The following is a 144179-nucleotide window of genomic DNA, read 5'->3' as shown; positions in this document are numbered from 1 at the left end:
GTTGAATACATCTTTCAAGGATCAAGTCTGCTATACCTGAAGTCTCAGACCTGGAACCTGGAAGTTCCCATAAGCCACCACACCTGTGAACCTGTAGAAGACCTGAAGTACCTTTTAGAAGACAGCCAGAAGATAAATAAATGCCTGCCAACTTTCCTTGGTGTTTTTGTTACATAGTTACTGTAGGCTGGATAATATTAGCCATGCTTTTATATTTTTTGCAGTTTAATTGCCTTCTTTAGATCGATTCAAATCACTTCCTTTGTAGTAATTAAGCAGAATGTTTTAATTCATTCCTATAAGAAACATTCCTTACAGCATAGGTATCCACCCCGTGAAGTTCTCATTAAATCTTTTTATAAAATTCACTTCCTCTCACCTAGAGACTATCAAGCTTCAGATGATCAACTGACTAGGTTTCCAGCCAGTTCCAAATGAAGACAACACCCCCAGCCATCAAGAATCTGCCTTGTCTCCACTTGAAAGAGCAGGATGAGTTCCGTGATCCCCAATAGGTAGGGACTGTGCCCCATGTCAGTACGAAGCAGTTACAGAAGAAAGACCATCAGTCCCTCTGCCTCCCACAAAGATTTATGGGGATCATGTCTCTTAGTGAGGAAATGAAGCAGGAAAATAGGGTCTGGAGGCAGAAAACCTAAGGCTGATTCATGCTGATTGGATATCAGCGGCTACTCACTTTTTAATCCCTCCTTTTTCTGGGTGGCAATGAAATGAAAGTACCTCTGATTGGTCCCTTCCCACAACCAATCAGATTGGTTGCAGGCCTACTCTTCATTCTGGTTGGTTCCCTCCTGCAATAAATTAGCCTGGCTGTGGGCCAATGGGAAACCTCTAGGTTTAGGTTTCCTAGGTGGATATTCAAAGCCCGAAAAATGCTGTAACCAGTGTTCTTTGGCCGCTTGCTCGAGCCCGCTCCCACCCTGTGGAGTGTACTTTCACTTAAAACAAGATTCTGCTTTTGCTGCCTTGCTTTGTGTGTTTCATCCAGTTTTTTGTTCAAACCACCAAGAACCTGCCCTTGCTTTCTTTTGCATTTTGTCCAATTCTTTGTTCAAAATGCCAAGAGTCTGGACAACTACCCTCAGCTGGTAGTTGGGCAGCTGGACAACTACCGTCAACAGTAACACTAGGGCTGTGATGACAATCTAATATTAGAGTAAATAGATGATGATAATAATTGTTAATATTAAACAAGGGTTTTCAGTATGCCAGGCATGTGGTAAGCCATGAACAGACACATAGACACACTCACACACATCCTCATTTAACTCTCACAACAATACTACTTTCTGTGTAGAAAGTTTTTTTTTGTTTGTTTGTTTTGTTTTCTGTTTTTGTTTGTTTGTTTTTTGAGACGGAGTCTCGCTCTGTCGCCCAGGCTGGAGTGCAGTGGCACGATCTCGGCTCACTGCAAGCTCCGTCTCCTGGGTTCACGCCATTCTCCTGCCTCAGCTTCCCGAGTAGGTGGGACTACAGGTGCCCGCCACCACGCCCTGCTAATTTTCCATGTAGAAAGTTTTGAACAAAGTTATTGGTGTGTTTTATCTTTCCTACTCCATTGAAAACTATTTGAGAATAAAGACTCTACTTTTTACATAACAGAGGCTTAGCAAATATCTGAATGAATAAATCGCCTTATATTTCCACATAAGAACCTACATTGCATAGAAAAATGTAAATGAAGAATTTTTTTTTTTTTTTTTTTTTTTTTTTTTTTTTAGCAGAGTCTGGCTCTGTCGCCCAGGCTGGAGTGCAGTGGCACGATCTTGGCTCACTGCAAGCTCTGCCTCCCTGGTTCATGCCATTCTCCTGCCCCAGCCTCCCGAGTAGCTGGGACTACAGGCGCCCACCACCACACCCGGCTAATTTTTTTGTATTTTTAGTAGAGACGGGGTTTCACCATGTTAGCCAGGATGGTCTCGATCTCCTGACCTCGTGATCCACCCGCCTCGGCCTCCCAAAGTGCTAGGATTACAGGTGTGAGCCACCGCGCCCGGCCAAGAATTTTATGATTTGTTCATAATAATGAATTTTTCTTCTCATTCTGTCTGCTACATGGTTCAGTAGTGTTGTGTGTATTCATATTGTTGGGCATGGATCGCCAGAATTTTTTTCCATCTTGGAAAATGGAAACTCTCTACTCATAAAATAACAATTCCTATTTCAACCTTTCCTCCACCCTGGGCAACCACAGTTCTGCTTTCTGTTTCTATGAATTTGAATCATTTAGACACTTCATTATCATTATTTTTGATTGCTCAGTATTTATTAAATGCTTCAGATAATGGCAGTGGAAAAAGTACATTAAAAGATGTATGCTTTACGTTGGACACATGCAAATCTCACTTTCACTATCCCCATCCCCCTTCCAAAACATACACGCATGAGAGAAACAGAGGTAAAAATTTATTGTAGAAATCAGCAACCTAATTTAAAGCTGAAAGCAATCTTACCTTGGGTAACAGAAAAAAAAAAAAAAAAGGTAACCTTCTCTTTGAAACATAAATCACTCCTGAAAGGACCATGCAGGAATTCCTAGAGTTCCTCTCTTTCTATTTTTGACTCTTGGAGAAGACGTTGAAAACAGAAGCATGATTGGAATATTAGGAGCCTTTTCCTCTTGGTAATCATTAAAAAAGGAAAGTCTGAAAGAAACTTCTAATTTCCCCTATAGCTGTGTAAACTCCAGTTAAATATAAATTGTTTTGTTCTCTCTCTTGATTGTTACATTTATATTTCTTGAGGTCAAAGTGACTTTCCATAGTCATAAACAGATTCTACTTTGTAACCCCACTTTAACTATCAAAGTACTCGAAAAAGCATCAAACTGTGCATTAAGACAATATCCAGGTGACACAGAGAAAGCATAAAAGGATTTAGGTTAGGAGTCAAAATATTATCCTTTGGGAGCCCTACATGAGACCTAGAAATAATATCCTGTTTGTTTGGGCCAAACTTTTCAAAGAGTTTTAATCCTTCTAAAAATCCACATGTATTACCTTAGGATGCAACTTCAGCCATGTATGTAAAAACATAGGTTTGAAGTGTCTGTAGGGCCTTACACCTCTGGGCCCATAGTTGAAAACAACCTTCTCTAGTTTTTCCTTTATTTTTGTCATTTGTCTTAAATAGATTCCACGTTTTTTCTTCTTATTTACTTATTTAACTTGTATTTACTAAGTGCCTTCTGTGGTCGTTACCTCTATTAGGTAAGGTTCCAGCATGGTGAATTCAAAATTGAACAACATGCACAATGTCCCTGCCTTCACGAAGCTTTGGTCAGCCTATTATTTGATCATCATAAGACTTAGGAACGTAAACATATAAGATTGAATGGGATCCTTAGAAATTACGTAGTCAATTATTTCCCTACCTGAAGAGATAATTTACTCAGATTTGGTTGTTATGCCTGAAGAATTTCAGTCACAAAATTTCTCCAGCTTTCACGTTGGAGTTGATGTTCTTGTATGTAATAAAAATATATAGGTGGAATATTTCTCATGCAAACCAAGGTAGAGAGGTGATCCGTGATAGTAGAGTTGCTAAGCATAATAAAGGATGCCTAGTTATATTAAAATTTTTATATAAGTTTTGTCAAAATATTGCATGGGATACACTTATACTAAAATATTATTTGTCAGTTTTCTGAAATTCAAATTTAATTGCAAATCCTTTAATTTTTTTGTTTTGCTTTGTTTTTGTTTTTTGCTAAATGAGGCAGCTCTATGCAGTAGGGAAAGAAGGAAGGACAGGCAAAGCTCATTTGAAGTATTAGATTAATTAATTAATTATATAACAAAATAATTAAATGGAGATCTAATGCTAATGATTTTGGATTATGGTACCATTAGCAATATACTTTGGAACTCCCTCCTAGCCAATTCTCTTTGTATAGGGATGGCACTGGAATAAGCTGTGCATTGTTGGGCCTACAACACATTTTGTATTGTAGATTCTCAGATAAAAACAAATGATTTGTGCCGCTTACTTTTAGAAAAGCCATATGTTTTAATTGGGGACGGGGATGGGGGCTTTTGGGAATCCTTATATTTCCATGGCCTCTCCTCTAAGCTGTGAGACCACATGAGAGCATAATTTATTCTACATTGTGATGACTACACTTTAATTTTTATTGTGCTGTTTCATAAGCTCTTTTGGAGTAAGATGAAACAGAGAGAAATTTTCCTAATATCTCTATAGTTTATGTTGTATGTGTTAGAGTTTTTAGAGAATAGAAATAATTGTGCAGTAAACTTCACTGCAGCCGAGTCCAGGCCTATGTTTCTTACCACCCTCAACCAAGTATGCAGCACGATGCTCTCTAAATATTGTATGATGGTATGAAAAGAATTATCTCCCAAATGCCTTATGCTCTTCATCCCAGCTAAAAAGTACAAATTCTAAGACTTTCATAAGGGCTCCTCATAACTTCTATGCATATAAAGGAAAAGTCTGGAAAAATATATATATATAATACACATTGCTTATCTTGAGATCTTTCATTATTTCAAAGTAAGAAAATTAGGAATATTTTTAATAAATTTCCCAGAGAAATAAATATATCAAGTATTTGTTTTGCATTATCTCTCTAGATAAAAATGTATATATTTAGTTGAAAGTAATTTACTTGTTGGGTTACAGCACTTCTTGTGATAACACAGAATCCAAACTGATCATTTAATATTGTGCTTCTCAATTTCAAAATGCTTAATATTCATTATGAGGTCTATTATATTAAAAAAGGTAACTTGGTGCTATTGATTCTAAATGGATGCAATGAGTATTCTACATAGAAAGTTCTAGATCCTATATACAACACTGTTACTTTTTTCAGTGAAGAAATGAGCACCCAGAGAGGTTAAGTAGCTTGTCCCAGATCACATCACTGGAATTAAAGCTTTAACCTGATTATCTTCATTCCGAGTCCTCTGCTCTGTTTATTACCTCTCCATGTTTTTCTCTCAAATTCAAGAATTTGGGTAAATATGAAAATATGTAAATATGCCCAGAAAGGACAAAGCATATAGGTTTTTATACTAGCATTTAAACAAGCAGCTGAAAAGTTTACATTCTTTATTTTTTTCTTTTTAGCAGTTCACATAATGAATTTCAAGGAAACATTTACTTTCTTGCAAAGTAGAAATAGTTCCCTCATTCTTTTAAACTGTCTTGGACATTGCCTAAATGGCTTTCATGAGGTGAGAACAATGTAGGTTCTCAATTTGACACGCTGGTAGGGTTACCATCTGAGTTTCCTCTGGAAAGTCTGAGAATAAAACGTCTAGACTGATTTTCAATGCAGAAGCTCAAACTTCAAGAAACTTGGGGCAGTCACAGCAGCCTGAGGAGATGGAATAAGCCCAGCTGGGGCATGCATAGTCACACTGTTTCCATCAGATTAAACACCAATTGCAGCTTTTTCTCTCTCCTGCCAGAATAAGAATCAACTCACTCTTCCCATGCTACCTCCTCAGCAAAACCTCTTTCTTTTTTCAGTTTCTTTCTGGTCCTGTCATGGTTCTACTTTCAACCAGATTTCTTCCCTTCTTCTCTCACTGAATTTTTGGCTAAATTTTGGAACATATTCTTTTTTAAACCTCATTTGCTTTTTAACTCTGAATGGGTAAGCAGAGTGGATACTTATTATTTATTTATTTATGCCATAAATACTAAATACTCATTGCACATAATACATAAATCAAAACAGGGATGAAGGTCACTCATTGCACAACCTCAGTTAGTATCACCCACATAGTGGCCCTACTGGAAGCAGCTGGAAGAGCTTAGACATCCTGACAGGCTCTGTAGCCTAGATGTTAGGGTTGGCTTTCCTATCCCTGTTCTCTGAGTACTAAATCAGGGAGCCCTGTCATATCATAGAAGAATGTAGCATTTTATATTTGGTGGGACCGAACTCATGATTGTACCCATTTTTTTCTCCAAACAACAGTGTTTCCTGGAGTTAAGGCATAAAACATAGCATCTTTAAGTAATCCTGGTGGTCAGGTGGCCAAGGTGGAGCATTTAAATTTGATGAGGCTAATAACCCTGTCTAGACAAACGCCTGCTATGGATGTGGATATTACCCCTGGTTATTACTCATCATGCCCAGGCTGACTCAATAATAAAGAGCTGGCTGGGCAAGGTGGCTCACGCCTGCAATCCCAGCACTTTGGGAGGCCGAGGTGGGTGGATCACCTGAGGTCAGGAGTTTGAGACCAGCCTGGCCAACATGGTGAAACCCCGTCTCTACTAAAAATACAAAAATTAGCTGGGCATGATGGCAGGCGCCTGTCATCCTTGCTACTCAGGAGGCTGAGGCAGGAGAATCGCTTGAACCCAGGAGGTAGAGGTTGTAGTGAGCCGACATCGTGCCACTGCACTCCAGCCTGGGCGACAAGAGCGAGACTCTGTCTCAAAAAAAATAAATAAATAAAATAATAATAATAATAATAAAGAGCTAAGAAAACAGCCCACAACAGGGACTATAATGCATAAACCTATGACAAAGTAGATACATCTAGTAAGGCTGAGATCCAACCATGAGACTGAGGGGTTCCTCTGGTGGAGTCCGGGGGAACCAAGGAATATCTCTTGACCTGGGAGACATGTGAATGCATACAAAGATGGACATATATGGCTACCAGAGAGTTCAAAGGTGATTCCCAAATATCTCCTTATTTCATCTGCTTCTATTTTTACCATTTCTACAAGAGTCCAGGCACCATGCTCTGGACTTTAGTGGTAGAATTCTAATTGGTCTCTCTTCTCTACTTCCACTCTGTTCTCCACCTTGCAGCCAAAGTGATTCTTTAAAAAACAAAGAGCATACAAGTTTGATCATGTAATACATATTTTTCATCATTCTTAAGTGTTTTTCCATTTTAAGCTAGGGCAAACTTCCTAAGGGGTCTTCCATGGAGGGACTCTTAATTCATCACTTCTCACAGACTTTTCCACGTTCTAGCCAGTCTCACCACCAAACTGATCTTCTTTCAGGCCCTACGACTTACCAGACTTCCTCCTTACACAGAATATTTATAAATCTGGTTCCTTTTGGCTAGAATGCTCTTCCCTATATCCCTGACTAGTCAACTGCAACTCAACCACTAGCTTCAGCTCAGGTTTATCTTCCCTGGGAAAACTTTTTCCTAATCTCTGATTAGGTCAAATCCTGATGTAGTTTTCTTGCACTTCTGCTTGACAGCATTTACCACAATTATAATTTTTCTCCTCCTTATGTGATTATTTAATACACATCTGTCACTCCTACCAGACTACAATGTCCATGAAGGCAATTAGTGGCATCTTTTTCATACAAAGGGGAACATTTTGTATACCAAGCACCCAGCACAGAGCTCAAATTGATCACTTTCCATATATCTGTTGAATGAGTAAGTGGGACTCCTCTTAAGAAGTGGAACTCGTCTGTTTCTAGCTGTTTCTTTTAATGGACATTTATTGGGCTCTTAATACTTAGCAGTCAGAAGTTCTAGGATCTTCAGGTGTCTGGGTGAGGAGTCAAGCCAAATAAGGTGAGAACTCTAAAGTGGAGGGCTCCGCACACTTGATGATGGTGACCTCAAACTGATGACAGAAGTAGCCAATGTTCCCACCACCATAGTTTCTCCCATAGGCTTCAGATTTGAAACAATTTCTGTGTTCCACCAAGATCACCACATATATTAACTAAAAATTAAATTGCTGTTTTTTTTCAAAATCACAAATAGTAGCCAGTTGAAGTTGTTCTTCAGCATAAGATTACTGTGTTACCGTACTATGTTGATATTCTTGCAACTAAAACAAGGATGTGAATATAACTGATTAATGTGAGACTTCAAAATTTATTAGAATTAACTATTGATGTTTATATATTTTTGCACATATGATGCTTTTTTAACTAATTGATTTCATCTTTTAATTGCCAAATAAAAATCATATCTATTTGTGGTGTACATCACAGCATTTTCATATATGTATACATTGTGGAATAGCTAGATAAAAGTAATGAACATATCTGGATTTTTATTTTTGCCTTTGAGAACTGCTAGAAATTTAGGATTCTCCACTTGGAAACCACTTCTCCAGTTGGAAACCTATGACAAAGGCAGATATATCTGAGATCCAACCATGAGATGGAGGGGTTCCTCTGTCTGTCTTTAAATCCCCAAAAAAGAGGGCAATAGAATTGGGGTGTGGGGTGACCTTCATCTCCTCTCTGCAGTTTCTGTGTTCCTCTGATAAGATTGTAACCTGGAATATTTGGTCCTACAGGCTACAGTTAGTCATATTATTAGTGTAAGGCTGTAGCCTGACAGTGCTTTAGGCAAAAGCACCCAGTGGAAGTTGAAGTAGATAGTGGTCCATGCCTTCACTCAGAAGACATTTTTCAAAACCGCAATATTGCCAATTTTACCCTTTTTTTAAAGTTGTAAACTGGTATTGCAATCTGAGGGCTACATTTAGTAATAATTCCAGACACACATGGCTGGTTTCCTAAAGCCAAATAAGTATTTAGATAATAGAAAGTACAAAAGGTCAAGTGCAGGCCTGCCAAAGCTTGATGGCAATGCATGTATTCAGAAAAAGAAACGGATTTTTTTTTATTTTACTTTGAGACAGTATCTTTGAAATCTTCACTTGCAATAAAATAATAGTATATAATCTTCATGGAATGCAAAGAATAATTAAAACCTGACCTTGACTTACATTACAGGAGTTGGGTGAAAATAAATGAAATTTTATATATAAAAGTGCTTTGAACTTTTAGGAGGAAGGCTGTTTACAAAAACCTAAGGAATACTAATCCTAGGTGTTCCTATAAGTAAAAAGTTATATTTAAATCAAATGTAATACTTCTTTGTCATAAAATCTGAACTAATTCTGGCTGGAAATTGATCAGATTCAACCCAGTCAGGGAAACACTGCCATTGGTACCCTCTAAAATGCTGGTGTGACAGGTAGGCATAAAAATCTTGTGCTGACTACAGTGAAAACTGAGACAGTGGCTGAGCGGTTCACTTAAGGTGAGTCAACAGTAGAATTCCTCTGCTCAGATGCCTTTTGAATTAAGTGAAAAATAGCGCAATTATACTTGTCTCCAGAACAACCTCTAATACCATTCTCCTGCATCATTCAAGCTACACCCACCATTAAATTGCTCTTTAAAACCACTAAACTGCAGTCCTGTCTAAAGGTTAATGATGCAAATCTATAATATAACATTCATAAACTGTTTCAGAAAGAGGAAGTTAAGTTTTAACTGGCAAGCAGAAATAATATTCACAATATTGTTGTAAGTGCAAATAATATTCACAATATTGTAAGTACATGGAGCACAAGCAACAAAGGATATCCATTCATTTTTTAGTAAGACCAATTGATGCAAAGCTATGCTATGATTCAGGACTGACTTTTCCTTTAATCTGATATTTAGACATTAGTGACAGTAACAGCACTTTTTATGATCAGGTTTGTCTACCTATAGCTTTGGATGAAGTGTCCAGAAATAGCCCCTCCTGAATTTTTGAGAAGTGGAAATGGAGACGGTGAGAGGAATAAGAAACCCCTCTCCCTTCAGACCACCTGGACTCCCAATACAGCATCCAATGCAGGTTCTACTTCTGGCCAATGGGTTGGTGAGCCAGTAGAAAATGAGAAGCCCAAGGGAGGCCACAGCTCTGAGACCTGTGCCAACTCTCTCTGACCACAGTGTTTCCAATGGTTAAGGGGCACCTAGATGCTGTTGCTCTGGAATGTAAAATGAGGACTTACCAATCTACTTGCAGATCCGCAGAAATATTTTTGGTTGGGTTTTCTGAATATCGATGACAGAAAATAATCAGCGGGAAGTCCCTTATTAAAGCATGAGCCATTTTCCAAACATGTGAAGTTGTAATGGCCGAAATAAAACATATTTTTCTTCTTTGTCCCCACCTAGCAAAAAGAAAGATCTCTGAGGTTCATGGGCAAGAGGCTAGGTGAACCCCTGTTTCTCCTAATTTGTAAAGAAGCTCGTTATTCTGTAAGGGTGAGGATGGAAGGGAACTAAAAATTGTGACTTTCCTGACAACTTCATGAGAAGTCGAAACATACTCTAATAAATACAAATGATTAGGAAAAAAAGCAAAGAAAAAATGTGGTTATGTTTATGCTCACCTAGAATATATTTCCCAGGGCTTAAGCAGTGGTTCCTGCCTACATTTGACCTTTTAGGGTGTGTACATAAGCAGGGGTTAGTTTAGGAAGGAAACAGAAGCTTACCTGTTCCCTAGTGATTTACATGAATGAATAAACCAAAACAAACTTGCAAGTTAAAAAAATAGCCAAAAGCTACATTCACATTTGTCTGGGAATTCATGTTGGGGAATGACTTTTTTGGAATTGTAACAATGAAATGGTAACATTTTGATCATTTTAATCATCATTCATAAATCTCGCACAGTTTTGCCAAAGCAAATATACTTGTTTTGAGTTAAAATGTACCAAATTTGTACTGTGAAATACTGTTTTCATTTTTTCAAGAAGCCAGATAATGAACACTCAGGAATTTGAACACAACAAAGTGTACCCTGAGCTTCAGCTCTAAAACTATTTTATGTCTAAAAATGATGGATTTCATTTGCCTCCCAGAGTTAACAAATGTTAGCAATTGCTATATTTGCTTCTTTATTAAAATAAATAAAATGTGTAGCTATTGCTGATGCATCTCTCCACATCTTATTCCCTTTCCTCTCTCCCTAAAGAAAACCAGAAGGCCACTGAGTCAAACACAATGCTAAGAGAGGCAAGCTGTGCACTGTAGATCCCAGTTGTTCAATGGGGCAGCCCAATAGCCGCTATGTAAACTGTCTGCCTTTGGTTTTGACCACTCATTATGTGTGTTTGTATCTTTACACAATATCATTATTGTTTTCAGTGCTTTAAAAATGTCTACAAGGACACAAAACTGTAAATGTTCTTCTATATCTTGTATTATTTTTATTCCAGGTTAGACTAGAGTTGGTGGCTGTCTGCCCATTAACTATTTGCTCTCCATTCCTTGTTAACAGAGCTCCAGTTTTCTTGAGATACAACAGGTACATCCTTTCAGGGAGGAGAGCCTATTTCCATGTCAAGGGTAAATTCTAATTTGTCTAAGCAATCATGGTAATCTTACTCATTTCCTGTGAGTGAATTATGCAGGGCATGCAACATAATTACAGTCAATGAAACAGGCAGAATGCTACTGGTAGGCTTCTGAGAAAGATTTCTTATTCTTGAAAGTACACAAATAAATGGCTTCATTTTCTGCTGGATGCTGTCATATTTGAATATGAGACCTAGAATTGTGCAGCTGTCTTGCTGCATTGAGAAAACTGGCCTGAAGATAAGTCCACGTAATATGGATGGCAGAGCAGAAATACAGGCAAAACAGGGAGAGGCTATCTTAATCAATCTTCAAGCCATAGCACCTCAGCCTTCTTTTCAGATGAGTTCATGCGTTTCTTTTTTTGTTACTTTCAGCAAAAAGCATCTATGGAGTTTTGTTGTTGTTGTTGTTGTTGTTGTTTTGATGTTGGGAAATACAGTTTTCTTTAATCACTTTAGTCACTAAATAGTTCCACTGTGTAAATATTTATCCATTTCCATGCTAATGGACATCTCAATTATTTTAAGTTTTTTATGTTACTAACAATGTTACATCAGATATCCTAGCTCATGTCTCCTTATAAGTATTATAAAACTAGAATTGTTGTGTATGTGAGATATACACATCTTTGCCTTATTAGATATTTCAAAATTGGTCTTCAAAGAATCTCAAGCAATTTACACTAAAAAGAACTTGAAACAATTTTTATTGCAGCAGTATACACAAGTATCTCTTTCTCAACATTGTTGCCAATATTTGGTATTTTCAGACTTAATCTTGCCTTCATGATGAAATGGTGTCTTCTTGTTGCTTTCATTTACATTTCTATATTTGCAAGTAAAGTTGAGAAATTTTAAATATATTTATTAGCCATTGAGCTTTCCTTTTTAATTAATTATTTCTCTAAGTCATTCATTAGTTTTCCATGGGACTGTTTGTTTTCTTGTTAGCTTTTAGAATTATTTAATATTCTGGATTTTAATGGTTTCTCAGTTATATGTACTATAATGTCTTCTCCTGGTGTATTACTTACCTTTTATTTATGGCATCTTTTGTGACACAGGCATTTTATATTGAATGTAGTCAAATTTATCAGTTGTTTCACTTATAACTTGTCCTTATTTCCTCTTTAAAAATTTTTTCTTAATTCTTTCCCATGAGTATATAATAATATGAACCTAAATTTTCTTCAAAATTATAAAGTTTTGCTTTCATATTCCATTCAGTTTTTTATATATTTAGTCATCTTTGTTTTGCTACTGTCATTAATGAAGTGGGGACTTCATCTTTGTTTTGCTACTGTCATTAATGAAGTGGAGACTTCTAAGACTTTTTATTGTAGAAATAAGTTGCATCAGTTAAGGTCCAGTCAGAAAAGAGATACCATGTTAGTTATTCCAGGGAGGAAATTTAACATAAAGAATTGGTTTCACAGGCATTGAAGGAGTGAAAGGACAAAAGAAGAATATTTTTTTTAACCCAGAGATAATAACTTAAGGAAGTAGACACTAGCCTCAGTCTGAGAGAAAAGAAGGGAAGATTCTAAAGTTACCAGAGTCTAAAAACTCAGAGGAATCCCTTGCAGAGTTAGTGCTCAGATCTTTAAGAAAGCAGCATCACCAGGTTCCTGCTGGGACCTCTGATGGGTAAGATGAGGCTGGCTCTAGAAGCACTGAAAGAACCCAAAAGCTGGAGTAAACTGTGGCTTCTGGGCTGAACTACTACTGCTCATATGAATTGTTATTGTTAAGGCAATGCAAATAAGAAATCAAGAAAAAACCACAAAGTTCTCTACTCTCTGCTTTCCAATCTACCTTTGCAATATTGCCTCATATTGGCAGAACTCAAGAGGAAGACAGCTGGAAAGGAATCTGGCAAATATAAATTGCAATTTCCTAATCACAGCTTTACTGAGTATAGTAAAAAGGGTGGATTTGTATCCAAGAGACAATATAAATGAATAACCAGCATAGGAATGCAAAAGGACATGCAACCTGATCCACATGGGTGAGGAAGAACATAGTAAACGTCCATTGTTTTTTAAAGAGAGAAAAAATATTCAACTTTGCCAATATTTAAAAAGATTAATTTAGAGATTTTATACTGGTGCCCTCACTCAACCAGTATAGTGTTGAGTTTAAAGTGTTGAGTTTAAAGATAAGCTAAACACTTTTGCCAAAATACACATCCTGAACTTGACCTTGGATATGAGTTAACAGTTACTGTCAACAGTATGCTACCTAGTATATATATTTTATGATAAACACAATTAACTTGACCCTTTGCAATTAATTTGGCTCTTACAGATAAAGCTGACGTTTCAGCAGTAAGTGAGAAAGAATCATCTTTCCAATAGTCACCGCTTTTATGAAGAGGATGGGGGTGGAAAGAGAAGAGGAACATTCCATTATGTGGCTTGCTAACAAAAGTAATATATACATTAAGAATATCAACTGTATATATAATAATCTTGAAATTAAAATATTCTAGTCTGAACATTTTCCAAATGAAAGATTCAGTGTATTTTGAACCTTTCATTTGGAAAATGTTTAATCTAGAATATTTTAATTTAAAAATTATTATTTTCTAAAAATATAAAAATAGATTACTTTTTTTTTTTGGTGCCAGACTGTTTTTTGTTTTGTTTTGTTGTTTTTTTTTTACTGTACTTTAAGTTTTAGGGTACATGTTCACAACTTGCAGGTTAGTTACATATGTATACATGTGCCATGTTGGTGTGCTGCCCCCATTAACTCATCATTTACATTAGGTATATCTCCTAATGTTATCCCTCTCCACTCATTCCACCCCACAACAGGCCCCGGTGTGTGATGTTCCCCTTCCTGTGTCCAAGTGTTCTCATTGTTCAATTCCCACCTGTGAATGAGAAAATGTGGTGTTTGGTGTTTTGTCCTTGTGATAGTTTGCTGAGAATGATGGTTTCCAGCTTCATCCATGTCCCTACAAAGGACATGAACTCATCCTTTTTTATGGCTGCATAGTATTCCATGGTGTATATGTGCCACATTTTCTTAATCCAGTCTATCATTGATGGACATTTGGGTTGGTTCCAAGTCGTTTCTATTGTGAATAGTGCTGCAATAAACATACGTGTGCATGTGTCTTTATAGCAAAATGATTTATTCTCCTTTGGATATATATCCAGTAATGGGATGGCTGGGTCAAATGGTATTTCTAGTTCTAGATCCTTGAGGAATTGCCACACTGTCTTCCACAATGGTTGAATTAGTTTACCGTCCCACCAACATGTAAAAGTGTTCCTATTTCTCCACATCCTCTCCAGCACCTGTTGTTTCCTGACTTTTTAATGATCACCATTCTGGTGTGAGATGGTATCTCATCGTGGTTTTGATTTGCATTTCTCTGATGGCCAGTTATGATGAGCATTTTTTCATGTGTCTATTGGCTTCATAAATGTCTTCTTTTGAGAAGTGTCTGTTCATGTCCTTTACCTACTTTTTGATAGGGTTGTTTGTTTTTTTCTTGTAAATTTGTTTGAGTTCTTTGTAGATTCTGGATATTAGCCCTTTGTCAGATGAATAGATTGCAAAAATTTTTTCCCATTCTGTAGGTTGCCTGTTCACTCTGATGGTAGTTTCTTTTGCTGTGCAGAAGCTCTTTAGTTTAATTAGATCCCATTTGTCAATTTTGGCTTTTGTTGCCATTGCTTTTGGTGTTTTAGTCATGAAGTCCTTGCCCATGCCTATGTCCTGAATGGTATTGCCTAGGTTTTCTTCTAGGGTTTTTATAGTGTTAGGTCTAACATTTAAGTCTTTAATCCATCTTGAATTAATTTTTGTATAAGGTGTAAGGAAGGGATCCAGTTTCAGCTTTCTACATATGGCTAGCCAGTTTTCCCAGCACCATTTATTAAATAGGGAATCTTTTCTCCATTTCTTGTTTTTGTCAGGTTTGTCAAAGATCAGATGGTTGTAGATGTGTGGTATTATTTCTGAGGGCTCTGTTCTGTTCCATTGGTCTATATCTCTGTTTTGGTACCAGTACTATGCTGTTTTGGTTACTGTAGCCTTGTAGTATAGTTTGAAGTCAGGTAGCGTGATGCCTCCAGCTTTGTTCTTTTGGCTGAGGATTGACTTGGCAACACAGGCTCTTTTTTGGTTCCATATGAACTTTCAAGTAGTTTTTTCCAATTCTGTGAAGAAAGTCATTGGTAGCTTGATGGGGATGGCATTGAATCTATAAATTACCTTGGGCAGTATGGCCATTTTCACGATATTGATTCTTCCTATCCATGAGCATGGAATGTTCTTCCATTTGTTTGTGTCCTCTTTTATTTCGCTGAGCAGTGGTTTGTAGTTCTCCTTGAAGAGGTCCTTCACATCCCTTGTAAGTTGGATTCCTAGGTATTTTATTCTCTTTGAAGCAATTGTGAATGGGAGTTCACTCATGATTTAAACAAAGAAAAATAGATCACTTTCTAATCACTTTTCAGAAACAATAGATTGACTTTAGAGAAGATGAAACTTTACTCACTGAATTTTGGCAAAAATTATTCACAACTGGTGGATGACAGTAAAAAATGGATCTCAAGATATAATGGCAACCAATGATATTCTTGTTTTCATTTGAGACCTACAGGCTGTTAGTAATCTTTTTAAAACTAAAGCAGCTATTAGTACTGAATATAAAATAAGCTGAACTAAAACCAGGTTTTGAATCACTATAACATAAACTGTAAAACTAATATTTATTTTTACAATGAGGAATTTTTACTTTCAACAAAATTTAAGTAAAAACAAACTAATTTTATATTGTTACTAATTAATATAAAATATGCATTTTAATTTGTCTCATTTTAATATTTCTTAGGTATATTTTAAATTTTTTATAGTTACATATTAGGTCAGTAGTATGTAGACGTAATTGGTGAACAAGAATTAATATAGTGGGTCTGTGTGAACAAATCTGGTTATTTTTAACCTAATGAAGTATATAGTAGGGTGTACAATCAAAAGTGTCTTCATCCTCTACCTCCGTGTTAACCTTCCTAGCCTCTGGTAACCACCAATCTACTGTATCTTCACAAAATCCATTTTTTTAGCTCCCACTTATGTTTGAGAATATACAACATTTGTTTGTCATTCTGTGTTTGGCTTATTTTACTTAACGTAATGATGTCTAGCTCCACTGATGTTGCTGCAAATTATAAAATTTAATATTTTATGGCTGAATAATATTCCATTGTGTATATATAACACATTTTTTTAATCCATTCATTTGTTGATGGACACTTAGGTTGATTCCATATCTTAGCTATTGTGAACAGTGCTGCAATAAACATAGATGTGCAGATATCTCTTCCATATATTGATTTCCTTTCTTTTGGATATATACCCAGTAGTGGAACTGCTGTAGCACATGGCAGTTCTATTTTTAGTTTTTTGAGGAACCTCTATACTGTTTTCCATTCTGTACTAGTTTACTTTCTCACCAACAGTGTACGGGGGTTCCCCTTTCTCCACAAGGTTGCCAGCATTCTTTATTCTCTATCTTTTTAATAAAAGCCATTTTAACTGGGGTGAGATGATAAGAGAATATGTAACAGTCTAAAATTAAACTCGAATTTATTAGCAGAGTATGGGTTAAAGTTCGTATATTTTCATGAGTTTTCTACTTTACTGCATGTTTGTTCTTAAGTGAGCAAGTCAGTCTACCCATTTAGGTACTGAGGCTTAGAAAATGCTAGCTGAAAGTACCTTGAACTGAAGGAAATTGAGAGGGTCAAAGAATCGGGAAGGTCAGTTTGACTCTCTCCTGGTTTTTGTGTGAAAGTTGACCATAAAGAAAGTTTCTGACTTATCTTGTCTGAAAGTAGATCATTCCAGAGGGATCCTGCCTCATACTCAGGAGCAAGGAATGCTACATGGGGAGACCAAGAAGAATCTGAACAAACAGGCCTTGCTAAGTTACTTTCAGTTTATTACCATTAGATCATATCCCTTTTATTCAGTCATCCTTTTATATGACTATCCATTCTTTACTGAACCTAAGCATAAAAATACACAGTTTTCTTTCAGTCTTTGGGTCTTTATTTCTGAAGCCTCCTATGGTCATGTAAAATGTTGTCAAATAAATTTGGTACGCTTTTATCTTGTTAACTTGTCTTTAATTACAGGTGTGTCCACCATGACCCCTGTGATGAGTGAGGAAAAGAAATTACCTTTTCTCCCCTACATAGATATCAACATCCTCATTTATGCTAACCCATTTGTGGCATTTACGCCAACCCTTTTGTGGCATAAATGATATCAAAAGACCCCTTCAAGCCTCACATTTTATATTACATAGAAAATTATTCTAAAATTAGGCATTTCAAACTCTTCCATTAAATTCTAGAGTTCCAGTGAGCTGACTTTCAGAGTTTGGTGACTGGCAGTATTCCCAGGGCCTGTGATAGACATGTAGGTTTTCTCCTGGTGCAGTTGAAATGACCCTCCAAAGCAAGACTCCACCACTGCTGTGAATTCCTGGGGCCTAGAAGAGGAACTTACAGGCTAATCCCTAAGCTTTTGTTGTTGTTTGTGTTTTAGTAGGGATGAGGCCTCACTATGTTGCCCAGGCTGGTCTTAAACTCCTGGCCCCAAATGGTACTCCTGCCTTGGCCTCTTAAAGTGTTGGGATTACAGGTGTAAGCCACCACACCCATCATCCTGAGTTTTAATGAACCATTTCAGAGTACCCTAGTATTGCCATCTGGGGCAGGCAGCATTTAGACCTGCTCTTCATATTACAGTGTGTGCTTTCTCCCATCTACTTCGTGTACAGACCACTTTGTTAGTCAGCTTCCCTCTTTCCTCTACCATCCTTGGATTATCTCTTTAGCATTAAGGTTTGTACGCTTGAAAGATATAAATGTGGTCTTCCCTCCTTCTGGCTCTCAAACTAACTATCCCCCAAGGGTTTCTTGAAAGAAGAATAATATGCCCATTTGGGATATGTTTGTTTTGTGTCTGCTCCTCCAGCAGCTAACTCTGCCCCAGTCCTGCAATGAAGATTTGGAGTCTAAGATATGAAAAGCAACCCATAAGAATTTTAGAGACTCATAAAGTTTGTAAACTAATGATCTTGGTCTTTCATTTTCTTTGGAAAGGTGGCAAACCAAAGTTGCATAGAGTCAGAAGGAATTTTTAAGACACAAGAAAATGCCTTTATTTAGGTTTTCATTCCTTGAAATGCTAGACAACTTGTCATTCTCCAGTAAAAAAAAAAAAAAAATCAAAAATGAAAAGGACTTCTGCATATTGGATGAAATGACCTTCAGAGGGGCAAAAACAAGATAATCTGATCCATGATAGAGGAAGAATGATATGGCCAGGAGGCAATGGCAGACAGCAACTGCTGTGAAGGGAGACAGGATTGACTGGGGATAGATCCAAGAAGACAAAAGAGAAACAACTCGCCAGGGAGTGGTTAAAAGTTCTTTCCTGTGCAATGCAGTGGAAAAAGCCAGAGGCACGAAGAGCTCAGAAGTCTATAAAAGAAATAAAGAAGAGCCAAGCAGAGCCAAACTCTGGGGCAGTCTGGGTGACAAACGATAGCTTGTTCCTACATATCTCACCCTGTCACTTTAGTACTTGAAATGTCTACTATTAGTCATTTATTTGGGTGATGTTATCTCTAGAGTCAAATATCAGAAATTATATTAATTAAAAGGGATACAGGAGGGGAAGTCATTGACAAGGAAAAGTTAATTATTATTTCAGATTAGTTGATACTTTGGAAATCCAAGAGTGGAGTCCTAGGAGAACCTAGTACAGGAAGGCATATCCCTAGTCATTTACTGAAATACAAACTTACTTAGTTCTCCTTGTATCACTTATCACTCCCTGATAGTTTTTCTTTTCACCTTTTTATTCTTTCTCTTCCATTCTTTGACTCTTTCCACTAGTATCCATGAGCACAGAAACACACGTCTTGCTTACAGCTGCATGACCAGTGACTGGCATGTGGTCGAGCACATAGTAAGCTATCAAGAAATATGTGTTAACTGACTAGTGAATGGTTGAATGAATAAGTAAATGAATGAATAAATGTGGTAGTGGAAAAATGATGTAGGAAAAAAATCCAGAGATGGGTTTTTGTATGTGTGCAAAAGACAGGTGTAAGTAAGGAGGTATGGTGCTGGGAACATGGCCAAGAAGAGAAAAGTGAGGAGTTTTGACACTTGGATACCTAAAGTTAGAAAATAAAGAGGATTATAAAAAATAAATTTTTCACTTTTACTCAACATTGGCCCTGGAAGTAAACATACTTACTATGCTCTAATCTAAAGGGGTAAAACAACAACCAAAAGCTGTTACTATATTTCAGAACTATTAAGAGATCTTTGGAATGACACATCAGCAACACTACTTCTTTATTTGCTTGGGCTTTGATGAAAATATCCCATTTACTTTGTAAGAAATGTTACAGAACTGGGTGCTCTGAAATGCCTGTTTTTAATTTACAGAAATAACCAGCATTTTGCTTAACTCTGTGGTGGTCCTCGTTAAGCAAGTTCAGACATTGAATTCCAGTGAAACCTTGTCTATGAGCTTTGGTGGTGTATTTCATGACTGACTCCAAAGTTCATGTATAGAAAATAGGCAAAAAGAACCCTTGATAAATTTAAAATTTAGTAGCTTCATTATTATTTTACTCCTTCAAGAAATGAGAACTGTTCAACATCACCAATCATCAGGGAAATGAAAATCAAAACCACAGTGAGATATCACCTCACTTCAATTAGAATGGCTATTATCAAAAAGGCAAAAGATAACAAGTGTTCCCAAGAACATGGAGAAAAGGGATCCTTTACATACTATTGGTGAAAATGTAAATTAATACAGTCATTACAGAAAACAGTATGAAAGTTCCTCAAAACACTAAAAATAGAACTACCATATGATCCAGCCATGCACCTGAAGGATATATATCCAAAGGAAATTAAATCATATGTTGGAGAGATGTCTGCACTTCCATGTTTATTGCAGCACTATTCACAATAGCCAATATATGGAACCAAATTAAGTGTCCATCAGTGGATGAATGGATAAAGAAAATGTGGTATATAAACACAATGAAATACTATTAAGCCATAAAAAAATTAAATTCTGTCATTTGCAAAAACAAGATTGAACTTGAGGGACATTACGTTAAATGAAATAAACCAGACACAGAAAGACAAATACTGCGTGATCTCACCCATATGTGGAATCTAAAACAGCTGATTACATAGAATCAGAGTATATAATGGCTAAGGAGAGTGGGGAGAGGGGGAGGATGGAAAGCTCTTGGTCAATGGGTATAAAGTTACAGTTAGATAGGAGAGAAATAAGTTTTGGTGGCCTATTGTACAATAGGGTAAATGTAGTTGAAAACAATGCATTATATATTTCAAAATAGCTAGAAGAAGGGATTTTGAATATTCTCATTACAAAGAAATAATCAATTTATGAGGCGATTGATAGACTCTAGTTACCCAGATTGGACTATGTAGTATACAATGTAGTATACAATGAAGTATAGGAACATCACTGTAATCCCAGCACTCAGGAGGCCGAGGTAAGCAGATCACCTGAGGTCAGGAGTTTGAGACCAGCCTGGCCATTATGGTGAAACACCGTCTCTACTAAAAATACAAAAATTAGCCAGGTGTAGTGGTGGGTGCTTGTAATTCCAGCTACTCAGGAGGCTGAGGCGGGAGAATAGCTTGAACCTGGGAGGCAGTGGTTGCAATGAGCCGAGATGGCGCCACTGCACTCCAGCCTGGGCGACAGAGTAAGACTCCATCTCAAAATAAATAAATAAAAAAGGAGCATCACATTGTACCCGATAAAACTGTACAGTTATTATGTGTGTCAATTAAAAATAAAATAAAAACTTACAAAAAGCAAATGAGTAAAAAAAAAATCCAGCTTGGGAATAATTTGACTTGCCTATTTTACCTCCACAAAAATCGAATTAAGTCAAAGGGTTAGATAGTGTAAATGGCCTTAAATGTTCTCCATCTTCTACAGCTATAAATTTGTTTGGTTCATTGCTGTGTTTTCTTGCCTTTTATTTTTCCTCTCCTCTCTTCCCCTTTTTAGTTTAGTTTAGTTTAGTTTAGTTTAGTTTAGTTTAGTTTTGCATACTGGAAGTAAGAAAGCTGTGATAACTCAAAGGCACAATGAAGACCCTATACACAGCCTACCTGGCTGACCACCATTATTTTGAAGGGGAATTCTGTGTGCTACCACACATACTATTTCATCTTCAGAATTTCATTTCTGTTATTTCAGTGTTTCTAGGCTAATCAGTCACCATCTAATTGCAAGTGCCATCATCATCCAGGGCTACTGCCTAAAATTTTGTGAGAAAGTTAAGAAAGGGGAAAATAGTATTCATGTATTTGTGAAGGCAAGGTGAAGAAACCAAGGAAGATGTGGTTGGCCATTGTATTTTCTACTGTAATAAAAATGTGTTCCAGTGACAACTCAAAGCTAAGGGCCTACTTACAGGGCCAAATCCTCTCTTTTTTGTGTATTGTCATCACATTTACCAAGGTTATTGGAAGTGTATTTTAATTACTACACTTTGAAAAGGCCCACAGTCTCCAACTATGTGTATTTTACCCTATGTGAGAGAGATGTTCATTCTTGGGAATTGAGATTAGTCTTCCTTTATGGAAAGTTCACAACTGGTTTCAGTATTTCAAAAGGCACTTCACCAAAACAAGTCTTGGAAAGTAAAATGGAAAAAATTGTGTTTCTGTTTATTCATACTTCCAATTATTTATGTATACAGCTGGCCCCTAACTTATGATAGTGTGACTTTTGCTTTTTTGACTTCAAGATGATGCTAAAGCTATATGCACTTAGTACAGTATTCAATAAATTATAGGAGATATTCAACACTTTATGATAAAATAGGCTTTTTAAAGATTATTTTGTCCAACTATAGGCTAATGTAAGTGTTCTGAGAATGTTTAAGTTAGTCTAGCCTAAGTTATGATGTTCAGTAGGTCAAATGTATTAAATAAATTTCAAACTTTTGATGAATGTATCAGGATATATTTCCACTATAAATTGAGGAGCATCTATAATTAAAAGAAATATAAGTTTTAGTTATGCTATGGTTTGATGTGTTCCCTAAAGTTCATGTGTTGGAAATTTAAACACAAATGCAACAATGTTGAAAGGTAGGGCCTAATAAAAGGTGATTTGATCATGAGACTTCTGCCTTCATGAATGAATTAATATCATTACTGTGGGAGCTGGTCAGTTATTATGAGAATGAGCTCCTGATAAAATGTATGAGTTCGACATCTCTCTTACTGGGTTTGTCACAGAGTGTCTGAGTGATATTTTAAAAATCCAAGTCAAATCATGTTTTCCTTTATTCAAACCACACTAATAGCTTCCAGTCTCAGCATGAAATTCAATCACTTCTCAAGACCAGGACCATTTATAACAACAGGATCTGACTCTCTGCTATCTCTCTCTCAACTCCGATCACATCCTCTTCCCATCTTGTCTCTCTCTATCAGCATTCAAATCCTTCTCCCTCTGCTCCAAGCAGACTTGCTTCCTTGCTACTTATTTCTGGAACACATAAAGGTGATTCCACACTAAGGCATTTGTACTTGGAGTTTCCTGCAATGGAATGTTCTTCTACCAGATTTTCACATGGCTTCCTGTTTCCTTTCCTCCAAATCTCTTTTCAAATGTTACCTTATCAGAGAGGTAGTCCTTTCCACCCTAGTCAGAAGTAGCTCAAATATCCCCTATTTCTTTCATTATCTACCTCCCTTAGTTTGCTTCATTTGCTTCATTTTTTCATTGAATTTATCATCATTTGTGTGTAGATTTTTTCTATTTGTGTGTTTTTTTGTCTCCCCTCACCAGAAGACAAAAAGCCAGTACTCTAACACCATGAAATCAGGAATGATTTTCTTTGTTTTAATTGCTTTAATTTCAATGTTAAAATACAATGTGGCATATTCCTGGCACATCGCTAAAACTAAAGAAAAAATTTTAAATTGAGACATAAAAAACCATTCAAAATATCAATGAATTCAGGAGTTGTTTTTTTTTTGAAATATTGAAAATATTAATAAAATGGATAGGCCTCTACTTAGACCATTAAAGAAGAAAAGAGAAAAGATCCCAATAAACACAATTAGAAATGATGAAAGGAATGCTACTTCTAACCCCACAGAAATAAAAACAACCATCAGAAACTATTACAAACACCTCTACACACATAAACTAGAAAACCTAGAAGAGATGAATAAATTCCTGGACACATACATAATTCCAAGACTGAATGAGAAAGAAATTAATTCCCTGAACAGACCAATAACCAGCTCTGAAACTGAATCAGTAATAAATAGCCCACTAACCAAAAAAACCCAGGACCTGATGGATGCACAGCCAAATTCTACCAGATGTACAAAGAAGAGCTGGTACCATTCCTACAGAAATATTACAAAAAATTGAGAAGGAGGGACTCATCCCTAACTCATTTTATGAGGCCAGTATCATCTTGATACCAAAACCCGGCAGACACACACACACAAAGAAAACTTTTACCCAATATCCTTGATGAACATCAATGCAATGGGTAAAAGACTCCCTATTTAATAAATAGTGCTAGGATTACTGGCTAGGCATATGCAGAAGACTGACGCTGGACTCCTGCCTTCCACCACATACAAAAATCAACTCAAGATGGATTAAACACTTAAGTGTAAAACCCAATACTATAAAAACTCTGGAAGACAACCTAGGCAATACCATCCTGGACATAGGAACCAGCAATGATTTCATAACTAAGACATCAAAAGCAATCACAACAAAAGCAAAAATTGATAAGTTGGATCTAATTAAACTTACAAGTGACCGCACAGCAAAAGAAACTCTCAACAGAGTAAACAGATGACCTACAGAATGGGAGAAAATATTTGCAAGCTATGCATCTGACAATGGTCTAGTATCCAAGATCTGTAAGAAACTTAAACAAATTTACAAGAGAAAAACAAATAACCCCATTAAAAAGTAGGCAAAAGACATAGACACTTCTTAAAAGAAGGCATACATGTGGCCAACAAGCATATGAAAAAAAGCTCAATATCAGAGATCATTAGAGAAATGCAAATCAAAACCACAATGAGATACTATCTCACACAAGTCAGAATGGCTATTATTAAAAAGTCAGAAAATAACAGATGCTGGTGGGTTGTGGAGAAAAGGGAATCCTTATATACTGTTGGTGGGAGTGTGAACTAGTTCAACCATCGTTGAAAGCAGTATGGCAATTCCTCAAAGAGCTAAAAGCAGAATTATTCAACTCAGCAATCTCATTACTGTACATACCCAGAGAAATATAAATTATTTTACCATAAAGACACATGCACGCGAATGTTCATTGCAGCACTATTCAAAGTAGCAAAGACACGGAATCAACCTAAATGCCCAACAATGACATATCGGATAAAGAAAATGTGGTACATGTACACCATGGAATACTATGCAGCCATAAAAAAGAATGAGATCATGTCTTTTGCGGGAACATGGATGGAGTTGGAGGCTCTTATCCTTAGAAAATCAACACAGAAACAACAAAAAAAAAACAAATACTGCATGTTCTTACTTAGAAGTGGGAGGAAAATGATAAAAACTTATGAACACAAAGAAGGAAACAGCAGACACTGAGGTCTACTTGAGGGTGGAGGGTGGGAGGAGGGAGAGGAGCAGAAAAGATAACTATTGGGTACTGGGCTTCATATCTGTGTGATAAAATAATATGTGCAACAAACCTCCATGACATGTTTACCTGTGCAACAAGTCCGCACATGTACCCTTAAACCTAAAATAAAAGTAAAAAGATTAAAATAAGAAATATGGCAAAGAAAAGTGTTTGAAAGTGGGAAAATATTTGATAAATTAAAGTTAATGGATTATATAAGATGTATGTTTATTTTAGAAATTTCAAGTTTTAAACAAACAGGAATTTTAAAATTCTAAGTTTATAATTAATCAAACGCTGCTGGTGGTTAATAATTTATACATCAAATAACATATGACTTTAAAGTAAGAAAGATACTAACACCCATCCATTTTCAGCATGAAATGAACAGAGTTCAAATTTTGATTCTACATTTTATTAGCTAGTTAATACTTTTGGCAAGTTGGTTATTTTCTCAGAGCCTCACTTTTCTAATATGTTAAAACAGATGAGAATACCAACCACATGTTGTGAAGATTAATCACATTCATTTAAAATTGACACAGATTAAATGGTTTTAGCAATGGTAGAAGCAGCAGTGGTAGCAATTGTTTCTCCCTAAGTCTCAGAATAGCAAGTGCTTCTCCTCTGGAAATAAAGTGTTACAAGATTTTCAGCAAGCCATTTAAGTGGGTGTCCCCAGAATCCCTCCCTGGGCTGAGATCTGAAACAGAGGTGGTGAGGAGAATAGCATGGTGTTGAGACCATTGAGATCACAGCCATCCTGGTACTCTCTGCGGCATAAGTCTCATCCAGGGTGGCCTCTATACTACTCTATACTACTCTGACTCTATACTACTATTCAGAGACTACTCAGGAGACAAGATCATTTCCACGATGATGCCAGAATTGACTGATATTAATTTGGAAGCCTTCTATTACAGAGAGAATCTAAATTTTAGGGGGAACAGGAACTGACTCAGTTCTCTATTGCTTTTCAGGAGCCTGGATTACACTCGGTGAACATTACTGACTGATCAAGCAAATGGAACATAGCATGTACAAATGTGAAATTGTTGTTTTGCCATGTATACTCAAAGTAGTCATGAAATGCATTCTTCCAGTAAATATATAATAAAAAGAGATGTGTGATTCTTCTTAAAGCTAATGCTTACTCCTTTGAATTTATCATCATTGCTTCCTATCTTGATCCCTGTTTCTCTTCTGTTAATTTTCCATTCCACCAACAAAGAGAAGAAGGCTACAGCTTGGTGCTTGGACAATGTGCATCTTTTAGAATGTGTGCTCTTCCTCTGTTGGATGGACATGTTGGAAGATACTATGTCTTTAGTAAAGAAAGACAGATACCGTTAGCCGTTAGTCAAAAAGAAAATGATCCTCAATTTCTTGACCTTTTCTCTGGAAGAAAGTACCAGCCTTAGTCAGCAGTGTTGATCTGTTCTAAGGGAAAGGGCAGAGGAGTTCCAAGGTAACTTTATAAAACTCCAGCTGTTCAGGAAAAGAGGGCAGAGATGTAGGTGTGTGTGGTTTGATTCGATTTTAGGTGGGGCTTGGGTGTATAAGTGGGGAAGCAGTCATTGGGCACAGCTCAAAGTACCATTTCATCTAACATAAATAACTCTGGTGAGGGTCACGAGAGCTCCCTGGAAGGGCTTACCACTGCTGCTTGCCACTCCAAAGCCAAATCCTTTTTATAAATTAAAAAAAATATACAACTCTGATTATAGAGTTATGACTTACACAGCAAGACTTCATCCAGTCATTTTACTTTCCTGAGCCAAAAATGTTCCAACTCCAAGGTGATGTGTAATACTGCTTTAGGCTTCACAGGACTGCCCCGCATCACCCTTGTACAGGAGCCAGTCCAAACTTCACCTGGCCAGAATCTCACAAGAATTAATGGTTTTAAAGAGAAGGTCACTGGCAGGACCTTAGGAAATGAGATCCCAAGACGTGGAACTAATTGTCTAACAGAAGAGATTTCACACAGGGAAAGAGGTACTTCCTTGTCTGGCTAGTAGGATATATGGAGGGAACAGAGCCCAGGAATGCTCAAATGTTTTTGAAGGTCCTTTATGTGGTTTGAGTTAGGTGAAACAGTTTTTTGTCTCCCATCACTTAGAATTAAATAAATTTCTACATAAGTTGTATTTCTTTTTTTTTTCTTCAAAGAGGTTTTGTATGTGTACTGGAACTTCATACCAAGAGAAATTGAAAGAAGCACATATGGAAAATTCACTGCAATTTTTTGGTTAACAAAAGATAACAGGGGCCTTTTTTGCTAATGGCAACATAAGTGTTTGTTTGCTTGATCATACCATGGCCTGTTAAGTACATATATGACAAATGAAAGCCTCATTTTTAAATTAAGATATCAATACTTCTAACTAGATGGCAACCTCTTTGAAGGGAAGGCACTCACCTTTTGGTTGTCTGTAACTCTCACATTGCCTATCACAACGTGGGACATACTAGACACTTAGTATGTCTCCCATGGAATGGAATGCCTGGTAGGTAGGTTAAGTCAATGTATATAAAATCAACATGCCCAGGGTAATGTCAACTGTTGATGTATGTAGTAGTTTGAAGAGGAGACTGGTCTCACCATCACATCGTCTGTGAAAAAAAAAAATGGAATTTGAATAGGGAGTAATTTCCTCATTGCTTGTTTTTGTCAGCTTTGTCAAAGAACGGATCATTGTAAGTGTACATCATTATTTTTGGGATCTCTATTCTGTTCCATTGGTTTATATGTCTGTTTTTGTAACAGTACCATGCTATTTTGTTTACTGTGGTCTCATAGAATAGTTCCTTTGGGCAGGATGGCCATTTTAACAATATTCTTCCTATCCATGAGCATGGAATATTTTTCCATTTGTTTCTGTCATCCGTGATTTCTTTGAGCAGTGTTTTGTAATGCCCCCTGTAGGAATCTTTTATGTCCCTGGTTAGCTGTATTCCTAGATATTTTATTCTTTTTGTGGCATTTGTGAGTAGGATTGCATTCTTGATTTGGCTCTTGGCTTGGATGTTTTTGTTGTATGGGAATGCTAGTGACTTTTGTATATTGATTTTGTATCCCGCAACTTTGCTGAAGTTGTATTTCGGATCAAAGAGCTCTTGGGCTAAGACTATGACATTTTCTAGATACAGAATAACATTGTCTGCAAACAGGGATAGTTTGACTTTCTCTCTTCCTATTTGTATACCTTTTATTTCTTTCTCCTGACTGATTGCTTTCACCAGGACTTCCGTGGTGCTGGGATAACTGGCTAGCCATATGCAAAAGATTGAAATTTCACCCCTTTTTACACCACATACAAAAATCAACTCAAGATGGATTAAAAACTTAAATGTAAATTAAAACTATAAAAACCCTGGAAGGTAACCCAGGTAATATCATCCCACACATGGAACCTGGCAAATATTTCATAACAAAGATGCCAAAAGCAATTGCAACAAAAACAAAAATTGACAAATAAGACTTAATTAAACTAAAGAACTTCTACACAGCAAAAGAAACTATAAATACAGTAAACAAATGACCTATAGAATGGGAAAAAAACATTTGCAAACTATGCATCCAACAAAGGTCTAATATCCAGAATCTATAAAGAACTTCGACAAATTTATAAGTGAAAAACAAACAACCCCATTAAAAGGTGGGCAAAGGACATGAACAGACACCTCTCAAGAGAAAACATACATGCAGCCAATAATCATATGAAAAAAACCTCCCTATCAGTGATCATTAGAAAAATGCAAATCAAAACCACAACAAGATACTGTCTCACACCAGTGAGAATGGCTATCATGAAAAAGTCAAAAAATAACAGATGCTGGCAAGGTTACAGAGAAAAGAGAATGCTTATACACTGCTGGTAGGAGTGTAAATTAGCTCAGCTATTGTGAAAAACAGTGTGGGGATTCTTCAAAGAACTTAAAACAGAATTACCATGAGATCCAGCAATCACAGTACTGGGTATATACCCAAAGGAACATAAATCATACTATCATAAAAACACATGGACATGTATGTTCATTCCAGCACCATTCACAATAGCAAAGACATGGAATCAATTTAAATGTTCATCAGTGGTAGACTGGATAAAGAAAATGTGGTACACATACACCATGGAATACTACACCACCATAAAAACAGCAAGACTAGGTTCTTTGCAGCAATGCAGATGGAGCTGGAGGCCATTATCCTAAGCAAACTAACACAGGAACAGAAAACCAAACACCACATGTTCTCACTTATAAGTGGGAGCTAAACAACAAGAACACATGGACACAAAGAAGGTAACAGCAGACACAGGGGTGTATTTGAGGACAGAGGGTGGTAGGAGGGAGGACATAAGAAAAATATACCTATTGGGTACTATGTTTATTGCCTGGGTGGCAATAAAATAATCTGTACATTTAACTTCCATGACACAAAGTTTACCTATATAACAAACCTGCACATGTACTCCTGAATCTAAAATAACAGTTAAAAAATTGAACTTCTCAAGTTAAATTCATGTATTCACACACTCACTTACAGACACAAATAAGTTTCGCTTCTAAATGTGAATACAAAGAAGTAAAAAAGTTCCAGATATTTCCCATACCATTTCCTAAAATGCCTGATTAGACTATTAAATGAACATCTGAAGGATTTGCTCCATAATGAAAAAGAAAGTTCATTTTTCACAGTTCTTTGCCTCTCTGTATTTATGTCTGGAACCTAAACGCTAAGCAATTTCAAGTTGTTACCTCTAATTTCATCTTTAATAAACATAGACAGAAATGAGAAGGAAGAATCTATTTTCTCAGTTTTATTACATTTCCTTCTTCATGTCCTTTCCATTACTCCTCCCTGTCTGCTGGTCCATTCACCTCAATAGAGTTCAAAGAAATTGAGATTCTATTGTTCCATTTGAGGCAGTTTTATGAAAATGACCTTGCTTTCCGAATAAGATTGCTTTCCATGGTAACAATGATTTTATTAATAAGTAATAAATTCCTCAGTAATAACTTGATACCTGTGAAGTTTCAACTTTTAAACTCTCACCATAAGCATTGCACTGAAAGTGATCCTTTAACAATAGTAAAAGATACTTTCTCACCTGCTTTTAACTCCAACATAGTTTAACACATGTGCATCATTTTTTTCCAAAAGAAATACACTTTTGGATACAACCCAGATATACACAATTTCTGCCAAAAGGATAGCTTTCTAAAATATTTCTTACAAATTAACATGGGGTCTGAATGATCTTGAATAAATTTTAAGTAGTCTGCATTTCCATTTATTTAAATTCCAAACTCTTAAGTTTTGCTTGCATGCTGGACATAGTCAGTGGATATTCAACAGTTTTCTCAAATTCAAGATATTCAAAATTGAACTCATCTTTATTTCCTAAGAAACATCAACTCATAGAGCTGTATGGATCACTAGCAATTATTTAATAATTTCAACTCTATTAATTTGCAGAAGTTTAAGGAGACCTAGAGGACTTAGATGACTTATCCAATGTATCTAGGGTTAGAGACCAGCATTTCCTTTCTCCTGGTCCTTCCTTCTTTTGATTCCTCTGTTTTTACTAATGGCATTATTAAAGCCCCCACTCACTGAAGATGAGGTCTTAAGCAGCTGTTTATGTTTTCTTCGTTTTGATTTTACCGTCAACTGGCCAATATGATCCTCCTAAATTTAACGATAAATTTCTAAGAATTTTCTCAGAGCTGTCAACCAACGGGGCAACTCTTCCTGTGTCCAGGCTTGACCTTGACCCTGCCACCCTATTTAGTGTTTCAAAGGAGTAGTTAGGTCTGTTCCACATAATCTAATTGTCTCTTCTTACCCACCCTTAGCACAAATAGGAAGTAACAAATCACCAGTGTTTGAATCTCTTATATTTTCTCTTCAATACACAAAGAATCATTTCTTTCACTTTTTATTTCCAAAGCCTCTAATAAACTTCTGAAGGTGAAACAATAGAAGCTGTCACATATGTATTTATTAAGATAAAAAAGATTTTAAATATTCTTGTTGGAGGCCAAGACTTCTATCTTGTCAATAGCATTTTATGGGAAGATCATCCAGCCAAGCCACAGGAAAGTCTTCTCCCATAGGTTTCACCTCATTACATCTGGATTTATTCAAAGTAGAATAAATGAAAATAAATAAACTGTCCAAAAATATCACATGAGCCTGGAAGAAGGAAAGAAAAGGCATCTACAATTAGCACAGCCTTTACTTGTGTTTTGGTGTATGTTATATTGTTGTTCACCCTGCAGTGCTAAATATTGTGTTTGTCTTGAGCTATGAGCTGGAGAATATCCTACAATGATTAGTTGCATTGTAAATACATAGCTAACTTCAGCTGGGCCTTCCACAGTGTTCAACTCCCTTTATTTTTGAGTTACCATTGTATTGAATAACTACATATAACAACCGATCCAAATGTTTTATATGCTCTCATACAATGGGCCCCACATAGTCCTCACCTCCTGTACTAACGGCAAATTATCTCACCATTTATTCTTATGTGAGGCTCAAGGATATTTCATATCAATACTCTCAACTATAACCTTAATAGAAAAATACTCCTAACTACATCCTTAATGGAAAAATACTCAAATTTTCTCTGCAAATTATTACTGTTGATAAATATTCAGTTCCTTCTCCTACTCACGGTGGGAGTGCAATTTCCTGCCCCTTTGAAGTGAGGCATGGCTGTGAGTTGCTTTGGCCACTGAAATATGAATGTGTCACTTCCAGATGGAAGATTGAAGAGTCAGTAGATAGTCTGCCACATTCTCTTTCCATCAGCCATAGCTTTCGGCATTGTTCCAAGTTGTGACTCTTCTGTTAAGCTAAGTCTTGAAGTAGCAGTAGAAATGGAGCAGAGCCTCCAGCTTACCCACGATGGTTATGAATCACTCATGGGCAAGTAAACCTTTGCAGTGTTGGTCCACTGAAATGTGGGGGTTGTTTGTTACCTTAACAAAAATTAATCAAGAAGTGGCATCAAGGGAAAATGGTGGAGGAGAGAACTCCAAAAGCTTGTCTCTCCACAAAAGTAGTGAATAACCTGGTAAGGATGGTCAGAATCAACTTAATTTGAACTCTGCATACTAATCAAGTGTGTAGCAACCAGGCTATAATCAACCAGGCTAAATCAAGAGAAAAACATGAGTCTCAGTAAGAAAACTTTGTGGCATTTTAACTTACTCTTATACCATTTGCCACTCCCCAGGTCAGAGACAGCAGTGAAGACAACAGGCTACATTCCTTGTACAGGTTTTTAGTACCAGAGTTTGCAGAAGAAAACTTATTCTCAAAGAATTGTGGTTGTTTGTTTTGACCTGTCTGGTGGTTGACTGAGGAACAAAAGGCTTGCCTTCACTTTTCCTTATTCAGAAAATTTCATGGCTGAGGTGGCCACCCAGAAGGCATTTGTCAAAACCATTTAAAGGCAAATGCACTAGCAGCTCCTGCTCAGGAGAAGGGGTAACACGGCAAATAATAAGCAAACTGAAAAGCTTGATAGAAAAGTGTAGGGAATGAGAAAACATATGGAATAAATAAATACATTCTAAATAAATGGAAAGACATTCGTGTTCATGAATGGAAAGATAATACTGTTAAGACAGCAATAATCTCAAATTGATCTACAGATTTCATGCAATCTCTATCAAAATTCTGATTTTTAAAATTTTGCTGAAATGGACAAGCTGATTGTGAAATTCATATTTTATAATTCACATGACATTGCAAGAAATCTCAAGTAGCTGAAACTATCTTGAATAAGAACAAACTTTGGAGGACTCATGCTTTCTGATATTAAAATGTATTACAGAACTCAGTAATCAAAAGTGGGGTATGGGAACAATGACAGGCAAATAGACCAATGGAATAAAGTTGAGAGTCCATAAAAAACCTCATACATCTCTGGTCAATTAATATTTGACAAGAGTGCCAAGACCATTAAATGGGAAAAAGAATAGTCTTTTTGATAAATAGTGCTAGAAAAATGAGTAAGCACATGCAAAACAATAATCTTGGACGATGACATTAGATTTGACAATGGATTCTTAGATATGACACCAAAAGTACAAATCACAAAATAAAAAAAAATAAATGATATTTCATCAAAATTAAAAGTTTGTGCATCAAAGGACACTATCAATGAGTGAAAAGACAACCCACAGAAGGAAAATATTTGCAAATCATATATCTGATAAGGGTCTAGTATCCAGTATTTATAAAGCACTCCTACAACTCAACAACAAAAAACAAACAGTCCAATTAAAAGTGGGTAAAGGACTTAAATAAATATTTCTCCAAAGACATGCATAAATGGCTAGAAGTGCACATGAAAAGAATGTAAAATGATGCAGCCACTGTGGAAAACAGTTTAGCAGTTCTTCAACAAGCTAAACAGAGAATTTCCATATGACCCACTTGGGTGGAATCTGAGAGAACTGAAAACAGGTGTTCAAACAAAAACATGAAATTTCATAGCAGAATTATTCATAATAGCTTCAAAGTGGAAACATTCTAAATGGCCATCAATTGACAAATGGTATATTGATAGATGGAATATTATTCAACCATAAAAAGGAATGAAGTACTGATACATGCTTCATGGATGAAACTAGAAAACACTATGTTAAGTGAAAGAAGCCACATGCAAAGGCCACATATTATGACTTTATTTGTATGAAATGTCCAGAATAGACAAACCCATAAAGACAGAAAGCAGATTAATAGTTTCCAGGAGCTAAAGAAGAGGTTTGAGGAGTGACTGAATAATGGGCATAGGGTTTCTTTATAGGGTGATGAAAATGTACCAGAATTAGACAATGATGATGCTTTTACAACATGTGGATGCTCTAAAAACTACTGGGTTGTACACTTTAAAACAGGTAAAAATGAATTTTATGCTATATAAATTTTCCTCAATAAAAAAAGTTACAAAGAATACTAGTCTATTCTGATGTATACCGTGCCCCTCTATTATTCTTAAACTCCTGTGTCAGAAGAAAAAAAATTATATTTCTTTCTTTGCAAGGCTACTCTCTGTGCCAATGCCTTTGTATCATTCCTAGCTGTCTGTCCTCTGCTCCTGTGCCATCACTCATCCCTTATTTCCAAACTCTTTTTTCAGTTATTTCCCCTAGACCTATAAGCATATCCAAATCTCCTTTAATCTAAAAATAATACAAATCAAAACAATCCCTCTACTTTACTTTTCTGTCATGCTATTCTTCCATTTTCTTTCTTCCCTGTACTACCAAAAATTTAAAGTTTAAGGCTACATTTTCTCTCTACTTTGTTGCCTTTTGATTAGTCCTGAACACTTACCTAGGCCCTGATCCTTTCATTAATTTAATAAAACATTTCTAATACGTTGGCAGAAGCATCCTTCTTACTTTGCATTCTCTGTTGATATAACTGCAATGTTGGACTCTACATCCTCTCCTTTTCTATATTTTCTTTTCTTAGCCTTTGTTACACTGTACTTATTTGTCTTGTCTCTCTTAACTATTCTCAATCTCCCCTGCTGATCTCTGTTACTCAACCTTCTTTTTTATTTTTATTCCAATAGCTTTTGGAGGGTACAGGTGGTTTTTAGTTACATGGATAAGTTCTTTAGTGGTGATTTCTGAGATTTTGGTGCACCTGTCACCCAAGCAGTGTACACTATACCCAATATTATTATTTTATCCCCCACCCCACTTCTACCTAACGTTCTTTTAAATGAAACATTCAGCCAGCTTCTGGCCTCAGCCAGGCTCATGGTCCCCATCTCCCTCTGTCAAGGCCATAACATTCTTTAAGGATTTCATCAAAATTTACCTTCTCAATGTGGTCTTTCCAAATCTCCTAAATTAGAATTAATAAATTTTGCACTTTTACATAGTACTTTTCATGACATGTCTTGCACTATGATCATTTTTATAGATGTAATAGACCCCAGTAGACTCTGAAATTTTATTTTTAAATTTTTAATGTTTATGGGTACATAGTAGGTATATATATTTATGGGGTAACTGTGATGGTTTATTATAGGCATACAATGTGTAATAATCACATCAGAGTAATTGGGGTATCAATTCAAGTATTTATCTGTTCTTTGTCTTAGGAATATTTTAATTTTACTCTTTTGGTTATTTTGAAATAAACAATACATTATTGTTGACTGTAACCACCCCATTGTGTTATTAAACACCATATCTTATTCACTCTTTCTAACTATATGTTTGCACCTATTAAAAATCCCCACTTCCCTACCTTGTCCTCCCGCCCAACCCACTGGCCCCAGCTACCCTTACCAGACTCTGATAAGCATTATTCTACTCTTTATTGTGATAAGTTCAATTGTTTTTAATTTTTAGCTCTCACAAATGAGTGAGAATGTGCAAAATTTGTCTTCCTGTGACTCGCTTGTTTCACTTAACATAATGACCTCCAGCTCCATTTATGTTGTTGTAAATAACAGGATTTAATTCTTGCTGTGGCTGAATTATATTCTTCTATGTATATGTGCAACATTTTCTTTATCCATTCATCCGTAGATGGACCCTGTTTAGGTTGTTTCCAAATCTTGGCTACTGTAAATAGTGCTGTGATAAACATGGGCATTCAGATGTCTCATCAATTTAATGAATTTCTTTCTTTGGGGTATATAACTAGCAGTTGGGTTGCTGTATCATATGGTAGTTATATTTTTAGTTTGTTGAGGAACTTACATACTGTTCTCCATAGTGGTTGTACTAATTTACATTCCCACCTACAGTGTATAGGGTTTCCTCTTTCTCCACATCTTTGCCACCATACATTATTGCCTGTCTTTTGGACATAAGCCATTTTAACTGGGGTGACATGATAGCTCATTGAAGTTTCACTTTGCATTTCTCTGATCATTAATGATGTTGAACTTTTTTTATATACCTCTTGATCATTTGTATGTCTTCTTTTAAGAAATGTCTATTCAGATCTTTTGCCCATTTTTAAATTAGATTGATCTAATTTTCCTGTGGAGTTTTTTGGTTATTAATCCCTTGACAGATGAGTAGTTCGCAAATATTTTCTCCCATTCTGTGAGTTGTCTCTTCACTTTGTTGGTTGCTTCCTTTGCTGTGCAGGAGCTATTTAACTTGATGTGATCTGAGGTGTTCATTTTTGCTTTGGTTGCCTGTGTTTTCAGGGTATTACTCAAGAAATTGTTGCCCAGACCAATGTCCTGGAGAGTTCCCCCAAAGTTTTATTTAGCAGTTTTATAGTTTGAGGTCTTAGATTTAAGTCTTTAATCCATTTTGATTTGATTTTTGTACATGGTGGGAGATAGGGGTCTAGTTTTATTCTTCTGGATATCCAGTTTTCCCAAAACGATTTATGTCCTTTCTCCAATGTATGTTCTTGACACCTTTTCAAAAATGAGTTCATTGTAGAAGTATGGACTTACTTCTGGATTTTCTATTCTGTTTCATTGGTCTATGTGTCTGTTTTTATGCCACTACCATGTTGTTTGGGCTACTACAGCTCTGTAATATAATTTGAATTAAGGTAATGTGATTCCTCCAGTTTTGTTTTTCTCAGGATGGATTTGGCTTTTCTGGAATTTTCGTGGTTCCATATACATTTTAGAAATTTTTTTCTATTATTTTGTGAAGAAAATCATTGGTATTTTGATAGGGATGCACTGAATCTGCAGATTGCTTTAGGCAATATGAACACTTTAACAATATATTTTCCAATCCATGAACATGGAATATCTTTCCAGGTTTTTGTGCCCTCTTTAATTACTTTCATTAATGTGTTATACTTTTTATTGTAGAGATCTTTCACCACTTTGGTTAAGTTTATTCCTAGGTATTTTATTTGTAGCTATTGTAAATACATTAACTTTCTTGATTTCTTTTTCAGATTGTTTTTAGTATATAGAAATGCTACTGAATTTTGTATGTTGATTTTCTATCCTGCAACTTTATCAAATGTATCAGTTCTAATATTTTTTTCATGGACTCTTTAGGTTTTGCTATGTATAAGATTAACTTGTCTGCAAACAAAGATAGTTTAACTTCTATTTCAATTTTGATGGTCTTTATGTCTTTCTCTGGTCTAATTGCTATAGCTAGGACATCCAGTAGTGTGCTGAGCATTTCTTTCCTGTTCCAGATCTTAGAGGAATGACTTTCTGTTTTTCCCCATTCAGAACAAATTATCTGTGGGTCTGCCATATGTAACTTTTATTGTGTTGAAGTATGTTTCTTCTCTACCCAGTTTCTTGAGTGTTTTTTACCATGAAGGGATTTTGAATTTTACCAAATGCTGTTTCAGCATCAATTGAAATGATTACGTGATTTTTGTCCTTCATTCTGTTGATATTATGTGTCTCTTTGATTTGCATATGTTGAATCATGCTTGCATTCCTTGGATAAATCACACGTGATGGTGATTAATGATCTTTTTAATGTGCTGTTGAATTCAGTTTGCTAATATTTTGTTGAAGACTTTTGCATCAATTTTCATCAAGGATATTGACCTATAGTTTTCTTTTTTTCTTGTGTCTGCCTGGTTTTGGTGTTAGGGTAACACTGGCCTTATAGAATGAGTTTGGAAGTATTCTGCCCCCCTCTACTTTTTGGAATAGCTTGACTAAGATTCATATTGTTTCTTTAAATGTTTGGTAGAACTCAACAGTGAAACAATCAGGTCCCAGGGTTTTCTTGATGGAAGACATTATTATGGCTTTAATATTGTTGGTTATTATTGGTCTATTCAGGTTTTGGATTTCTTTATGTTTTAATCTTGAAGGGTTGTGTCTAGGAATTTATCAATTTCTTTCTAGATTTTCCAATTTATTGGCACATAGTTGAGCATAGTAGTCTCTAATGATCCTTTGTATTTCTGTGTTATCACTTGTAATGCCTCCTTTCATCTAATTTTATTTATTTGGGGCTTCTCTTTTTTGTTCTAATTAGTCTGGGTAGAGCTTTGTCAATTTTGTTTACTTTTTTCAAAATATAAACTCTGATTCATGGATCTTTTGTATTTTTGTCTTAAGTTTATTTCTGTTGTTATCTTTATTATTTCTTTTCTTCTACTAATTTTGTGGTTTGCTCTTGCTTTGGGGTTCTTTAGGACACATAATCAGGTTGCTTATGTAAAGTTTTTCTAAATTTTTTGAGGTAGCTTATTGCTCTAAATTTTCCTCTTAGTACTGCTTTTGTTATATTCCATAGATTTTGGTATGTTGCATTTTCATTTGTTTCAAGAAACTTTTCAGTTTACTTCTTAATTTCTTTATTTGCCCACTGGTCATTCAGGAAGATATTGTTTAATTTGCATGCATTTGTATAGTTTTCAAAGTTCCTCTTGTTATTGTTTTCTAGTTTTATTCCATTTTGGTCAGAAAAGATACTTGATATTACTTCAACTTTTTGAATTTTTTAAAAAATTATTTTGAGTCCTAACATGTGCTGTATCACTGAGAATAATGTATGTGCTGAGAAGAAAAGTGTGTATTCTGCAGCCACTGGAGAAAATGTTCTGTAACGATGTATTAGGTCCATTGTTCCTATAGTGCAGATTAAGTGTGATGTTTATCAGTTGATTTTTTTGTCTGGATGACCTGTCCAAAGCTGAAAGTGAGTGTAGAAGTCTCCAGCTTTTATTATATTGGGGTCTATATTTTTATTTTGCTCTAGTAATATTTGATGTAAGTATTTCGGTGCTCCAGTGTTGGGTTCACATGAATTTACATTTGTTATATCCTCTTGCTGAACTGACCCTTTTATCATTGTATAGTAACCTTCTTTGTCCTTTTTTATAGCTTTTGTTTTGAAATCTATTTTATCTAAGTACAGCTACTTCTGCTCCTTTTTGTTTTTTTTTGCATGAAATATATTTTTCCATCTATTTTCCGCCTTTGTGTGTCTTTATATATGACATAAGTTTATTGTAAACAGTATATAAGTGGGTCTTATTTTTTAATTCATTCAGCCACTGTATGCCTTTTGATTGATAAGTTTAGTCTATTTACATTCCATGTTATTATTGAAAAGTAAGGACTTACTATGCCATCCTATTCCTTGCCTTTTAAAATTATTTTGTGGTTTTTCTTTTTTTCTTTTCATTCTTCTTTCTTGTCTTCCTTTCTTTCTTCTTGTCTGCCTTCCCTTCTTCTTTCCTTTCTTCCTTCCTGCCTCTTGCCTTCCTGCTTGTTTTTTCTTTGTGTAGAAGGGGTGTTCTCTGGTGGTATGTTTTGATTTCTTGCTTTTTATTTTAAGTGGATCTCTTGTAGATATTTGGATTTGAAGTTACCATGAGACTTGTAAATAACATCTTATAATCAATTATTTTAAGCTTTTGCTAAATTAAGTCTGATTGAAAAAAAAACTACCAAAAAATAAGCAAAGAGAAAAGTAATAAAAACACTACAATCTAACTGCATCGCTCTCATTTTTTAACTTTTTGTTGTTTCTATTTATATCTTTTTAGACTATTTCTTAAAAAGGTTTTGTAGCTATTATTTTTGATTGGCTTGTCTTTTAGTCTTTCTACTCAAGATACGAGTGGTTTACACACCCAAATTACAGTGTTATTGTGTATTTGTCTTTATACTTACTGTTACTAGTGAGTGTGCACCTTCAGATAATTTCTTATTGCTTATTAACATCCTCTTCTTTCAGATGGAAGAACTGTTTTTAGCATTTCTTATAGGACAGATCTTCTGCGATTAAATGCCCCAGCTTTTGTTTGTCTGGGAAAGTCTTTATTTTTCCTTTACATTTCAAAGATATTTTCTCTGGGTGTACTATTCTAGGATAAAAGTTTACTTCTTTCAGCACTTTAATTATGTCATTCCTCTTTCTCCTGGCTTATAAGTTTTTCACTGAGAAGTCTGCTGCCAGACGTAGTGGAGTTGCTTTATATGTTATTTATGTATTTTCTCTTGCTGCTTTTAGGATTTTTGTTTTATCCTTGACCTTTTGGAGTTTGACTATTAAATGTATCAAGATAGTCTTATTTAGGCTAAATTGGCTTGGTGTTCTATGACTTTTTTGTACTTGAATATTTATACCTTTCTCTAGGTTTAAAAAGTTCTCTGTTATTATACTTTTGAATAAAATTTCTACCACAATATTTCCCTCTCCCTTCTTTTTCAGGCTAAATCTTAGATTTGCTTTTTTGAGGCTATTTTCTTGATCTTCTAGGCATGCTTTATTCTTTTTTTCCTTTTGTCCCCTCTGACTGTGTATTTTCATATGGCCTGTCTTCACTCTCACTAAGTCTTTCTTCTGTTTGATGAATTCTGCTTTTGATAAACTCTGATGTATTTTTCAGTTTTTCAGTTGAATTTTCAGCTCCAGAATTTCTGCTTATTAAAAAAGATTATTTCAATTTATTTGTTAAGTTTATCTGATAGGACTCTGAATTTCCTCTCTTTGTTATCTTGAATTCAATTGAGCTATCTCAAAACAGCTCCTTTGAATTTTGTGTCTGAAAGGCCACATATCTCTGTCAATCTGTGATTGGTCCCTTGGGCCTTATTTAGTTTGTTTGGTGAGGTCATGTTTTCCTGGATGATCTTGGTGCTTGCGGATGTTTTTCAATGTCTTGGCATTGATGAGATAGATAGTTACTTTAATCTTCACAGTCTGGGCTTGTTTGTACCCATCTTTCTTGAGAAGGCTTATTGGATATTCGAAAGGAATCAGGTGTTATTATCTAATTCTTTGTTCACTGCAGCCATGTTTCACTAGTGGGCACTGCAGGCCCAGTAACACTGCAAGTCTTGCAGACCTGTAGAGTTATCACCTTGGTGGGCTTGGGTAAGATCCAGGAGTATTCCCTAGATTATCAGGCGGAGACTCTGATATTTTAGATGGTAAAACTTGGTAGCTGTTTGTTCTCTGTGTACCAAGTACTACTACCTATTGTAGTGCCTAGAACATAGTAGTGTTAGATAAATTAATTTTTTATTTCCTTCAACTGTCAGGGATGAACAAACACGTTAAAGCAATATCAGACTTTTAAGCAATAAACCATATTCAATATGTGTAAAGTTAAATTTAAGTGATTTCCATTCACTCTCCCACAAGATACCTTCACAGATTTCTGGGAATGTGGTCATTGCAGGCACATGTGATTTAGTATCTGATTGATTAAACATAAATTATATTCCAACACTGCTCTTTGAAGATAGGCTTATAAACATAATTAAACATGTCACAAAGTATTCACATCCTCTAAATACTTTAAAATCATGAGTACAGGAGACAAAATATTACTCAGATACATCTCATACAGAGATCTAAACTTGAACACTAGGCCAGCTTTTTAGCATTCAGGATTATCCATGATCCATGCTTTCAATCAATATTATTAAGCACCTACTATATGCCTGGCATTGCCCCAGGCCTATCCCTGGCCGAACCTATATTTTAGTGGGGAGAGGAGTTGGAGAAAAGAAATACGTGAGCAAGATAATTTTAGAAAGTGATTATTGCTATGAAATACATAAAGTTGGGTAAAGAAATAAAGGGGTGGAATAGGAAATGCATTTTCTAATATATTAAGAAAAGTTCTGCTGATATGGCATTTAAACTGAGACTGTAAAGCCTAGAAGAAGCCAGCCATGGAAAGACCTAGAACTAGAGTCATCTTGGCAGAAGGAGCAGCAACTGTGAATCCTATGGCAGAAAAACTGGGCTTGTTCTCTGCCAGGACAGGAGACCTTGTAGTTGGAGCATAGTAGGGGTGTGGCATGGGATGAGGTAGAGCTACTAGGCAGGAACAGGACTATAGGAGGTATTGTATGTTATTGTATGTTATCGCATGCCATCGAGCTTTTATTCTCTGGACAAGAGGAAGCCACTGGAGGGACTTAAAGTGTGACAAATATGATCTGATTTATCTTTTTAAACATGTATACATATGTAACAAACCTGCACGTTGTGCACATGTACCCTAAAACTTAAAGTATAATAAAAAAAATAAAAAAGTGAAAAAAATAAAAAATAAAAAAATCATCTTGGCTGCTATATAAACGTGTAAAGAAAAAATGAGGAAAGCAGTTAAGACACTATTACAGGGCAGGCAAGAGATGGTGGTACTGTAGATAGGTTTAGATGTAATCATGAGGATTTGGTTACTTACAACAAATCTAGGCATATTTTCTGATCCCCCTTTCATCCACTTCCCCTTTCACTTCTTTCTTGTGCTTGTCTTTCACTAGGCTAAGAAAATATAAGCTTTTGCCCTTAACAAAGGGACTGGGAGTTCTTTAAACACAGATACCTAAGAAATTTAAACAAAAAGAAAGTGAGTAACAAGGGAATATTCAACGTATTAAATTTTCTTAAGATCTGATTCTCTGATTTCTTTAGACACTGAGAACATGGACCAGGGCTCATTTTCATGACTGGATTATAGCCTCAAAAAATAAAGGCACACCTATGTATACAATAACTTTTATTAGCAATTACATCTTGTTTATAGCTTACAATTAAAGCCTATTCTTTAATTGTGTTAACTGTGATTATTTGACATTTAAAGCAGAAAAGGAAATGAAACAACAATGAACATCAATTTGTTTCAACAGATTTGCTATTTGGCAGACTTCTAAAATCCACATATGCTAATGTTTGTGTTAATTGCTTAATACGAGAATGCTTGTCAGAATCAAATATTTTTGTCATTAATTATTTAAAACCCATCAAGCACTAAAGCATAAGTTGTTTGAGGACTCTGTAAAATTATTCTTAGTTTTAAATCAGTATGCTTTTAATAATAATTAATTTGGAAAGAAAAACTATTTAATGACACATCGAGATAGCCAACTAATGTATAAAATATTATTCACTATGACAAAGTTTAATTTACCAGTAAATTAACAAATACATTTTAAGCATTTGCCATGTATCCAAGACATTTTAATATAATTGGATGTGGGTGGGGTAGACACAACAAATACAAGCCTGTTAGCTCTAAAGTGTGTAATACTTATTATTTGCAAAATAATATTTTTTCAATGCAACAACTCAGTGTTTGCTTGAAATATTTCAAAATTATAATGATTAAAATTTAATCTGAGATTCTCATGCTCTCTGCCCAGGTTCTTTTCACCCAATGCAGTAACGATTTCAGATAGATCAAACAGAGAACGAGATCTCTGCACTCAGTATTAACAACGTCTCTGACACTGGCAAACATGATTTTTCTGGATATGAACCCCCTCTGCCCCTGTATATGAGCTTCTCTTCATGTCATATATGTCCCTCTTGACTAAGGTAATGAAGGTGAACCTCTTCCTGCCAGGATTTTCATGTGGAAGTCTGTCAGCTTGTGATCACCCAAATACAGATAAAGGAAACATGTTTTCCTCTTTTGTTGATGTCAAAGATACTATGGGCCAATGGGAAGCATCATGGGTAATAACACTAAAAGCAAGACGTATATCCTTTCCCTGAAGTACCCTCATTGATGACATCATTATCAACTAGGGTGGCATAGAGAAAACCTAGCATCTACCTTCTACTATGCACGTTACTGAGGTCCCCCTAAACTCCATGGCCAATGCAATAGAGATGCTTCAGGTTATGTTTGAGACCTTTGTTGCTATACAGGCAGCCCTGTTACTGAATACCTTTTGTCACACCACTCTATTGTGATGGACTCTGGTAACCGTATCACTGACAGTATGGATTTATGGGGCTTATGCCCTACCACACGTCTGGACTCGGAAGGTTGTTACAGACTTCCTTAAGCAGAACGCGGCTATAGCTTCACTGCCACAGCTGAGAAGGAAAATGAACATAACAAAAAGAAGCTGTGTTAGATTGTTGTGGACTTTGAGCATGAGATGGCTACTGTTACTTCCTCCTTATTTAAGAAGAGCTGCAGACTACCTAATGATCAGATGATCACTATCAGTAGTAAAAAGCTGGAAGTTTCCAAAGGCTTTCTGACAACCATTCTTTCTAGGTATGAGTACTGCAACATTCATGAGCCACTTTAAACTTGACCATGAAATGTGATGTTGATAAGAAACAGACTTATAAGTCAACACGGAGTTGTCTGGTGATACTGCTATGTGTCTTGGCATTGCTTATAACACTAAAAGCAAGAGGCGTATCTTTACCCTGAAGATACACAAGAAAAAAACGCAGAAAAAAATCACAGCCTTGGTACCAAACACTAAAAAAATTAAAATGATTTTCTTAATTTCTTAAAAAATTTGAAATAATTTTTTAAATTAAGAAAATTGATATAACTTTTTAAATTAAAAAATTGATTTAAATTTTTAATTAAAATATTAGATTAATTAAATTAAATAAATAGCATATTAAACTAAATAATAAGTAAGCTACATAAATAAATGTTTTAAGAGGGGGATTTAAATGCATTGATAAAGAAAGAGGATCATGATATGGTAAGAGAAACAAAGCATGAAAGTATATAACATGATGCCATTTTTATAAAATCTTTATGAATACAGGTATGTTTCATAAGCATGGAAAAAGCATGTCAGAATTGGGTAAAAAAAAATCACAAAATACTTTGACTTTTTGCTTTATCTATAGTTTAATTTTATGAATGCTTTCTCAGTATTTATTATGTGGCAATTGATGAATCCACAAAACATGGAGAGGATAGATTCTTATAAAGAGAAGAGGCAGAAAACTTAGATAGTCCCCTTGCAGGATGATACTTTATTCTTCCTAAGCAATCTACATATGATACACATCTCTTCTCTGAGTATAAGCATCACAAAAGAGAAAAAAATCCTTTCACTCTATCCTGGGAAATTGACATTTGTTGATAATGTTTATTAAGTAAAGAGTACATCAATAAATGAATGCATGAAATAGAATCAAGAAACTATAGGAAATAAGATCATAGTCTTTGTATTTAATTGGCTATTTATATACTTATTCCAAATTGAAAGTTAGTATAACTCACAATTTTTACTTCCTGACAAAGGTAGGAATATTGTGTTTATCTTTATCTACGCACTGCTATGGAAGAATCCTTCTGGATACAACCGGTTTCTCCTCCCTTCTCAAAACTTCCCTAGAACGAAGTTTGAGGTCTATAAAGTTAGGCTGTCGCATTTCATCTAGGTATCCTGCTTTTGTAAAAGGTATAATTCCCTGAAATCCAGAAGGGCTGTATTCATAGCTATTCATAGAAAAAAAGAATTGCTTGCAGAAATAACAGCAGAATAATTTTTTTCAAAGCCACAAATTTGGAAATGTAACAAACAGTTGTCCAAGTATCTATTGTAAGGTCAGTTATTTCTCCAGTAGTTTTAAGACAGGTGGTATCATCTGAAGATAATAAAGTTGTTGGAACTGGTGCACCTATTAATGGTTGGTAATTTGTTCATGATCATAAACAAGTGACAACCAATTAAACTTATTATACACAATCTGAAAGTTCTTTTACACCAGAATGTTGTTTTTCATGACCCATTAAAATATTTTTGTGCTGCTTCTTTGCCTAAAAGGAATGTTTATTAAAATTCACAACCTATGAATTTGGAGGACTTGACAAGACGCTGTCTTGCTATAGTGCCCCAAATAGAAGGGCATCATGTTAGCATGCTCTTGAATGCAGTATTACTCAAAGCACACATGACTGATTATTCCAGTTCATTTGTTGTTATATTTGACTGTTAAAATTTGCTTGTGCTTTTAAATATATACCATTGGTAATGTATTTAAGCAATCAGAAGTGTAAATGAAAATTTATTGTCTAGGATGACTAAAGCAAGGGTCAGTGTGGACTTTGGAATTGAAAAGAACTGGATTCATATCCCAGCTCAACCACTAACTAGAGTGAAACTCTGAACATCAGCTTCTCATCTGTAAACTGGAGGTAACAATGCTTGCTCCCTGGAGTGGTAAAAGAGTAAATGAAATTGTGTTTATAAATGCCTGGCATATACTAGGCACTCTGAGTATGGTAGTAATTATTATTCTGTCTCTTGCCAACTTTGCCTTTCTTTATGCTTTGCCAATATGTACAAAGACTTTGCCAGCTTTTCCCATACACCCTCTTTTTTAAACCAACCCTCACTCTTCTAGGAGAAACCCAAGATGCAAAATGAGTGAAATCAATTTGTTTGACATTTATTGGGATTTGACAACTGCAACTGCTTGTGACAGCAGTCCTGATGTTCAAAGAATACTGACTGCTGGACTGAGAAGGAGCCACTTCAGGCATGGTCAAAAAGAGAAGGAAAGTAAGTTTCAGAGGTGGAGCTGGGAGGCTGTCTTTTCCAGCTGGCTAGCCACGAGTAATTCTTACCTACTGGACTGCTAAATAGGGGAAAAGGTAAAATATTTAAGGTCAGCAGGGCTCAATTCCAAGGAAAAAGAGAAAGGCTAGTTTCTTTTTTAATTATTATTCTAAGAGGAAATGTAAAATACTGCTTTGTTTCTGCTTTACTGAATGCAGGCTAATGTACTGCCTGGCTCGAGCTCTGTGATGTTTTGTTTTGTTCATAGGAGCTTAGAGGGAAAGTAGGGCTTATTTTCCTCCATGGGTACACCTTTCAACTAAAGGCAAAACAACTAATAATTGTGAAATAAATCAACTGTGAAATCAATTCAGGTTCAATCTATTTATATAACCAAATTCAGCGGCTTTTTTGAGTATGTGCAATGTGTTTGTATGTGTGTGTATGTGCATTTTTGTGTTTCACATTATTTCAAATAAGTTAAAAATGAAAATGTAATTCTTCTGTACTTACTCTTTTTTAGTAGTGCCTACAGAAAGACTCAATTTAGCTATTTCATTGCATAAAAAGTGTACTATATAAAGCTTATTATTAAAAGCTCTTTCTGCTAAAACTCAGAGAATATTTTAGCAAATACATAGTATAAAAAATTAACTCTAGAAAAAATACTTACAATAAATGCAAATCCTGATTTATCAAGACTTGACACCTACAACAGAGGCAAAACTATAAAATGTTAATGACCAAAGGTTTGCTTTCAGAGTTGACATGGCTGTGAATCCTGGTCTAAATCACTCAGAAACCTCAGGATAGGACTGTCCTTAGCTCTGGGAACATCTAATGAAAAAGAGGAAGGTGAAGTTGTGATTTATCATGATTACATTCTAAGAGAAGAAAATCATATGTATCTCAGCAGCCTCAGGAAAGAAAACAAAATTCAGTAATTGTTCTTGATAAAAACTTAGCAAACTAGGTACAGAAGAAAACATTCTTGACTAACACAGAACATCTGCAAAATGCTTTCTGTCAATACCACAAGTGAAAAGTTGAGAGTATGTCCTAATTCTAGGATAAACCAAGAATATCTATTGTCACCATTTCTTTCAATATTATACTGGAGATCCTTACCCATACAGTAAAATCGGCAAAGATAAAATGCATGAAGATTCAAAAATAAAAAAAATTCTTTATTTGCAGAGATTGTGGCTGTTTTCATAGAAAGCCTCAAAGAGTCTATTAATAAATTAATATAATTAATTAGTTTTTCAAAATGGTGAATAAAAAATAAACATATGAAAGTGAAACACATGACTACACACCAACGACCAAGCACTGGGATAATATGTTTACAGTTTTTTAAAGATATAGTACCAAACAGTATGTATTACTTATTTCGTGTTAATGATTGATGTATACACTTTATATATGTAATAGTTCCAATAGTTTTAAATGTCATGAATTCATTGACAGTCTTCCCCTTGCATTCACTTCTCCTCAAATGTGGGCAGAAGGAATGATTCATTCTATTGAGTAGAATGGGGTAGGAGTGATGCTATGTGATTCTGAGACTAGGTCATAAAGAGGATAGCTTCTTCCTCTCTCAGATCATCTGCTCTGTGGGAAGGCTGCCACTAAGTTGTAAGGACACTTAGGTATCTTTCGCAGAGATCCACAAAAAGAGGAACTGATGTCTCATGTCAATACCCAGCACCAACTTGCCAGCCAATAAGTAAGCCAGTACAGCTCCAAATTCTTGATTGCTACACCATCAGAGACCTTAAAGAGTCAGAACTTCAAGCTAAACATCTTTCATGTTCTTGACCAACAGAAACATGAGAGATAATAAATGTTCATCATTGTTCTTACTGTTTGGATGTATGTCCCTGTCAAATCTCATGCTGAATTGTAATTCCCAATATTGGAGGTGGGGCCTGGTGGGAGGTGATTGGATCATGGGATGAATTTCTCATGAATGGTTTAGCACCATCCCCTTGGTGGTATCCTTGAGATAGTGAGTGAGTTCTCATGAGACCTGGTCATTTAAAAGTGTATGGCACATCACCTCCACTCTCTCTCCTGTTCATCTTCTCACCATATGATGTGCCTGTTCCCCGTTTGCCTTCTGCCATGATTGGAAGCTTCCTGAGGGCTCCCCAGAAGCAGATGCCACTATGCTTCTTATACAGCCTGCAGAACCATGAGCTAATTAAACTCCTTTTCTTATAAAGTACCCAATCTCAGGTATTGCTTTATAGCAGGGCAAGAATAGCCTAATATAGAAAATTGATACTGAATAGTGAGGCGTTGCTATAAAGATATCTGAAAATGTGGAAGCAGCTTTGGAACTGAGTAATGGGCAGAGGTTGGAAGATTTTGGAGGGCTCAGAAGATGAGAAAGATGAGGGGAAGTTTGGAATTACTTAGAGACTGATTAAATGGTTGTGACCAAAATTCTGATAGTAATATGGACCCTGAAGGTCAGATTTCTGAGGTCTCAGATGGAATAAAAAGCTTATTGGAAACTGGAGCAAAGGGCACACATGTTAGGCCTTAGTAAAGAGCTTGGCTGCATTCTGTTCATGCCACAGTGATCTGCAGAAGTTTGAACTAAACAGTGATGATTTAGAGCAAGTTTGTTGAACCTATAGCCTACAGGCCACATGTGGCCCATGAAGGTTTTGAATGCAGCCCAACACAAATTTGTAAATTTTCTTAAAACATGATGAGATTTTTTTTCCATTTCCTTTAGCTCATCAGCTATTGTTAGCGTTAGTGTATTTTATGTGTGGCCCAAGACAATTCTTCTTCCAATGTGGCCCAGGGAAGCCAAAAGATTGAACACCCCTGATTTAGAATATCAGGTGAAAAAAATTTATAAGTAGTAAAGCATTCAAGATGTGACCTGGCTGATTCAAATATCCTATGCTTAGATGTGGGAGCAAATAAATGACTTAGAGTTGGAATTTATATTAAACAGAAAGCAGAGTGTAAAGGTTTGGAAAATTTACAACCTAGCCATGTGGCAAAGAAAGAAAAAAGCTTTTTTGGGAGCTAGATTCAAGCACACTGTGGACCAACCTCTTGATAGAGATACTTGTATAACTAAAAAGGATCCAAGTGCTGATTGCCAAGACAATGGGAAAAGGGCTTTCAGAGGCCTTTTGAAAGGCAAAGGCATTTCTGAAATGAAGACACTTCAGAGACATTTGCAGCAGCCCCTCCCACCATAGGCCCAGAGGACTAGGAGGAAAGAATAGTTTCATGGGCCAGGCCCAGGACCCCCTGCCATACACAGCCTCAGGACACTGCTCCTCAAATTCCGCTGCTCCAGCTCCAGCCTTGGCTCAAAGGGGCACAAGTACAGCTCAGGATGCAAGGATCCAGAGGGTGCAAGCCATTAGCTTTGGTGGCTTCCATGTGGTTTTAAGCCTGCAGGCACACAGAAAGCAAGAGTGAAAGAGGCTTGGCAGCCTCTACCTAGATTTCAAAGGTTGTATGAAAAAACTTGGGTGCCAAGACAGAAGCCAGTTGCAAGGGCCAAGCCCTCACAGAGAACCTCTACTAGGGCAGTGTTGTGAGGAAATGTGAGGTTGGAGACCCCACATCAAGTCCCCACTGGGGCACTTCCTAGTGGAACTGTGAGAAGGGGGCCACCATACTCCTGACCCCAGAATGGTAAATCTACCAGCAGCTTAAGCTTCGCACCTAGAAAAGCTGCAGGCACTCAACAACCTGTGAGGGCAGCCATGGGGGCTGAAACCTGCAAAGCCACAGGGGTGGAGCTGCCTAAGGTCTTAGGAGGCCACCCCTTGTACCAGTGTGCCCTGAATGTGGAGCATGGAGTCAAAGATTATTTTGGAGCTTTATGATTTAATGACTTCCCTGCTGGGTTTTGAACTTGCATAGGGCCTGCAGCCCCTTTCTTTTGGCTGATTTCTGTGTCTTGGAATGGGAATGTTTACCCAATGCCTATACTCTTATTGTATCCTAGAAGTAAATAATTTGTTTTGATTTTACAGGCCTCTAGGTGGAAGGAATTTATCTCTAGACAATACTTTAGACTTGGGACTTTTGAGTTAATGCCAGAATGAGTTAAGTCTTTGGGAGACTATTGGGAAAGCATAATTATGTTTTGCAATGTGAGAAGGACATGAGACTTGGGAGGCCAGGGGCTGAATGATATAGTTTCAGTGTATGTCCCCACCAAATCTCATGTTGAATTGTAATCCCCAGTGTTGGAGATAGAGCCTGGTGGGAGGTGACTGGATTAGGGGAGTGGATTTCTCATGAATAGTTTAGCACCATTCTCTTGGTGCCGTCCTCTTGATAGTGAGTGAGTTATCACAAGATCTTGTCATTTAAAAGTGTGTAGGCCAGGTGGGGTGGCTCATGCCTGTAATCCCAGCACTTTGGGAGGACGAGGCGGGCAGATCACAAGGTCAGGAGATCGAGACCATCCTGGCTAACATGGTGAAACCCCGTCTCTACTAAAAATACAAAAAATTAGCCAGGCCTGGTGGCGGGTGCCTGTAGTCCCAGCTACTCGGGAGGCTGAGTCAGGAGAATGATGTGAACCTGGGAGGCGGAGCTTACAGGGAGCTGAGATTGCGCCACTGCACTCTAGCCTGGGCGACAGAGAAAGACTCTGTCTCAAAAAAAAAAAAAAAAGTGTGTAATACCCCTCCCTCACTCTCTATCTTGCTCCTGTTCTTGCTATGTGATATACCTGCTCCCTTTACTTTCCGTCATGATTGGAATACCTCCACAGAAGTAGATGCTGCAGAACCATAAGCCAATTAAACTTCTTTTCTTATAAATTACCCAGTCTCAGTTATGTTTTACAGTAGTCCAAGATCAGCCCAATACAATTGTTTTAAGCCATTAAGTTTTGTAACAGAACAATAGGTAATAAACATTGTGCGATCCTCACAACAGCTCTATAAGATAAATACTATTACTACGGTCACTTTACAGATGAGGCAAGAGAGGCAGAAAGGGGTTAAGTAACACACTCAAGGTCATACAGTGACGTATAACTGGTGGTCATTAAACTCAAACACTGTCAGTTGGTTTCCAGAGTTTGTGCTTTCAACTGTGATACTATATTTTAAAGTCACAATGTTTCTTTTACATATGAAAAAGAATAAATTTCCATCCAAGAAGTCAATAAATAAAAGTAAAATGAAATGGAATATATCTTCAGGAATTTATGGATTTAATCTATGTAAAAATTAAAGGTGTAAGTAACATACTATGATCTCCTCCGTGACTCCCAACAGTAGAAATGGGAAAAGCACTAACTTTAGGTGCAGAAAAGTCTCATAACTTTTGAAAAAATTAGGTGTATATTAAATGAGCTATTACCTATAGAAACAATATAAATTCTCCAAAGATACATGAACAAAGTATGTTTGCCTAACACAAGCTTAGTTAACCTTTTTTTATAATTAGATTTTAAGTATTTAGTGAGTCCTAATTATTATTCTGCAATGCCGCAAAACAAAACAAAATAGAAATCACTAGTTGCTTGAATATTGTACCTTGCATGTTGATTAATACAGGGTACAAAAGTAGATTGAAGTGTTACCATTAAAAATAATATTGAAAAATAGATTGCATCAATAGTTTTTATTCAACTTTTATAATAAGTATAAAACAATGAACACTTTGCCAAAACTAAATGTTTTATTGTGGTGTTGCATTCACTTACTTACTATTCAATTGTATCTTTGCCAAATTTCCTTAATTATCTGGTGTGGAAATATAACTGATCCTGGAATAAATAAGACAAAACAAAACAAAACAAAAAACCCAAACAAACAAACAAAAACTGATACTACATTACATTGAATTCCCCACCCCCAACTCTCAAACATATGTATTGCATTTCCTTCCTCTCTACTCTCAATCATTACAATTATAATGATTGAGATAAATTTTCATGGAAGATAAACTTTAATGAATCCCTTTTTTGCACTAAATATCTCTGTCCCATAGAATTCCAACCTCCTGGTTCAACAGGGCTAAGTCATGCTGTGGATGTATTAAGCCACTGCCAGCTGCAACTTCTCTTTGCTTTTGCTTGGATCCATCCTTCCTGGGCCCCATATGATTCTCTTTATTTTGAGAATAAAATTTTCTCTTCTCCAAGATCAAGAAAAAAAAAATGACTGTTATTTTGCCCCAAACCCAAGTAATAAAGTAGAAATCTCAGAACACGTTTTAAACCTATTATTGGCAATAATGAGAGATTGATGTAACTACTCAGGCTGCTCATGGCAGGCTAATCATCAGATGCTTCACTCCAGGATACTTCTGAAAGTGAGCCAGTGCCTAAATTTCACTTTCCTCAGAGGTATGTAAAGTTTGCTCTTTGCTTTGTTCAAAGTCTGTAGGCTACATCTTCTGTTCTTACTTGCTAAGCAAGTAATACATTTGACTTATTTGTTTAAGATATATGTAAAGGGTGATCTTTTCCTTTGATACTGTTTTAATGTCTTGATTTGCTGGAGTAAATTTTTAAATAACAATATGTGGAAGATAAACTTTAAGTTACCACATGTCTGAAAATCCCTTCTTCCTGACTTATTTGAATGATAGTTGGCATGGGTATAGAATTTGAGGTGGACTATCACTTTTTCCCTCCAGTTTTCAAGGGATTACATACGGTCGTCTATCATCCAGTGATTGTTGATGACGACTTCTGATGCCAATAGCATTCATATTCCTTTAGAAGTAAGTTTTTTGTTCTCTAAAAACTTTTAGAATCTTTATTTTAGTATTCTGAAATTTCAGCATTTTTTTTGATACCAGTCTTCTTTTGTTTTTTACTAACTGCGCTATCTTGTGATCTCTTGAAATCTGAGATTTGTAGTCTCCATTTAATTTTATATATCCAGTCTTTTTTTCTCTTTTGTTTACATTCTAGTTGATTTTTTAAACTACATTCTCTGAATGTTTTCAGCAGAAATGTTTAATGTTTGTGATGGTTAATTTTATGTGTCAACTTAGCTAGGCAAGGTACCCAGATATTTGGTCAAATACTAGTCTTGATGTTATTGTGAAGATATTTTTAGATGACATTAACATTTAAATCAGTGGACTTTGAGTAAGCAAATTATCCTCCATAATGTGGAGGATCTCCAATCAGTTGAAGCCCCAGAGGAAAAAAAAAAAGACTGACATACCCCAAGGAAAAGGGAATTCTGCCTCCAAATTGTCTTTGGACTCCAGCTATCACAACAACCCTTCCCTGAGTCTCCAGCCTGCTGGCCTATCTTATAGATTTTGAATTTTCCAGCCTCCACAATCATGTATGTCAATTCCTTAAACTAGCTCTCTCCCTCCATTCTTTTCTCCCCACATTCTTTCAGGTTGATCATGTTGCTTTTCTTTCTCTTTCATGCTACATTATTCTAATATAGTGGTGGCATTTAGTTACCCATTCGTATTGATGAAGAAAAAGCTAGATACATTAGAGTTTCATACACACACACACACACACACATACACATGCACGCACTTCTCCAAGGGGGCTTTACTCAAGAGGGTAGGCACATCATAGCTCCCACTCAGAGGCATCCAGGTATCTAACACTGTATTCCCCTCCATACCTCCTTCTTGTCCCACTGTGCAACCCAGTGCAGTCCCTTAGAGTGAGGAGGAGAGGAGGAAAAGGAGCCCTCTGACTTGTTTCTTCTGTCTTTTGCCCTCTTTTTTATGGATCTTGGCTTTTGCAATTAAAAATTTAAGAGCATGGATTTTAAATTATCTGTGCTGAAATATTTCTTTAGGGAAACAAATGCCTCATAGCCTATTTCGCATGTTAAGCACCACAGGGCCACAAATAAAAGCATTACTGGGGACAACAATAACAAAAACTCACATGGTCACTAGATCAAAATATCATCCCAACCACAAGCCTTACACACTGGAATTAAATAACGATGGTCCAGTCTCTTGGACTTCACATAGTGCCGCCTAGTTCTTCCGATGCTTGTTTTAAAAAGAAGTGTATTTTCAAAATTTACTGTTGTAATCCCATTGTTTATCACTTTCTGGACAGAATAGGAACAGTAAAATATAATTCAAACTTTATTTTGCCTTACTAAAAATGCAAGAACATCATCCAGTGGCAAAACTCTAACTGCAGAATGTTTAATTTACATAGACCATATACTATTCCAACATAGAGAAAAAAATATATTTTCCTAATGAGATTTCCAGACAAAATTGTAGAAAATTTAAATAGCTGCTTATTTCTCAGCTTCCTTTAAAACTCCTAGGCCCATTGCTTCCAAAGTCCCTTTAGACCTGCCTCATGAAGACTTGATATCAATAATGACTCTGTCTTATGAGGACAGGTTGTTGGTTATAACTAAATTCTGAGAATCAGGGCTATGAGAGAACCAGACCAAAACTCCTCTGAGGAATTATTATTCTTTCTTCTGAAAGTAACTTTTCAGCATATTTCCCTTATTTCCCTGGCCATCAGAACACTCCAAGTCAAACACAAAGCCATTTTAAAAGCAACATGGGGGGTAGTAATTTGCTGTTAAAGATTGATTTCTTTTAGTTTCAAATGTGCATATATGTATGCACGTGAATATATATGTGTTTTAAAATTCTCTATTATGATTGTTGGGATAATCATTAATATCTTATAGATTTATCTTAATTTATAGATATAGTAGATTCTGCTAGAAAACTCCATTGATCCTAGAAATTATAATATGCTGAAAATTCAAAAGGCCTTCGGAAGATTCATAGTTCCTCCCAAAGTTTTCACTACCTCACCATAATCTAATAGTATTTTAGCCTAAACTCCATAACTTAAAAGAAATAAATGTGAGCCAAATCATCTGGAGCTCATGGAATTACCTAAGTCTCACCGTAAGATTTGAACATGCTGGGAACATTTAAAGTCAGTATGTACCATGTCACCACACTGGTAGAAATTTAAAGACTAGAAGCAAGATATCTTTAGCAAAGACGGTCTTTCTCTGAGACTTGTCCTTTGGCTTTCCTTAGTGACTTGAGTATAGCATGAAAGAAATCTTAGAACTGCTGTGGTTTTGTTTTGTTTTGTTTTTTTTCTTTGGAGGGGGAAGATGAAGAACATGGGTAGTAGTACAAATGTTTACTCTAGCCATTTAATTAATATAAAGATTTTTTAAAACAAAATGTGTCTACTGTTTGTAATTTTGTATGTTTAAAGTTAATGTAATTTTCCCAAGGATTCTGGAATAGTAGATTCTTGGGAAATGTCAACATGGATCTTCATCTTCAATACCCCGATGCTTGCCTCTTGAACTATTCTCTGATATTTAGGCCATAAGTTAATGATGCCCATGTTTCAATGAATGCTTGCTTAAAAACATGCCTGCAGACTTTGTCTGCACTAGGCCTTTTGTACAGTCCCATGATATAGAAAAACTGTAGTTAAATGAATTCATGAATGACATAGGAATCCTATCCTCTTCATCTGGATCTTACGTAATTCTAGTCTTTTACTTGTCTTTCCATTTTCATTCCTTTGGAAAGCACTTGAGATATTTATTTGCAAACAAAATGTGGTACTCAAACTATGAAGCTGGTGTTCACATTTGCAATAACCCATCTCTCATTTAATTCCATTTACTGATTAAACTCTCACATCACCAAAAGTTACTGCCATGACATTTTTTTTCTTTTATAAACTTTTAGAGGTTCACAATACATAACGGTGTATATTGTGGAGAGAAAAGTATATTCTCTCCTTACCAAGTAAGAAGGAAAAAGAACTTTAAATACTTTTGAACTTTTGTTAATACAGAATCATTAAAAATATGATAGGACTACAATGATCCCCATATCCCCGCATCCATGCTGTAATTTGGTATCAAACAGGCACATATGATCAGTGGGATGAAGACGGAATGGGTACTCATAAAATTTTACATGGTTCTGCTCTACATCACCATCTGTAGTCTTCCTTACCATACTGACATCTGTTTTGTGATTAACCTGACTTTTTTCCCACTTACATGAAGATTCTCCTGGCTCAACCCTTTGGATACTTCCTCACTTATAAATCCTCCTGAAAGAATATATATTCTTCACACTGTCAACTTTTCACTGTGCTTTTTATTTTCTTTTTTGATTTTATTATTATTATACTTTAAGTTTTAGGGTACATGTGCACAATGTGCAGGTTTGTTACATATGTATACATGTGCCATGCTGGCGTGCTGCACCCATTAACTCGTCATTTAGCATTAGGTATATCTCCTAATGCTATCCCTCCCCCCTCCCCCCACCCACAACAGTCCCCAGAGTGTGATGTTCCCCTTCCTGTGTCCATGTGTTCTCATTGTTCAATTCCCACCTGTGAGTGAGAACATGCGGTGTTTGGATTTTGTCCTTGAGGTAGTTTGCTGAGAATGATGATTGCCAATTTCATCCATGTCCCTACAAAGGACATGAACTCATCATTTTTTATGGCTGCATAGTATTCCATGGTGTATATGTGCCACATTTTCTTAATCCAGTCTATCATTGTTGGACTTTTTCTCAAAAATTTTGTTTCTTCACCAAATTCAGGCAACTTACTTGGGTGCAGTGAACAGCAGGTACCATATAATTAGGTCTCCTATAATCCCATTATAAAGAGTCATGGGTAATTCATTTTACAATAATAATCACAACAAGTAACAAGTAACAATTAATATTTCTATTTTATTCACCTTTATGTAAATTGTTTTATTAGCATTTACTTAAAATCAGGAACATGTATGTATTAATTTAAGAAATGGTTCCCTTTGAGAGAAATTAATAAAATATACTTTAAGAGAGATGGCAGCATTTTATTTTTTGTATCTTTTTCTCAAGTAGTTAAGGAACTATCTCTGTTGGTCACCTTATTGTTACCCATAGATTTCTTTGTCTTCAACTATTTACTACTATGTTTCTAATTAATCTACTATGTGCTATGCATTATCTTATTAACAAGTACTATGTAAAATGTGAAGCAAATATATGCTTTCTGCATCTAAAATTAACTAGTTGAGAGATTAAAAATTGTAGAATGAATCCTAGACAAGACAAAAGCACACAGAGCCAACTGTGTGCAAAATAAAAGGAATACATAAAGAACTTCTAAATAAAAAGCAATATGGTGAATGCTGCTTCACATAAGCTGATGGAGCTTATGGGGATAAAATTTTTATATTGACAGAATTTTAATAAGGGTATTGGTTTACATAAAAATTAAAATTTCTCTGAAATTTTTCAAGGCCTGCAATTACTGGGACCACCTACTAAAAATCAGAATTCTCCTCTGCTTATTTTGGAAAGCCAACGAAGTACAGACTTTGATGAAATGTAATTGGCAATGTCAATGACATAGGCAAATTTTCAAGTTGAATTGGAGATGAATCTTTTGAAAAAAGAATGTAGCATTTGGGCCAAGATACCAAGGCTAAGCTACCCATTTCCATGTGAAAACAATAGGGCAGGCACAATAGATTCCATTTTTGAAAACATTAATTGAACTGACATTGTAGAAGACCTTGCAAGCTATGTCCTATTACTAAAAAAAAAAAAAAAAAATTCAAGCCACCAAAAAATGGCAGCCAAACAAGGGGGAAATTTCTAAATAAAGGCCTACATGATTCTTTCACACTGCTACATGCAGATACAGGGATATAGCTATTTATTAATAGCCTTTGTAATTGAATGATACCTAATTTTAGGTTTCAGAGTTTGTGGTCCAATATGCTGGCCATCTGCTAACAGAACTTGCACTAAAATTGTAGCCCATGAGTTCATAAACAATAGCTTTCTAAGTTAGAGATTTTATTAATATCTCTCATTGTATTTTATGCATTCTCTTTGAATTACTTCCTCAATTTTTGATATTGAAGTATCTTGTGAATTCAGTGGAGGAAATAAAATTTCAGCTCAAACCTAAAAGATAAGTAAAAGGTGGGAAATAACCAAACAAAAGATGATAAAATCATATCTACACAAAGGGAATGACATATAAATACATAAAATATTATTTCAAGAAATTGAGATTAGTTCAACAGTAATGGATGATAGAGTTCAAAACTATGAAAGAATGACCATGGATACAGCTGAGCATTAGGCAAGGGCTAGATTGTAGAAAGATTTATAAGCAAAGTTAAGGGGCTTGCACTTTATTTTTTTTAACCATTGCTTTTCTTTTAAGTGACATGATCAAACTTGTATATATATATACAAGTTTGCTGTTTTCGCCCAGGCTGGAGTGCAATGGGGCATTCTCGGCTCACTGCAACCTCCGCCTCCCGGGTTCAAGCCATTCTTCTGTCTCAGCCCCCCGAGTAGCTGGGATTACAGGTGCGCACCACCATACCAAGCTAATTTTTGTATTTTTAGTAGAGATACGGTTTCACAATGTCAGCCAGACTGGTCTCAAACTCCTGACCTTAAGTGATCCACACTCCTCGGCCTCCCAAAGTGTTGGGATTACAGGCATGAGCCACCACATCTGGCCAGACTTGTATCTCTAAAAGATCATACTGGATGTTGTGTGAAAAATGGACCAAAAATTAAAATAGTAGATATGGAAATGGTAACTAGAAGAATAGAAATGGTAGATCCCTGAACTAGGGTAAAAGAAGCTGGGATATCTTCTTCATATTTTTTTCTTCCCAATTTGTGGAGAACTAGAACAATCCACCATTGATCATGGAGCCACAGCAATGCCCTAGAGAATGGTGAAGAAGTGATTTGAAGGAAACCTGGGTCACTGGAACAAAGCCTCCCACCAGCCTAAAGTACTCATCTTGAACTGTTTTGTGAATTTTTTAAAGGTATTTGTTCTTTAAGTAATTGAGTTTTGTAGGGTCTCATTGTCATATTATCCTAACGTTGATCCTTCCTAATAGATGTGATTGCTCTATTTGTCAGAGTAGATGTGATTACCTAGGGAGAGTGTGGGTAATGAAAGGAGCAGATAATCTAGAAACATCAACATTCAAGGAATGAGTAGAAGAAAAACAACAGCAAAGGGCACTAAACTGTTAGTAAGGGAAGAAGAAAAATTAGAAGCTAAAGGAAGACTGGGTTTCAAAAATAGTGTCAAATGGTAAATAGTAAGGCAAAATAGGAACTGAAAAGTGTCCACCGGATTTGGAAATAAAAAAGTAATGAGTGACTATGCTGGTTGGACAGAGGTAGGGCAAGGGAGTTCAGTATATCATTAAAAGAGGGGTTGTGCAGAACTTAAAGTATAATTAAAAAAAAACTAGCCCAAAAGAGACCAGCTAAATCGATCGTTTTTCTAGTTTACAACTTCCATAGGATGGGGTAGGCTTATAGGTTTATTTTGAAAAGAGCTTGAGCTTAAGTCCTATGGCTGGAGGAATAAAAATAGATGATGATAAGTTTAGCAATTAATTAAATTAGCAGATTTAATTTAATTTAAATTAGATGATTTTGTGATTAAAGAAAATTAAAATGTTACTCCAGATTAACTGTTAACTATAAAACCTTTTTGCAGCTTTGTGGTTTTATGCAACACATCTCTTCAATTAAAGATTATCTTAAGCACTACAAAGTCGAATAAGGGACCAAAAAAAGAGGGGTTGTGGACACTATGGAAATTGAGAAGCTACAACATTTTTTTAAGCTAAAGTGTAGTCCAGAGAAATGCCCTAACTCTCTTCAAATCTACGAAGGCTGAGAAAGGTGAGGAGGCTGAAGAAAAGTAGGAATCTAGCAGAGGTCAGTTCATGAGATTTAGTGGAAGAAGCCATCCCTATAACAAAAAAGTATGAGGTAAAGCAGCAAGTGCTGATAAAGAACCAGTAGCAAATTATCCAAAAGATCTAGCTAAGATCATTGATGAAGGTGGCTACACCAAACAACAGATGTTCCACCTAGATAAAACAGTCTTCTATTGGAGTAAGATGCTATCTATGACTTTCACGATAGAAAGGAGAAGTCAACGGCTGGCTCCAAACTTCAAAAGACTGGCTGACTCTCTTGTTAAGGGCTTATGCAGCTGGTTACTTTAAGTTGAAGCCAATGCTCTTTTACCATTTTGAAAAACCTAAGACCCTTAAGAATTATGCTAAATCTATTTTGCCTCTGCTTTATAAATGGAACAACAAAACCTGGATGACAGCACATTTGTTTACAGCATGGTTTTCTAAATATTTTAAGCTTGCTGTTGAGACGTACTGCTCGGGAAAAAATATTCTTTTCTAAATACTACTACTCACTGACAGTGCTCTTAGTCACCCAAGAGCTCTCATGGAAATATAAAAAGAGATTAATGTTTTCATGCCTGCTAAGACAACATCCATTCTTCAGCCTATGGATCAAAAAGTAATTTCTGGCTCTAAGTCTTAGTAAGACACACATCTTGTAAGGCTATAGAGAATGATTCCTGTAATGCATGTGGGCAAGGTAAATTGAAAATTTTCTGGAAATAATTTACCATGCTAGATGCCATTAAGAACATTGTGGTTCATGGGAGAAAGTCAGAATATCAATGTTAACAGGAGTTTGGAAGAAGTTGATCCCAATCCTCATGGAGGACTTTGGGGGGTTCCAGGTGTCAGTGGAGGAAGCAACTACAGATGCAGTGGAAACAGTAGGAACACTAGAATTAGAAGTATAGCCTGAAGATGTGACTGAATTGCTGTAATCTCATGACAAAACATGAACAGATGAAGAGTGTTTTCTTATGGATGAGCAAGAAAGTTGTTTCTTAAGATATAATTTACTCCTGGTGAAGATGCTGTGAACACTGTTGAAATGACAACAAAGGATTTAGAATATTTCATAAACCTAGTTGATAAAGCAGTAGCGGGGTTTGAGAAAACTGACTCCAGTTTTGAAAGTTCTACTGTGGGCAAAATGCTATCAAACAGCTTTGCATGCTACAGAGAAATCTTTTGTGAAGGAAAGTGTTGATGTGACAAACATTATTTTTCTCTTAAGAAACTGCCACAGCCACTACAGCCTTCAGCAACCACCATCCCGATGTCAGCGAACAACAATATTGAGGTGAATACCACTACCAGCAAAAATTTATCACTCACTGAAGCCTCTGATGATCATTAGCAATAAGGTATTTTTTATCATTTTCTTAATTTTTAATTTTTGTGGGTACATATTAATAGGAGGTGTATATATTTATGGAGTACCTGAGGTATTTTGGCACAGGAATGCAATGCGTAATAATCACATCACAGAAAATTGGGTATCCATCCCCTCAAGTATTTATCCTTTGTGTAACAGTCCAATTATAATCTTTTAGTTATTTTAAAATGTACAACTAAATTCTTTTTACAATAGTCTCCCTTTTGTACCAGTGAATACTAGGTCTTATTCTTTCTAACTATTTATTTGTATCCATTAACAAACACTCCCCACTTCCCCACCTCTCAACCTCCAATACTCTTCTCAGCCTCTGGTAATCATCCTACTCCCTATCTCCACGGGTTCGATTGTTTTAATTTTTAGCTTCCACAAATAAGTGAGAACATGTGATGATTCTCTTTCTATGCCTGGCTTACACTTCACGTAATATATTGACCTCCAATTCCTTCCATGTTGTTGCAAATGACAGAATCCCATTTTTTAAAGATGCATAGTACTCTATAGTGTACATGCAAATTTTCTTTCTCCATTTATCTGCTGATGGACACTTAGGTTGCTTTCAAGTCTTGGCTATTGTGAACAATGCTGCAATAAACATGGGAGTGCAGATATCTCTTCGATATACTGATTTTCTTTCTTTTGGGTATATACCCAGAAGAGGGATTGCTGAATAGTAAGGCAGCTCTATTTTTAGTTTTTTGAGGAACCTCCAAACTATTATCCATAGTGGCTGTGAATTTCTACCAACAGCATGTGAGGGTTCCCTGCTCTCACATCCTCACCAGCACATGTTACTGCCTAACTTTTGGATAAAAGCCATTTTAACTGGGGTGAGATGATATATCATTGTCATTTTGATTTGCATTTCTCTGATTAGCAATGATGGTGAACACCTTTTCATATACTTGTTGACTATTTGTATGTCTTCTTTTGAGAAATGTCTATTCAAACTCTTTGCCGATTTTTAAATCAGATTATTAGATATTTTTCCTATAGAGTTGTTTGAGCTCCTTATATGTTCTGGTTATTCATTTCATGTCAGATAGGAACTTTTCAAATATTTTCTCCCATTCCATGAGTTGTCTCTTCACTTTGTTGATTGTTTGCTGTGCAGAAGTTTTTAAACTTGATGGGGCCCCCTTTGTCCATTTGTGCTTTGGTTGCTTTTACTTTGGGGGTTTTACTCAAGAAATTGTAGCCCAGACCAACATCTGGGAATGTTTCTCAATGTTTTCTTGAGGTAGTTTCATAGTTTGAGTTCTTAGATTGAAGTCTTCAACCCATATTGATGTGATTTTTGTATGTGGTAAGAGATAGGTGTCTACTTTTATTCTTCTGCATATGGATATCCAGTTTTCTCAGAATCGTGTATTGAAGAGACTGTCTTTTCCCCAGTTTATGTTCCTGGCACATTTGTCAAAAATGAGTTCACTGTAGGTGTGTAGATTTGTTTCTGGGTTCTCTGTTCTGTCCCATTGGTCTATGTATCTGTTTTTATGCCAGTATCATGCTGTTTTGGTTACTGTAGCTCTGTAGTATAATTTGAAATCAAGTAATGTGATTCCTCCAGTTTTGTTCTTTTTGTTTAGGATAGCTTTGGCTATTCTGGGTCTTTTCTGCTTCCAAACAAATGCTAGGCTTGTTTTGTCTATTTATGTGAAGAAAGTCATTGGTATTTTGATAGAAATTGCATTGAATCTGTAGATTGCTTTGGGTAGCATGAAAATTTTAACAATATTAATTCTTCCAATCCATGAAAATGGAATTTCTTCCATTTGAGTGTCCTTTTTAATTTCTGCCACCAGTGTTTTATAATTTTCATTATAGAGTTCTTTCTCTTCTTTGGCTAATTCCTAGGTATTTTATTTGATTTGTAACTATTGTAATGGGATTACTTTCTTGATTTCTTTTTTCAGATTGTTTGCTGTTGGCATCTAGAAATGCTACTGATTTTTGAATGCTGAGTTTGTATCCCTCATTGTTACTGAATTTGTTTACCAGTTCTAACAGTATTTTGACGGAGTCTATAGGGTTTTCCTAATATAAGATCACATAATCTGCAAAGAAGTGTAATTTAACTTCTTCCTTTCCAGTAAAGATGCCCATTATTTTTTTTTTGTCAGATTGCTCTAACTAGATCTTCCAGTTCTGTGTTGAATAACAGTAGTGAAACTGAGCATCTTTGTCATATTGCAGAATATAGAGGAAATGCTTTCACTTTTTCTCCATATAAGATGATACTAGCTATGGGTCAGTTTTATATGGCTTTTATCATGTTGAGGTATGCTCCTTCTACCCCCAGTTTTTTAGTGTTTTTATCATGAAGGGATGTTGAATTTTATCAAACGCTTTTTCAGCATCAATGAAAATGATCATATGGTTTTTGTCCTTCATTCTGTCGATATGATGTATTACACCAGTTGATTTGCATATGTTGAGCCATCCTTGCATCCTTGGGATAAATCCCACTGGGTCACAATAAATGATCTTTTAAATGTGCTGTTGAATTCAGTTTGCTAGTATTTTCTTGAGGATTTTTGCACCAATATTCATCAGAGATATTGGCCAGTAGTTTTTTTTAATGTATCTGTTTGATTTTGGTATCAGTGTAATAATGGCCTTGTAGAATAAATTTGGAAGTATTCTCTTCTCTATTTTTCAGAATAGCTTGAGTAGAATTGATACTTGTTTTTCTTTAAATGTTTGGTAGAATTCAGCAGTGAAGTCATTGGATCCCAGGCCTTTTTTGCTGAGAGACTTTTTGTTATGGCTTTGATCTCATTACTTGTTATTGATCTGTTCAGGTTTTGAACTTCTTCCTGCTTCAACCTGAGTAGGTTGTATGTGTCTGGGAATTTATCCATTTATTCCAGATTTTTCAATTTATTGACATAAAGTTGCTCATAGCAGTCACTAATTATCCTTAGAATTTCTGCACTATCAGAAGTAATATCTACTTTTTCATCTCTGATTTTATTTATTACTGTTTTCTTTTTTTCTTAGTGTAGGTAAAGGTTTGTCAATTTTATCTTTTCAAAAAACCAACTTTTTGTTTCACTGATATTTAATACTTTTTTCATTTCATATTCATTTATTTCAACTCTAATCTTCATTATTTCTTTTCATCTACTAATTTTGGGTTTGGTTTGCTCTTGATTTTCTAGTTCTTAGATGCATCCTTAGGTGGAGTTTTTCCTTTTTTGATGTAGGCACTTATGGCCATAAACTTCCATCTTAGATCTGCTTTTGCTAAATTTCATAAGCTTTGTTATGTTGTGTCTCCATTATTATTTGTTTCAAGAATTTTTTCAATTTCCTTCTTAATTTCTTCAATGGCCCACTAGTCATATATTGTTTAATTTTTATGTGTTTGTATAGTTTCCAAAATTCCTCCTGCTATTGATTTGTATTTTTATTCCATTGTGTCAGAGAAGATGCTTGATAATATTTCAAGTTTTTGGAATGTTTTAAGGCTTGTTTTGTGACCTACCATATAATCTATGCTTGAGAATGATTCATGTGTTGAGGAAAAATAATGAGTAGTCTGCAGCCATTGGAGGAAATGTTCTGTAAATAGCTATCATGTCTATTTATTCCATACTGCATTTTAAGTCCAATGTTCCTTTGTTGATTTTCTGCCTGGGAGATCTGTCCAATGCTAAAAGTGAGGTGTGGAAATCTCCAGCTATTATTTTATTGAGGTCTCTGTCCTTAGCTCTAATAATACTTGCGTTATTTCTCTGGGTGTTTCTGTGTTGGGTGCATATATATTTATATCATTATATCCTGTTGCTAGTTTGGCCCTTTTCTTATTATATAATGACCTTCTTTGTCTCATGATTTTTGTCTTGGAAGCTATTTGTCTGATATAAGAATAGCTGCTCTTGCTCTTTTTTGGTTTCCATTGGCATGGAACATCTTTTTCCATCCCCTTATTTTCAGTTTATGTGTATTTTTATAGGTTAAGTGTATTTCTTCTAAAAAACAGATTATTGGGTCTTGTTTTGTTATCCGTTCAGCCACTATATGTCTTTTGATTGGAGGGTGTCATCCATTTACATTCAATGTTATTATTGAGAAGTAAGGACTTACTCTTGCTATTTTGTTATTTGTTTTCTGGTTGTTTTGTGGTTTTCCCCTCTTTCTTTCTTTCCTCCCTTCATGTCTTCTTTTTAGTGAAGATGATTTTCTCTGGTGGTATAATACTCTGTGTTTTTCTGTGCGTACTTACTATTAGTAGTGATTTTTGCACCTTCAGATGATTTCGTATTGCTTGTTAATGTCTTTTTCTTCCTGATTGAAGTACTTTCTTTAGCATTTCTGTAGAAGTCTGATGTCGATAAAATCCCTCAGCTTTTATTTGTCTAGGAAAGTCTTTATTTCCCCCATTACATTTCAAGGATATTTTCACCAGATATACTACTCTACAGTAAAAAACAAAAATTCCTTCAGTACTTTAAATACACCATGCCACTTTCTTTTGGATTGTAGGGTTTCCACTGAAAAGTCTGCTGCCAGGCTTATTGAAAGTCTTTGTATGTTACTTTTTCTTTTCTCTTGCTGCTTTTAGGATCCTTTCTTTATTATTGACCTTTGGGAGTTTGATTATTCAATGCTCTGAGGTGTGTTCTTTGGATTACATCTTCTTGGTGTACAACCTTTTTGTACTTGAATGTTGATATCTTTCTCTAGGTTTGAGAAGTTCTCATTATTATCCCTGTGAACAAACTTTCTATCCCTATCTCTTTCTCTACCTGGTCTTTAAGGCCACTAACTCTTCAATTTGTCCTTTTGAGGCTATTTTCTAGATCTTGTAGGCATCCTTCACTGTTTTTTATTCTTTTTTCTTTTGTCTCCTCTGTGTATTTTCAAATAGCCTGTCCTCAAGCTCACTAATTCTCTCTTCTGCCTGATCAATTCTGCTATTAAAAAACTCTGGTGCATTCTTCAGTTTGTCAATTTCATTTTTCAACTCTAGAATTTCTGCTTGATTCTTTTTAATTATTTCAATGTCTTTGTTAAATTTATATTATAGAATTTTGATTTCCTTCTCTGTGTTCTCTTTAATTACTTTGAGTTTCCTCAACACAGCTATTTTGAATTCTCTACCTGAATGGTCGCATATCTCTGTTTCTCCAGGATTGGTCCCTGGTATCTCATTTAGTTTGTTTGCTAAAACCATGTTTTCCTGAATGGTCTTGATGCTTATTAGACGTTTGTCATGTCTGGGCATTGAAGAGTTAATTATTTATTGTAATTTTTGCCATCTGGTATTCTTTGTACTCATTCTTCATAAGAGGGCTTTCCAAGTATGCAAAAGGACCTGTGTGTTGTGATGTAAGCCATATCTGTATTAGAGTGCATCACAAGCACAGTAATACCGTGGTTCTTCCAACTTACAGAGGTATTGCCTTGATAATCTGGGACAAGATCCAGAATTCTCTGGATTATCAGGAATAGACTTCTGTTACCTTCCCTTAGTTTTTCCCAAATGAAATCTCTGTGTTCTGAGCCACCTGGAGCTGGGGTTGGGGTAACACAAGTACCACTATGGCCACTACCACTAGGCCTGCACTGAGTGTGACTTGAAGCCAGCACAGCACTGGGTCTTGCCCAAGGACCGGTGTAACCACTACCTGGATACCGCCTATGTTTGCTGGGGGTCTACAATCAGCAGGTTGTGAAGCCAACCAGGCTTCTCTCCTTTCCTTCAGGGCAGTGAGTTCCCTCAGACCCCAGGTGGGTACAGTGGTACCATCTGGGATCCAGGAACTGGAGGCAAAAATTTAAGAAGTCTATCTGGTATTGTGTTGTACTGTGGCTGAGACTATACTCAAACTACAAAACATAGTCCTTCCAACTCTTCTGTCCCCTTTCCACAGGCAGATGAGCCTTATCCTGTGACCATCACCTCCACAGTCCCATGGGGAGTACTTCCAGGATACCACTGATGTTCCCTTAAGGCCCAAGGGCCCTGCAGTCAGCTTGTGGTTAATGCTGCCTGGCCTGGGACTTGAACTTCAGGGCAGGGGTATCCTATCTGGCCGAGGGCAGGTCCAGAAATGCCATCCAATAGTCTAGGTCTGGAATCAGGCATCTGAAGAGTCTGCTTGATACTCTATCTCCCTGTGGCCAAGCTAATACCTAAGGTGCAAGGCACTGTCCACTTTACTTTTCCCTCTGCTTTTCTCATGCAGAAGAAGTTTCTCCCTGTAGGTAGTCGCCACAGCTGGGAATGTGCTGAGTCTCACCTTAAGCCAGCCAATCTCAGTCTCTCTCAAGGCCCATGGTGTAGTATCTGGGTATCACTGCTGATTATTTAGGGGCAAGGGCTCTTTAATCAGCACATGATGTGTCCTAGCAGGACTGGCTCCTTCCCTTCAAGGCAGTGGGTCCCCTTCTGGCCCAGGGTGCTTCTAGAAATGTCATCCAGGAGCTGGGGCCTGGAAAGGGGGCCTCAAGACTCTGAACACTGCCTTATCCAAGTGTGACCTAGCTGGTATCCAAGATGGAAAACAAAGTCTTTTTTTTACTTTTCCCTCTTATCTCCTCAAGTAGAAGGAAGAAGTCTCTTTTGGAGTTGCAAGCTGTGGAGCCTGGTGTTGGGGGAGGGGTGGCATAAGCACTGCCTTAGCCACCCCAGCTGGTGTCTCAGTAAGCTGCATGCCCCACAAGTCCATTGGCACTGAGCCCTGTTCAGCCCTGGGACATGCTCAGGAGTTACAGTCCTTGTGGCTTAGACTGGCTTTCAAATTTATTTAGGGTCCCAGAGCATTTGAGCCTATGGTGATGAGGCTTGTCAGAACTCAGATTCCCACTGCCGGGGCAAGCAATTGTCCGTTGCCTAGGACTGGTTTAAATATTCCATCCATAGGTGGGAGTCAGCTGAGTTCAGTCTGGTTGTGCTTTCTGCTATGACAGGGCAGCACTGAGTTCAATGCAGTGTCTCGCAATTGCTACAGTTTTCTCCCAAACACTCAGATTCTTTTTCCATACCACGTGGCCACTGCCATGGGAGGAGAAAGGGATGATGTGGGTGATTCAGGACTCTTTCCTACCCTCTTCAATGCCTCTTTCAGTGACATAAAGTTAAAACCATGTACTGTGAGCACCTGAATTTTGGTTCTTATAAAGGTGCTTTTTAAGTGTATATAGTTGTTAAATTGATGTCTTTGCAGGAGTGTAATCAGTGGAGCATTCTATTCAACAATTGTGCTCTTCTGCTCCACCCTATTTTTTATTTTATTGGGAACTTCCATACTGTTCTCCATAGTGGCAGTACTAATTTACATTTCTACCAACAGCATCTGAGGGTTCCCTTCTCTCACCTCATCACCAACATATGTTATTGCCTGACTTTTAGATAAAAGCCACTTAGCTGGGGGGAGATTATATCTAATTGCAGTTTTGAATTGCATTATTTCTGATGATTTTTTAAAAATTTGATCATTAGGTTTTCTTCCTGTTGAGTTGTTTGAGCTTCTTATATATCCTTGTTATTAATCCCATGTCAGATTGAAAGTTTGTAAATATTTTCTCCCATTCTGTGGGTTGTCTTTCACTTTGCTGATTGTTTCCTTTGCTTTGCAGAAATGTGTTAACTTGATGCGATCCCCTTTGTCTATTTTTTCTTTGGTTGCTTTTCCGTTTGGAGCATTACTCAAGAAATTGTTGCCCAGACCAATATCCTGGAGTTATTCCCCAGTATTTTCTTTTTATAGTTTCATACTTTGAGGTCTGAGATTTAAGTCTTTATTCCATTTTTATTGTTTTTTGTATGTGATGAGAGATAGGTGTCTAGTTTCATTCTTTTGCTATGGATATCCAGTTTTCCTAGCACCATTTATTGAAAAGACTGTGCTTTCACCAATGAATATTTTTGGAGGCTTTGTCAGAAATGAGTTCACTGTAGATTCGTAGATTTATTTCTGGGTTCACTAATTGGTTCTATGTATCTTTTTATGCCAGTACCATGCTGTTTGGGTTACCATAGCTTTGCAGTATAATATAAAGTCAGGTAATGTGATTCCTCCAGTTTTGTTCTCTTTGCTTAAGATAGCTTTAGCTATTCTGGTTCTTCTGTAGTTCCATATAAATTTTAGAATAATTTTTCTACTTCTATGAAGAAAGTCATTGGTATTTTTATAGGAATTGCATTGAATCTGTACATTGCTTTGTTGAGTATGAACATTTTAACTATTTTGATTCTTCCAATTCATAAACATAATTGTGTTTATTATTTTGTGTCCACTTCAGTTTCTTTCATCAATGTTTTACGATTTTCACTGTGAGATCTTTCACTTCTTTGGTTATTTATTCCTAGGTAATTTATTTTATTGTAAGCTACCATATATGGAATTACTTTCTTAATTTCTTTTCCAAGTTGTTTGTTATTGCTGTATACAAATGCCCCTAATTATTGAATGTTGATTTGTACATTGCAACTCTATTGAATTTGTTTATCATTTCTAGGCATTTTAAGGCTGTTTTTAGGTTTTTAGCAGTTTCTAGTTTATATCTTGGTGATCTAATGTTTGTTGCGTATATATTTATAATTGTTACATTATCTTGCTGAATTGACCTCTTTATTATTTTATAATGACCTTATCTCTTTTATGTCTTTTTTCTTGAAATCTATTTCATAGTATAGCTGCTCCTGCTCTTTTTCAGTTTCCATTTTCATGGAGTATCTTTTTCCATCCCCATATTTTTCAGTCTGTGTTTTTTTTTTTAATAGGTAAAGTGTGTTTCTTCTAGGCAAGAGATCATTGTTTCTTCTTTTTATATCCAATTAGATCCTTTCTGTCTTCTGATTGGAAAGTATGGTTCATTTACATTCAAAGTTATTGTTGATAAGTAAGGACTTACTATTGCAATTTTGTTATTTGTTTTCTGGTTGTATTGTCTTCCTTCCTTCCTTCTTTCCTTCCTTCTTTCTTTCCTTCCTTCCTTCCTTCTTTCCTTCCTTCTTTCTTTCCTTCCTTCTTTCCTTCCTTCCTTCCTTCCTTCTTTCCTGTCTTCCTTTTCATAAAGGTCATTTTCTGTGGTGGTATGTTTTAACTTCTTGTCTTTTATTTTTCATGTATCTGTTGTGGTTTTGTTGGTTTGAAGTTACTATGAGCCTTGCAAATATCATCTTATAACCCATTATTTTAAACTGATGACATCTTAACACTAATTACAAGAACAACAAACAAACTAACAAGCCAGATAAAACCAATATAAACTCTACACTTCAACCCCAGAACTATTTAACTTTTTGTTTTTTTCTATTTACATTTAATTTATTGTCTATGTCTTGAAAAGGTATTGTAATTATTGTTTTTGATGGGCTCATTTTTTAGTCTCTCTACTGAAGATGTGAGTAGTTTACATACACAATTACAATGTTTAATATTCTGTATTTATCTGTGTGCTTACTAGTTTCAATGGGTTTTGTACCTTCAGATGATTTCTTGTTGCTCATTAGTGTTCTTTCAGATTGAAGAAGCCCATTTAGCATTTCTTGTAGGACAGGTCTGGTTTTGATGAAATCCCTCAGCTTCTGTTTGTCTAGGAAAGTCTTTATTTATCCTTCATGTTTGAAGGGTACTTTCACTGGATATACTATTCTGGGATAAAATACTTTTTCTTCAGCAGTTTAAATATGTCATGTCACTCTTCCTTGGTCTGTAAGGTTTCCATGGGAAAGTCTGCTGCCAGATGTGCGGAAGTTCATTTTTATATTATATGTTTATTTTCTCTTGCTGTTTTTAGGATCATTTTTAAATCCTTGATATTTAAGAATTTGATTATTAAATATGTTGAGGTAGTGTTCTTTGGGTTAAATCTTCTTGGTATTCTATAACCTTCTTGAACTTGACTATTAGTATCTTTCTCTAGGTTTGGAAAGTTATCTATTATTATCCCTTTAAATAAACTTTGTATCCTGATTTGTTTTTTTACTTTCTCTTTAAGTCCAGTAATTCTTAGATTTGCCTTTTTGAGGCTATTTTTAGATCTTGTATATGTTCTTCATTTTAAAAAATTCTTTTCCTTTTCATTTCTCTGTGTATTTTTACATAGCCTGTCTTCAAGCTAATTCTTTCTTCTGCTTAATCAATTATCCTGTTGACTCTGATGCATTCTTCACTATGTCAATTGAGTTTTTCAGCTCCAGAATTTCTGCTTCATTTTTAAAAATTAATTTGATTTCTTTGTTACATTTCGCTGATAGGATTCTGAATTTATTTTCACTGTTATCTTGAATTTCATTGAGCTTCCTAAAAACAGCTATTTTGAATTCTGTCTGAAAAGTCACATATCTCTGTCACTACAAGACTTATCACTGGTGCTTTATTTAGTTTTGGTTAGATCAAGTTTTCCTGGTTGGTTTTGATGTTTGTGGATGTTCATCGATGTGTGGACACTGAAGAATTAGGTATTTATTTTAATCTTTACAGTCTGGGATTGTTTGTACCCATGCTTCTTGTACAGGCTTTCCAAGTATTCAAAGGGAATTGAGTGTTGTCATATAAGTTTTTGTTCACTGCAGCCAAATCTGCGTTAGGGTCCACCCTAGATCAGTAATTATGGACTTTTGCAGACTCATAGAGGTACTGTCTTGTTGGACTTGGGTAAGATCTCAGAGAATTCCCTTGAATACTAAGAAGAGACTCTTGTTTTTTTCTCTTACTTTTCCCCAAACAAATGGAGCCTCTCTCTCCATGCTAAGCTGCCTACAGTTGGGGGAGCAGTGACACAAGTAGCCTTGTGGCCACTACCACTGCAACTGCACTGGGTCAGCCCTGAAGCCAGCACAACACCGGGTCTCACGCAATGCTCGTGGCAACCACTACCTAGCTACAGCCAATGTTCATTCAAGGCCCAAGGGCTTTTCAGTCAGCAGGTGTCAAATCTAGCCAGGCTGGTGTCCTTCCATTGAGGGTGGCAAGATCCCCTCCTTCATCCAGGGTCAGTTCAGAAATGCCATTTGGGAGCCAGGGCCTAAAGCTGGGAACCTTAGGAATCTACTTTGTGCTCTAGTCTATTGCCTCTGAGCTGACACCCAATCTATAAGACAATGTTCTTCCCAATATTCTCTCTCTTTTCCTCAACAAGGAGTCTTTCCTTGTGGACATCACTGCCCCAGGCCCATAGCAAGTGCTACCTAGCTATCACACATGTTCAATCAAGGTCTCTTCAATCAGCCTGTGGCAAATGCTGCATGCCAATGTCTCTCTCTCAGGGCAGTGGGCTCCCCTCTAGCCCAGGGTGGATCAAAAAATGCTGTCCCAGTGCCAAGGCCTGAATTCAGGGACCCCAGGAGCCCACTTGGTGCTTTATCTTACTGTGGCTGGACTGTACCCAAGCTTCAAGACAAATTTCCCTTTACATTTCTCTTTTATTTCGTTAAGCCAAAGGAGTCTCTTCCCATAGCCACTGCAGCTGGAAGTGTGATGGGTCACCCTTGAAGCTAACACAACACTAAGTCTCTCCCAAGTACTACAGTGATTACTGCTACAGCAGATGTTTATTTAAGGCCCAAGGGATCTCTAGTAATCAAGTGATATATTCTGCCAGGACTGGGTCCTCCTTTCAAGGAGTGTGTTCCCTTCTGGCCTAAGATGTGTTTAGGAATGTCATCTGGGAGCTAGGGCCTAGAATAGGAGCCTCACAACTCTGCCTGGTATTCTATTCTACTGTGGCTGAGCTAGTATCCAAGTTGCAAGACGAAGTCCTCTTTCCACTCCCTTCTCCTCTCTTCAAATAGAAGGAATGAGTCTCTCTCAGAGCTTCAAGCTCTGCTGCCTGGGGTTGGGGTGGGAGTGTTACAAGCATTCCCTTGGCCAACATGGCTGGTGTCTCCATAGGTCACGTGCACCCCATGTGTGCTGGCTCCAATCCCAGATGGCACCTGTACTTGTCCAGGAATATCAGTCCTTGTGGCCTAGACAGGGTTTCAAGTTTATTTAGAACTACAGCGCCCTTTAGCTGGTGGTGGTGGGGCTAGCTGGAACTCAGGTTCTGCCACTGGCAGAACGTTTACCCTCTGGCTGGGGCTGGTCTAAATGCTCCCTCCACAGGCACTATCTGAATTCTTCCCTGTATTGCTTTCCACTATGGAAGGGCTGGTACTGGATTCCAATACAAAGTTCCACAATCACTGCACTCTCCCTCCCTCAAGCACACAGATTCTTTCTCTATGCAATGTGGCTGCTTCTGGGGGACGGGGGAGGGGTGGTATTAGCAATTTAAGACTGTCTTTTCTACTATTTGCAGTGCCTCTTTCCTTGATTTGATGTTAAAAAAAGGTACTGTGATCACTTACCTGATTTTTTTTTTATGAAGGTGCTTTCTTGCATGGATAGTTGTAAAATGTGGTGTTCCTGCAGGAAGTGTCAAACACTGGAGGGTTCTATTTAGCCATCTTACTCCACTTCCCTCTCTAGAGTTGATATATATATATAGAGAGATATATATAATATATATATATATATCTGGAGAGAGAGATATATATATTATATATATAGAGAGAGAGAGAGAAAGAGAAAGAGAGAGAGATTAGAAGTACAAAATGGGAAAACATACATAAAGGATAATAAATTCATCAAAAAGATATTTATGAACTCTATAATGGAACTTCAAAATATGTGAAGCAATAGCTAATAAAATTAAAAGGAGAAATAGACAGATCCACAATTCAAGATTTCAGTATTCATCTCTCAGTAACAGATAACATATCAACATATCAATAGGAATATAGTGGACTTGATAAACATTGTCAAACAAATTGGCCTTATTGACTTTATAGAACATACCTAAAATCTATATCAAAATAAAAAGGAACTTGAATGGTCAAAAATACCTTAAAACTATGAACCTACAGTACTCAAGGTGGTGTGGTATTAATGTAAAATTAAACATGTAGATCAATGACATAGAATAAAGTCCAAAAATCTATCTATCTATCTATCTATCTATCTATCTATCTATCTATCTATCTATCTATCTAGGTTCAATTATTTTCAACAGCAATACCAAGGTAATTTATGGGGAAGGAATATTCTTTCCAACAAATTCTGCTGGAAAAATTGGATACCAAATTGGATACCAACTGGGTAAAATCAATTTTAATCTTTATCTGACACCATCTACAAAAATTAATTCAAAGTGAATCATGAACATAACTGTAGAAGTTAAATCTATAAAACTTATAGAAGAACTCAAAAGACAATCCTCATGACCCTGAGATGTGCAAGGATTTCCAAATTAGGGCACAAAAAATACATGCTATAAGAAAGCAAAGTGATAAGTTGGGCTTCACCAAATAAAAAGAAACAGTAACTTTTGATCTTTGAAGTACATTGTTAAGGTAAGAAAAAGTCAAGTGACAGCCTTGGGGGGATGTTATTAAGTAAAGCTATACACAAATGATAGATATAGATATAGATACTACATGTATGTGTATTTACATATATATGAAATAAACATGACTATTTGGGCAAATAGTATTCCTTAAAAAGCATTTGAACAATTCAAAACCCATTCATAATAAAAGTTCTCTGCAAACTAGGTTTTGTCAACCTAATAAAAAGAATTTGGAAAACCCACAGTTAGCATTATTCTTACATACTTAATGGTGAGGAACTATTTTTCTGCTAAGATTGGTAACAAATATGTATATCAACAAACCTGTTAAGGAACAATTTTGTACAGCCATTTCACAAAAGAATACATACAAATTAGCAATAATCACATGAAAATATGTTCAACATAATTAGTCATCAGGAAAGTGCAAATTAAAAGCACAACAGCATTTTATAATATATTTGACTATAGCTGCAATATGACTGACAATAGCAAGTGTTATCAAGGATATGGAGCAATGAACAACTGGAAGTGTTCTACATTGTTGGTGAGACAATGAATAACACAAATAGTTTACAAAAACAGTTTCATAGCTTCTTAAATAAATATTTACTATATAACTCAGTAATCCTACTCTTAGGTATTGACTCCCAAATTGAAAATGTCCATACACAGAGTCACACAGAAAAAACGACAGCAGTTTTGTTCATTACAACCCCAAAATGAACATGACCCAAATGTTTATCAACAGGAGCACTGACAAGGCCGGGTGCGGTAGCTCATGTCTGTAATCTCAGCACTTTGGGAGGCCGAGGCGGGCGGATCACGAGGTCAGGAGATCGAGACCATCCTGGCTAACATGGTGAAACCCCGTCTCTGCTAAAAATTCAAAAAAAATTAGCCGGGCATGGTGGAAGGTGCCTGTAGTCCCAGCTACTTGGGAGGCTGAGGCAGGAGAATGGCGTGAACCCGGGAGGGGGAGCTTGCGGTGAGCCGAGATCGTGCCACTGCACTCCAGCCTGGGCGACAGAGCGAGACTCCGTCTCAAAATAAAGAGTGCTGACAAATAATTGAACTTATTTATACACACAACAACATGAACAAATCTCAAAAACATAAGGCTGAGCAAAAAAGGCAGAAAGAGTCCATATTATATGATTAAATTTATTTATAAGAAAAATGTGATCTATAGTGACAGGTGGCAGATGAGTTTTTGCCTGAGCTGAAGTTTGGAAGATGTGTTTTGGGAGAGGGCATAAGAGAACTTCTTAAGATGATGGAAAATATTCTATATCTTCATTGTGATGGTGGCTACTTAGTTATTATGCTTGTTGAAGCTCATTGAAATGTACACTTAAATAGGTGCATTTTATTGTATGGAAATTGTGACTTTATAAAGTTAATCAAAAATCAGTTGTATTACATTTTAAAAACTCATAATATACAAGCATAAAGACACCGCATTTCTGCTACTAACTGTAATACCTCTAGACTGAAAAATTGGAAAGTTTTATATACAAATACATCTAGGTTATATAATCCATGTTGGTTTTGGTCTGAATACTCGTTTTCTGTCATCATGCTAAACTTTTGTTGATAGGCTACTAGTGTTTCTAGTTTGCCTTGCCAAGGTATCAAGCCAGCCCAGTCTCTTCCATCCAGTGGAGCAAAGCATATTCTCAGCCACACAGACTCCATTAATTCAAAGCAATTTCAGCTAATAATTTTCACTAAGAAAAATGTGGGAACATCAGGAGGGCTGGGGGCGGTGGCTCACGCCTGTAATCCCAGCACTTTGGGAGGCCGAGGCGGGCAGATCACGAGGTCAGGAGATCGAGACCATCCTGGCTAACACGGTGAAACCCCGTCTCTACTAAAAATACAAAAAAGAAATTAGCCGGGCGTGGTGGCGGGCGCCTGTAGTCCCAGCTGCACGGGAGGCTGAGGCAGGAGAGTGGCGTGAACCTGGGAGGCAGAGCTTGCAGTGAGCCGAGGTCGCGCCACTGAACTCCAGCCTGGGAGACAGAGCGAGACTCTGTCTCGAAAAAAAAAAAAAAAGAAAGAAAGAAAAATGTGGGAACATCAGGAGAACAGCAGAGTGGATTTTTCTGCTCTCTGTTGAGTGCCTTTCTATTATGACCATGGGATCAAAGAATGACAGCAAGTGTTGCAAAGATTGCATCTTTAGCTTGGGAAAGAGTTCAATGCTTTTAAAAGAAAAATAGGCACTCCGGCACGTGTTTTTTTTTTTTTTTTTTACTTTTAAGTGACATAAAAATCATTACCTTCCAATTTATGTAATCATGTAACTAGACATTTCTCTTTAATCCAAATGAATGCCATGAATATGTTACCTAGAATGTTTGTGCAAACAGTCTGTTATGGGATTTATATGGCTGGATGTGAGCTCCCTCAACTATTATTTATAATAATCATTTACATGGTCTTTTTTTCTAAATCGTGATATCTTCACACTAGGGTTTGTAAATTCCTCATGTGACCTAGTCTGTATTTCTCTTCTTGCTATTTTAAATTTTTTTTTTTTTACATGAAGGGCATACTGGGGCTGGAGAACAGCTGGTCAACATCCTCCAAATAATAATATCGTGTTTAAATAATCATGGTCAGTAACTTTCCGACTGTGCTTTCTCCAAACCAAATAATCCTAATTCCTTTAATCTTGCATGCATCCAGTTGCTTAGGCCTTTTCTTAAACCCCAACAGCTAGATATCAGATAGTTCCAGCAATGTGTTTAGATCAGAGTTTTCAAGCTTCCTTTAATTTTGATTAGAACCATTTTCTCCAGGAACACAAATTCATTTCCCATGCCTCATGACTTAAGATAAATTATTCTAAAGTGTACAGAGGGATGCTCCATCACGCACCCAGCTGTCCCTCTTTTATTACCTAGATTCTAGCCAGTTAATGAATTAAACATTGTCTATCATGTGTTGTGTATGCAAGCATCCTTTATTGAGGATGGATTAGTCATCTTCAATCTCAGCTTTCCCTTGGAAAAGGTTAGATAAAAAGGTTACTAAACTAATTAGCATAAGGAGCTGTATTCTAGGAATATAATTTTCTTCCTAATGAATTTCATTCATACCTTTGGATGGAGAAGAGTGTCTTTCAAGATATATAAAATCAAATCATTATTAACCCTTTACCTAAAAAAATCACTTTGCTACTAAAATGAGAGGGTAAATACTAATTAGCAAATATGATACATGTTCTATACAATCTTTGTTCTTCATTTGAGGAAAATTCTCCAGGTTCTGAATTAAATAGAGATCATATTTTGGCTAAAAATCAAGAGTCCCAAGAACAAGGTTGATTCTCATGAGCCTAGATAAGCTCAACTGAAACTCTCCCCACTCTGTCCAAAGATGTTCGCCTTTATGGAAAGTCTTTAGTGTCTTGTTTTGTTTTGTCTTGTTCTTTACTTTTGCAAAACTAACTATACACATGAGCATTAATTACTTTGGCTTTAAAATATATTTTGCTACTCTCACAGAATTGACTAACTTGTAAACAACTCTGGTTTTAATAACAATAAGAGCTGATATTTGGTAACAATTAGAACAAAATGAGTCTTAGTAATATAAATAAAATCTATAGTAAAGTTTTGAAATGTAATTAGAACCAGTTACTCTACAAGTCATTCTATCTAGACAATGTGGTGTTGAACAAGCCAAAACAAGTAAATATTGGAACAGCTATACATCTAGAAAACAGTATTCAAAAAATTTTAGCTGAAATGGTTGCTTAGAATATTAAGTTTGTGACTCACATGAAACCAGCATATAAGTGAATGCTTCATAAGTGGTTTATATGCTTGATCATTTTTCATAATTTAGCTCAAGAACAATGCTTTCACTATATACAGTTTCTAATAATTGAAATAATTCTCTAAACAACTGAAATTATTTCTAGGATTTTAGATATCCTTGGTATTGGGAAGGTAAATTATGTAACTGACTAAATGGAGCTCATTAGCTGTCTTTAGGTAAAGGTCAATGGTGCCAGTCTTTATAGTAAAAATTAATGTTAGTACTCAATTGCTTTAGGCCAGGTGCATTGACTCACCCCTGTAATCTCAGCACTTTGGGAGGCCAAAGTGGGTGGACTGCTTGATCTCAGAAGTTCTAGATCATCTGGGCAACATGGTGAAATCCTGTCTCTACAAAAAAATACAAAAATTAACTGGGTGAGGTGGCATGTAGTTCCAACTATTCTGGAGGCTGAGGTGGGAGAATTGCTTGAGCCCAGGAGGCGGCGGTTGCTGTGAGCCATGATCCCACCACTGCACTCCAGCCTGAGCAACAGAGACACTTTCTCAATAACAACAAAAAAGAAAATAGGCCTGGTGCTGTGGCTCACACCTGTAATCCCAGCACCTTGGGAGGCCAAGAAGGGTGGATCACCCAAGGTCAGGAGTTTGAGACCAGCCTGGTCAACATGGTAAAACCTAAGGTCAGGAGTTAGAGACTAGCCTGGCCAACATGGTAAAACCCTGTCTCTATTAAAAATACAAAAAATAAATAAATAAATTAGCCATGTGTGGTGTCATGTGCCGGTAATCCCAGCTACTCAGGAGGCTGAGACAGGAGACTCGCTTGAACCCAGGAGGCTGAGGCTGCAGTGAACCGAGATTGTGCCACTGAACTCTAGCCTGGGTGACAGAGTGAGACTCTTTCTCAAAAAAAATTTATAAAATAGGTAAATTGCTTTCAGCTGACTTTCAGAATATAATTTTTCCTCTTATTTTTTAATATGGTAGAATTTTACCTATCTGTAACTCAGCTATGTGGAAATCTTAGGTTTTTAGATGAAATGAATTAAAATGAAAGTTCATATTGCTACTGTCTACTAATCTTCTGAGGAGATTCTGTCAAGACTAACATTTCTATTTTATTTGAAAAGTTTAAACAGTAGAGAAAGGTAAAGATGTCACTAAACAAATATGAATTCTCAAGCCAGCATTTTCACCATATTCACAATTTGTTCTTCAGACATTGTGATTATGAAAAATAAGGCTTGACTGATGAGATTAAATTTCCTTTATTCTTCTTGCCAGCACCCTTCCCTTTCTCCCTGCTCAGAAGCAAACAATGTCATTAATTTGGTGGATATGCATCGAGTATCATTTTGTATTTTTATTACCTTTCATTTATATACATTCTCAAAAAACATTTGTTAGTGCATGAATTACTGTTGTTATGTTATTTTAATTATAAATTCATTTGGATAAAATAACATCTTTATTATACCAATTCTTCCAATCCATAAACAATAGTTTTTGGTCCCATTTAGTCAGGTTTCCTTTTATGTCCTTCAGTTTTCTCCATAACATTCTGTAAATATTTTACTAGATTTATTCATTGTAGCTTTAGAGTTTATTTTTCTTAAATACAAGGTTATATTATTGCTACATTTTTTACATATTTTAATACAAGTAGGAACAATAGTGACTTCTGTTTGTTGATCTTGTATCAGCAGGCCTGCAAAAGTCTTTCCTAGCTTTTAGATTCTCTGAGATTATTTTAAAATAATGTTAATTTTACCTTATCTTTTATTTAAAACTCTAACTTTTTATCTTCATTAATTGGCTATAATATCTACTATGTTGGAAACTAGTGGGCTTAGTGGTTATTTTTGTCTTAATTGAAGATGTTTCTAATAAATTTTTATTATTAAATGTAGTATTTGTGATAAGGTTTGGCTCTGGGACTCCACCCAAATCTCACCTTGAATTGTAATCCTCATAATCCCCAAATGTCAAGGGTGGGACCAGGTGGATGTAATTGAATCATGGGGATAATTTCCCCCATGCTGTTCTCATGATAATCAGTGAGTCTCACAAGATCTGATGGTTTTATAAGTGTCTGGTATTTCCCCTGCTTGCACTCATTCTCTCCCTGCCGCCCTGTGAAGAGGGGCCTTCCACCATAATTGTAAGTTTCCTGAGGCCTCCCCAGTTATGTGGAACTGTGAGTCACTTAAACCTCTTTTGTTTATAAGTTACCCAGTCTCAAGTATTTCTTCATAGCAGCATGGGAATGGACAAATACAATTTGATGCAAGTTTTGGTTTTATCAATTTAAAGGAGTTTCTTTTTTAAATTTTTAATTTTTTTGGCCACCTAGTAGTATATATTTATGGGGTACATGGGATGTTTTGACACAGACATGCAATGTGAAATAGGCATGTCATGGAGAATGGGGTATCCATCCCCTCAAGCATTTATCCTTTGAGTTATGTACAATGCGTTTATACTTTTTAAGTTGTTTTAAAATGTACAATTCAGTTATTATTGACTATAGTCACCCTGTTGTGCTATCAAATAGTAGGTCTTCTTCATTCTTTCCATTTTTTTCTTTTTAAAAATTTTTAGAATTATTTTTAAAAATTTTGAGGGTATATAGTAGGTGTATATATTTATGTGGTACGTGAGATGTTTTGATACAGGCATGCAATGTGAAATAAGCACATCATGGACAATGAGGTATTTATCCCCTCAAGCTTTTATCCTTTGAGTTACAACCAATCAAATACATTCTTTAACTTATTTAAAAATATACAGTTAAGTTATTGACAATAGTCACCCTATCATGCTATCAAATGGTAAGTCTTATTCATTCTTTCTGTTGTTTTTGTACCCATTAATCATCCCCACCCCCCCCCCCACCCAACACCCCACTACCCTTCCCAGCCTCTGGTAACCATCCTTCTATTCTCTATGTCCATGAGTTCAACTGTTTTGATTTTTAGATCCCACAAATAAGTGAGAACATGTGATATTTGTCTTTCTGTAGTTGGCTTATTTCACTTAACGTAATGATCTCCAGTTTCATCCATATTGTTGCAAATGACTAGATCTCATCCTTTTTTATGGCTAAATAGTACTCCATTGTGTATATGTACCACATTTTTCAAATCCATTCATCTGTTTGATGGACATATAGGTATGCAGAACCATTTGGAGGTTTCTCATAAAACTAAAAGATGAGCTACCATATGATCCAGCAATCCCACTACTGGTTATATACCCAAAAGAAAGTAAATTAGTGTATTGAAGAGATAGTAACACTCCTACGTTTGTTGCAGCATTGTTTACAATAGATAAGATTTAAGGGTGTTTCTTTCAATTCCTAGTTTTTTAAGATTTTTGAAAATAATGAATTATTACATTTTTCCAATATTACTGCATATATTGAAATTATCTACAACTTTTCTTCAGTCTGTTAATGTGATGGATCACGTAAATATTTTTGATGTTATGCTATCCTTAAGTTCTGGCATAAACCCAAATTAGTCAAAATTTATAAATGTACTTTTAAGCACCATAAAATTGTTTTCTTTTAGATGTAAAATCATCTTGGACAACAATTTTTCTTTGATATTTTCCTAATTCATTATGTTAAAGTATCTGCATTGAAATCTTCATGTTCCTTTTACAAGTGTCTTTTATAAAGTGTAGCTATTACAGCTTTATCCAATCCTATAATCTATATATTTTACTGGATGTACTGAATCAAAGAAATTTTATTGTGATTACTAATACATTTAGATTTATTTCTGCAATCTTATAATGAAACATATTTTACTTACCTCTTTTCCTGACTTCTTGTATTGATAAGGTAGTTTTCTTTTTTCTTCTCCTGAATTAGAAGGGATAGCATTTATTTCCATGCATTTAGTGCTCTCCTTTGAAGTTTTAAAACCTAATTAGCTTTCTATTTTTCTGAAAAAGTAAAAAAATTAGTTAACATTTTGGTTCTTTTCCTAAACAAGAATGATAACTTGCTGTTTATCTCCAAAAACTATGTGAAACTTTTATTACACTTTTCTAAATACATTTTTAGGTTAATATTTTTAAGTATCTTTGCTTCCTATTCCTTCTCGGAACTCACTTTTTCCTCAGGGTTAATATTTTATCTTACTGAAAGGCCTTTTTAAGGGCAATCTTTAAGAAAGACATTTAGAAAACTATTTTTTAATTATTTAGTGGATTTATTTTTTATATATAAAACAATATGAACTCAATTTCATATGTGTGTTATAGCTATTCTCAGCATAGTGACACAGTAGAGAATATTTGATAGATTTATTACTGAAGATAATCACAAAGGTTATGGAGGAAACATAAACAGAGGATGACTGCATTGAATGTGATACTGAACTAGTAATCTGTAATTTACCTTTAAACTAAGAATATTTGATTCTATAAATAGGCAAAAGCCAAGATTCTCAAGCTAATATGTAAACACTAAAAGATCAAATACAAAGACATTAAGTGTTTACATAAAAATAATGAGTTAAACTCTGCCAGGTCACACTATAAAAAGTTTAACAACTCAGTCAAGTTATAACAACTTAAAAGTGTGTTTATATAACAAGTAAATCATTTCTTATGACTTGGTTTATAGTGAACACATATAAAATGCTTCCAAATTATTTGGAACATTAGGTAATATTGCACAATTTTTGCTAAGGTTCAAACTGTTTATTCTACTGAATGCATATTATGCCATGAGGTAAGAGAGATGAGAGGTATCAATGTGAGTAGTAAGTAGTTTGAACTTAGGAGGCACACTAATCAGAGTATAAATCATGATCCCACTTTTTGCCGTCATCTGTGAGACCTTTGGAAAAACACTTTACCTGCTGATGCCCTGGTTTCCCTATCTATAAAATGGAAGTTAACAACACAACACTTTCATAAAAGGTTATGGTGAAGATTAATAGAAATACTGCTGACAGAGCACTTATCAAATAGCTGAGCATATTATAAGACCTTAATAAAAGATAATTTATTATTAAAGTTAGAAAAAAGCTTAAATTATTAATATTATAAACATTGTGAACTTTTCCCATTATAGTCTTTCCAGCAAAAGCCAATAACTGGTAGGAAAGGTATCCATATAAAAATTAGAGTCTATCTGGGGAGATAAAACATTTCACAGTTTTACTCTATTAGGTGCATTCTGAGTAAGCTGATTAATAGGGGGAAATAGTATTATGGTATCTAGGAAATGTCTGCATTATCAATTTGCAATTGGGGTTATATTGATATGCATATGATAGAATAAATTTTTCTAATCACTTTCAATTCACATTTGATATAGTAAAAAATTATATTCAAGTCAGATTCTGTTTTACATGTCAATTATAAATAAGCACAGGTTGATCCTCTACTATTATTTGTAATGTTTTTACTTGCAACCTCTGATTATTCATCAACATAAACCTACGTTGTTTAAAAACAATTTTAAAAATTGTAGTTGTCAAAGATCAAACATATATTTCTCGTAAAAACTCCTAGTTTTTAATATGAAAGAAATATGTTACATTTGCTCTGAACTAGCCGTGCACATGCATTTTCCTAGAGTTTTGCATATTATTATGTCTATATAGCATCTCCAGTGGTCGTTAATGTCCTTCCTAGGGTTATATGGCATTTAATCAGTGTACCCACCTGGCAGGACTGTGGTTGATGTTCCACAGCAAGGAAGGAAACGAGCCCATTAATGAAATTTATAGCACTTTATTACATCATTTCTGGTGGAGAGGGGAATTAGAAGTCACTTCTGTTATGGTTTAATTTCTTGTGAAATTCCAGATGAATTCATTGTCATAAATATTCAGGTTCGTGACAGAGAAAATGAACAAGCTGCTTGGGCTTTGTCCTCATTTGCTGTCGTAATTGTTACAATTGGCTACGATGAGGCAGTTTTACTTCCCATGTAACTGAGTCATTCACTTTGATTTCCAGCTTCTTACTTATAAATTGCATAATTTAATAATCATTAAATAATTGAAGCTTTCAGTAATCTAACCAAATATACATTGTTACTTTTATTTTTTATTTTTATTTTTTAACTTTTAGGTTCGGGGTTACATGTGCAGGTTTGTTGTACAGGCAAACTACATGTCACGGAGGTTTGTTGTACAGGTAACTTTGTTACCCAGGAAATAAGCACAATACCTGGTATTATACTTATTAGGTATTTTTTCCTATCCTCTCCTTTTTCCCACCCCCTACCTTCAAGTAAGTTCCAGTGTCTGTTGATCCTCTCCTAGTATCCATGTGTCATTATTGTTTAGCTCCCACTTGTAAATCTGAACGTGCAGTATTTGATTTTCTGTTCCTGTGTTAATTTGATTAGTATAGTGGCCTTTAGCTCCATCCATGCTGCTGCAAAGGACATGATTGCAGTCTTTTTATGGCTGCATAGTATTCTATGATGTATATGTATCACACTTTCTTCATCCATTCTACCATTGATGGGCATTTAGGTTGATTCCATGTCTTTGCTATTGTGAAAATTGCTACATGGAACATACAAGTGCATGTGTCTTTATGGTAGAATGATTTATATTCCTTTGGATATATACCCACTTATGAGATTGCTAGGTCTAATGGTAGTTCTGTTTTAAGTTCTTTGAGAAATATCACTCACAGATGGGAATTGAACAATGAGAACTCATGGACACAAGAAGGGGAACATCACACACCGGCGTCTGTTGTTGGGGGAGAGTGGAGGGATAGCATTAGGAGATATACCTAATGCTAAATGACGAGTTAATGGGTGCAGGACACCAACATGGCACATGTATACATATGTAACAAACCTGCACATTGTGCACATGTACCCTAAAACTTAAGTATAATAATAATAAAATAAAATAAATCTCGAAACTGCTCTCTACGGGGGCTAAACTAATTTACACTCCCACCAGCAGTGTATAAACATTCTCTTTTCTCCAAAACCTCACCAGCACCTGTTATTTTTTTTAGTTTTTAATCATAGTCATCCTGACTGGTGTGAGATGGTATCTCACTGTAGTTTTGATTTGCATTTCTCTAATGATTTGTGATTGAATTTTTTTTTCTTTTAGAATGTTTAATGTAGGCCCCCAATCTCTTCTGGCTTACAGGGTTTCTGTTGAAAGTACTGCTGTTAGCCTGATGGGGTTCCCTTTGCAGGCGACCTACCTCTTTTCTCAAGCTGACTTTACCATTTTTTTTCTTTCATTTTGACCTTGATGAATCAGATAATTATGTATCTTGGGGATAGTATTTTTACGTAATATCTCACAGAAGTTCTCTGCACTTTCTCAATTTGAATGTTGTTCTCTTTGGGAAAGTTTGAGAAGTTTTCATGGATGATATCCTGAAATATTTTCTCCAAGTAGCTTGCTTTTTCCCTGTTTCTTTCAGGGACACCAACAAGTCATACATTTGGCCTCTTTACATATTCCCATATTTCTTGTGGGTTTTATTCGTTCTTTTTTATTTCTTTCTGACTGATTTATTTCAGACAGCTAGTCTCTGAGCTCTGAGATTCTTTCCTCAGCTTGGTCTATTCTGCTGTTAATACTTGCTATTGCATTATGCAATTTTTGTAGTGTGTTTTCCAGCTCTATTAGATCAGTTTGGTTGGTTTTTATAATGGCTATTTCATTTATCAGCTCCTGTATCATTTTATTGTAATTCTCAGCTTCCTTGGAATGGGTTTCAACATTCTTCTGAATCTTAATGATCTTCATTCTTATCCATATTCTGAATTATATATCTGTCATTTCAGCCATTTCAGCCTGGTTAAGAACCCTTGCTGGGGAAGTAACATGATATTTTGGAGGAAAGAAGGTGCTCTGGCTTTTTGAGTTGCCAGAATTCTTGCACTGGTTCTTTCTCATCTGTGTGGGCTAGTATTCCTTTAATTGCAGTGTAAATGAGTAGTCAGTAGACTTTTTCTGGGATGTTTTCAGCGGGCCAAGGCTTTGTGCAGGGTCTTTATTTGTAGCTGAATTCATGTCCTTAGTTTCACAGGGGAGTGTATTAGCCAAGTATTTCTTGTGTTGCTGTTTTGGGCTGTGATCCACTAGGTGGCGCTTAAGTGTAATGGCCAGTAGGTAGGCTCTTTTTTCCCAGTCAGAAGGCTTCTTTGTATTTCCTCATGATTGTAGCTGTGCTCCCTCTCAGTGATCTGAAGGAATGGGCTCCTCTCCTATCCTAAGATCTCAGCTTGGCACTCCCAGGCTGCACACTGAAGCTCTGGGACAATCTCAGGCCTTATGTTTCCTCCTCAGCTTGGAGGCAGCAGGGGAAGGGATCTTAGCATTGGTTGTGGTAGTGGGTTTTTCACCTATCTCTTGGGGCTGACCCTAGAGAGATGCAGAGCCACTATCAATCAGTGTGATTTGCACAGGATGGGCTGGCTGAGCTGTGAGCCTAAGCCAGGGAGGCCCTGCCTGGTGAGAAACAGCAGCGGGTGGGAGCTGGGGAAGAAAGACTGGCGTCTCCTCCTTAGGGCAACTGCAGCTTGCTGGAGGTGTGGTTAAAGCACTGAGGGTCTTTGCTCCTCCCTGATCTGAGGACAGCAAATGCAGTGCTACTGCAATGGCAGTGGCAGGGAGTTTTCTATTGCCTCTGGAAGCTTGACCCCAGAGAAACATAAAGCCACTGCTACTGGGAATGTTCAGCCATAGGTTTGGGGTGGCTGCTCTGCTGGCCCTGGATGGTGGCTCTGTTTGTTGAAGAATGGGGACTCAAGGGTTCACAGCGATGAGGAACTGTGCTCCTCTCTCTATGGTGACTGTGGTATGATGGAAGCTTAGGTGACGACCTCAGGCTCTTTGTTTCTTCCCCAGATCAAAGACATTAGGGGCAGAACCATTGCTGTGGCAGTGGCAGGAGAGCCCAGTTGCCTCTGGGAGCCCCTCTCCAGGGAAACACAGAGCCACTACCAGTGGGCGTGCTCTTCCCTTCCTGGTGAATAGTTGGGGGTAGGGGCTCACAGTGAAAAGTCACTGGACTCCTGTCTATATGATGGCTGTGATATGCTGCAGGTGAGAGACTAGGCCCTTTGTTCCTTCCTCTGCCAAGGGCAGTTAGGATGGTACCACTGTAGGTGCAATGGCAGAGAGTTTGTGAGTTGTCTCTGGGATTTCCTCCTCAGAGAAATGCAGAACTGCTTCTGACTGCAGTATTCAAGTGAGGGCAGGGTAGTGGTGCTGGAGTCCCAGGTTGAGAAGTCCTGCCCAGTGAGGAAAAGCAGTGACAGGCACCTGTGTGGAGAACAGTCTGGCCACTTTTCCATGGTATGGCTGTGCTATGCTGGGGAACCACACCACTCCCTAATCACAATGCACTCTCCACAGCCTGAAGGCTATAGCAGTGGGGACTGTGAGACAGCAAAAATGGCAGCTGGCCTCTCACTCTGGGAGTTCTGTCCATTGCGGAGCTGCTAATGGCTCAAGAACCCCAGTGGTGGGTGGCTGAAGTCCCAGTGAGGAGAAGCAGGATCGGGGACCTGTATAAAAAACAATCTGTATGCTTTTGCATGGGTTGGCTACACTGTGCAGGGGACTGAAAACACTCCCTAATCACCACTTGCTCTCCAGAGCCTGAAGGCTATAGCAGTGGAAGCTGTGAGACAGCAAAAATTGCAGCCAGCCTCTCCCTCTGGGAGCTCCATCCCGGGCAAGTGCAGAGCTCCTGATGGACTGAGAACCCTGGTCGGGGGGTGGCTGGAGTCCCAAGTTGGGGTGTCCTGCCCAGTGAGGAAAAGTGGAATCAGGGACCCACCTAAACAAATAGTCTAGCCACCATTTCTGTGGGATGACTATATTGTGTTGGAAATCCATGCCACTCTCTAATCACCACTAGAGCCTGAAGGCTATAGTAGTAGGGTCTGTGAGACAGCAAAAATGGTGGCTGGCCTCTCTCACTGGGAACTCCATCCAGGGAAGTGCAGAGCTGCTACTGGCCCAAGAGCCCAGATGGGGAGTGGCTGGAGACCTAGGCCAGTGGGCCTTATCATGTGAAATACAGTAAAGACGAGGCCTGCAGTGTGTAACTGCTCAGCCCCCTGTACTTGGCACCTTTCCTGGGGAAGTGTGGAGGAACTTGACCTCCTCAATGACCAGAGCTGCAGCTGCTAACTCCAGGATGCCTGAGGAATCAAGGCTCCAAGAGTTGGGACTTCATGTGTGCCTGAGCTACCGCTCTGCTCAGACTCCACATGGGTCTCTGTCAGTCTGCAGGCCCTGGTGAGGTGGGCTCACAGGGAGATCACCTTGAGTCCAGGGTTGCAAAGGTCCATGGCAGTAGTGTTGGTCACAAGGAATTCTCGCACTCTCACCATTTCACCAGGTAAGGAAGCCTCCCCTGGCTCCATGCCACCCTTGAGGGAACCAAACCACTTGTTCTTCTCCATTCTGAGTTGTTTCCCTGATGAATCCCAATGTGACCTCGATGTTCCAGCTGAAGATCTAGTAATTACACCCCACTCTTTTTTTCACTTCATGAGAACAGCACACACTAGCTGCTTCTAGTCTGCTGGATTTATTTTTAATTGATTCACTCTTACATATTAAATGTACATATTCTAAGTATAGAGTTGGATAAATTTTAGCAAATGTGTAACCAACTTTGCAATCAAGATATATTAGAACATTGCCCTTGCCACCCTGGAAAGTTTCCTGTCACTATTTTCTTCCTTTTTAAAAAAAATTTTTGTCTTAGGTTGAGGGGTGCACTTGCAGGTTTGTTATATAGGTAAACTGCATGTCACAGGAGTCTGGTGTACCGATTACTTCACCACTCAGGTAATAAGCATTGTACAGGATAGGAAGTTTTTCAGTCCTCACCCACGGCCCTCCCACCATCAAGTAGGTCCTGTGTCTGTTGCACTCTTTTTTGTGTGTCCGTATGTATTCAATGTTTAGCTCTCACTTATAAGTAAGAACGTGCAGTAGTTGGTTTTCTGTTTCTGTGTTAGTTCACGTAAGATAATGGCCTCCAGTTCCATCCATGTTGCTGCAAAGGACATGACCTCATCCTTTTTTTATAGCTGTGCAGTATTCCATGGTGTACATATGCCACATTCTCTGTATCCATTTGTCTGCTGGTGAACCCTTAGATTGCTTCCAAGTCTTAGCTATTATGAATAGTGTTGCAATAAGCATGGAGTGCAGGTATCATTTCAGTACACTAATTTTCTTACCTTTGGATATATATACCCATCAGTGGGATTGCTGCATCATATGGTAGTTCTATTTTTAGTTTTTTGAGAAACTTCCAAACTGTTCTTCATACACTTACATTCCCAGAAAACAGTGTACGAGGGCTCTCTTTTCTCCACATCCTGACCAGCATGTTATTGCCTGACATGTGGATAAAAGCCATTTTAACAGGGTGAGATGATATCTTATTGTAGTTTTGATTTGCATTTCTCTGATGATAAATGATGTTGGTCAACTTTTCATATACCTGTTTGCCGTTTTTATGTCTCCTTTTGAGAGATGTCTATTTGGATTGTTTGCCCATTTTTAATTGAATTTTTAGATTTTTTTCTACTTTTTAAGGTTCATATATTTTCTAGTTATTAATTCCTTGTCAGATAGATAGTGACAAAGATTTCATGATTAGAATACCAAAAGCAATTGCAACAAAAGCAAAAATTAACAAATGGGATCTAATTAAACTAAAGACCTTCTGCACAACAAAATAAACTGTCATTAGACTGAACAGACAACCTACAAAATGGGAGAAAATTTTTCCAATCTATCCATCTGACAAAAGTCTACTGTTCAGTATTTACAAAGAACTTAAACAAATTTACAAGAAACACACAGCCGCATCAAAAATTGGGCAAAGGACATGAACAGCCACTTCTCAAAAAAGACATTCATGCAGCCAACAAACATGAAAAAAAGTTCAACATCATTGATCATTAGAGAAATGCAAATCAAAATCACAGTGAGATACCATCTCACACCAGTGAGAATAGCAATTATTAAAAAGTCAAGAAACAACAGATACTGGTGAGGTTGTGGAGAAAAAGAACACTTCTACACTGTTGATGAGAATGTAAATTGGTACAAGCATTGTGGAAGACAGTGTGACAATTCCTCAAAGATCTAGAAGTAGAAATACCACTTGACCCGGCAATTCCATTACTGGGTATAAACCCAAAGGAATAGAAATCATTCTATTATAAAGATACATGCACGCATATGTTCATTAAAGCACTATTTACAATAGCAAAGGCATGGAATCAACCCAAATGTCCATCAGCAGTAGATTGGATAAAGAAAATGTGGTACATATACACTATGGAATACTATGCAGCCATAAAAAGGAATGAGATCATGTCCTTTGCAGGGACATGGATATAGCTGGAAGCTGTTATCCTCAGCAAACTAATGTAGGAACAGAAAACCAAACATCACCTGTTCTCACTTATCAGTGGGAGTTGAATGATGAGAACACATGAACACATTGTGGGGAAAAACACACACTGGGGCCTGTTGGGCATGCTGGGGAGGGAGAGCATCAGGAAGAACAGCTAATGGGTGCTGGGCTTAATAACTGGATGATGGGTTGGTCTGTGCAGCAAACCACCATGGTACACGTTTACCTATGTAACAAACCTGCACATTCTGCACATGTACCCCAGAACTTAAAATAAAAGTTAGTAAAATAATTAGAAAAAAAAGTTTTCTCCCATTCTGTGGGTTGTCTCTTCATTTTTTAAAATTGTTTCTTTTGCTGCGAAGAAGCTATTTAACTTCATGTGATCCCATTTTTGCTTTGGTATCCTGTGCTTTTGAGGTATTACTAAAGAAATATTTGCCCAGACCAATGACCTAAAAAGTTTCATTAGTTTTCTTTTAGTAGTTTCATGGCTTCAGGTCTTAGATTTAAGTCTCCAATCCATTTTAGTTTGACATTTTTATATGGTGAGAGATTGGGGTCTCGTTTCAATCTTCTGCATATGGATATCCGGTTTTCACAGCACCTTTTTGAAGAGATTGTCCTTTCTCCAATGTCTGTTCTTGGCACCTATGTCAAAAATGAGTTCACTATAGAAGTATGGTTTACTTCTACATTCTCTATTCTGTTCCATTTGTCTAAGTGTCTGTTTAAATGCCATTTCATGCTGTTTGGGTTACTATATCTCTGTAGTATAATTTGAAGTCACATAATGTGTCTCATCTTGTTTTGTCCTGTTTGTTCAGGTTGGTTTTAGTTATCCTGTTTTGTTTTGTTTTGTTTACAGTTCCACATAAATTTTAGGATAATTTGTTTCTATTTCTCTGAAGAATGTATTGATATTTTGATAGGAATTGCTTGAATCTGTAGAGTGTTTTAGGTAGTATGGATATTTTAATACTATTAATTTTTCCAATCCATGAATATAAAATATCTTTTAATTTTTGTGTTCTCTTCAATTTCTTAAATAAATGTTTTATAATTTTCATTGTGGAGATTTTTCACTACTTTGGCTATGTTTATTCCTAGGTATTCTATTTGTCACTATTGTAAATGGGATTACATTTTTTTTATTTCTTTTTAAGATTGTTTGCTGTTGGCATATAGATATGCCACTGATTTTGTATGTTAATTTTGTACCCTGCAATATTAATGAATTTGTTTATCAGTTCTAATAGCTTTTAGGTGGAGTCTTAAGATTTTTCCAAATATAAAATTATACAATCTGTAAAGAAGGATATTTTAACTTCTTTCTTTCCAATTTTGATGTCATTTATTTCTTTCTCTTGTCCGATTGGTCTAGGTAGGACTTCCAGTCCTATGTTGAAAAATAGTGGTGAAAGTGACCATTTCCATATTGTTCCAGATATTAGAGGATAGGCTTTCAGTTTTTCTCTGTTCAATATGATACAATCTGTGGGTCTGTCACATATGGCTTTCATTATGTTGAGGTATGTTCCTTCTATACCCAGCTTTTTTAGGGTTGTTTTCAGAAGGGGTGTTGAATTTTACCAAATTTTTTTCAGCATCAGTTGAAATGATCATATGGTTTTTGTCCTTTATTCTCTTGAAATGATGTATTACACTGATTGATTTGCATATGTGGACTCATTCTTGCATCACTGGAATAAATTCCACTTGGTCATAATGAATAATCTTTTTAATGTGTTGGTGAATTCAGTTTGCTAGTATTTTTGAGGATTTTTGCATCAATGTTTATCAGAGATGTTGGCCTGTAGTTTTGTTTTCTTTATGTGTTTTTGGTTTTGGCATCAGAGCAATACTGGCCTCATAGAATGAGTTTAGAATTGTTCCCTTTTTCTGTATTTTTTAGAATAGTTTAAGTAGGATCGGTGTTATTTTTCCTTTAAATGTTTGACAAAATTCAGCAGTGAATTCTTTGATTCTTGAGCTTTTCTTTAATGGAAAACTTTTTATTATGGTTTTATCTCATTATTTGTTGTTGATCTGTTCAAGTTTTGGATTTTCTCATGGTTCAATCTTGGTAGAGTTTATGTCTCTAGGAATTTATCAATTTCTTCTAAGTTTTTCCAATTTATAGACCTGTAGTTGCTCATAGTAGTTGCTAATGATTCTTTAAATTTCTGCAGTATCAGTTGTAATATCACCTCTTTCATCTCTGATTTTATTTACTTGTGTCTTCTCTCTTTTTTAGTTGGTTTGATTAAGAATGTGTTAGCTTTCCAATGAGAACACATGGACACAGGGAGGGGAACATCACACACTGGGGCCTGCGGCAGGTGGGAGGCTAGGGGAGGGATAACATTCGGAGAAATACGTAATGTAGGTGACGGGTTGATGGGTGCAGCAAACCACCATGGCATGTGTATACCTATGTAACAAAACTGAGCATTCTGCACATGTAACCCAGAACTTAAAGTATAATAATAAAAAAAGAATTTGTTAGCTTGCTTTCTTTCTTCAAAAAACTCAACTTTGTTTCATTAAGCTTTCATATTGTTTTCTTGGTTCAATTTCATTTATTTCTGCTTGGATCTTTATTGTTTATTTTCCTCTACTAACTTTGGGTTTGGTTTCATCTTCCTTTTCTAATTATTTAAGATGCATTGCTAGTTTTGCTATTTTTTTGTAAAGATGCTTATTGCTACACACTCTCCTGTTAGTACTGCTTTTGCTGTATTCCATAAATTTTGATGTTGTGCTTCTGTTTATATTTGTTTCAAGAAATTTTTAATTTCCTTCTTAATTTCTTCATTGACACACTCTCATTCAGGAGCATATTGTTTAATTTCAGTGTGTTTATATAGTTTCTAAAAATCCTCTTGGAATTGATTTCTAGCATTATTCCATTGTGGTCAGTGAAGAAACTTGATAAAAGTACATTTTCTGAACTTTTTAAGATTTGTTTTGTGGCCTACCTAACATATGGTCCATACTTGAGAATATTTCATGTACTGAAGAGAAGAATTTTTATTCTGCAGCCGTGGGATGAAAAGTTCTGTGAATATCTATTAGCTCCATTGGATCTATAGTGCAGATTAAGTTGAGTGTTGCCTTAGTGATTTTCTGTCTGGATGATCTATCCAATGCTTAAAGTGAGGTATTGAAGTCTCTCCCCATTATTTTATATAGATCCATGTTTCTGTTAGCTCTAATACTTGCTTTATATATCTGGGTGACCCAGTGTTGGGTGTTTATATATTTACAATTATATCATCTTGCTGAATTGACCCCTTTATCATTATATGAGGACCTTCTTTGTTTCTTTTTACAGTTTTTGTCTTGAAATCTATTTTGTCTGAAATAAGTATAGCTACTCCTGCTATTGTTTGGTTTCCACTCGCATGGAATGTCTTTTTCCATGTCTTCATTTTCAGTCTATGTGTGTTTTCATAGGTGAAGTGTGTTTCTTGTAGGCAGCAGAAAATCCCTTCAGTTACCCTATGTCTTTCAATTGGAGAGTGTAGTCCATTTACAGTCAATGTTATTATTGATAAGTAAGGACTAGTACTGCCATTTAAATATATTTTTTCTTGTTGTTTTGTGGTCTTTCCTCCTTCATTTTTTCCTATCTTTTGTGAAGGTTATTTTATGCAATGGTATGTTTTATGTTCTTGGTTTTTATTTTTATTTTTTGTGGTGGATCTATTGTAGCTTTTTTGATTTGAGGTTACCATGAGACTTGCAAATATTATTTTGTAACTCATTATTTTAAACTGATGAAAACTTAACAGATTCCAAAAATTAAAGAAAACAAACAAGCAAAGAGAAAACTAATAAAACTCTGCCCTTTAATTTTATCCCCCAACGTTTTAAAATTTTTGTTGTTTGCATTTATATCTTATTATACTATGTCTTAAAAAGTTGTTGTAGTTATTATTCATCTTTTAGTCTTCCTACTCAAGATATGAGCACACAGAAATTACAGTGTCATAGCATTCTGTATTTTTCTGTATATTTACTATTACCAGTGAGTTTTGTACATCCAGATAATTTCTTATAGCTCATTAACACATTTTTCTTTCAGATTGAAGAACTCTCTTTAGCATTTTTTTGTTGAACAGGTCTAGTGTTGGCAAAATTTCTCACCTTTCGTTAGTCTAGAAAAGTCTTTATTGACCTTCATGTTTGGAGTATATATTTGCCGGATATAATATGCTATGATAAAAGTTTTCTTTTTCTTTGTAACTTCAAATATGCCATGCCACTCTATACTGGCCTGTAAGTTTTCCACTGAGAAGTCTGCTGTCAATGTATTGGAACTGTTTCACATGCTTTTTTTTGTCTCTTGCTGCTTTTTGGAATTTATTATTGACCTTTGGGAGTTTGATTATTAAATATCTTGAGGTAGTCTTACTTGGGTTAAATCTTTGGAGTTCTATAAATCTTCTTATATTTGAATATTGATTATTTCTCTAGGTTTGGAAAGTTCTCTGTTATTATATCTTTAGATAATCTCTCTCTCTCTCTCTCTCTGTCCACTTTCAGGCAATAATTCTTAGGTTTGCCTTTTTGAGGATATTTCCTAGATCTTGTAGATGTGCTTTATTCATTATTATTATTTTTCTTTTGTCATTTTTGACTGTGTATTTTCAAATAGTCTGTCTTCAAGCTCACTAATTCTTTCTTCTGCTTGATTAATTCTGCTGTTGAGAGACTGTAATACATTTTTCAGTGTGTTATTTGAATTCTTTAGCTCCAGAATTCCTGCTTGATTCTTTAAAATTATTTCAATCTTTTCATCAAATTTGTCTGATAGGATTCTGAATTCCTTCTCTGTGTTATCTTCAATTTCATTGAGCTTCCTCAAAATAGCTGTTTTGACTTATCTGTCTGAAAGTCTATTTTGAATTCTGTTTGAAAAGTCACATATCTCTGTTCCTCCAGGATGGATCGCTGGTGCTTTATTCAGTTCATTTGGTGAAATCATGTTTTTATAAATGGTCTTGGTCTTGTGGATGTTTGTTGATTTCTGGGCATTGAAGTGTTAGGTATTAATTCTAATACTCTCAGTCTGGGCTTGTTTGTATCTGTCCTTCTTAAGAAGGGCTTTTTATGTATTCCAAGGGAATTGAATGTTGTGGTCTAAATCTTTGGTCGCTGAAGCTCTATCTGCATTGGGAGATAGTAAAGCCCAGTGTTGTTGTGACTTTTGTAGTTTTATAGATGTGCCACTTTGGTGAACTTGGGTAAGATCTGTGAGAACTCCCTGGATTACCAGCCACAGTCTCTTGTTCTCTTCCCTTACTTTCCCTCAAACAAATGCAGTTTCTCCCTTAGGGCTGAGCAGCCTGGAGCTGGGGCGGGGTGATGCAAGCACTCCTATGGCCACCACTGCTTGGAGTGTGCTGGGTCACACCTGAAGCCAGCATGACACTGGGACTCGCCCAAGGCCCATGGAAATTACTGCCTGACTACCATTGATGTTTATTCAAGCCCAACAGCTCTTTAGTCAGCAGGTGGTGAATATTGTCAGGACTGGGTCCTTCCCTTCAGGGTAGCAGGTTTCCTCCTGGCCCAGGGTAGGTCCAGAAATTTCATCTGAGAGCTACAGCCCAGAATAAGGGCTTCAGGACTCTGCTTGGTGCTGTATTCTACTGTGGCTGAGCTGATACCCAAGTTGCAAGACAAAGTCCTCTGTACTCATTCCTCTCCTTTCCTTGAGTGGAAGGACTCTCTGCCAGAGCTGCAAGATGCACTGCCTGAAGTTGGAGTAGTGGTTACATGAGCACTCCCTTGGCCTCCTTATCTGATGCCTCACTAAGCCACTGCACCCTAAATTCACTGGCCCCAAGCCCAGCACAACCCCAGGACTTGCCCAAGAATTGCCATTCTTGTCGCCTCAACTGCCTTTCAGATTTATTTAGGACCCCAGAGTACTGTAGCTTATGGTCGTGGGCTAGCTAGAGCTCAGTCTCCCACTGCTAGGATGGATGAGACCCCACTGGCTAGGGTTGGTCTAAAGGCTCTCTTTGTTGGCACTAGCTGAATTCTGCCCTGTGTTTCTTTCCACTGTTACAGGGCAGCACTGAGGTCCAATGGGAAGTCTCACAATCACTTTGCTCTCCATCCTCTAAGCACATAGATTCTCTGTGTCATGTAGTACTGCTGGAAAATGGGGAAACAAGTGGTGTAGGGAATTCAAGACTATCTTCCTACCCTCTACCCTCTTCAGTGTCTCCTTCCTTCATATGATACTAAAACCAGGTACTGTGATTGCTCACCTAAGTTGTGGTTCTTATGAAGGTGTTCCTGCATGGTTAGTTGCTCAATTTATTGTTCCTGTGGGAGGCACAATCTCTGGAGGGTCCTGTTTAACCACCTTGATCTGCCTGCTTTCTTCTCTCAGTATTTTAATTAGGTTGCTTGTCTTTTTATTATTGATTTATCGGAGTTCTTTATTCTAGAGTCAAGCCTTATTGAATATATGTGATAAAAATATTTTTTCTCACTCTTTGGCTGCATTTTTAAATGGTATTTTTGAAGAAGAACAAATGCTTTTTATTTTTATGTCATTTCTACATTTATTTTCTGATTTTGTTGCTGCTTTTTGAATTTGTTAAGAAATCTTTGTCTACCATGTAGTTTTCTGTCAGTTTTCTGTGGCTACTATAACAAATTACTATAAATAGTGGCTTAAAACAAGAGACATTTATTCTTTAACAGTTCTGCAAGCCAGAAGTTGGATATCAAAGTATTATCAGAACTATCGTTCCTCCAAAGTCCCTAGAGGACACTGCTTCTTGCCTCCTTCAGCTTTGGGTGGCTAGAAATGTCTTGGTTTGGCTGCATCATTCAAGTCTTTCTATCTGTGTTCACGTTGCCTCCTTTTTTTCTGACTCAAAACTCCTCTGTTTCTCTCTTATAAGGATGGATCTGAGTGCATCTTTGTCTCACTTGTATAATCCAGAATAAGCTTCACCATTTAAGATTCCTAAATTAATCATTTTCATGTAAGGTTTTACTCACAGGCTCCAGGGGTTGAGATGTGAACATATATTTTAGTAGGGCACTGTTTAGCCTACTACTTATGCAAAGTCACAAAGATATTCCATATTTTTCTTAAAACTTTATAGTTTTAGTATTTACATTTAGGTTTATAAACTATATGGATATTTTAATGTATGGTATGATATTGAGTCATGATTCTGTTTTCTTTCCATATTGACATAATATTGACCCAGGACTGTTAAAAATGCTTTCTTTTCCCATTGAATTTCCATGACACATTTGTAACAGATTATTTGACCAAAATGCATAGAGCTATTTCTAGACTCATGATTCTGTTTCATTGCTCTGTTAGTGTATCCTTCTGTCAATTACACATTGCATTAATTACTGTAGCATTATGGAAGTCTTAAAATTAAGAGTGTGGGCTCTCTGGCTTTGTTCATTCTTAAGATGGTTTTTAGCTATTCTAGGTCCTTTGTATTTCCATATACATTTTACTATAAGATAATCAATTATTATCTAAAATAGCCAAGCCTGCTGGAATTTGCACTGGAGTTGCAATGATCTTTCAATCTATAGATCAAGTGAGAGAAAATCAAAATTGTAAAAATATTACCTTCCATCTAATGAACATGGTACATATCTCCATTTATACAGATATTTTAAACCTTATTGCAGCAATGTGTTTGTGGCTTTCAAGTATAAAGATCTTTTCTCTCTTTTTAAAAAATTATTCTGAGGTTTTATAATTTTTGGTGTTATTATAAATGACATCAATTTTTGAATTTTATTTTTTAATTTTTTGTTGCTGGTATGTAGAAATATGATTTTTTTTGCCTATTTACCTTGAGAAACTGATGAATTCATTTATTAGATATAGCAGTTTCTTTTTTATAAAATCCTTTGTATTTTCTGTGTAGATAATAATGCTTCTGCAAATAAAAATTTACTTCTCTTTTTCCCCCGATCATTATACAAATTGTTTCCTTGTCTTGCCTAATCACATTGAATAGTACCTTCTGTAAAATATTAAGAAGTGTTGAGAGCAGATATCACTCAACATTTTAACATTAAGTATTATATTAGGTGTACATTTTTCTTAGATGCTCTTTATCATGTAGTAGAATCCTTTCTAGTTTGCCTAAAGTTTTTATCTTTATCATAAATAGGTGTCGAAAATTGTCAGATGATTTTTCTGTATTTATTCATATGACCATATGATTTTTCTTTATTCTGTTAACGTGGTGAAGTATATTGACTGATTTTTGAATGTTAAAAATAAACATGCATTCCTAGGGTAATTCTTAGTTGTAATATATTAACTTTTTTATATTTTACTGAATTTATTTTTTTTATGGTTTTGATCTGTGTCCCCACCCAAATCTCACGTTCAATTGTGATCATCAATGTTGGAAGTGAGGCCTGGTGAGAGGTGATTGGATCATGGGGGCAGTTTTTCATGGCTTAACACCATTCCCCCTTGGTGTTCTCATTGTGATAGTGAGTTCTCATGATATCTGGTTGTTGAAAAATGTGTGATACCTTTTCCAGCCATGTAAGACAATCCTGGCCTGGCCATGTAAGACAATCCTGCTTCCCCTTTATCTTCTTTCATTATTTTAAGTTTCTTGAGGCCTCCCCAGAAGCTGTGCATATGCCCAGCATTACGCTTCCTGTACAGCCTGTGGAAACATGAGCCAGTTAAAGCTCTTTTCTTTATAAACTATCCAGTCTCAAATATTTCTTTAGCAATGCAAGAATGGGCCAATACAGAAAATTGGTACCAGGGGTGCAGTATTGCTATAAAGATATCTGAAAATGTGGAAGCAATTTTGAAACTGGGTAATAGGCAGAGTTTGGAAGAGTGTGGAGGGCTCAGAAAAAGATAGAAAAATGAGGAAAAATTTGGAACTTCTTAGAAACTTGTTGAATGGTTATGACCCAAATACCAATAGTGACATGAGCAGAGATGGCCAGGCTGATAGGCCACAGGTGAAGATGAGGAACTTATTGGGAAGTGGAGCGGTCACTTTTGTTACACTTTGTCAAAGAGCTTGGTTTGATTATGCCCCTGATCTAGGAATCTGTGGAACTTTGAACTTGAGAATGCTGATTTAGGGTATCTGGTGGAAAAAACTTCTAAGCAGCAAAGCACTCAAGATGTGACCTGGCTGCTTCTAACAGCCTATGCTAATATGTGTTAGCAAAGAAGAGACTTAAAACTGGAACTTATATTTAAAAGAAAAGCAAAGCGTAAAAGTTTGGAAAATTTGCAACCTGGCCATGTGGTAGAAAAGAAAAGCCAATTTTCATGGAAGGAATTCAAGCAGGCTGCAAAAATTTATATATCTAAAAGTAGGCCACATGCCAATAGCTAAGAGAATGGGAAAAGGCCTTGAAGGCATTTCAGAGTCCTTTGCAGAAGCTCTTCCCATCACAGGCTTGGAGGCTTAGGATGACAGAATGGTTTCATGGGCCAAGTTCAGGGCCCCACTGCCCTGTGCAGCCTTGGGACACTGCTCAAAGGGGCCCAGGCACAGCTTGATTCACTGCTCCGGAGAGTGCAAGCCATAAGTCTTGATGGCTTCCATGTGGTGTTAAGCCTGTAGTGCAGTGTGCAGGAGTTCAGGCTTGGGAGTCTCCACCTAAATTTCAGAGGATATATGGAAAAGCCTGGATGTCCAGGCAGAAGCCTGCTGCAGGAGTGGAGCCCTCATGGAGAACCTCTACTAAGTCAGTGAAAGGGGGATATGTGAAGTTGGATCCCCTACACAGAGTCATCACTGAGGTACTGCCTAGTGGAGCTGTGAAAAGAGGGCCACCAACCTCCAGACCCCAGAAAGGTAGATCCATTGGTAGTTTGCATCCTGCACCTGGAAAAGCCATATGCACTCAATGCCAGCCCTTGAGATCAGCCATGGGGGCTGAACTTTGCAAAGCCACAGGCACAGAGCTACCAAAGCCTGGGGAGACCACTGCTTTCACTAATGTGCCCTAGATGTAAGACATAGGGTCAACAGAGGTTATTTTGGAGCCTTAAGATTTCTTGACTACCCTGCTGGGTTTTGGAACTGCATGGACCCTGTGGCCCCTTACTTTTGGCCTTTTTCTCCATTTTGGAATGGGAATATTTACTCAATGCCTGTACCCCCATTGTATTTTGGAAGTAACTAGCTTGCTTTGGATTTTGTAGGCTGATAGGCAGAAGGGACTTACCTTGTCTCAGATGAGACTTAGAACTTTTGAGTTAATGCTGGAATGGGTTAAGACTTCAATGGATTGCTGAGAAGGCATAATTGTATTTTTCAGTGTGAGAAAGACATGAGATTTGGGAGGAGCCTGGGATAGAATAATATGATTTGGATCTGTGTCCCGACCGAAATCTCATGTTCAGTTGTGATCCTCAATGTTGGAAGTGGGGACTGGTGAAAAGTAATTGGATTATGGAAGCATTTAACACCATAACCCATTTAACACCATCTTCCCTTGGTGCTGTCATCATGTTAGTGAGTTCTCATGATATCCAGTTGTTTAAAAGTGTGTGGCACTTTCCCCACTGTAGTAGTCCATTTCCACGTGACTGATAAAGACATACCTGAGACTGTGAAATTTACAAAAAACAAAAAAAGAGGTTTAATCAGACTTACAGTTTCATATGGCTAGGGAGGCCTCCAAATCATGGTGGAAGGCAAGGAGAAGCAAATCACGTCTTAGGTGGATGGCAGCAGGCAAAGAGAGAGCTTCTGTAGGCAAACTCCATTTTTAAAGCCATCAGATCTCATGAGACTTATTCACTATCACAAGAACAGCACAGGAAAGATCCATCTCCATAATTCAGTCATCACCCACCGGGTCCCCCTCACAACACATGGAAATTATGGGAGCTACAAGATGAGATTTGGGTGAGGACACAGAGACAAACCATATCACCCACATTAGTCTTATTCCTAATCTGGCCATGTAAAACAAACCTGCTTCCCCTTCACCTTCTGCCATGATTATAAGTTTCCTAAGGGTTTGCTTGAAGCCCAGCCAATGACCAGCATCATATTTCCTGTGCAGCTTGTAAACTGTGAGCTAACTAAAGCTCTTTCCTTTATAAGTTACCCTGTCTCAGGTATTTCTTTATAGCAATGGGGAACAAACTAATATAGATGTTCTAATGTTTAATTAAGGACATCTGTGTTAGTCCATTCTCACACTGTTAAAAAAAACTACCTGAGACTGAGGAATTTGTGAAGAAAAGGTTTTTGACTCACAGTACCAAAGGCTTAACAGGAAACATGACTGGGAGGCCTTAGGAAACTTACAATCATGGTGGAAGGTGAAAGGGAAGCAAGCACAATTTACCATTGCAAAGCAGGAGAGAGAAGAAGGAAGAAACTACCACACACTTTTAAACCATTAGATCTCATGAGAACTCACTTGCTATTATGAGAACAGCATGGGGGAAACTGATCCAATCACCTCCCACCAGGTCCCTCCCCTAACATCTAGGGATTATAATTCAAGATGAGATTTGGGTGGGAACACAGAGCCAAACCATATCATTCTGCCCCTGGATCCTCCCAAATTTCATGTCCTTCTCACATTTCATAACCAATCATGCTTCCCATCAGTCCCTCAAACTCTTAACTCATTCCAGCATTAACTCAGAAGTCCAAGTCCAAAGCTTCATCTGAGACAAGGTAAGTTCCTTCTGCCTATGAGCCTGTAAAATTAAAATCAAGTTAGTTACTTCCAAGATACAATGGCGGTACCAACATTCGGTAAATGCTCCCAGTCTAGATGGGAGAAATTGGCCAAAACAAAGGGGTTACAGGCCCCACACAAGTCTGAAACCCAGCAAGGCAGCCATTAAATCTTAAAGCTCCAAAATGATTTCCTTTGACTCCTTGTCTCACATCTATCCAAGCCACAATGACACAAGGGGTAGGCTCTCAAGGCCTTGGGCAGCTCTGACTCTATGGCTCTGCAGGGTGCAGACCCTGAAGCTGCTTTCTTGGGCTGTCATTGAGTGCCTGCAGCTTTTCCAGGATCAGAGTACAAGCTCTTGGTGGATCTATCATTTTGGGGTCTAGGGGACTGTGACCCTCTTCTCACAGCTCCCAAGGTCGTGCCTCAATAGGGCTCTGTGTGAGGGTTTTAACCTCACAATTCCCCCCACAGTGCCTTGGTAGAGGTTCTCCATGAGGACTCTGTCCCTGCTACAGACTTGCTTGGACATCCAGGCATTTCCATACATCCTCTGAAATCTAGGAAGCCACCAAGGTTTAGGGCTTGCACCCTCTAAAGCAATGGCTCAAGCTATAACTTGGTCCCTTTTAGCCACAGCTGGAGCTGGAGTGGCTGGAACGCAGGGCACCATGTCCCAAGGCTGCACAGAGCAGTGGGCGCCTGGACCCAGCCCATGAAGTTATTTTTCCCTCCTAGGCCTCTGGGCCTGTGATGGAAGGGGCTGTCACAAAGTTCTCTAATATGCCCTGGAGACATTTTCCCTATTGTCATGGCAATTAACATTTGGCTCCTCTTTACTCACGCAAATTTCTGCAACCAGCTTGAATTTCTGCCTAGAAAATGTGTGTTTTTTTCCCTCTCTTCTGCAACATAGTCAGGCTGCAAATTTTCCAAACTTTTATGCTTTGCTTCCTTTTTAAATGTAAGTTCCCATTTTAGACCATCTCTTTGTGAAAACATGACTGTATGCTGTTAGCAGCAGCGAAGCCATATCTTGAACACTTTGCTGCTTAGAAATTTCTTTCTCCCAAAACCTTAAGTCACCCCAAGATAAAAGTTCTACAGATCCTTAGAGCAGGGGCACAATGACACCAGTCTTTTTGCTAAAGCATAGCAAGAGAGATTTTTTTTTTTTTTGCTTCTGTTCCCTATATGTTCCTCATCTCCATCTGAGACCACTTCAGTATGGGTTTTGTTGTCCATATAACTATCACCATTTTCGTCAAAACCATTCAACAAATCTCCAGGAAATTCCAAACTTTCCCACATGTTCCTGTCTTCTTCTGAGCCCTCAAAACTGTTCCAACCTCTGCCCATTACTCAGGTCCAAAGTCACTTCCATGTTTTCAAGTATCTTTATACCAGTGGCCCACTCTCCTGGTATGAATTTTCTGTATTAGTCCATTCTCACACTTTTATAAAGAGCTACCCGAGTCTGCATAATTTATGAAGAAAGAAGGTTTAATTGATTCACAGTTTGAAAGGATTAAAAGGAAACATGACTGGGAGGCCTCAGGAAACTTACAATCATGGTGGAAGGCAATGGGGAAACAAGCACGTCTTATAATGGTGGAGCAGTTGAAAAAAGCAGGGGTGGGGTGGGGGAACTGGCTCACACTTTTAAACCATCAGACCTTGTAAGAACTAACTCACTATCATTAGAACAGCATGGAGGAAACTGTCCCTGTGATCTAATCACCTCCCACCGGCTCCCTCCCAAGATAAGTGGGGATTAGAATTAGACATAAGATTTAAGTGGGGACACAGAGCCAAACCATATCAACATCTGTGTCTAGGTTTATGAAGGGCCTGTAGTTGTTTTTTTGTTTTGTTTTTGTTTTGCTGTGTTTTGTTGTAAATGTGCTGGTCTCATAAAATGAGTTTGGAAGTGTTCGTTCTTTCACATTTCCTAAAAGTGGATGAATAACAGTTGCTTGTGTTTGAAGGCTTTTGGAAGAAAGTAGATTTTTTTCATTTCTAAATTAATTTTGTTACCAGTTTTCATCAGTTTAGTAACTTTTAGTGTGTTTTCAAGGAACTTGTCTATTTCATCTACATCATCAGGTTTGTAGGCATGTTATTCATAATAGTCTCTTACTATCTTTTTAAATACTGTGGGGGTTATGGTCACATTTCCTGCTTTATTCTTGGTATTGATCCTTTGTATTTTCTCTCTTTTTTTGTTGGTCAGTCTAGTGATGTATCAATTTTAATAACCTTTTTAAGAACCAATCTAACTTTGTGTATTTTCTTTATTCCCATATAAATAATTTTTAGTCTCTATTTCTGATATCATTTGGCTCTGTTTCCCCACCCAAATCTTATACTGAATTGTAATTCTCAATGTTAAGGGAGGGACCTGGTGAGAGGTAATTGGATAATGTGTACAGATTTCCTCCTCGCTATTCTTGTAACAGTGAGTGAGTTCTCATGAGATCTGGTTGTTTGAAAGTGTGTAGCACCTTCCCCTTTGTTCTCTCTCTTCTTCTCTCTTGCCATGTGAAGAAGGTGCTTGCTTCCCCTTCACCCTTCTGCCATGATTGTAAGTTTCCTGAGGTCTTCCCATCCATGCTTCCTGTGTAGCCTGCAGAAATGTGAGTCAATTTAACCTCTTTTCTTCATAAATTACTCAGTCTCAGATAGTTCTTTATAGCAGTATGAGATTGGACTAATACAATTTCCTTTCTTGTACTTATATTGGGTTTACTCTGTGTAGCTCATTCATTTTAAACTTTTTGTCTTTTAATATAAAAATTCTAAACCATAAATTTCCCTTGTAGTACTGTTGTAGATGATCTTATACATTTGATATGTTGTGCTTTTGTCTTCTAAATCAAAATATTTTTTAAATGTCTTAATGATTTATTCTTTGACCTTGTATAATTTATGTGAGTTCCTTAATTTTGACATCATTCAGGAATTCTACATCTTATTATCTTTTATTCTAACACAATTTTGTTGTGTTTTAAGAACATATTCTACGTTAGTTCAATTATTTTATCTTTATTGAGCTTTATTTGCTAGCCTTCTATATGGTCTCCCTTTGAGACTTTTAAAATAGGCATTTGAAAATGTTGCATTCCACAGCTGTATGATATAGTATTTGATAAATGCCTATTAGGTCAAATCAGGTGAAACTTTTGTACTAAGCTTCTATGTAATTTCTGATGTTTAAAATTTGTTCCAACAATTGCTGAGATAGTAATGTTAGCATCTATAAGTATGATGGTATATTTTTCTATTTTTGCCTTTAATACTGTCTTTTTCATTTGTTTTAGGTACTTTGAAGCTCTATTGTTAAGTATATGAACACTTTGTTTAATGTACATGAACCCTGTTATAATTTTGATATATTCTTTCATGCCTACAGTAATACTCATTGTTTTGAGGTCTATTTTCTTACAGTAATACAGTCACACAACTTTCTTATGTTTGTATGGCATATGTTTTTCATCCCATTATTCAAATTTCATTCTGCCTTTGTACTTTAAGTTTCTTGCTTATAATAAACTTATTTTTGGCTTTTGTAATTTTTATCAATTTTTTGTTATTTACCTTGTAATAGTTATTTTATATATCATTATTATTGTTTGATACATAATTTTACCTATTAATTGGGGTACATATATTTTGATACAAACATATGATGTGTAATAATGATCAGCTAAGGGTAATTGGAATATCCATCTCCTCAAACAATTTTAATTTCTTTGAGTTGCAAACATTCTTAATCTCTTCTTGCTACTTTGAAATATATAATAGCACAATAGGGCAACTACAGCTAATGTTATATTATTAATTCTGATTATCTCTGCCTCTTATATTTAATAAAATTATTGTGATGACTGTGTTTATGTCTATCAGTTTTTTTAAATTATTCTGTTCTTTTTTTGTTCCTTTGACCCTGATTTTCTGTATTCTTTTGGATTTAGGATATTTATTCTTCTGTTTATCTCCTTTACTAGATTTTTTTATACAAAACTTTTTGTATTACCTTATAATGGTTTTTTGAACTACAATATGCCTCCTTCACTTCTACAGTCCACTTTGGATTAATATTACACCACTATACATAAAATGTAGAAAGCTGACAAATACATAATTTCATGTATCTTTCTTAATATATTATTTGCTATCATTAGCTATTGTTATCAAATGTTGCACTCTATCTGTTATAGATCTCACAATTCATTGCTGTTGATTTTGCTTCAGTCAATGTCTTTTAAAGAAATCAGTAAAAATTACAAAAAGCTTTGCAAACCTTCCATTCTTGACCTTTTTCAGTATTTGAGTACTCTACAATCTTTCCCACAGATTCAAATTTCCAACTGATGTCATTTCTTTTCAGTTTAAAGAATTTCCTTTAATATATTTTATAGTACAGTTGTACTGGTAGCAAATTATCTCTGTTTGTATCTAAAAACGTCTTTTGTATCTAAAAACGTCTTTAACTCCATTTTAAAAGATTTTTTGTTGAAGAACATAGAATTCTAAATTTCAATTGATTCTGATTGAAAATTGCTGTATTTTCCCTCTTAGCACTGTAAAAATATTATTCCATTGTATTCTGGATCATGCTGTTGCTGTTGATGGACTCATTATACTTATTGTGGTTGCCCTAATATGATATGATATGATTATTTTACTTTGATTGCTTTCTGGATTTCTCTCTCTCTCTCTCTCTCTCTTTCTCTCTCTCTCTCTCTGTGGTTTTTATAGTTTTGCTATGTGCCTAAGTTTGGCTTTCTCTTTATTTCTCTGTTTTGAGATTTGTTGAGAATCTTGGACTTGGGAGTTTCTATTTATCATACTTTTTAAAATTTACCATTATTTCTTGAAATAATTTTGTGCTTCTTTCTCTCCTTCCTGTACATTTAGAACTTTGAATACACGTGTTAAACTACTTCATATTGTCCCATAGGTCACTGATGCTCTCTTCAGTTATGTCAGTATTGTTTTTTCCTCTTTGCCTTATTTTGAATAATTTCTGTCAATCTGTCTTCAGCTTCATTGATCCTTTCTTATGCAGTGTTCATTCACATTTAGTGTGTTTTAATTTTATGTATTATGCTTTTATGTTCTAGAATTGTTTCTATTTTACAGTTTCCATTTCTATGTTGAGATTTTCCATTTGTTCATCTAATTTTTCTTTTTCCTGAAAATCCTTGAACATAATTATAATAGCTATTTTAATTTCCTTGAGTGATACTTCTACTGTTTCTATCATCTGTAGCTCACCTTCTATTGTTATTTTCTTGGTTGTGGACTCCCATTTGATTGTTTCTTCATGTCCCTTATTATACTAAATTGTGTTTCCTAAAAAGTAAATCTCCTATAGTTTAAAACATTTTAAAAACTCTATCTTCTCAAGCTGACACCCTATCTCTATCTTTCTCATGGTTATCAAACTTCAAGAAAAATATAATCTATATTTGCTTCATTAATTACCCTATCACACCTTTTATTTTAAAATGAGGCTTTGACTCTTACTATTCTAATAAGTCTCTGCCATTCTTAGGTTCTCTGTTTCTATAAATGCATTATTATCTTCCTGTCACCTACACTTTAACCCTTGGAATCACTTCTGATTCTTCTTTCCCTTACCATATCATAATTGTCACCCTATATAATATTAAGATCTCCTGAAATGCTCTTCCCTTCTCTGTTTCTTAGGCCCTCATTAATTTTCTCCTAATGTATTCCTTTAATTTTTGAAAATATTTTTCTATGTTGAGTCAATTTTATTCATTGATATCAAATCAATGTTATTGAAATTCAGCCCTGTTTATCCTCTCAAAAAAATGACAATATTTTCTGCCATCTGCAAAAAACAATAAATGTTCTAGATATATTTTATATCACTTACCTAGTCTGGTCAAAGCTTACACATACCAATTTCCCACTATTTCAGAGTTATATGTCAAACACATGGAATTTACTGTCCTGTTTCATATTTTAGGTAAATCTGTTGCTTTTGCGGGAAAAGAATTTCTACTACCTTAATGAGCAAACTAAAGATACTTCTTCCATGAAATTCTGTTTCCTCCAAGATTCCTTTAACATGTATCTTCAATCTCTTATGGTATTTACCACTTACTAGTGTGTATTAGGGTCATTTTGTGCTTATTTCTCTCTCTTAGATTGCAAGCCCTTAAGTTAAGTTCTGATTCACCTTGTCTCTATATCTTCTAGCGTATTTCTTAATTTTGTAGTTGCTCAATAAATATATTGAATTAAAGTATGTTGTCCAACAAAAATGCCAAAACATATTCCACATGAACTATGTAAGAGAGAAAGAAAGTGTGATGTATTTTTGGAAGTTTTAATCCATATAGTAATTAATAAAGTTAAGGTTCTCAAAGAAGAAAACACTCAGCTCAGTGGAAAACCATGGCTACCTAGAATCTCTGGACTTCAATGTAATTTTATTCCTGCCTCTAGTTAAATTTCTTTATCTTAGATAAAAAAATCTCTGGCTCATTGGCAAAGCTATCAAAAATATTATCATACAAAAATTAAGAAAAAAGCATAGCTGTGCCTCTGAAAGCTGCATTCATTTTATCCTTGTGCCCCAAATGTGCACGAAATATAGACTAAGAGATATAAAATGCTATGACAACTAAACAAATTCTAACATGTTTTTTGGTAGTTGTTGGAGGGTTTATTGAAGTACAACTGACTAATGAAAGACCATGAACAGCTTTAGAGATGACTAAAGGACTGGAAACTAAGGTTAACATTGAGAGGTTAACAAAGCTGGAACTATACAATTTGATGAAGAAAAGACCCAAAAGTCATTTCATGCCAATTTTTAAATGCATAAAGAGACTTTATTCAGTGAGTACTGGCCATCTGTTTTCAAACTCTGATGTGCACAGAACATGACAAAATGGATTTAAACCAAATTAGAAGGTATTTAATTTTATTTAGAATAATTTTCCATAAGCAATGAAGTTATAAATAAATCTTCTTCTCTAGAAAAGATGAGCATTTCCCTTCCATATTTGTGGCGTTCAATGTGTTTCTGTTGAAGGAGGTGCACTTATTCAGTGTGTCTTTGAAGATACCTCAAGGGTTCTCACAGTTTAATATTGTCAAAATGTCAATAGATAAGGCTATCCTAAAGTAAATTCTTCCCCTGGTAACTTCTCATTTACTTCATCTTCAAAGCTACCTTTACATTTTACGTCTGTGAGAAATTTTTATTATACCACTTGAAGCATACTGTGACCTAGAGGGTTTGTCAATGAGGGAGATGAGATTCTGGTTTCTGATCAACCAATCAACAATAACAACAACAAAAAAAGATTTATATGCACTTTAAGAAATAAGCATAATCTATCATGATTGATATTTTATCATAGTATATTTTCTTAAAATAATTTATGTTTAATTAGATTTTTTGTAAAGACTTATGTTTTGTGTTACTACAGTGGCATTTGAGCCAGTTCTGTATAGTTTTGGATTACACAAGAAGGTAGATGTCTTAAGCGACTATTATGTTCTGAAATATTTTTTCTAAGGTCAAGGAACAGATTGACTGAATAGCCTTTGAAAATAGGGTAAAGCCCATAAATCTCTATTATGTCACAGTTTTCCTTTGAAAAATGACAATAATCTGACTTGATTTGTTAACTAAATAAAATAGAATGATCCATACCAAAAAACAATTATTTTATTCATGGTATTAAGAACTATAGCCTGGCAATTTAGATGAGCTCGTATTATAAAGAAAGACATCTAGGGTAATACCTTTGCCTAGTGTTACTCACAGAGTCAGTGAGGCAGAGCCATGATGAAATCTCAAGCCTCTTGATTCCCAGGTTAGTACAATATATTTTATACCAAAGAAAGCAGCCTCTAATCTAGGTGGAAATGTCTCCTGTAACTAATTCACCAATATTGAGCTAAATAATTTAAACCATCCTATAGCAAAAAGACTCTGAATGAAAATTCCCTTGGAAGGTTCCAAACACTTGCTTTCTAATATTCACCACTTATTCTGAATCCCAAACAGGCTTCCTATGAAAATATTCTTCCCATAAGCCTTGGTCTTCAAAGCATGCATATTTTGAAACCAATGTCTGTGTAGTATGTGTGTATGTATTAATCCATTCTCATGCGACTAAAGACATATCTGAGACAGGGTAATTTATAAAAGAAAGAGCTTTAATTGACTCACTGTTCAGGATGGCTGGGGAGGCCTCAAAAAACTTACAGTCATGGCAGAAGGGAAAGCAAACACATCCATCCTTCTTCACATGGTGGCAGCAAGGAGAAGTGCAGAGCAAAGTGGGGGAAAAGACCCATATAAAACCATCTGCTCTCCTAAGAACTAACTCACTATCATGAGAACAGGATGGGGGAAAACACCCCCATGATTTGATTATCTCCACCTGGTCCTTCCCATGATATGTGGGGATTATGGGAACTACAATTCAATATGAGATTGGGGTGAGGACACAGCCAAGCCATATTATTTCATGCCTGGTCCCTCCAAATCTTATGTTCTCACATTCCAAAGCACAATTATGCCCTTCCAACAGTCCCCCAAATTCTGAACTCATTTCAGCATTAACTCAAAAGTCCAAGTCCAAAGTCTCACCTGAGACAAGGCAAGTTCCTTCCACCCGTGAGCCTGTAAAATCAAAAGCAAGTTAGTTATTTCCTAGATACAATGGGGTACAGGTATTATATAAATATACTTATTCCAATGGGAGAAATTGGCCAAAACAAATGGGGCAGCAGGCCCCATGCAAGTCTGAAATGCAATAGGACTGTCGTTAAACCTTAAATTTACAAAATGATCTCATTTGACTCCATGTCTCACATCCAGGTCATGCTTATGCATATGGTGGGCTCCCAAGGCCATGGGGAGCTGTGCCTCTGTGGCTTTACAGGGTACAACCCCCCTCCAGGCTGCTTTCACAGGCTGACATTGAGTGTCTGTGGCTTTTCCAGGCACTCAGTGCAAGCTGTCAGTGTATCTATCATTCTGGGGTGTGGAGGACTTGCCTTCTCCTCACAGCTCCACTAGGCAGTGCCCCAGTAGGGATTCTGTGTGAGGGACCCAACCCCACATTTCCCTTCTTCCTGCCCTAGCAGATGTTCTCCATGAGGGCTCCGCCCCTGCAGCTAACTTCTGCATGGACATCCAGGCATTTCCATACATCCTCTGAAATCTAGGTGGAGGTTCCCAAACCTCAATTCTTGACTTCTGTGCACCAGCAGGCTCAACACCACGTAGAAGCTGCCAAGGCTTGGGGTTTGCACACTCTGAAGCCATGGCCTGAGCTGTACCTTGGCCCCTTTTAGCCATGGCTTGGAGTGGCTAGGATGCAGAATACAAAGTCCCAAGGGAGCCCTGGACCTAACCCAGGAAACCATTTTTCCTTCCTAGGTCTCCAGGCCTGTGATGTGAGGGGCTGCTGTGAAGGTTTCTGACATGCCCTGGAGACATTTTCCCCATTGTCTTGGTGAGTAACATTCGGCTCCTCATTATTTATGCAAATTTCTGCAGCAGGCTTGAATTTCTCCCCAGAAAATAGGGTTTTCTTTTCTATCACATTGTCAAGCTGCAAATTTTTTAAACATCTGTGCTCTGCTTCCTCTTGAATGCTTTGCCACTTAAAAATTTCTTCTGTCAGATACTCTAAATCATCTCTCCCAAGTTTTAATTTCCACAGATCTCTAGGGCAGGAGGAAAAATGCCACCAGTTTCTTTGCATAGCAAGAGTGACTTTTACTCCGTCTCCCAACAAGTTCCTTATCTCCATCTGAGACCACCTCAGTCTGGACTTTATTGTCCATATCACTATCAGCATTTTGGTCAAAGCCATTCAACAAGCCTTTAGGAAGTTCCAAACCTTCCCACATTTTCCTATTTTCTTCCAAGCCCTCCAAACTGTTCCAACCTCTGCCTATTGCCCAGTTCCAAAATGGCTTCCACATTTTTGGTTATCTTTATAGCAGTGCCCTACTACCAATTTACTGTATTAGTCTGTTCTCATGCTGCTAATAAAGACATACCTGAACCTGGGTAATTTATAAAAGAAAGAGGTTTATTTGACTCACAGTGCAGCATGACTAGGGAGGCCTCAAGAAACTTACAATCATGGCAAAAGGGGAAGCAAACACGTTCTTCTTCAGGTGGCAGCAGCAAGGAGAAGTACAGAGTGAAGCAGGGGAAACAGCCTCTTATAAAACCATCAGAGCTCATGAGAACTACCTCACTATCATAAGAACAGGATTGGGGAAACCACCCCCACAATTCAATTACCTCCACCTGGTCCCTCCCATGACATGTGGGGATTATGAGAACTACAAAATGATATTTGGGTAGGACACTGGAAAAGCATATCAAATAGCTGAAAAAAATGTTCATAATAAGTTGTTTTGTGGGAGAGAACAGCATTTAAAAAATATAAATACAAAAGCATGCACCGCTTCTCTAAAAAATAGGAGTCAAACAAAAATATTAACTATATTAATCTCAAAGTGGTCACATTTTGGGTGGCTTTTTCCCCCTTTCCTTGTTTATCTATAATTTTTAAAATCTAAAAATAAACATATATTACTTTTGTGATGAGACAAAAAATCAAAATGTTTTCAACAATTTTTTGTGATTTTGGTTGGAAAGTGTATAACATAATCTGAAGTGACTATGTGAGAAGAGGACTTCTAAACACTAGGTAGGCAAAATCTAGAAATGGAATAAACAGCTAGCATTACAGTCTACCATGCAGCCTACCTAATTGTGAATATAATCCTAAATTTAATTTTACAATAAAACATTACAATGTTTCCTGGTTCTTAATACTTCTCAGAAAAATGCCCTTTAATATTAACATCTTAATGGCTAAATAGATGCTCAAATTTGTCATTCAATGTATTAGTCAATCTAAATTAGAAGCACTGCTGCTGGAAAGGCTTCATTTATGCTGGGACAAAAGTAGTCTGCTAGAAATTATACATTCTTGATTTTCAATGTATAATTATAATTTTATTATATTAATGCCATTAGTTTGCATACAAGATTGTAACCACTCACCATTTCATTATCTAAATTGTTCAACCAACATTCTTTCTTTCAATAGGAAGATAAAATAAAAAATCATGGACATAAACAAAAGTATAAAAGGAACATAGCTCGATTTCCTCTAGTGTATAATCAATTGCCCTTACAATAAAGAATGTCTTCTTTAAATTTAACTTTCTAATCATTAGTACAAGTCCACTTGCTAATATCTGCACAGTGAAAGGTAACAAACAAGAATGTTGTTTAAAATAGCTTTTTCTTTCTGTCTTAGCCTGTTTTGTGCTGCCATAATGCTACACACTGCTAACTTATAAAGAACAGAAATGTATTTATCACAGTTCTAAAGTCTGGGAAGCCCAAGATCAAGTCACCAGCATTTGGTGTCTAGCGAGGGCTACATCCTCCAGAGCAGAGGAACACTGTGTCCTCACATGGTGGAAGGCAATGGCAAAGGCCCAAATGCTGCAGGAAGCCATTTTTATGAGGGCCTTAACGCCAATCACTAAGGGGTAGCTTTCATGGCCTAATCACCTCTTAGAGGTCCCACCTTTAATGCTATCACACTGGCAACACCTGAATTGTGGAGGAGACACATTAAACTAATAGCCATATTATTGAAACAGAGTATAGGTATAAACCTATTTGAATGGCCCCTGCTTTGCCTAAAATCCTTACTGATACTGAAGAGACTCTTTGTGAGCATTGTTTGAGAACTCCAAATGAAACTCTGCCAGTGAATGATTAATAATCAATTAGTAAGCCAACCCTGGGACTCATTTTTCTGGCACAAAAAAATCCATAATTCTATGACTCTTATTCATCTGATCTAGTCATCATCCTATTAATTATTCTTATTGCTAATTTCTAAGTATTATCTGTACCTTTTTCAATGGAGTTCTTCTGAAATTATTTCTCTGTGTTACTACCACGGCTCAGCTGTTGATAAGACTTTATATGACTGAAATTCTTAGACCTCCTGGGTCTTGCTAAGGCTTAAAGTTGCCCTCCTTCAAATACATTCACATTCTATTTGACTGTTTTTAAACTGTTCACTTTATCTGGAGAACACTGGAGATGGGAGAGGGGGGAGATGCATATTTTCACAGTAGAGAAGAAATAATAAAGGCTGAATTAGAGGAAATCAGTCTTCCAGCATAAGGTTGATTTGGGCCCTGGTGTTAAGATTGTATCTAGGAATATGAACATCTGGGCCTAAGGCGATATGAACATGCATTTGAATCATGCATAAACAGTGTTTCTTCAACCTGGTAATTGCTGGCTGCATCAATAAAGTTTCTGTCAGTGATTAGAAAACTTATTCTCTGACACCTGCTGGCCAGCCATGTACTCCAAAAAGGACAGATTTAATCACTATGGAAAATAATTCTACAATTCTATTCATGGGTTATCATAAAGATGAGATAGCCAATTTATGGTGTGTTTTTCCCCAAGACAGTCCCAAACACTCTCTCTTTCACACAAACACACATACACACACACACACACACACACACACACAGAGCTACCTTTTTTGTGTGGAGACAGCTTGCTTCTTTGCCTACCCATGAGCCTCACATGTAATGACACATGAGAGGTCCTGGAAAGACCTCACACGACTAACTGAAAATTCCTTCAAATCAAGGTGCTTACTCCTATTGCAGGCAGCTTTTAAAATGCAAATGTTATTCAAGGTGAGAAATGTATTCTACTCTTAACACACATTTTCTTCTTGATTTACTCTGGTTACTTTAGGCAGAGCCCAGAAAAGACATGCGTTTTGAAGAGAGGAGGAAGAGAAATGATTAGACTTATGGTGTGTTGCTGCCACAGAGCATAAAACTGGGGAAGCCGTGGGAACCACAGAAGATGGAAGGAGGAAGAGAGGAATGGTGGCAAGACTCTTCCAGCTTCCCAGCCCAAGTCTGATTTGATATAAAAATGTCTGCTAGTAGTCTCAATTGATTCCTATTTTTCTGTCAATAACTTTGTATTTATGGAGTTTTGAGGTGAATACTTCCCGTTTTTTCTGTAGTTGGTTGAGAAAAAAATAAATCTAGCCTTTGTTTCAAAATTTTTAAGGAATATCAGGATATTCATTGAACAAGATATGCTTAAAATTATTCACATTTAAATCAAACAGGTATGGAATGCAGAAGACAAGTAAAATTACACAAGATTAAAAGCATTGAAAATCATCCTGAAACCTGCAAATGACATTTCCTGTTACCCATAAAAAATTATCAGGTGAGGATTGGGTATGAGGTGCTACAAAGTTCCTTCTAACTCTGAGGTTCTAAAGCTTTCTCGCCTGTATTTGTATGGCATAACAAATACATACAGAACAAAGTACTTTCACATGTATCTCTAATTTCAGTTTTATGATAACCTTAAGTCAGAGCACATGAGCCCCACAGAGAAAGAAACTGAGGCTGAGGGATTTGGGATGATTTCCCCAAAGTCATCAATTTCTTGTCATGGTTGAATTCTGATTACAATCAAGGTTTCCTGACTCTCCATCCAATGTTTTACTGTCCTTGGTTCACACAATACTCATGAAAAGATATGAGATTGGTTATATCAATCTTGAAACTTTGGAACACCTCTCTGCTTAGATATGGTTGTAAGTTAAGCAAATTTGTGCAGATAAACTTACTAAAGCTGTTTTTATTCTGTTGCCATATTCGTGTGCCAAAATGTGGTAGACATACGGTCCCTACCTCAAGAATTTTAGCTGTTTTAAACAATAGAATTGTAAATTAGTTTCCTTTCCACACATATTCATTACACTCTTTCAGCATGCAGAGAGCGCATATGCTCAAGTTTCCTCTGAAAAGTGGAGTTTATAGTTGGAGTACAAGAGAAGTAAGAAAGGACCAAACACAGTCTCCTAAGGTCTTAAAGAGAACAGGGACATGCATCATTATAGCTCAGGATTGACAAAAGCCTTGAGAAGTCAGAGGAATCTTCTCTGAGAAGCCATGGTGAATGCCTATTTTCCATGCTTAGGACTCCAGCCTTAACTCCGTGGGTTCTTTCTCTAGGTGTTTCTTTTTATTAAATCAACTGTCTGTACACTCCTCTCCTGTCTCATATGCTTCATTGATTAGAGCTGCTTATTATGTTAAATTCTTAATTTTTAATTTTTCTGACCTATTTTACTTTTGACTTACTTTCTTCTGAGATTATCAGTTTGAGTGTGCTAGTCACCCGGACAGACCTGCTAGGACCCTGAAGACCTTTACAGGCATTGCCTATGCTTTGGGTCACGTCCCTTACCCCTTTCCTGATCCAATCAGCTTTCACAAGGGTTGTGGGCCTTGTGATATAAACATGTTGACCACAAGCAAGACTCTGTCCCAAGGAAGGTGGGGAGTGCTGGTAGCCAGAGACCTCTGACTACTTTTTAATATTTTATTTTACTTTGAGCAATTGGACTTATTGCTTTCTATTTATTTATTTGGTCAGATTTTCAAATAATATAAGCATTTTAGTAACACCAGTCGGTAAGAAAATCAGATAGTATTAATAACAAAATCAAATAAGGTAGAGATTATGAGAATCAGTGATTTAAACAGAAGTCATTTAATATGAGGAATTTTAAAATATATTGTTTAAAAATAATGTATTTTAACTTAAACATGTAAATATCTTTTTTGCTTTTTTTGAGATTGGGTCTTGCTTGATTGCCCTGGCTTGGCTGGGGTGCAGTGGTATGATCATGGCTCCCTGCAGCCTCAAATTCCTGGGCTCAAGAGATCCTCCTGCCTCAGCTTCCTGAGTAGCTGGGACTACAGGTACACATCACCGTGCCTGGCTAATTAAAAAGAAATTTTGTAGAGATGAGGTCTCACTTTCTGACCCAGTCTGGTCTCAAACTCCTGACTTCAAGAGACCCTCCCACCTCAGCCTCCCAAAGGGCTGGGATTACAGGTATAAGACAATGTTCCCAGCCCTAGATATCTTTTGATTGGAGTGTCCTATGGTAGTCTGTGCTGCATAAAGACCATCATTCCTAATGTGACATCTATAATTTACAACTTTTGCTTCTTTAAAGTAAGAATGTTAAAACATTTGTAAATAATATTAGTGCATAATTCTTAAGATTTTGAGGTTATTTTCCCAATCCTTTATAATTTTCTTAACTACACCAAAGTTGAAATGAAAAATTATATTTACAAACACAAATTTATAATGCCTTTAAGAAAACTGACTTAATTTTGGTAGAAATTATTTTTATACAGATTATATTTATATAATACTTTAATGAATTCAAAATTTTAATAACAAAATATTAAAATAAATAATTTGAATAGTGGTATAAAACAACAATAAAACAGACAATAAGTCTATAACACAACTGATGTAAATGGAAGTGCCAATGTGGTTCAGGGAATAAAATTGTCTCTAGGTCATGAGTATTTGATATATATAAGCATAAATCACTATGATATACAGTGGGAAAACACAGAATCCACTAGTCCAGCAAGTGAGCAAAGGAGTTTTCTTGATCATTTACCCAATGTAATTCATAATTTCTCTTAGATTAAAATAGTAAGTTTTAAAAGGAATCAAAATGGAGAGAAAATCCCAATGGTGAATTTTAAGTAAAGGGAATTTGTGTTGGAAAAATATAAAATAGCATAGAATTAAGACTGGCTACAAATACACAAGAGGCAGAAATGGTCACCTCCTCAGAATATACACAAAAATAAATTCCAAGTGATTGAAGTAGAAGTAGACTTCTGTTTTCCAAGAACATAGAGAGCAAAGAACATAAAGATGCCTCTTAGGCATTCTTTAAAGTCATTGGGAAACCAGAAATGACAGGGAACATAAAGAGATAAGTCAGTAATAAGAACATGAGCTGCAACTCTACTCTTGGGGATGTGCTAAATTTCGGGTTTTAATGCACTGAAAGAGGAGCAGAGAATGTAGGGCTCAGAATGGAGCTGGAATGAGACCACCAATATAAAGTTGGGCCCTCAAGAGCCTGCACTCAACCAAAAGGTTAAAAACAGAAAATAAAAACATAGGGAGAGGGATAGGGAGACTACAAGCACATTTATTGGCATAGGGAGAATACAAGGACATTTATTTTAGCATGGACTTTGAGTGGTTAAAAAAAGAAAAGAAAATTTCTATATTGGGCCTGTACATCGTCTAGTTTGAAAGAGAAATTGCTGTAAAAATTGATCTCGTAACAGTTATGCTCTTGAGAATCATAGACTAAGAAAACACAAAATTAATATAAGAACAGAAAACCAGAGGGGAGAAGCCAAGATGGCCAAATAGGAACAGCTCCAGTCTAGAGCTCCCAGCAGGAGCAATGCAGAAGACGGGTGATTTCTGCATTTCCAACTGAGGTACCGGGTTCATCTCACTGGGGAGTGCCAGACCGTAGGCGCAGGACAGTGGGTGCACCACACTGTGTGTGAGGCGAAGCAGGGCAAGGCATCCCCTCACCCGGGAAGCACAAGGGGTCAGGGAATTCCCTTTCCTAGTCAAAGAAAGGGGTGACAGATGGCACCTGGAAAATCGGGTCACTCCCACCCTAATACTGCGCTTTTCCAATGGGCTTAAAAACGGCACACCAGGAGATTATATCCTGCACCTGGCTTGGAGGGTCCTACCCCACGGAGTCTCGCTGATTGCTAGCACAGCAATCTGAGATCAAACTGCAAGGCAGCAGCAAGGCTGGGGGAGGGGTGCCCACCATTGCCAAGTTAGTTGTTTGACTAGGTAAATAAAGCAGCCAGGAAGCTCGAACTAGGTGGAGCCCACCACAGCTCAAGGAGGCCTGCCTGCCTCTGTAGGCTCCACCTCTGCAGGCAGCGCACAGACAAACAAAAAGACAGCAGTAACCTCTGCAGACTTAAATGTCCCTGTCTGACAGCTTTGAAGACAGTAGTGGTTCTCCCAGCATGCAGCTTGAGATCTGAGAACTGGCAGACTGCCTCCTCAAGTGGGTCCCTGACCCCTGAGTAGCCTAACTGAGAGGCACCCCCCAGTAGGGGCGGACTGACACCTCACACAGCCAGATATTCCTCTGAGACAAAACTTACAGAGGAACAATCAGGCAGCAGCATTTGCGGTTCACCAGTACACGCTGTTCTACATCCACCGCTGCTGCTACCCAGGCAAACAGGGTCTACAGTGGACCTCTAGCAAACTCCAACAGACCTGCAGCTGAGGGTCCTGTCTGTTAGAAGGAAAACTAACAAACAGAAAGGACATCCACACCAAAAACCCATCTGTACATCACCATCATCAAAGACCAAAGGTAAATAAAACCACAAAGATGGGAAAAAAAACAGAGCAGAAAAACTGGAAACTAAAAATCAGAGCACCTCTCCTCCTCCAAAGGAACGCAGCTCCTCACCAGCAATGGAACAAAGCTGGACAGAGAATGACTTTGATGAGTTGAGAGAAGAAGTCTTCAGACGATCAAACTATTCCGAGCTACAGGAGGAAATTTGAATCAATGGCAAAGAAGTTAAAAGCTTTGAAAAAAAATTAGATGAATGGATAACTAGAATAACCAATGCAGAGAAGTCCTTAAAGGACCTGATGGAGCTGAAAACCAAGGCACAAGAGCTACGTGATGAATGCAGAAGCCTCAGGAGTCGATGCGATCAACTGGAAGCAAGGGTATCAGTGATGGAGGATGAAAGGAATGAAATGAAGCGAGAAGAGAAGTTTAGAGAAAAAAGAATAAAAAGAAACAAACAAAGCCTCCAAGAAATATGGGACTATGTGAAAACACCAAATCTATGTCTGATTGGTGTACCTGAAAGTGACAGGGAGAATGGAACCGAGTTGGAAAACACGCTGCAGGATATTATCCAGGAGAACTTCCCCAATCTAACAAGGCAGGCCAACATTCAAATTCAGGAAATACAGAGAACGCCACAAAGATACTCCTTGAGAAGAGCAACTCCAAGACACATAATTGTCAGATTCACCAAAGTTGAAATGAGGGAAAAAAATGTTAAGGGCAGCCAGAGAGAAAGGTTGGGTAACCCACAAAGGGAAGCCCATCAGACTAACAGTGGATCTCTCGGCAGAAACCCTACAAACCAGAAGAGAGTGGGGGCCAATATTCAACATTCTTAAAGAAAAGAATTTTCAATCCAGAATTTCATATCCAGCCACACTAAGCTTCCTAAGTGAAGGAGAAACAAAATCCTTTACAGACAAGCAAATGCTGAGAGATTTTGTCACCACCAAGCCTGCCCTAAAAGAACTCCTGAAGGAAGCACTAAACATGGAAAGGAACAGCCAGTACCAGCCACTGCAAAAACATGCCAAATTGTAAAGACCATCAAGGCTAGGAAAAAACTGCATCAACTAACGAGCAAAATAACCAGCTAACATCATAATGACAGGATCGAATTCACACATAACAATATTAACTTTAAATGTAAATGGGCTAAATGCTCCAATTAAAAGACACAGACTGGCAAATTGGATAGAGTCAAGACCCATCAGTGTGCTGTGTTCAGGAAACCCATCTCACATGCAGAGACACACATAGGCTCAAAATAAAAGGACGAAGGAAGATCTACCAAGCAAATGGAAAACAAAAAAAGGCAGGGGTTGCAATCCTAGTCTCTGATAAAACAGACTTTAAACCAATGAAGAGCAAAAGAGACAAAGAAGGCCATTACATAATGGTAAAGGGATCAATTCAACAAGAAGAGCTAACTATCCTAAATATATACGCACCCAATACAGGAGCACCCAGATTCATAAAGCAAGTCCTTAGTGACCTACAAAGAGACTAGACTCCCACACATTAATAATGGGAGACTTAAACAACCCACTGTCAACATTAGACAGATCAACGAGACAGAAAGTTAACAAGGATACCCAGGAATTGAACTCAACTCTGCACCAAGCGGACCTAATAGACATCTACAGAACTCTCCACCCCAAATCAACAGAATATACATTCTTTTCAGCACCACACCACACCTATTCCAAAATTGACCACATAGTTGGAAGTAAAGCACTCCTCAGCAAATGTAAAAGAACAGAAATTATAACAAACTGCCTCTCAGACCACAGTGCAATCAAACTAGAACTCAGGATTAAGAAACTCACTCAAAACCACTCAACTACATGGAAACTGAACAACTTGCTCCTGAATGACTACTGGGTAAATAATGAAATGAAGGCAGAAATAAAGATGTTCTTTAAAAGGATCTAGAACTAGAAATACCATTTGACCCAGCCATCCCATTACTGGGTATATACCCAAAGGATTATAAATCATGCTGCTATAAAGACACATGCACACGTATGTTTATTGCGGCACTATTCACAATAGCAAACACTTGGAACCAATCTAAATGTCCAAAAACAATAGACTGGATTAAGAAAATGTGGCACATATCCACCATGGAATACTATGCAGCCATAAAAAATGATGAGTTCATGTCCTTTGTAGGGACATGGATAAAACTGGAAACCATCATTCTTAGCAAACTATCACAAGGATGAAAAACCAAACACGCATGTTCTCACTCATAGGTGGGAATTGAACAATGAGAAAACATGGACACAGGAAGGGGAACATCACACACCGGGGACTGTTGTGGGGTGGGGGGAGGGGGGAGGGATAGCATTAGGAGATATACCTAATGCTAAATGACGAGTTAATGGGTGCAGCACACCAACATGGCACATATATACATATGTAACAAACCTGCACGTTGTGTACATGTACCCTAAAACTTAAACTATAATAATAATAAAATAAAATAAAAAATAACAGAAAACCAAATACCATGCATTCTACTTGAGGGTGGAGGGTAGGAGGGCAGTAAAGATAAAGAAAACCCTACCTATTAAGTATCTGGTGATAAAATAAGCTGTTTACCAAGCCCCAGCAACACACAGTTTACCTATGTTAACAAATCTCTAAATATACCCCGAAACAAAAATAAAAGTTAAAAAACACTTACCATAATTAAGACATATGGTCTTGATGCAAGAAATGAGAAAAAGAACAATGATGATAATGCAGAGCCTAGAATCTTCTCTTTGTACACACATTTCTTGAAAGACATTGATGGGGCAGTACTAACTGTTGGGAAGGGAATAGGGTAACCAATATAAGTGTGAGACATTTGGCTGCCCATGTAGTAAAAAGACAAGATTACTTCTCTACCTCACACAATACCACATATAAAAATAAACTAAAAGTAGATGCACCATTTGATCCAGCAATCCCACTACTGGGTATCTACCCAGAGGAAAAGAAGTCATTGTATGAAAAAGATACTTGCACATGCATGTTCATAGCAGCACAATTTGCAATTGCAAAAATACGGAACCAGCCCAAATGCCCATCAATAAATGAGTGGACAAAGAAAATGTGATATGCATATATACTATGGAATACTACTGAGCCATAAAAAGGAACAAAATAATGGCATTTGCAGCAACCTGGATGGAATTGGAGACTATTATTCTAAGTGAAGTAACTCAGGAATGGAAAACCAAGCATTGTATGTTCTCACTCATATGTGGGAACTCAGCTATGAGGACATAAAGGCATAAGAATGATACATTGGACGTTGGAGAATCAGGGGAAAGGGTTAGGGGTAGTGAGGGATAAAAGACTTTACATTGGATACAGTGTACACTGCTCAGGTGATGGGTGCACCAAAATCTCAGAAATCACCACTAAAGAAATTGTTCATGTAACCAAACACCACGTGATCCCCAAAAACCTATTGAAATAAAAAATTGAAAAATTAAAAAGAAAATAAATGATAGATAAATAGATAGAACTAAATGTGAAACCCAAATTTAAAACATACATGTGAAAGCCAAATTTTTTAATTGTTTAAAGAAAATATGGAAAAATATGTTTATGACATCTAGTAGTAAAGGATTACTTAATCAAGACACACAGGACAAAAACATGAAGGAAATTATGAATACATTTGACTGCTAAGTTTAATTCCTTTATTTGACAAAAGACATTATAAATAAATACCAAAACCATGGGTCGGGATAAAATATTTATAATGGCTAAAACCAGCAAAGAATTCATATGTAAAATATAATTTATATATAAAATCATAAATTAATAAGAAAAATATAAACAATAGAAGAATGGATGCAGGCTGTGAACAATTTACAAAAGATAATCCTGAATAACTTGAAATTTATAGAAGTAAAAAATGAGACAAGTTTTCATAGATTTTCTATTCTTTCAGTTGAATATGAGGAATGTATAGGAAGACAATAAATAAGTATTGTCAACCTGCCATTTTAACTTAGAACCTGTTATTTTGCATCAATAATCTGAATATTTTTGCAAAGAATAGGATCATAGCAGTGTCTACCTATCCAAGTATGAAGGCATACTTGGGATGAATATATACTCAAGCTGCTTTTACTTTCCATCTAGTCCTAAGATATTTATTGACTGTTTTAGCAATGTAATTTCTATACAACTCATTGAAATATGAATGTTTCTTTCCTCACCATACCCTACATTCGAAGCAGCTAAGAATTGGGAAAAGCCAGAAAGATCTTTTTAAACGTCTCTTTTGTGTGTCTTGCAATTAAGGCTCATTCTCTGGGGACATTAAAAATGTGGATATAGAAAAAAAAACATGTAAAAGTTTTTATACCTGAAGAAGCTGTGGAAGCAATGGAGCTGAGAACATTCTAAATTAGGAGATTAGGTTATATCCAAAGGAAGTGTTCTATGGAGGCCAAGAACAAATCTGAAAATTAAGTGAATGTTCATAAAGGCTAAGGATAGGAGAGTAACTCCCTGATACTTTGTTTTTACAAACTGGCTTTTCAGGACTCATATACCATTTATTGTTGAAATATAGAAATTTTAAAAAACAATTTTTCTATTTAAAAATTTACTGAGTGGAAAGTTGTTCAAATTTGTCTTTCAGAGAATGGTTAGTGAGTTGGCTTAGGAATCAGACTACATGGCTTTAAATGCTATATTTGCTGTATGCCTATGGGCAAATTATATGAAGCCCTGCTGTTTGGATCTCCAGTTTTTAATTAATGTACTATAGTTCACCTGCTGCTAATTTTAATGCATGTGAAATACTAAATAGTCTCTTTTTAAGGGTTGGAATTAAAATGTGAAGAGAATGATATGAAACATCAAAGAAGATAACATGTGCTACCAATTTCATAGTTAATATGGCTGGACACTGAGCACATGTGTATTTCTGGGTGAATACACAGATTAGATTAAATCTGACCACTGATACTAACCACACACACACACACACACACACACACACACACACACACACGGAATCCTGGGTACACATTATTTGCATTCCTAAATACCAGGGAATAAAACCACTATACTAAAATTGACATTCCATATGTTCTTTCCTATTAACCAGAAATGAACATATTTTCCAACATAATTAAAGCATGATCAGAACTACAAAATGTGGGGTATACATTTAAAAATCATTTAAGCATTAGGTATATCTCCTAAGGCTATCCCTCCTCCCTCCCCCCACCCCACAACAGTCCCCAGAGTGTGATGTTCCCCTTCCTGTGTCCATGTGTTCTCATTGTTCAATTCCCACCTGTGAGTAAGAATATGCGGTGTTTGGTTTTTTGTTCTTGCGATAGTTTACTGAGAATGATGATTTCCAGTTTCATCCATGTCCCTACAAAGGACATGAACTCATCCTTTTTTATGGCTACATGGTATTCCATGGTGTATATGTGCTACATTTTCTTGATCCAGTCTATCATTGTTAGACATTTGGGTTGGTTCCAAGTCTTTGCTATTGTGAATAGTGCTGCAATAAACATATGTGTGCATGTGTCTTTATAGCAGCATGATTTATAATCCTTTGGGTATATACCCACTAATGGGATGGCTGGGTCAAATGGTATTTCTAGTTCTAGATCCCTGAGGAATCGCTGCACTGACTTCCACAATGGTTGAACTAGTTTACAGTCCCACCAACAGCGTAAAAGTGTTCCTAATTCTCCACATCCTCTCCAGCACCTGTTGTTTCCTGACTTTTGAATGATTGCCATTCTAACTGGTGTGAGATGGTATCTCATTGTGGTTTTGATTTGCATTTCTCTGATGGCCAGTGATGGTGAGCATTTTTTCATGTGTTTTTTGGCTGCATAAATGTCTTCTTTTGAGAAGTGTCTGTTCATGTCCTTTGCCCACTTTTGGATGGGGTTGTTTGTTTTTTTCTTGTAAATTTGTTTGAGTTCATTGTAGATTCTGGATATTAGCCCTTTGTCAGATGAGTAGGTTGCGAAAATTTTCTCCCATTTTGTAGGTTGCCTGTTCACTCTGATGGTAGTTTCTTTTGCTGTGCAGAAGCTCTTTAGTTTAATTAGATCCCATTTGTCAATTTTGGCTTTTGTTGCCATAGCTTTTGGTGTTTTAGACATGAAGTCCTTGCCCATGCCTATGTCCTGAATGTTAATGCCTAGGTTTTCTTCTAGGGTTTTTATGGTTTTAGGTCTAACATTTAAGTCTTTAATCCATCTTGAATTAATTTTTGTATAAGGTGTAAGGAAGGGATCCAGTTTCAGCTTTCTACATATAGCTAGCCAGTTTTCCCAGCACCATTTAGTAAATAGGGAATCCTTTCCCCATTACCTATTTTTCTCAGGTTTGTCAAAGATCAGATAGTTGTAGATATGTGGCGTTATTTCTGAGGGCTGTGTTCTGTTCCATTGATCTATATCTCTGTTTTGGTACCAGTACCATGCTGTTTTGGTTACTGTAGCCTTGTAGTATAGTTTGAAGTCAGGTAGCATGATGCCTCCAGCTTTGTTCTTTTGGCTTAGGATTGACTTGGCGATGAGGGCTCATTTTTGGTTCTATATGAACTTTAAAGTAGTTTTTTCCAATTCTGTGAAGAAAGTCATTGGTAGCTTGATGGGGATGGTATTGAATCTGTAAATTACCTTGGGCGTAGTATGGCCATTTTCATGATATTGATTCTTCCTACCCATGAGCATGGAATGTTCTTCCATTTGTTTGCATCCTCTTTTATTTCATTGAGCAGTGGTTTGTAGTTCTCCTTGAAGAGGTCCTTCACATCCCTTGTAAGTTGGATTCCGAGGTATTTTATTCTCTTTGAAGCGATTGTGAATGGGAGTTTACTCATGATTTGCCTCTCTGTTTGTCTGTTATTTGTGTATAAGAATGCTTGTGATTTTTGTACATTGATTTTGTATCATGAGACTTTGCTGAAGCTGTTTATCAGCTTAAGGAGATTTTGGGTTGAGACAATGGGGTTTTCTAGATATACAATCATGTCATCTGCAAACAGGGACAATTTGACTTTCTCTTTTCCTAATTGAAGACCCTTTATTTCCTTCTCCTGCCTCATTGCCCTGGCCAGAACTTCCAACAGTATGTTGAATAGGAGTGGTGAGAGAGGGCATCCCTGTCTTGTGCCAGTTTTCAAAGGGAATGCTTCCAGTTTTTGCCCATTCAGTATGATATTGGCTGTGGGTTTGTCATAGATAGCTCTTATTATTTTGAGATACTTCCCATCAATACCTAATTTATTGAGAGTTTGCAGCACACCAGCATGGCACATGTATACATATGTAACTAACCTGCACATTGTGCACATGTACCCTAAAACTTAAAGTATAATAATAATAAAATAAAATAAAAGTTGTAGATCACTATTCTAACTTATCAACCAAGAAAATAATATGCTTGGGAAAGTTTCTTGAAGTGGAATGAGGTATTATGCAAAATGAAGATGAATGAGACTTGGTTATCAAAATGCTAACCATCAACACCTACCTGCCAATCAAAATGTATTGGTAACTTATTTCAAATTTCAGATAAAAAATTATATATATTCTAATGAATCCAAAATAAGTATAAAAAGATAAATAGTATATCCAGAGAAATTAATTATGTAAAAGAATTTTCTGTCTCAGATTATCCATCAAAGATATGGTCATGTCTGTTTTACTTACTTTGTATAATATTATATCACATATGTAAATTGATAGCTCTATTAAAACTGTAAAGAATATTTTAAAAAATCATTTTATACTGAAACATTCTAAAACAAAGCTTTTCAATTTACAGATGAAAAAACTGAGTATCACAGGTGTTAGTGACAAAGCAGGGCTAAAACTTTAGTGTCAACTCTGTGTCCAATATTTTTCTCAACCCATAATTTAGTAATGACTTTTCCCGTTGTGTTTAGTGTATTTAAAATCACATTCATATGGCTAGTTAAAAGAAACAGCTTTTAATTATGGAGGAAATTATTGAAAGTATGTATTGCACATAAACTTTGTGCCCAACATTCAGCTAGAGATTATGGCAAGATGTGTAGTGTAGTGTTTAAGCATGGCAATTTTAATGAAGAGAGCTGGGAGTGCTTTCGCAAACGATGACTAAGTAGAAAATAATGTGTGATATTTCGCATTTTCAAATAGTGTTGTCATTAAAAGTAAAGGGTCTGAACTCAAGCTGATTGAGTTCCAATATAGGTTCTACTAATTCCCAGCTATGAAACTTTGGTCAAGTTATTTTACCTCCCTTAGCCTCAGTTTTCTCAAGTTGTAAAACAAAGTTTTCACCTTCCTCCAAAGGTTGTTACGAGGATAAAATGTCATAAAGTAGTCAAAGCACTTGTGGGCCAGAGCCTAACAGGAAGTAAGTGGTTAATAAATATATTATCATCATTATTATTATCATTCAAATGGTGTTAAAGTCCAGCAGTTCTTCCTGAAATGTGAAAAACTCCGGAGATCTTTTCTCCTTGGCTGTTAGTTTATGGTCACAAATAATGTCTTTAGATTTTTCTGTATCTGTTCATAAAGTTAGGCAAAAACATATCATGGGATTATTATGTGATTAAAATAAGATAGTCTATGTACAGTGCCTAGCAAAGTACCTTGTGCTTGATAAATCTTAGGCCCCACCCTTTCTCCCTCACAAAGAATAGGTTCTAGATATTTCTGTGAACAGGCAAAGATAGGAATCTTTTCCCCAAATAAAGTGCTTAAAACAGATGCTTCCAATTTCTCCTAGGTACAGTGGACATTAGAGACAAGTCAAAGAGAAAAATTATAGTAACTTTTGACAAGTTGGATACTGGAGATGAAGGGAGAGAAGACTTAAGAAGGCTAAGGTTTTCTGAGACCAGAATAAAAGAACTAGTCACAGAAATGAGGAGCTGGCTAAAATGGTTACCTTGTTGAAGACGAAAGTGAAGAGGATGGTTTGAAGTGAAATATAGAGAGATAATTTTTAAAATGTAACATCTCATAATTCTGTAAGCATGTCAGATAGAGCTACCAGCTAAGAAGTTAAATAGACTCCAAAATTCTGTCATGATTAGCAAGAGAGATCAGAGATGTTCCCTAAATCGACAAAGGCTGTGGCAGAAGTTTAATTATAAATTACGTATCTGTTCTGAAGGGCAGGTAATACAAAAGAATTAAGGGTAGCAGACCCACCAAGAGCAAAAGGACCCAGAAAGAGACAGCAGAATAACAGCAAACTCATTGGTTCTGCATAATTTAGCCAAGAGTCTTCCATAGAAATGTGTTATTAAAGCAACTGAGCTCTGAAACTTTGATCAACTGAGCTCTGAAACCAATTTCATTAATGGGATTCTCCCCACACTAAGAATATTGGAATCCATATGCAATAGGTTGAATTGCATTCCCCTAAAATGTGACCCTATTTGGAAGTAGGATTGTTGTAGATATTAATTAGTTAAGGTAAGATGCAGTCATACTGGACTAGGGTAGCCCCTCATCCAGTATGACTGGTTTCCTTATAAAAAGGGGAAAGTAGGACACAGATATGCAAATGTGGAAGACACCATGTGAAGATGACATCAGAAATTGAAGTGACACTTCTACAAATCAAGGAACGCCAGATTGTTAACAAACCACCAAATGCTAGGAAAGAGGCATGAAACAGATTCTCTGTCACAGCCCTCAGAAGGAACTGACCCTGCTGACACCTTGGACTCAAACTTCTATCCTCTAGAACATTGAGACAACACAGTTCTGTTGTCTAAGCCACCCAATTTGGTTATTGCAGCACCAGCAAACTAATACACATTACCTTTCTCTGGCAATATCCCAGTGTTGACTACCATTGCTACACGCTACAGAGAACTTTATGTCTTTTCTTAAAAAGAGGAATTATTTGATGCAACAAGAAGAATTCAAAGAATACTTAAGAATAGATTTTGGGGGGTTTAAGGGAGGCCTCTTGAAGCTGAGAAGCAAGTGATGCTGATATGGATCTGCATCGCCACCAAATCTCACATCAAATTGTAATCTCTAATGTTGAAGGTGGGGTCTAGTGGGTGGCTGGACCATGGGGACAGTTTCTCCTGAATGGTTTAACATCATCCCCCTTGGTGCTGTCATCAAAATAGTGAGTTCTCATGAGATCTGGTTGTTTAAGGTGTGTGGCACCTTACCCCTCTCTCTTTCTCCTGCTATATTATGTGAAGTGCTGGCTTCCCTTTTGCCTTCTGCCATTATTGTAAGTTTCCTGAGGCCTCTCTGGAAGCTGAGCAGAAGCCACTATGCCTCCTATACAGCCTGCAGAATTGTGAGCCAATTAAACCTCCTTTATTTATAAATTACCCAGTCTCAGGTATTTCTTTATTTTAGTGTGAGAACAGACTCATACAGATACACAAATGAATTGCCTATGTCCAGTGAATATGATGTAAAAGAATAGGAGGAATCCAAAGATGTCAGGCTTATTAATTTCACACAAGTAAAAGAACATTGTCAGCTTGTTATATGTCACAATAAAAACTAATGCATATAGTTAAATTTGCAGAGTACACATGTAGAGAATAGGAGTTGACTATTTTGTTTTATTGTAGAGTCCAAATATTTTACATATTCTAAAGAGCCCATAAAAATAACAGAACAGTAAATGACTAGACAGCATCTCATCTTGTAAACGTGGAACTGAGAGCAAGGAAGAGTAAGTGGCAGTCACAGCACTAGCCAAAGCCAGAGGCCTTGTGTCATACAGACTGAGAAGAGGTTGAAGCCCTTGGATTGAGTCAGAATCTCTGTCCCTAGACCTTGCTTGGTGTCCATAGGTTGCTTGTTCAAAGCATGGTCCCTGAAGCCAATCATGCCAAGAATGTTTATGAAGCTAGCTATTCCCACAGAAACTCTGATTTGGCCTCATAAGCTACTGAGTCATTATGACTCAAGAATTTAGCTAGTTTGTGCCATTCTTTTTGGTTCCTGACCTGATTATGGAAATGCTGAGCTTGAGCAGTGAGAGCTTCTTGTGCTAATAAAAATAGATTCACAGACATGGTGAATTCACAGACATTGGGAAGGAGCAAAATCTGGGAAGTCATTTCATTATTCATTGTATTTGCCCCCTTCCCACTTTCCTCTTATCATCCCCTGAAGATCAAAAAGTGCAGATTGAAAATATCTTAGAAAGAGTCAGACTCCTTTGATTTACAAAAAGGAGACTGAGACTTACAGTAATTGTGCCTTGCCTATGGTTACACAATAAGTTTATAGAAAAACTGGGCTAGACCAAGTTTCCCAGATTCCAAGTTCAGCTTTCTTGAAATAACACTACTCTGCCATCCCAGGGGAGACTTTATTCCATATATACTGTGTGTGCATATGTGTGTGTGTGTGTGTGTGTGTGCATGCGTGTGTATTCAACATTAAGTGAAACAAGCATTCCTGCCTTGCTATTGATTGAATTGATATTGATAACTCTTACATGTGAAGTATAGATGATAAACAATGGACAAGTCATGCAACAAGTTTGTCCAACCTCTGACCCCTTTATGCATTTTATTATTATAGCCCTAGTATACAGAGGAAATTGATTCTTTTCCAATCACTTTCATTCAAGGATATTATATTTCTGTATAAAAGCTTTGGTGGACTGATAGGTTCCATGAAAACATACAAATGAATGTAATAGATAAACCTGTGCCAAACACACATTTATGGCGTGTTCTCAAAGTACTCTAAAAGTAAAGTAATTCTTTTGGGACTAGCCAAAGCATATTTTTAAATACTCTGTGCCAAGATCTCTGCAATTCAGCTACTAACTGACAATAGTTGGCAGTCTTGAGTTCATTCAATCCATGTGTACAAGAGCCTCACTTTCAATATAATGGCTGGCTCAATCCTATGGTGTAGTACTAGCGAGAATTACTCTGAAGTTAATAGGTCATAGTCTTCTTAGCATGGAGTGAAATACAAACAATCAACGGAGTTTACTGAACTCTTAAATGGCTAATTTGGGCCGGGCACCGTGGCTCATGCTTGTAATCCCAGTACTTTGGGAGGCCAAGGCAGGTAGATCACTTGAGGCCAGGAGTCTGAGACCAGCCTGGCCAATATGGTAGAACCCCATCTCTACTAAAAATACAAAAATGAGCCATGTGTGGTGGTGCGTACCTGTAATGCCAGCTACTCAGGAGGTTGAGGCATGAGAATCACTTGAGCATGGGAGGTGGAGGTTGCAGTCAGCTGAGATCACACCACTGCATTCCAGCCTGGGTGACAGAGAAAGATTCTGTCTCAGATAATAATAATAAATAAATAATAAAATTAAATGGCTTCAAATTTATTTCTCAGATGACTCGTCTAAATTACTCAACGTGTAGATCATAAACTTTGAGTCATAAGGCGCAGTCCTATAGTTTTATTAACTCCTTTTATTCTAATTGTTGTTCTGTCACAAGTCTGCACTTCAATTAGCTTGTAAAGGATTAATTGATAACCTCACAAAGTGCAGGCATCAAAAGAAAAAAAGAAAACCAAATTCTGCATGGCAGTTTAGGCCATAACATAATCAAGCTAAAAGTCCTACTATTTATAAAATCTGATCCTAGTTTAAATGAAACCAATACATTTTCATTAATAATAAGTTTCTTTCTTAGCATCTTCTTTTTTCCAATATGCCTATCAAGAAAAACATTAATTTCAGTTGCTACATGAGATTTGCTGTTCATGGTCAGACCTATTTCTGTTCTTCATTTTTAGATTTCTCCATCTACTTTCAGATGCCTGAAAATTTTAGAGAAACAAAACTTTTCATTTTATAAGTAGAGACTAAGAAGGAAAAATACACATGAACATGCTAGGCAATTCCATAAGTGTTAAATGTATGAATGGTACCTCTAAAGGAAATAATTTCCACACAAATAGTTGCAACTTATTTGCTAAAACCATTCCATTTTACTGAATTTGAATTCAAATGGAACTATCTGAATATTCCTCACTAAAAATCTGAGTACACATATTGTCTTGTCACTATGTTTTTAGGGATACTTTTCAGGGATGGTGATTGGAAGCTTAATGCTTGACATAGAGTACAAAGGTGTGAAACCCTCCATTCACACAGGGAAGGATCCTGCTATCGCAGGAACAGAACATGTGGAAATCTGGTTCCAAATTCCACCTGACAACCAGCATAACAGCAATAGAGCTACAGTTTCCAGAAAGAATCATTTCTATTTCCAATATTAACAATTTTTGAGCTGAATTCTTCTCTACCACATTTAAATAAGACAGTTCCTCAATAAAGGGGCAGCAGTTAACCTAGAAGAAAGAATATATTTGAAAAATATTCTGGCCTTTAAAATGTCTAATAAAAAATATTTCTTTCCCTCTAAAACATCAAATAACAATACTCAAAATTATTCATGGTATTTCTGTATGTCTGATTTCACTACACACATTTTTTTTAACTTACTGTATCTTGCCTAAAATTCTAGAAGCCAGACCCTGTCTAGAATGGACAATTCCAATCTCAGCAGGATTCTCTTTCCTGAGAGGGAAAAAATATTCCTTGTCATTCTTGTCTCAGATAGGAGGAAAGTGGCCAGGAATTTTCATAGGTAGACTTCTTTGGTCAACTTGCTAAATTTCTGGAATCAAAATAGGCCTTCACTGGGATGGGTTGTGAAAGTGATGTTTGTTCAGTTCTTACATTTGGGGGTAAGTAGATGCCCTGAGTAGAAAATGTGAATGTCTGTCCAAGAGATGTGGGAGTGCCTGTTACCACTTCCTTTCCACAGCATTTCTCTCACTGGCTTGCTGCATCTGGAATTCCTCGGCTTCTTTATGAAAATGTTGATGTTTATTCAGACTTTCTGAACCTTCACAATGATAGTCAGATGTCTGTGGCCACCTAGGTCACTGAATGGGAGGCTGGCAGCTCTGGAGACGACTGACGCTGGCACCTGCAACACATCTCCAGAGATGTAAAAGCAGACTGGTCAAAGTCAAGTCCAGAGAGATGATGTGTGAATGTTTAGTCTGAGGCATTTTTTATCCGAGTCTCTTTCTTTTGACAACTTAAACTCACCCTTCTAAGTTCGTTGGTCTGACTTAGTTCTTACAAAATGAAGTATAAACTATTTTTCTTTCTTGGCCTGGCAAAAAAAGTAAGACTCTTTTCCGATACGAATATGAAGGGAAGTTGTGAGAAACTTAGGACAGCTGAAATTAGTGAAGTGATTGTACCTTTTAGGAAGACAAACAATTCATTCAAAATGCACTGCAAGTTATAGAACTGCAATTAAATATGCATCACATTTACACATTTTTTTCTAATATCCCAGGGCACTCCAATCCCAACCTTCTCACCATGATTCCTGAACAAAGGGGACAACTGTGTGGTAAAGGATAAATGGAGAAAGAAACACTTACAATTGGTCTGAGGATTGCTATGGCTTATCCCACTGTACCTGGATGAGTTTCTCATTAAACTGCAGTTTATTTTGTTGCAGAATTAGGTAAGGTGAAAATGAAGATGAAAATCAATCAAGTATTTTTTTCACACCTGTGCTTCTACAACTACAGTAGAGTTGAAGAATATAGAGATGTAGGCATTTCAACATAACGATTCAGTATGACCCTCTGTGAGCACAGGAACAGCCACACAGACTAGTTCATCTTTTCAAAGCAAGGGGAAAGGACAGTGTCTGAAAGGGAAAGTCTACCATGGAATTCATTTTGCAATTCAGGGAGTATTTGGGGAACCAAAGATGTAAAAAGACATTTTGACTTATTCAACCTTTTGATATTCCATTAAAGTTAAAACATACAATCTGTTTGCTGAAAGATATTTCTAACTTATTGAATATCAGCCCATCAAGGAAGAATATGGCAGGAAACGTCTTACAGTTGCTTACAATGGGCAGCAGCCAAGACTAAACATTCATTATTACGGGGTAAACCTTTGTATATCTAAGCACACGATTTTTCAGATAGAATGCATATATAGACTTAGCATCTGAAAAATTTCTAATAATCTCCAATCTGGGTTCATTTTTTAATGGTAGACTAACCACAGGTATGGAAATGCTTGGACTGCACTTCCACAAGGATATTTTGGGCCATGTAAGGTTGGCGGTATAGGGACTTCATTTCAGAACTTGGCAGTGCTTCTCCTAACTAGCAGGTGTTGGAACTAATAACAGAATCAAGTGGGTAATAATCAGCAGAACATTTACAAATGAAGGCAACAGAGCTCCACTGTTCTCATTGGTGTGCCTGATAAAATGCATAGTCCCTGGATACACACTTTTCTGCCCATGTTTTATTTGCTTGGAAAAATGTTTGATATGTGAAGACATGTTTACAAGATTTTATCTGTTCTCAAAATAATATCAATATAATTTACTCAATTACTTTGAGAAAAAAAGAAAATCTCAACTTATCTGTACTACGCTTCTCCAGAGAAACAGAACCAATAGAATGTACACACACACACACACACACACACACACACAGAGAGAGAGAGAGAGAGAGAGGCAAGCATGCATAAAGACAGAGACTGTGGCAAGTCTGAAATCTGCACAGCAGAATGGCAGCCTGGAAATTTTGGCAGGAGTTGATGTTATACTCTTGATTCTTACGACAGTCTTGAAGGAGAATTCCTTCCTCTTTGTGAGACCTCAGTCTATTCTCTTGAGACCTTTAACTGATTGGATGAGGCCCACCCACAGTGCAAAAGGTAATATACTTTTCTCTAAGTCTATTTGTTGATTTAAATGTTAGTAACATGTAAAATATATCTTCACAGCAACATCTAAGCTAATGTTTGACCAAACAAGTGGGCAACATGGTCTAGCCAAGTCGACACATAAAATTAGCTGAGTGTGAGCAGAACACCCTATCCCAAAATATGGCACCTTGGAGGTCACTTTCTGTGTGACTTCTCCTACCTTGCTGTGTAAGAGCTGTTCATAAAAATCCTCTGACCTTTCTCCCCTAAAAGTAGGTCATAAGAATCTCATGTGACAGATGTCCTGCCCTACACCCGTGGGGGAAGAAATGTCATACCGTTAAACAGAAAATAATCTTAACAAATAGAACTTGCTGAACCTCCCCTTCCCCTAGTTTATTACTGTTAGATCATCCTCTTTTTTGTCCATTCATATTTCTCCACAATTATCCACTTCTTTCATCAGATTTAGCCTAAAATTACAGTTTTTCCCGGGTCTTTGGGTCTTCATTTCTGAAGCCTCCTATATCACATTTACTTTGGTCAAATAAACATGTTACCTTTTTCTCTTGTCAATCTGTCTTTTGTTACAGGTGTGTGTGATGGTTAATACTGTGTGTCAACTTGATTGGATTGAAGGTTACACAGTACTGATACTGATCCTGGGCGTGTCTGTGGGGGTGTTGCCAAAAGAGATTAACATTTGACTCAGTGGGCTGGGAAAGGCCGATCCACCCTTAATCTGGATGGGCACAATCTAATCAGTTGCCAGCTTGGCTAGAATATAAACAGGAAGAAAAATGTGAAAACAGAGACTGGCCTAGCCTCCAAGCCCACATCTTTATCCCGTGCTGGATCCTTCCTGCCCTCGAACATCGGAATCCATGTTCTTCAGTTTTGGGAATAGAACTGACTCTCCTTGTTCCTCAGCCTGAAGATGGCTTATTGTGGGACCTCGTGATCATGTGAGTCAATACTTAATTATATATATATATATATATATATCCCATTAGTTCTGTCTCTCTAGAGAACCCTGACTAATACAGGGTGTCAGGCATGAATCTTTCAACTGGTGAGAAAAAGATGTCACCTATTTTCCCTACATAACCACCATGGTATCTTATGCATAATTCACATTTTTATCACTTAAATATGCTCAAATGGGTTTGTGGAAAACTATAAACCTGCAAAACTATAAAGTATGAACTATAAGTTTATCATAAATTATTTCAATCTCATGCTTCTAGTTTTCATTTGCCCCTTTATCTAAATTTTGCCCATGAAAAATGTTATTTGGAAATTATTATACTTAAGCCTGTAGATCCGCCAATGTATGGCAAAGCTACTTGAAATCTAAATCAACATTGTATATAAATTTTGTAATATAGTAAGGAAATAAAGAATTAAAATTTTTCACTGAAATGATGTGCAGTGTGGAAATAATATTAATACTCAGCACAAATTCAATTATAGATTTTTAGGTTAAACTTGACTATCTCTCTCTGAAAAGTCAGACTTTGATGGATGAGAAGTTTATGGAGGAAGTAATAATTTCTGGAGGAAGAGGTAACATCCCCAAGTGAGCAGAATCTGCCAATTTAACCATGAAAATCAATAATGAGCAAATACTGCAACCAGAAGACAACCTGGTAGTTTATTTAAATATAATCTCTAGTTATGACATAACCCCCAGGAGGTTTCTGACAAGAAAGAGATTCATGTTATGTAGTCATTCACATATATAGAATATTAAAAAATCATACTAAACTTTATTTCTAACCTTTTCCCAATGACTCACCATTAATTGAGAACCCGCTTCAGATAATTACCCTTGGCTTACCACTAGCAGACCCAAAACCTGGTAGGCATCTAATTAGACTGCTGCTTTTGTCTGTATTACATTTTGGCTCTTACTTGAAATTTCATTTGAAATGCAAATCTCAGTTGCTTAAAAAACATGTTAAAACATCAAGTATTTAAAATCTTTCTGCTTAAATAGCAATCAATAATATTGATTGTTAACTCTTTATCATAAATGATAGCTTATATCTTTCCAAATAACAAATGGCTGTGGTCAGAGCACCAGGTCATTGTGGAAAGTGATGCTGGAGAATGCCTTGGAAAGCCATGGAACATTATCTCTCATTTATTATTCACCCCCACCATAGGAAGTAAGCACTATAATTATGCTAATTTTACAGGTAAAGAAAGATGCTGATATGTACAGTTTGAATAAACTGTGCAATGTTATAGATCTAGAAAGAGGCCGAGCCAGGCTTTTAACCCATATTGCAGAGCCCAGCCTCCTAATGATTACAATATGCTTCCTCTTTCTGTGCTACAGAAGTTAGCATTTGATTAAGAAAACAGGCTTGGAAGTCAAATAATACTGGTATGAATCACTGCTCACCTACTTGGGCTACTCACAAAACGTCTCCATGTTTCCTCATTTGCAAAATGGGAGGATAATAGAGCTCTTGGAGGGCTTTACTGAGTAAAAAAGCATGATGGAAATGGAGTGGAGAACACAGAGCCTTCCACACAGTTAATTTTCAATAAATGTCACCTTTTACTCTAAATGTTGACATGTGGTAGATGGATGAATAGTATGAGTCACAACCTCTGCTCAGCCACTGTGTTAGCCAGGGTTCTCCAGAGAAATAGAATCAAAAGGATATATAGAGATAGGTAAAAAGAGGCTTATTTTGAGGGATTGGCTCACACAGTTATGGGAGCCGAGAAGTCCCATGACCTGCCATCTGCAAGCTGAAACCCCAGGAAAGCTGATGCTGTAGTTTCAGTCCAAGGCTGAGGCCTGAGCACAAGAAGGTCACTGATATAAGTCTTAGTCTGAGTTCAAAATCCTGAAATCCAGGAGCACCAATGTCTAATGAGAGAAGATGATGAATGTCCGTGCTAAAGGAGAAAGAGCATTTGCCTTTGTTCTGCAATTTTGTTCTATTTGGGCCTTCAGTGTATTGCATGATGCCTACCTGCGTGGGTGAGACTGACCTTCTTTACTCAGTCTACTAATACAAAGACTAATCTCTCTTGGAAACACCCTCACAGTCATGCTCAGAAGTAATTTTTTTACCAGCTATCTGGGTATCTCTTAGAGCAGTCAAGTTGACACATAAAATTAATGAACACAACCACTAACACTTTGGGTTACTTTGGGCAACGTTCTTTAATCTCCAGGTAATTACATAGTAAAAGAAGATGCCGATCCTATAAAATAAGGTTTCTAGTGAGGAAATATCAGTCAATGTGACAGGCAGAAGGGTCTTCAACCTAGATATGATACAAAACAGGCATTGAGGGATGTTATTTCCTTTTCCCATTCAGATGGCAATGTAAAAAACAGTAGAAGCTATTCATAGGACCATTATGAGACCCCAAAATTCAATTGGGCAACATGTGGAATTGAATAAATTAAATAACTGTGGTATTGCTACAAGCATAATGAAATGACAGTGAGCCAGCTGGGAATACCAGGAAAATGAGTCACTCAATTCAAACCCATTCAGATCACCCTAAAAAGTGATGGTTAGCCATGCCAGTTTAAACATAGAAAGCACTCAGAATATTTGTGGTTAATTAGAAATTTCAGGATAGTGACAGCATTTCAAGAATCTCCCAATTGTTTGGTCACAGTTTTGTGGGCTCAAACCCAAGACAATACTATAGGAGAATATTGGAGTGCAGATGTCCATCCTCCACCTCTTCAGTTCTTAAGATTGATTTCTCCTGAAACTGCAGAACCAGTCTGGTCCTCTCCTAATATTCATTCCTTCTCCCCTCCAATTTGATTAAATAAATCAACTTGGGCTATAGAACGCTGATCTCCAAGTAAGATGGATTAAATCTGATTAGTGTAGCATAACCAACTCTTCTGAAGTGATAGGTCCAGAATAGGCTCTCAATTTTATAGGAATATTTAATTCAGATTTTCCTTGCCAGGAGAAAAAGAGAACATGAACATCCCCTCAAAACTCTTTCCAGGAATGTTATAAAATATTGTACTATCCAACTTTTTAATCAAATGATAGTAGCATTCAAAACATCCTGTACTTCAACATTTTTGTCTAGATCTTTGCCTATGTTACCCAAATGACACCCTTTTTACAAATTCAGTGCAGTGTAGGGGACCACCCTATAGAGCCAGGACACAGACTTTCCATCCAAAACCCACAACTGTGGGGGGTGGGGGGGGTGGGGGGGCATGAAGACATTTCTGACCAGAACTACTAAGTGCTGACCTAATAGCCTTTTTCCCCACCTTCCTCACAAACAGAAGCTTGATTGTATCCCTGGCAACGTATCCAGCTTAAACAGTACATTTTCCAGGCTTCCTTGAAGCCGGGGGTGAACAAGGTACTTAAGTGAATATCTGAGAAATTTTGAAGGAGCACTGACTCAGTTAAGAGAGGGAACTTCTTGCCCTTTTTCCTTCTCCTCCTTCTTTCTTCCTATTGCCCAAAACTCAGATGTAATCACCGATACTCCAGCAGCCATTTTAGACCAGAAGGAGATCTTGAAGTTAAAACTAATGTCTTAGCTCAGGCTGCCTTAATAAAATGCCACAGACAGGGTGGCTTAAACAACAGATATTTATTTTCTCACAGTCCTGGAGGCTCAAAGTCTGAGATCAGGTGTCAGCATGGTTGGTTTCTGGTGAGGCATCTCTTCCTAGCTTGTAGGTATCTGCTACCACACTGTTTGCCCATGTCTTTTTCTTTGTGAACTCAAGAATTCAGGGCAGAGATGGGTAAGAGAGGGTTTTCTGATGCCTCTCTTCTGATAAAAACAATAAACTAATCTTAGAATATCAGGGCCTATCTTGGTCAGTTTGAGCTATTATAACAAGATACCATGGAGTAGATAGTTTAAACAACATAAAATTATTTCTCACAGTTCTGGAGGCTGGAAGTTCAGGAGCAAGATACTGGCAGATCCAATGTCTGTTTAGGGCCCTCTTCCTGGTTTCCTAACATGAGAGTAGGGGAAGCAAACTCTTTCCTGTCTCTTCGTATAAAGGCATTAATCCCATTCACATAGGGTTCTACTCTCATAACTAATTACCTCTCAAAGGTCCTGTCTCTAAATATTATCACATTAAGAATTAGACTTTCAACATACAAATGGGGTAGTGGGGACAGACATTTAGTTCATGGCATGACCTCACCCTTATGACCTAATTTAACTGCCTCCACAAAGTTTCTATCTCCAGATATAGTCACATCGGGGGGTTAGGACTCTGGGCACATAATTCAGGCTACAGAAGATGGGTAGCAGAGTTTCTCTTGTGACACTGATGCCAACATTGAGCCAATATACAGCCTTAGATTGCCTGTCTCTAAATATCCTTTATATGAGGAAAAAGAAAAATTCTTCTATCTTGCTGAGTCATAGAGTTTCTATAGATTCAAACCTAATCCTATATAATACAATATATATTCATTTATTCATTCAACAAAAATATTTGAGAATGTACTATGTCCTGGATACCATGCTGAGTACTAAGAACTGAGAATAACAACACAAATCAGATTGATCCCTTGGCTCTAATGAGCTCATGGTTTTATGAAGGAGACAAACATGAATAGGTAATTCACATTTTTAGTGTTCTATAATGATCAGAAAGAAAAAGTGAACAAAGTTCTCAAATAAAGCTTAGCCTGAAAGCTTGGGAAAACCTACTCAAAAGTAGGATTTGAACCTATTCTTGAAGGATGCATGGAATTTCAGCAATTTGGAGGTTGAGTGTTCTCGACATAGAAAACAGTAAAAGCCAAGGAATGGAGGCATGGAAGAGTAAGGAACGTTCATTGGAGAGTGGGAATGTTTCTGTAATTAGCGAAAGATGATGGGGGTGGGAGAGGTACCTAACAAAGAAGCTGGAAAAGTAACTGGTGGCAATTGCCTTATTATACCATATTTAGATTTTGGGGATTTACTCTATGGTGATAAAACACATTGTAGATTTTCTACGCAGTGATGTTAACGAGCAATATTATTAGATTTACATTTTAAGAAGATGATTATGCAGGTAGACTGGGATCAGGGAGACTGAGTAGAGGATGATTATAATAATACTGACGGGAGATGATGAGGATATAAACAAGGCTAAGGGACAATAGTTAACTCTCATTCATTTCAGTTCTAACCTATCTTGTCAAATGAGTTGCTAATCATCTTCAGATTAGCTTGCATGGGCCAGTAGACTCCAACCCAGAAATGTAGCATAAGTTCTTACCCCATTAAATAGCAGCTCTTGAAAAATGGTCTCAGCTGCTATCATTTAAGTGTCATTAAGTGCATGTAGAAAGATAGAAGGTAACCCACTTATATCCCACCACCACCACAAGAATTTGTACCCATCCACAGTCAAAAGTTTCTCTGAGGAGCCTCAGGATTGATGTGGGAGTTTGTGAAGCCCCATTGGAGCCCAAGGCCAGACCTTGAAGGGTCATTTTGAGAGTGTAGACCAACACCCAGGTGGCTAATCCACTGAATCTGTTCCTGAGTTCAAGCTCAAAAACAGCCCAGTCTTCTAAGCCGGTTGGCCACATTTCCATTTGTTTATGAGCCTGCAACCAAAACCATTTGCCAAGGAGTCCAGAGGAATTCCCTTACACTAGTGCCTTGGTAGAGAGGCTCATCTGCCCACTGACAATGGTCTTGACCATGCTTCTGAAAGTTGCCTTCCATGGATCTGCTCCAGTCCCCACTTCATTGAGTTTCCAGTTCAGAGCTGCTTTTGTAAGGACTCAGAGGGAGACTTGCCCATATCTCACAGCCTGGCAGTCTGAGTCTCCCTAATGGGCTCACCAATCTCTGTCCCACAGCAGATCCCAAGGGGACTCCGTTTCGGCTCTGGCCCTTCCCTTAGCTTCAGGGAACTATCCAGTTTTGCTAGAAGACATGCGGTCCTCTGAGCAAATCAGACCAGGCTCTCCAGCCTCTGCCACACAGCAGATTCTGCGAGGCCGACTGTTAGCTCCAGCCCACCTCGCTGCAGTCAGGAAACTATTCCATCTATGCAGGGACTTCTTGGGAGACACACACCCCTCTGAGCCAATGAGACTGGGTTATTCAGCCTATATTCCACAACAGATCCCAAGCAAGGGCCATCTTAGCTCCAGCCCCTCTGGCTCCAGTCAGGAAAATATCCTACCGGTGCAGAAACTTGCGGAGAGGCACACCTCTCTGGGTCACCAGAACAGTTTCCTGTACTCAGGTCCCTGGCCACCATTTCTACGCAGCTCTAGTATCCTCCTTGGGTCTTCCCTAGGTCCATCTGGCCCCAAAAGCCATATCAGCCTCAGAGTCCTCCTGATACTTTCAGCAAGCCTGGTCTTAGACTGTCCCCTAGTGCTGAGAGAGGTGCAGTGGTCACAGGCTCAGGGAACATAGTGGTCAGTCTGCTTAGAATCCCTGAAAGGCCCTCTGAAAAAGGACAGGTACAAAGCAAGACTTTCAAGACTAAATTAAGTACCTAATCCCTCGATATACAGACATTGTGGCACATCCACAAGCATCTGTGCAAGGAGCATTAAGAACATTCAGGAAAATATGATCTCACTAAATGAACAAAATAAAGTGCCAGAGACCAAACCTAAAGTGATGGAGATGTGTTATCTCCAGACAAAAAATTCAAAATAGTTGTTTTAAGGAAGCTGAACAAACTTTAGGAAAACACAAAGAATCAATTCAGAAATTTATCAAAGAAATTTAACAGAGAGATTGAAATAATTAAAAGTGTATGTAGAAGGAAATTTAGTGAAGTGATCAGGGGCAGACATAGTGAACATGCCAGTGCAGAGGCAGTCCTCCTACTTGCTGCCTATTTTCCTTGAGTGCTTGGGTTTGCTCCATACTGCCATTCCCCTACCTAGACAAGAGGACCCCAGGTGTGCTGCTCTGTATCCCTGGCTGCTAACTTGGTGCCGTACTCCTACCTTCTGTTTGCTCATCACACGCCTTTATTTTCAAAAAGATCTCCCTATATGAGATACCACTCAAAATAATATTATTGCCAGCTTTGTTTTACATTTCTAAGGCACACATGAATTATCCCTGTGTTCCTAGAAGAGAGTTCTAATTAGATCTCGATACCTGTTTAATTCTGAACTATGAAAACTTTATTCGCATGATCAGTACTTGCCTGAGCTGCTCTTTCTACGGGAGTCTCTTTTTTCCCTTAACATGGTTTCTCTTTCTGCCCACATGCACTCCTCAGGCATTGGATGGAAGCATACACTAATTCCTTCCTTGGAAGTGATACTGATCAATGAGTATGTATCAGGGGCAGAATGGTGACCAGTTAGCTACAAAGTCAACTTGCAGCAAAAGCACAAAAAGGTTAACTTTTCTTTGACATCAATAATGAGGGCACAATTTCTTATGATATTTCCTTAGAAATTGCAAAGTGCAGAGTGAAAATACAATGTATTTTTAGTTCTTTGCCTTTCCTCATCCTTTGAAAAAGCAAGCAACTTTTTTCTTAAATTTAAAACTCATTAATCACTTCTGGATT

The 144179-nt window shown here is 36.8% G+C and overlaps 1 long non-coding RNA gene across 1 annotated transcript; it reads left to right on the top strand.

The window, feature by feature from the left end:
• Positions 1 to 61046: 61046 nt before the first annotated feature.
• LOC134729928 (uncharacterized) lies at positions 61047 to 115568 on the top strand. Its single transcript, XR_010111501.1, has 3 exons — positions 61047 to 61258; positions 111997 to 112072; positions 115387 to 115568. It is a non-coding gene; the product is annotated as an uncharacterized LOC134729928 (long non-coding RNA).
• Positions 115569 to 144179: the final 28611 nt, after the last annotated feature.

Source organism: Pan paniscus, chromosome 2, assembly GCF_029289425.2.
Source record: "Pan paniscus chromosome 2, NHGRI_mPanPan1-v2.0_pri, whole genome shotgun sequence".
Lineage (NCBI taxonomy): Eukaryota > Metazoa > Chordata > Mammalia > Primates > Hominidae > Pan > Pan paniscus.
This window is presented reverse-complemented; position numbering and strand designations above follow the sequence as displayed.